We start from the raw sequence: 126,541 nt of genomic DNA, 5'->3' as shown, positions 1-126,541 counted from the left end.
GCTGTAGAGATCTTTACTTCGGAGATCTTGGAAAGTCTTTTTTTTTAACAAAATATTTTAGGAGAATGGCTTCTGTTCTTCATGTCATCTCTAATAGGACTTCTGATTGCGCATACACTTCCACTGTGGATTAAATGTGAAAGAGCTTGGCACCACAAGAGCTGGCAGTGCTGGAGAAACAACACTTCACTCTGCCAAATCACGACTTCAAGAAGAATGCTAGGTACTTATACAGTACACCTGGACTCCAAATTAACAGCCCAGAGAAACAATAAAGATTATTTGAAATGCTTCCTAGGGGGTGATTTCTTTAAACCCTTACTCACTCGTTTTGAAAGAGAAAAGAGGAATTCAGGAGCATAAGTTACAGCCTGCAGACCTTACTGTGAATAACGTGGTGTGAAAGCGGAAGCGTCATTATGAACACCGCCTCTTATTTCAGGGTTTCTCTGTTTCACGTTAACTGATTCATTACCTTCCACTCCCTAAAACTCTCATTCTGTTGGTTTCAGTGGCATTCCTCCTGGCATTACTCATTTCTTGCCAGTGGAGCTACTGCCGGTGTCTGGTTTAAAGTCTTTATCAAGAAGAGATTCAGATATCACCCCTGTGTAAAAATAAACCTTTGTATTTATTTATTTATTTTTATTTTCCCCAACTCTTATCATCTAAAATGCCAAAGTCTTCAAGCCTTACACTCCAGCTATAATATTTCCTGCCTTCTGTTCTCTCCCTAATGCTGCGTTTGTGTAAAAGTGCTTCATAGATTCTGTCATCAGGCGGTGCAGCATCGGGGTACTAATTTTAGCACGTGTCTCGCGCTCATTTTTTGAGCTGATGGCAAAGGGTCAGGGCGTTAGCCTGGAAAAAATCCCACTGGGGTCACTAGCACAGAGCGAGCAGAAGCAGGCAACCGGAGGGGTGGAAAGGAACAGGCTGTGTCCGGGCAGGCAGACATCAGCAGGACAGATTTAGCTCTGGTTCAGCCAGGAGGAGATTTGTCACTAGAGGGACAGGCCTAAATTATTTTTAGGGGTTGCATCATGAGTCTGCAGCTTTAAAGGACAGCGAAGGGAAGAGCGGCGTGCCCGGGGAGGGCTTATCCTGTTCTCTCAGAGCAGGGGCGATGCGCACACAGCCTGGGACGCTGAGGAATGTGCCAGCACGTGGAGACACCGTGTGCTGCTCCAAGCCCAACGCCAGCTGCTGTTCCTCCTGGCTGGGACACCGGCAGCCTGCAAAACCTTAAATCTCGTGTGCTGCCCTTACGCCGGGCAGGCTGAGCCCAGCAGGACAGGTGGCATTCCCGCACACCCCAAGCATCACCATCAGTACCTGCACCCCGCAGCCGGGCTCCTGGGGCAGGGGAGGCCACGCTGCCGAGCACGTTCAGCCCGGAGAGCTCCGTGCTGCAGCACTGGAGATGCACAGAACCACATCCTGCACCGGGCTGGCCGTCTCCTGAAACGCCACCCGCTAGGAGCAGCTGCGCCGTCGAGAAAATGCCCCCTCGCCATCGGTTCAGGCAGGTGTTTCCCCTACAGGCAAATAAAGTCGGTACCGAAAGGCCTCATCTCATGTAAATAGCAGGCAAATCTTTCACCGCCGTGCCCATTTGCATGCGTGTGTTCAGCAAACTGTATTCAGCTCTTCGGAGCATTTTGGAGCGTCCAATTAACCTTAAATGAAGTGGTTTACACTTTTTTTTTTTTTCCTTCTTCCTCTAGAAAAAGATTTGAACAAGCAGGTTCATCAGGTCCTTGCCTCCTCACCCCTGCTTCTCCTCCAGGGATCTTGTTTCTCTTCCAGCATTTCAGGGAAGCTCTGGGCCCCTGGCACATTGTGCACTGATGGCAGCAGCGGGTGAAATCCCGTCCTGCGCAGCACAGGGCTGCTTTAGGCAGAACAGCACCGCTGCTGAGAATATATATGGGGTGTTACCAAAAGAAACCACTGGGTAAAGTGCCAACTTCATCAGAAAAACACTTTGAATGTGAAAACATTAAATATTATGCTTGCTGTTCATGGTGGTTCATGGTCTGAGCTATGGGAGAGCGCATGCTGTAGCTCATGGTCTCAGCACATAAATGAGACCTTAATAACACAGCTCGCTAATGGTTATTAGACAACCTTCAGTGCCTCCCGTGATGTTAACTGCGAGGACGAGCTGCCTTCCCTTTGCTGTCTATAACAAGCGCTGCGTTTCTGGGCTTTTGGCAGGGGCCGTGTGCCATCCAGTGGGCTGAGGCCGTGCTGCAGCAGAGCAGGAGGTGGCTGCTGCTGCGTCACCAGCAAAGGGAGAGGAAATTAAACCTGCAGTACCTGGGCGAGAGCCTGTTTTACTGACGGAACCACCGGCAGTATTAAATACAGACAGATTTCAGCCCTGACAGGCCGCAGGCCATTTACACCCCAAAGAGCCTGCCATGCACAGGCTGCCTGGCCCCATAGCACTGAGAAAGCTGAGACACCGACACCCCGCACTATTCCCAGCACCAGTGGGTTAGAAACAAGGGAGACCCTGAACATTCATGCTCTCTGCAATGCTCTCTCCTACGCTTCAAGTGAAAACCGCTTTATAATTGCGGAAGAAAAGCCTCACTGCGGTGCCTCTCACCCAGCAGGAGGCAGCACTTTACTGCAATAAAAGAACCCAAACTTCATGACCTCAGGTAAAATCTAGACATTAAAGTGAACAGAAAATCACAGCATCGTGCCATGCCTGCCTCCAGCAGTTTTGTGGACAGGGGGCTGCTCAGTGAGCACAGGCGAGGTTTGCAGTGCTGGCCCTCCAGCCTTAAATCGTCTGCTTTGGGGGTAGGAAACCGAGCGGAGAACTTGGGGAAGGAAACCCTGCATTTATCCTGTGTTGGTTGCAAACATCACCGTACTCAGAGCGGGTTATATCAGATTAAAAAATGAAATCATTAATTTTAAATCATGACAAGGAAGCATCCCTGTTTTACACATCCCATGGCCTGTCTCAGAAACGACGGTAAGCCTGCCTATTTTTAGGTTCAAATACAGAAGTATTACCAGTCGAGCTGGAAAAAGGACTTTCTGACTTCATTTTGCAGCGAAAAAACCCTCGTGCTACCTCAAAGATCACCAGAATTTCGCTCTGGAGCTGTGATGGGACCAACAGAGGTGATCAGCGTAGGTCAGCCGGCTCCTTTTACGGCTGGTGACATACACCATTACAAAAATAAACATAAAAAAATCATGGTTTTCCACAATTATCATTGTTAATGCATTTGATCTTCATAGAAATCACTCAAAGCTGCAGGTCAGCTCCGTCTCGCAGGCTCCACTCCCCCAGGTCTCTGCTCCTTCCCCGCAGGGACCGGAGCCGAGCGAGGCCTCCCCAGGGCCCTGGCTCCTTTGAAGTAACTCGCTGCATATTCAAGGCTCCACGCAGAGCAGGGCTCGGCCAAAAAAGCCCCGCTGCATGCTCTCCTGCTTCCTCTACACAGCCAGGGGTGGATGGTGATGGAGCCCACGTGGAGCCCCAAGCCACTGCCCGGCTCCTGCACCAGCAGACGCTCCCCGGTACACCCCTCTGAGTGCTCCCAGGTGCTTTTTTTTAAGTGACACTTCCTAAATATGCACATCCATCCTAAAGATCCTCCCTGCCAAACAAAGGGGTGAGTCTGCGTGCAGGCAGACATCTCTGCCAGCAGGTTTGCTCCTTCCCAAGCCAAGGGGTGACCTCTGCCTGCAGCTCAGTCCCTGATGCTTGGTGCTTGCCCTGCTGCAGCCTTCATTAAGCACGGTCCTGCTTTTAGGTGTGGCTCCAGGTGGGCCTGATGATCTCAAGTCCATTTCCCATCAACTATTCATCAGAGAGCCAGCACCAGGAGCTCAGCCCTGCCGTGTGCTGACCCACGTGTGTCGTGCCCCAAAAATCCTTCACAGTGCCCACCAGGCTCAGCGTGGTGGGCAGGAACCTCAGACAAAGCACGGACGTGTTCTCAGGTGCCTCCTGCTGCCAACCCACCAGACATCACGTAATTAAACGGTGGGACTTGGCCACACCGGGCCAAGGAGGTGGCTGGCTCCACGATTCCACAACACCCTGCTGCTGGGAGAAGCACCCAGTGCCCGAGAGCCCTGAAACCTCTGGAGGAGGCAGAGGATGGTGCAGAGAGGGGCCACCCCACCTCTGCCTCCTCCCCATCTGCTCCTGGTTGCAGTCAGGGGCAGGATGCTGGGCATCTGGCTCCCAGCTGAGCCCACTGATCCATTGATCCTGCAGCTAACAGGCTCGTGGGCTTTAGAGTTTAGTACCAGCCCTGATACGTTACACATGGGTTTTACTCCTCATTTCATAATAGTATGTACAACAGGCTGCTGATAAAATCATAATGTTTTCCATCATCCTTCCCCACCCCCTCTGCAGTGCCCTTGTCAAAGACAATCCGAGCAGCGGGGGGCTGCCGGCGAGAAAGTGAATTGCTGTGAATGGGGAGAGCTAACAGAGAGCAGGAAGGGAAACCCAAAAGCAGAGCCCAGCTTTTTGAAGAGGCGACTGTTTTTCACATGCGTTCTCATTAGCGATTAAATGGACCAGGATACGGCCAGATGTGATGCACTCAACACAGCTGAAACAGTTTGCAAAAATAGTTCTGGGTACTCAGCTTCTATTCAATTTGCTGCTTTTTGTTTGGCCAAAAAAAGTATCTGGAGGGCTGCAAGGTGTTTACCAAGCTATTGATGAACTCCGGCTGGAATAACTTTGCACAGGACAAACATTTCTCCCCAGCCAACATTTACTAACTCTCTCTCTTTTTTTATATTCCTGCCTGCAAACCAGCCGTTCTGTTGGGAAGCAGGAACAACAGCAAGGGGCTGATGGTGTATTAGGCGAAGTGAACCATTTCTGGTAATCTATCCCCTGAGATTATGAGACATGGTCGAGGTGGTTCAGTGTTCTCCCGGCAGTTTCTCCTGCACACCTTTGCTTTTAGCCTCCAGATGATTTTGGCTGATGGAGCGAGATGAAACTAGGGTCCTGTGGCCCTCTTCTTCTTCCATGTAGCAGGAAGGAAGAATGAAGGATCCTGGGGCTCAAACCGTGGTATAAACCACCCAGCCGTGCCCCTTGGTGGTGCTCGGTGAGCTCTGCTGAGGGCTCAGGGCTCATCTCTGCTTTTTGGGAATATTGACGGTGGTGTGGTGGGTAGGATGGACACAGGCCCACTGCCGAAGATCACGGCTGTACCCTCGTGAGAAAGGACTTGCCCCCAGGACTGGTGTCTGGTGCCCTCAGCCACAAACCAGGGGTGCTGTGGGGCTCCTCCACGTCCCCGTTAGCCCGACTGATGGCAATCTGAACTGGCTGGGCTCAATTTTCCCGGAGACATATCGTGCTGGATCCAAATCTGCCAGGCACATGGCGAAAACACAATGAAACAGATACTGCACAGCCCCCGGCAGGGAGCCAGCGGAGCAGTCACAGTCCCGTGCACACATGGGATATGTTTAGAAAGCGCCTTTGATTCCCTGTGGTGTGGGTTTTAGTGGATGTTTTAAAGCCGTACCTCGTAGGTGTGAGCGGACAACCTGCTTCCTCCTCTCCCCATCCCACTGCTGGTGCCGGTGGCTTGCTGCCGGGGCGGGGGAACAGAGGGGTCCCGGTGAGCCAGGTGGGGCAGCTAAGCACGGATAGGGTGTAAGAGTTTTGTTTATTTCTTGAATTCTGTTCCATTTTGGAGTCACTTCCCTTCCAAACAAAGAGCAACCGTGGCGGATTGCTGAGGGGCAGTGTGAGAACAGGGAGGTGAGACGGCGTAAGGGCCAGCAAAGGCGAGAGGCTGAAGGGCAGAACCACGGCCACGCAGGCTGGGACAGCTCCACGGCCAGCACACGGTGCCGCAGAGCGCAGCGAACCCACGGCCGCTCGCTGCTGGCACCGGGGCCAAGGCGGCCGGGGCTCAGAGCTCGGCACGGCCGTCAGAAAGCTGGCGGTGGCTTCTCGGTGTCAAAACTCAGGCACAGGCACGGACAGCTGGAAAAACATACTCTGCTGTTGCCTAAACACCACCTGCACTGAAGCAAAGGGTTTTCACACGTACATTCTTCAAAGGAAAAACAACAGCACTTGCCACGAGTGTTTTCACATGGGCTTGAAGTCCCAAATCGCAACCAAAGATGTTTGGTCGCAGGGCTGTTCTGTGCCGTGTGACACACCGCCTCCTCCTGCAATAAAGAGCCGGCCCGTCAGGGACGTGTCTGTACCCACTTGCAAGTGTTACCTGGGTATGTAAAGCTGTCCATCACAAAAATAAAAATAAAAAAAATAACCACTGTAAAAACAAAGATCCCTCTTATGGACACACATATTTTCCATGCATAACTAACAAGAGAAGGTTTGACCACCTGAGGGTGCTGGGGCTCGGCTGTGCCACCGGGGCAGGGGGCTCAGCCCGGTGAGCCCAGTGCAGGGCACAGCCACCACGGTGCCCTGTGGGGCTGTTGCACGGGCGAGGTTTCCACACCGAAGTCAGCCTTGGATGGTTCCCAAGAGGGTAATTTTTTAACTCTCTTGAAAGGAAGCTGGATACGCTTTTTACTGGCAACAAAAGGCATTGTTTGATTTGCAAAGACCCCTCAGATTCTAATTTCCTCATGCTTTGTCTACAGGACATACAGAACTCGTATGTCTAGTTTGATTTCCCTGCTGAGGAAGAGCCAGAAGAAGTGGAGGGCAGAGACCAGCAAGCAAAACTTGGCCCCTGAACAATAGCTATTGCTTAAACAAAACAGTACTTCTGTCCTAAAAATGTCAAGTGATTTCAGTATGTATTAAAAGTTGCAGCTAATTAAACTCCGGGATTACCTTCCGAATGATTTTTATCCACAGCAGACAGGCAGAGAATTTATACCGGAGTATCCATGCTTACAGAAGCAAATAAACCTGACCCTTGAGGTGCCCCGAGGCTGCATGAGACACATCGGGGCTCCCCAGGACAGGGGACATCCCCTGGTGGGACCGGGACCAGCACCAGGACATGGGCATCCTGGCACAACCGACCCAACGTGGGCAGTTTGGAAAGCTCCACATCATTTCAGCACCAAGTCCAGTTTTGCCTCTTTCTTCACCTAATTAGACAACGGGGAGATGTGTGGCATAACTGAGCCAGCTCAACGTGTTGGCAATTTGACGTCTAATTCATCACCGTCCACTTCCTCTGCAGGTGCAATCTAAATGCTCCCTAACTGGCGCAGGCGTGTTTCTGCTAGGGCAATAGCCACAAAACCTGCTTATCTCCTGCTTATCTCTACCCCTCGGCTGGGGGAAGCTGCCTGGAGCACCACAGTTGCCCCAAGCACGAGCGGTGCTGCTGTGGGGTGGATGTGTCCCTGGAGGAGCAGCACCACAGGTCACTGAGCCACGGCGATGCTCGAGGCTGGCAGGGGTGAGAGGCAGCCCAGCCCTCATCACATCGGGGTGGAAGTGTCTCTATTTCAGCTGCTGGTGCTGAGGGGACAGGTCCAATTATTGCGGTGCTTGGGGGAGGTTTCGAAGGTAAGGCTAAGACAGGCAGCAATCGTGATAAGACTGTGGCCCTATTAGAGTTAATAGGAGCTTTGTGTCTGACCTCGCTGGGGCCAAGGGTTTCAGCCACGCAGGATTAGTCATCAGCATCAATATGAGCTAGATGAGTTGTCGACAATAGGCAGGCAAGGTTGTTCCTGTGGGATCAGAAAACCTGGAAAATCTGGGAGTGAAAAATAAAGTCCAGCTTGTTCCACTTATACCCACAGCGCCTGCGGTGCCTGTGTGCAATACCTAAGCATTTATCGCCTGTTTTATTCTGTTCCTGTCAAACGCGATGGAGAACTCTTTGTTCGAGGAGGCAGGGGAGGAATCGGAGGGTAAACTTTCCTTGGAAAACTTCCCAGAAGCGGGCTCAGCTCTCATAAACAAGTCCTGGGAAGGCAGCTTGGGAGTACAACCTATGGCTCACGTTTCTAGGAACCGCTGCCGAGCGGGGCTGCGGGCGTGGAAGTGCGGGGCCTGTGGAGGCTCCGGCCCGGCCCGCACCCACTTGGGCAGGCTGCGTGTGGGATTGTGCCCTCGTGGAGCACAGCAAATGTCCCGGCCTTCTGCAGTTCGTTTTCAAGCTCAGTCAGTTCGGCCCTGGGGAGGAAAGAAGGATTTTACAGGAGGGTTTGTGGGGAGCGCTGCTGTCGGCTGGCTGTGGGCGCTGAGCTCACACTGCTGGGACAGAGCCGGGACAGAGCCATGACCAGAAAGTGGGCAAAAGCTGCCGTCTGCAAACTGCCCAGGAAGAAGCTGCAGGATTTTTCAGAAAATATCGGAACAAATACACTTGAAAGGAAGCACTGTTTGCTTATGAACAACAGAAAACTGGGTGAAGTTAAACACCGTTCATTGCCGTGCACACCCTGAGTCATGGAGCTACCTTGTGGGACACCAGGTCTCCCACAGAAAAGTGGATTATTTTCTTACACAGAAATGCTCGAATGAGTCAGTGTTTGCTTCCAGGAGAAACTACGCTCATCTGTAAAACTGGGCTCCAGCCTGGGAACTGCTGGCATTCGGGAGCATCCAGATCCAGCGTTGGGTCTGGTTTCCTCAGGGATGCCGGGCCGGGATCCTGCCCCAGTCTGTTCCCGGCCACCAAAGGGCTGCAGGGCACTGGTGTGGGCTGGGAGCTCTCCCAGCTGGTGCCTGCATCCCCTGGGGACATCCCATGGCCATGCTGGGGGCAGTGCCACCCCCAGGCCCCACCACCAGCCCCCGCTGCCAGCCTGCCCTCGGTGCGTCAGGAGCGAGTGCGGCGCTGGCTGCGCCTGGCGGATTTAGCATCCCGTACAGCCAGGGCTTGGAAAGCATTTGCTGCACCCCTCTCCACAAGACGAAGGCTGTTTTCCTTCACCAAACACTTCCTGAATAATGGCGTCCTTCAGCAAAGGTTAATTCACCCAACAGCAGAGTGCGACTGACATCCTTTGTGCTGAGCGTTGCGCAAGGCAGCCACTTTCCTTCCTCTCCTGGAAGGGAGGAGCAGCGATGCTGTGCTGGGCCTGGACACTGGGTGCCAGGGCACTGGGACGCTGCCCTCGTCCCCTGCGGGCAGCGGTGGCTCCGGAGAGGAGCACACAAAGCGGGGTGACGCAGCGGGAACCGCCGGAGCGTGCCCTGGTCAGAGGGCAGCGGCCGTTCGGAGTTAGAAGGTTTCAGTACATGGCATTGCGAACAGAACCAGCAAAAGCTATTTATGCATTTGTTCAAGAAGAAATCTTGCAACAGTGGGATTTTTATTTTTTAATTTTTATTTATTATTTTTAAATCTCCTCGCTCTCATCATAACTAGATTGATGATTTCTGTGTTTCTCCTTTTAGGAGGATGACTAGAATAAGTTGCCAGCTGAATTTCTCTTTTATTTCATTCCAAGTTTTAATTTAAGACAGGAGAAGTGTGGCTAAGCTTCTTATTTTATGTAATTATTTCTTGGCACAGACCCCGGGGTCTCTAACAACACAGCTATGCATTCCATATTGTTCCAATCACGCTGGGATTGCGAGGAAGGACGTGAGGGACGGACGACAGCGAGGTGCTGATGACAAAGCTCCGAGGCAGCAGGTGAAGCAGCCACAGCCTTGTCCCATATCGCAGCTTCATGCTCATGCAGAGGAATCACTCAGCAGTGCCCTGGATTCTCAGCTGCAGCACCCCGCGGGCTGGGAGCTAGATGCAAACAAGCAGCGTGCTCTCCTTGCCTACATGCGCACGCACAGGCGATCAGGTGCCTTGAATTGATGCGTAGGTGCCAAATGATGATGAGGAAATGCAGCCCATCTTGTCCATGGATTTTTTTATTAGCCAGCCTGTTATGCCCCTGAGCTCCAGTGCCGTGACCTACGCAGATGCCACCAGACTTGCTCGGAGTGACTGGGTGCACCCCAGGGTACGGTTGGCCCTCCTGGCTGCCAGGGCACGCTGCTGGCTCATATTCAGCTTGCTGCCAACCCCAGCCCCCAGATCCCTCTCTGCAGGGCTGCTCTCCAGCGTCTCATCGCCCAGTCTGTACGTACAGCCAGGATTGCCCCATCCCGGGTGCAGGACTCGGCACTTGCCTTTATTAAACTTCATGCGGTTGGTGATCGCCCAGCTCTCCAATCTGTCCAGATCCCTCTGCAAGGCCTTTCCACCCTCAACAGAGTCAACAACTCCTCCCAGTTTGGTATCATCAGCAAATTTCCTCAAAACATCTTCTAGTCCTACATCCAGATCGCTTATAAAAGCATTGAAGAGGACTGGCCCTAAAATGGAGCCCTGGGGGACCCCACTGCTGACCGGCCAGCAGCCTGATGTGACCCCATTAACCACAGCCCTTTGAGCCCTGCCCGTCAGCCAGTTGCTCGCCCATCGCGTGATGTTTTTGTTTAGCTGTAGGCTGGACACTTTGTCCAGTACGATCCTAGGGGAAGCCGTGTTGAAAGCTTTACCGAAACCCCTCAGCTGCTTTCCCTTGATGGGTGAACTTTCGGTGACTGGCTTTAACAGAGCTGTTCCCATCACTCTGCGGCACTTCGTGATCCAGCACTCATCTCCGCCTGGGAGCTGTTACAGGAATTTTCAGGAACTGGACCACGTCGAGCATCTCCCCGGAGAGCCGAGACACTTGGGGAGGCTGGAGCTGGTTTCCTCCTTCCCCTACGATGCCACCAGCAGCGATGCAGATTGCTTGCTTAGATCCACAAACCTGTGGCCGGCTTTGAAGCCCTCCCTCCAGCAACACAAAATCGACTTACACGAACTCCCAGCAGACGATAAGGGAGTGTGAGAGCATCCAGAAGGGTTTGCTGGATTTGTTTCGGTCTCAGAGGGTTTGGGGAACACGCGGAGAGCTGGATAAGAAAGGAGCTGGGTGCTGGGGGGGCCTCCTGGGCTGGGCGGCCGGTGCTCAACAGCAGCATCAGGAGTAAGGGCGGGCAGCGAGGTGGCACCGGGCAGACCCAGCATCCCTGCCACCAGAAAGCCCCTTCTGCAGCCTGGTCTCCTCGGATCACGCTGCCCCAGCCAGCTTCGAGCTGGTTTGTTTTTGTTTCCCACCCTCTGCTCCCCGCACCAGGCCCACGTCTGTCCCAATAACCAAATCAGAGCTCCTGATGGGGGTCACGGCTCAGCAGCAACGGCTCGCATGAAACCAGGAGAGCTGCGAATATTTGGGACGGTGCAGAGATCAGGCTGTGAATTCGGAGGCAGGCATTACTTCTGTCCCACCCCGCTGGAGAAACAGCAGCTGCCCAGCATTGCTCTGCAAGGAGCTCTCTGAGATGCTGGGGGCTCTCCTGCTGAACGGAAGATCCATCTGTCTGTAAAATCACCACAGGCAATTTTTTTGGAAACAACTTTTTCCACAAGATACATTTTTCTAGATTTTAGGCAGATTGGGAAGTTTAAGATTTTATATATACTCAGCTTTGATCTCCAATTTCTTCATCTACAGACTTCTCTCTCATTCTTTCCCTCTTTTCCTCTTTTGCTTTTCATCTTTTCTGCAGTGCTTTCTCTGCTTTGGAATTACTGGAGGGTGACAACAGCAACAACAAAATACCTGGGCATTTTTCAGTGTTGTGGAACAGTGAAGACAAGTAATTAAAAAAAAAAAAAAAAAGGAAATATTTCTATTTTAAATTACATTCAGTTACAAATAGAGGAGAAAAAAAAAAAAAAAAAAAAAAAAAACAGGAGAAAGAAGAAAAAGCAAAACATGTAATATAGAATTTTATTTTTCAGCACTATTAAACCTTTAAAATTGCCCCATCTCAGATCTGAAAGAAGAAGCAACTATGATTTTCTTTTCATGGGCACATAAACAGTAAAAAGGTAAGGTACATTGAGATTAAATAAGAGGGAAAATGATCTTTTCACAGACGGACAGTGAGTGAGGAACGCAGCAAGCCCTTACATCCTCAGATGCTCTCGGCAGTGTCCAAAGCCGTGGAGACCTCATCTCTCAGGAGCAGGGGGGCCAGGGCTGGGCTGTTTCTCACCACGTCTCCTGGCCCTGAGGCAATTAGGCGGAAGAAAAAGCTGCATTTCGCTTGCGGATGTGCAAGCTACGTCTACACCAGCACACGGCACAGTGCTGGGTCCCCCGGTGGTGTTAAAGCTGCCCCATGGCCAACCTGGCCCCTGCCAACAGCCTCCCCCCAGCTCCCCACGTCCCAGCAGCTGGGGCTGGGGCCGTTCCCCTCGAGCAGCCTGCAGGCAGCTGCCCCGTCCTGGAGGTGCCACAGCCCTACAGGTAGGTGGTGGCCTCTCTGCTCTCCCTTTCTTTTGCCTGCGCGACGGCGACGTTGATGCACTGGAGCCATTCCTCCGCGTTCTTCTCGTCCTTGGCCTTGAAGACGTAGGTCTTGCTGTCGGTGAAGATTTCGAAGGCCCGGGGCAGGCTGCGGTCCCGGCGCTTCTTCGCCACCACTTTAACGCTCTGCACCTTGCTGAGCTCGATGGGGCAGTCGTCAGGGTCGTCTTTCTGAAACACAGGAGACAAAGAAAACCACGTTCATTTGGTACAGCTTCCACCACCCTGACGGGTGATCAGCAGTGTTTGCTTGAGAAACAGGAGCCTGCTCTGTCTCTGAAGGAGCGATGAGCTGTCCCCCTTCTCCAGCTCTCCCCCAGCAAGGGAAGCAGCAACTCCTTGTCCTGGTTGTAACAGAGCAAATGCTTTGTGTCTGGCCTGGGACCAGGAGGGAAGTCAGGGCATTTTTCAGTGGGGAGCGGGGAACATGGCACAGCTCAGATGTAATGTGGTTTGAAAACGTACAAAGTGTACATCTGTGAAATCTTGGCGTCGTGGTAAGGGTGGGAATGTGATGCGGGGAGCGTAAGAGGTGATTATGCAAAGTCACAGACGTGTCCTGCAGGAGATCTGTGAGCACAGATACCAAGTGTGGTTCCCAGATGAGAAGTTTAAACACAAGGCTCCGCTTTGTCAAGACTGCTCAGGTTTCTCCTGTTGAGCTCCCTGTGCTTTTAACCAAGAGGAGTACAGCAGGTTTTCCAAAACCTTTCTGCTCCTACCATGCAGGCAAGCAGCATCAATTCCCCATGCACCAAGAGAACTGTGCACCCCGTGAGCAGCCCTGCGGACACAGATGCCTGCCTGGCAAAACCAACCCACTCCCTTCATGTTATGTCATGGCCACACAGCCCTTGACCTCAAGTTGCTACAGAAAGTTGAGAATGTACCCTAGGCACATTTCTGTGGAAGGATTTACCACTGTTTTCCAGGAGTCTGGACTCATTTCAGACCTCTTCTATTTTGGTTTTCTAATTCCGCCCCTTCACCCACTGGCCATACGATCGCTTACGCAGAGCAAATGTTGTCCTTCTGGTTACTTCTACGAAGGGGAGGTTTGTAGTGGGACTCCGGGAAGAGGCAGGCACAGCCAGCTGGCTATCTCACAATACTTCCTCTGTGTTTGGTTTGTGTTTTCAAGCGAGCAGCGTGAAAAGTCCAAACACCCACGCGGCGCCTGTCCCTGCTCAGCGACGCCAGAGATGAAGGGGCAGAGCTGTCACGCTCAGCCAGGCAAGGCCTGTGCTGCTTCGGGCACTGCAATCAGCACCAGATGTGGCCGGGCAGAAACCTTTCCTTTTTAATACAGAACCATTCACCGGCAACACCTCAAGCTGCCTGGGCACATCGGTGCTCGCGACTGCAGCGCTTTCCGTGCATCCGCTGCCTCCCTGCTGCTGGTGGCACCTTCCCTCCTGCCGCTCTCTGGCCCAGCACCAGCACTTTGTTGCCTGCTCCCTGTCTGACACTGACCAGACTTCCCCGGCACCGAGGGGCAAACTGCTTCACCCCAAAAGGGTGCAAAGATGCAGGATCTGTGCGTGAGAAACCACTGAGCCCAGCCTGGGACACGCTCCCTCGCAGCTGCAGAGGAGCATCAGGAGCCTGGCTGTCTCCTACGCCTGCAGTCAGGGCACACTCAGCAGAGCGGGATTTGAAAATCTTCTTTTGCACATTAATTGTCTGAAGCACTTCTGTGCGGTGTCCTAGCTCCAGCCCTGCTGCAAGGCAAAGCCTTTCCCTTGGTGTCTGCAGCAGTCAGCTCTGGGCATGCACACAGCGCAAGCTGGAGGGCTCAGGGGGTTCCCAGGCTGTAGCCCAAGCAATGGTTAACAACAGGACTCAAATCTCTAATTAAAAAACAAAACAAGCAAACAAACAGAGCCATTGAAGTAACAGGATATAACGCAGCAACTTGAAAGACTGAATGCCCGGGCACAACACCCCGCTGCTGTCCCCGGGGGCTGGACGCCAGCCTGCTGCTCGCAGGAACCAGATATTTTTGTTCAACTTTAGAAAAAGCAAAGAAAATTGGAGTTTGCCAGCTAAAAAAAGGGCAGCTAACCTATATAGACTCTGCTATTAAGCAGAATCTGCTGTTTGACAACCTAACCTGCCAGCAAAAGGCTGAACATTCCTCACGTTAACAAGAACACCGAGAATGCAAATGCAAGGAGGCAACTGCTACATGCTAATGGCATCCCAGGAGTAATCAAGGTATTCTGACGTGACTTTTGCTTGGCTTGTTTGCAGAGCTAATTAAATCCATTCCATTAAATACATTTCTTTAAGCCAATCAAGTTGCTAGGAAAGTGACAATTATTCTGACACCTTAAGAAGGAAATACCAGCCAGTGCTGAACTGAAGCTGGAACACTTGTATGGGTTGAACCGTCTTCAGGATCTCAACCAAACGTCAGAAAAAGTCACTAGAAAGTAAAGGAAAGGCCGTTTTATGAAGTATTTGCTCTCAGGAGGGTCGTACTGCCCCGTGAAAGGCACTTGTTTCTCCTAGGCTGGATGCCCTGATGTGTTTCTTGGAAGAAGGGACTCAGGAAGCCATTTCAGAAGCTTAAAGAGCTTTGCTAGGTTTCTGCAATAAAAGACATTCTTTACCAGAAATATTGAGGCTTGGTTTAACTGGAAGATGCTGCTATTTTTGGTTTATCTAAGGGAGAACTATTGCAACAAAAATAAAAGGACTATTTTGCACAACGTTTGATAATTTTCATTGTGAACAGCTGAAGAAAGTTAGCTTCTAATGACTGACAAGTAATAATTATTGAGGACTGGATTCAATTACCTTCTCTTCTATGTCCAGAACAAACTTGTCATGAGTTTTGGTGGAAATTTTGAACAATTTTGCAGAAATTTCAGCAGAGTTACCCTGAATTTAGGTGAGGGTAGATGCGAAAGAACAAATTTGGTTCCTCTGGGAGAAGGGCACTTCAGCATCACCTCGCTTTAAGCAGACCTGCACCTCCTGTACAAATAACACCAGTCGTAACGCCATCACCTCAAGAACTGCTATTAATGTACAAAAGCAGGCAAGGCTTTAAAAAAAAGTGAACTGTTGTTTCATTTAGGGGACCGCCCTGAGATGCTTGGACGGGCCTGACTTCCTAGACATGCTGAACACAACCGTCCCACCCTGAGCTACTGCTTATCCCACTGGAGTCCCATCAGTAGGGGATGCACTCGTGAAGCAGGAGCTTTGGATCACCTGGGAGCTGGTGCTGGGTGCCTGGAGGCAGCGGGGGCGATGCTCGGGCAGGGTTTGGGTAAAGCACCGAGACGTGAGGGCTGCAGCAGCCATTAGCCTGCAGAGCAGCACTGCCAGCCTCACGCTGAGCCCTCTCCAAAGTCTCACGCTCCCGATCCAGCCAGAAAAGCATAAACAGACCCTGCGAGCAAGCGCTTGGCTGGAGTCAGCCGTGTGGTGTACAGAGCCCATGGAAAAAGCTGAGTGGTGAAAACCTCTGGGAAATGGTGATGCGGAGGAGGGAAACAAAGGGATCAAGCTGACGTTCTTCTGACTTACGGATTTTCCTTTCCGAAAGAGCAGCTGGTTGCCAGCCAGGGTGAAGTAGCGAGTTTTCCACCTTTTGATAAACTTCCAGCGGACTTGCTTCTCTTTGAGCTTGCCTTCCATCAGAGGCTGGCCATCCTGATTTACCACTGCAGAGGTGAACACACAGCCAGGGGTTAGTTCTTTCCTCTCGGCATGCCAGGTTTTGCCGCGATGCAGAGGAGGTTTCTGCAGCTTGGCCGTGTCAGCGCCAGCCTGCATCCCTCCCCTCCTCAGGCCCTTGGTCATGTTTTACTTGGGAGGCCTGGCAGATGGAGCCGATGGCTCGGCCCACTCTGCCTGTCACTTTTTTTCTATTATTCCCTTATTCCCCGTGTACTTCCCCCACCGTAACACCTCCCAGTTGTTCCTCAGCCCCGTGATAATAATTGATAGCTCTGCAGAGCTCAGTGCTGTTGTGCTCCTGCTCTGGGGTCTGAGGGACAGGAACAGCTCGGGGCTGACCCTGAGCTCCCCTGTGGCAGCCGTGGCCCCATGGAGGGAGATAGGAGCCAGGATTTCCGTGTGGGCTGGCAGGCCAGGTGCCCGTCCCATGGGAGCCCCACCAGCACGGCTTTCCCTCCTCATCCTCCCCTCCCCTCCGTCAGGACCGGGCTCCCTCAGTGGTAAGGACAGAGGTGTTTATTGCCAGCCCCCTCTTCTCTCTTCAGGGATATTTCAGAAGTCATTTAAGGCTGGTGATCCACTTTGTAAAAACCAGCCCTTACAGCAAACCAAGCGGTGCTTCTGCCCTGTAAATCTCACAGCACTGACCCGCTGGGAGTGTGATGCTTTCTGTCGCTTTTCCATGTATAAAATAACACGATTTATTTTGATGCTGGCCCACAAAGGCCAGGGCCTCACAGCTCGGCCCACGCAGGGGTCAGTGCCACCCCCACAGGAGCAGTCAGGGCCCTCCCCTGTCACCGCTTGGGACAGCCAAGTTTTTAGTGTCTTGTGGCAAAATTTACTTACAGATAAACTATTAGCATGTCATCGACCACTAACACTGCTTTCAAACAAACTGGGTGGGAATAATTATAGCAGCACTGGTGCCCATGTGCAGGTGAACGCCACCCGTACACAGTGCACATCAAGAGTCAGCGATGAGGGAGGAGGAGAGGGGAGAAACAAAAGCTTCTGCCCCCCGATCAACTGCACTACAGCAAGTTGTACATGAATAATCTAAAATGTGATTAGAAATAAGCAGCGTGCAGCTCTCAGTAACCGCAGGGAGGCAGTGGGCACGGACACAGACACACAGGCTCAGCGCCGTCCAGTCCATTCATCTCCCACAGTGGTCCGAAAAGTGACTCCAGCCTGCCTTAGAAAAATAGCTCAGGTTTGTCACCGCAGATTTTTCTTCCGTTGATTCCCTTACAAAGACCAAATAGAGTTGTTACTGCAAAAATACTGTTATGTTTAAAATTACTTTGAGAACTCAAAGCACTGCATGGATGTTGGGAGGCCCCGTGCTTCGTTCATGGTGTGGTTATAAGGCTGGGCCTCCTCCACCATCAGCCCCATGGCCATGGGGTTTCGGGAGCCGGAGGAGTGTCCCCTAACCCTGCACCCAAGGAGGAAGCTTCCAGCACAAGGAAGGCCCAGCAACCACGAGGATCACCCTGGGCTCCAAAACGCTGCCCTCGGAGCTGCCTCGAGCTGCTGCCCTTGTGCACGGAGCGAGCAACTCTTAACTTCTGTAATGCCACTGCTGGTTCTTCTTTTCTGCTTTCTCTTCTATTTTTAGTCAGACAGGACAGGACGGATCAGATGGACTGAGGAGCAGGCCAAGGCGTAAGCAGCCTGAGAACGGATGTGTTTTGATGTGCTGTTTGGCTTGGAGTCCTTCCCAGCATCTGTCAGATAGTTGGTTATCCTCTGGCTGGCCGTTCTCGCATACCTTCGTGTTCAGCTTTAGCCAGCAAAGCTTTTTCTCGAAAGCCTTTGCTGTCATCTGTGCATGGCCCTTCAGAGCCCGGAGCACGAGGGGCCGCTGTGACACCGAGGCCCTTGGGAGGACACGAGGTGAGCGCGGTGCCCAGGGGCAGCCACCACAGGCAGTGCTGCTGCTGCTCTTGGGCTTCACCTGGGGCTTCAGAGGCTTTGTGGCTCTCTGGACACGTAGCTCTTTTCGCTACCTCTGCTCTGGTAGTGGGAAACAATGCAAACGCAATTTAGATAACTATTTTAGATTTAGATAAAGAATGTATGCTTTCCCCAGCGCTGTTTGTGTTGGCAGAGCTGCAGGCATTGGGGGTCTTCAGTGCGTACTACTTCAATTTCCTCATGAAAGATGGCAAATATTTCTGTCTCTGCAGACAGCGATTTTCTGGAAGGAGATACGCTGAATGAAGATGGGGGTGGCCAAGTTGCAGCCACGATGGGGAAGCACGCCTCTGATTTCTGTGATAAAGAGGTCGTTCTCCCCGCAGCACCCTGAGCTCGACGTGGCAGCTCGTCTCTGCAGATTTTCATGCCAGCACCGATGCATTACAACACCCAACCTGACACAGTAAAAGAGAGGCTTATTTTCTCCCCGAGAAATTTTTTGTCACTGCAAAACCGCACAAATTTACGGGGAAGTTGGTTTGGGGCTGCACCAATTTCACAACATGCTTTCCAGTGGGACAGAGCCACGTTTTACAGCGTGCCCCTTAATAAGAACTTTTCAACTGCGTTAAATATTGGTTTCAAAACTACTACAGATACACGTTTTCCTTTGTTCAAGAAATTTCCTCAGCTGGCAAGCTTTTGTCCTGGGCCTTCCAGAGAAGTGTGGTTGGGGCAAGGGCAGTTTGGAGATCAATATTCAGCTGATGTGAAAATCCTGGAGATCGGATCAAGAAAAATGCATGTTGTTGTCAAAAGGTGAGGGGATTTAAAGCCTTCCTTGGGCACAAGGATGTTACAGCATGCAGGGATGGGGTGCCTCTGCAACACCTCTTTGCTGACAGCGGCCCAGCTGGCTGCTGGGGATGTGCACAGAAACACCACCGGGAATGATGGAGCTGGGGCTGGGAATTAATTGAACAACCTACAGGCTCATACCTCCATCGTTCCCATTATTTGCCATTCACATGTGCAGGCTCTTGGTGGAGGATATTTTGCCACCGTTAGAATATGCAGTTTGACGTCAGGGAATACTATCTCAGTAGCATGGAGGAGATAAAAAGGGCACGGTTCCATATCGCCTCCCAAGAGAAAGTGTCAGAACTGCTGCGACAAAGCCCACTCAGTGAGTCAGAGAGCAAAGGATAAGACAGGGTAGGAGTTTTACTTCTAAATGAGAACTACAAAGAATTCATAATGTGTACAGTAACTCTCAGACATTGATGGCAGATGTATAAACATCTAGATACAGCAAAACACAGTTTTGCTATGAAAAGACAACTGCTCAACGTCTTGTACACCTACCTGGCTCCTGGTGCCAGGGAACAGCTTTGATACCAATTCCAGTGCAGAAAATGTTCTAAGCCAAACTGAGAAGCTTTAAAGCACAAAGTTTTCTGCACTGGAAGATACTGAGATGGCTGGTGGTCAGGAAAACAGCATGAGAAAGGAAGTTGATGTGCAATTTTGTCCCAGATTGGATATTTATGGCCAAAATCTTTCAAACACTGGATTTACTAGAGAAATGCTGGTCTGCCTTTAAGCACTCAGTGGCTGGAACCAGGGATAACAGAGCACTTCTTGTGTACATCCACAGAGAAGTCCACGGGGAATTCCGCTGTCAGCTTCCAAAGTTGTCATAATGAAGCAGATGCCAGTATGTCTGAGGGGCTGATTAGAAGAAAAAGATTCACAAAAGATAAGAATGAAGCTCTTTTCCAATATTTTTCTAAGTCCTTTTGCTTATTTTGATTGCGGTTAGCTTCACAGAATGACAGAATAATTCAGCTGGAAGGGAGCTCAAGGGGTGCCTCATCCCACCTCCTGCTCAAAGCGAGGTCAGCACTGGGGTCAGGCTAGGTTGCTCACGGATTTATTGATTTGGGACTTGAAAATCTCAGCAACCTCTCCAGGCAAGTTGTTCCAATGCTCAATCAACCCCACAGTGGGAAAGTTTTCCTTTATAGCCAGCCTGAACATCTCTTGTTCCAGTTTATACCTCTTGTCTCCTGCCCTTGCACCCTTGGAAGAGCTTGGCCCTACCTTCCTGATCACCTCCCCGCAGGCATGAGGCCACTGCCACGTCCCCAGGCATCCTGGTGCAGCCTGTCCTGGTCCTTACTGGGATTTTACTTGGTCACCACTGTGGCCACTGAGCCCACGGTGTGCAGAAAGTGGGAGTAAGTGCGCAGGGTTCTGTTGGCAAGGGGCACCCGAGCAAACCCGTCCTGCCTCAGAAATGCAGTTCCTCTTCTCTCTGAACTCTAGCCAAAACCAAATGCAGTCGCTGGTGGCCCCGTTGCTTACCACATGGAAATACCTGCATTTTTAATACAGTTAGAATAATTTAAAAAATGCAAACAACCGACAATGGGTACGTGCACATTCCTCACACACACATCAATTGCTGGAAACCCTCTGTCTCATTTTGATTTCTTCACCTCGCATGAATCTAGACAAACTAAGAAGACTTCAGGAAAGTCATACAAGAGTTTTTATATGATTATTCGCATCATGGGAAACTAATGAAGTGCATTCTCTTTAATTTCCTAAGCAAAGTTCAAGATGCGACACGATAAAATCTACACAGAGATTTTTCTCATAACAGGGAAGGGCCTAACGTGATCCGGGTCTGAGAGACAGCCCGGAGATAAGCCCATGTTTTAACAGGAGGTTAATTTACCTGAGCAACAACTCACGGGTTCTCCTTCACTTGACTGTTAAAAAAACAGGTTTAGACATCTTTAGAAACATACACTGAAGTGATACAGATCAAAGAGAAAATTCTTTGACATAAGCATTATCGGACTGGATTCTTTAGCTGTTGTTTTAGAGAAGGTTAAACCAGGTGATCACACAATCTCCTCTGGGTTTGAAATCGCAGTGGTGTGCTGACATATCATGAGATCTCTAGCTAGAAAAAAAAGGAGTTGAAGGATTCAAACTATCTACTATATATTTTTCATTACATTTTTATTTTCCTGAAGAACACCCAATAAAGCTAAAACTATTGCCTAAGCTGAAAATGAATAATTACTTGCTATAATACCCATTGCTTCTTAAACCATCTCAGGAAAGAGAGACCAGCTACAAAATCAATTTAACCCTGAATAGTACCCATAGATGTAAGAGTCCTCCATGACATAAGTTGGAATTATTTTCTCCTGATTGTATCTTGCTTTCTTTGCAGAACTACACTGCATCAAACTTGAAGTAGTTTGGGTAGTGAATAAATAGAAAACAAACAAAAAAACAAAACCAAAACCAAACTCTTGCAAGATGAACTCAAGTAAGAAAAAAAAAAAAAAAAGTATTCAATCTTCCATTTGACGAAACAAAGCCATCCACAAAAATTCAGCCCAATCATGAATGATCTCAATGATAATAAGCTGCTCTTAACTTGAAAGAATGAAACATGTGGGTGGTAAGCAGAAGAAGATAAATGCAATTAACCTAAGGGAATATGGATTGGCTCTCTTTCATTAATTATCACATTTGGTTTTGTTGAAAACCTGGAAAGGACACATTACTGAATGCCACTTTTTATAATTTTCAAGCAAGCATTATAGCTGGGATATTCCAGTTCACTCGATAATCACCACTGCTAGCAAAAGATAAATGTATTCAGAACTTAATATGGTGTAGGCTATTCTGAGTGAATTGCTTTTTTAAGGAGGAATTCATAAAAACCCCTCAGTTTTACCCGAATCATTGCCCATGGGCACAATGTCTCTTCTGCAGCCCACAGGGATTACTGCAATTTCTTTGTAAGCTTCCAGAATCTGGAATGTACTGCAATTCCCTCACAGGCTATCAAGTGGTTTTACTGAATTTTTTTGTGCAAGAGCTTGTGAAGCCAACTGTCAATACAGAAGGTTATGTTGAAATGAAGCTCTTAAAAGCCAGCTTTTCCTAACAAGAGGCACACTGTATTTACTAAAATTTCAGATGCCTTACGTCCTTGCTTGAATGGTTATTGTTAAAAAAAATAAAATAAAATAGTGCAACTTGGCTTCCCTAGCTCTGGGACCAGCCGCACAGTTAGGGCACGTACGTGTATGTGGGCAGATGAGTAGGGTTCGCAGGAATGCTCTCTCCCTCCTTGGCTCAGGGGTAGCAGGAAAAAAAAAAAATCCGGATGATTTAACAGCTCTTCTGGAAGAGTGTGGTTGCCTAAATAATGCTTTAAAGCCAGAAGAATGCATGTGAAATAGGCAAACTTTCTCTGTATTAATTGCCACTGCCTCTTCCCTTGCTAACTCAGCCTCCCAGCAGAGCGCGGCTCCGCAAAGCTTCCCCACTGCATCTGCAAAAACCATCACGGAGCTGGCATCCCGAGGCAAGAGCCAGGCTTTAAGGCATAATCCCTCCCTAAGTCTGGGGGATAAATGGCATCTTGCAACACGGTATCCAAAAAATGTAACAAAACCCGACATTAACAGAAAACAAAAGAAAATAATAGAAAAAGAATTTCCCTCTGAATTCCTTCTTTAAGAAGAATTGGGTTGCTAAACAGCATTGCTGAGAGGGAGAAATTATTTTTTGTGTGTCTTTCAGAAGTACTGGTGGGTTTCAACAGGGTCCGTCCGACTGTGGAATGAGGATGAAAGATGCCTCACAGCTTTACATTTCTTACACGCTCAGGGAGATCTCTGAGCCCTCTGTTTTCTGTCACATCTTATAAATCCCTGAAGACCCCCGAGTGTCTCTGGCACGACCTCTCCCAGCTAACCCAGACCTGCATCTCCAGCGCTAGGAACTGCCCATTCACCTGCAGGTTTTGTCCCGCGAAGCACTACCTTCTGTATTCCCTTCACGTGTGTTGACCCATTAAATAGTTCATTTTCTTTGACTTCTGAAGGCCTTGAGGTTCGAGAGGCAAGCTGTGATATTCACAATGTGCCGTGCAATTGATTGATTTATTTTTTTTTAAACTGAGACAAAGAAATGGCTTACAAAAAGAACAGACAGTTACAGCCCAAAAATGTTGTGTGCTCAGTTCCTCCTGTTCCCATCCATCCCCGAAGGCACCCCATAACTCACAGCCCTGGCTCCAAATCTGGGAGTCAATGGTGATTTTGTAGATGCTGATATTTATTAAGGTCTCCCCTCCTCAGCTGCGGCAGTGGGGACAGGCGGGTGGCAGGGTCACCGAGGGAGGCCATACCCCTATAGACATGAACAGGGTGATAAAACCAGTGGTGAAGATGACTGCTGGGTTTGGGCACGTGGAGATACCTGCATGAAGCAGTAAGGAAGGAAGCGATTGGGAAGGACAGGCTGTGAGGAGGCACATTTTCCTGTCGCATGGAGATGGACGCTTTGCACCCATCTGGCCAAGAGCTGCTGCTCTGGCACACCTCTGCGCCAAACCCAAGCCCTTTTTGTGCCAGCCCAGCCCAGCACAATGATGTGTAAGCAGGGCAGAAGTGTGCCAAACCCTGCCACGGGTGCTCCAGGGCACGCGTCAGCTCCCACTTCCCGGGGGCTGTTAGCGCCCGGCACCACGCACGGTTTATGCTACTCGAGATGTCAGCTCAAGTGCTCTGGGAACAGACTCGAGAGCCTCTTGTCAGCAGCACAGAGACGTCCCCACGTCTGCACGCTCCTGCTCTACTCACCCAAGAGCAAGGAGTTCACTGGGAATCACAGCCTGGCATTGGGGTCTCTCGTTGCTGTTCCCCCTGTGTTCAGAGCCCTGAGTTCACCAGCCCCATACTGCCTGTACGGGATCCCAGCCCCAGCACCACTCTCACGGGGTCCTCTCGTGTCTCCAGACTAGTGCCAACAGCCAAATCCATGGCATCAACAAGAACACAGTGCCTCATGTCACTCCGAGGACTGACTTTGCCACCTTTGTGCAGTCCCTTGGCACTAACAGAGCCACCCCACCAGCACAATCAGTAACTTGCCACGAACACTCCTCTTTTTGGGCACACTGAGTTCTTGAAAGTTCAAAACAAAGCTGTTTTGTTAGGTTATTTTTCAGACAGACTCTGTCCTTGTGGCCTGACACACATCTAACACTGATGTGAGGGACAAGCCACAGCACGGCCACCGTACTGAGGTGAAATCTCAGCTCAAAGCACGACTCCTCTGGTGGGAGGTGAGTTCCACCTGGGAGCTGTGGAAGGAGGAAAATGGTCAAAAACCCCATGAAATGAGCATAGACAGCTGTGCCACCATGCTTACAAGACTTACTAGATTCAAGGTTGATGAAATATAAAGAGATGTTAGCTGTTGAAATAAAGAGCTGAAAAAGCAAATTCTTCAAAGGCTTGGCCAGAATACTCAGAATTCTTGGCCAGAATTGTGCGGGCTATCACAGTGTGGCAAGAAAATCTAAGAAAAAGGCCATCCTCTGAATTTCAGTGCACTGATCTAAAACACATGGGTAGCAGAGAGCTTCAAAACCCATAAATCACCAGAATCTTTTACCTTGGACAAAGTTTATTGTCCCCTCATCCTGTTTTCTAACACAGTTTCAGTATTATGGCTGTTCTTGAGAGTTGCCTTGTTCTTAAAATGTGCACTATGGACTCAATTATATTAAAATAAATAATTATGCGGAAAACCTTGGCCACCGCTCCTCGGGATGCCCTGTGAGTTGAGGAGGACATGAGTTGGCTGCAGCACTTATGCCAACATCCCCTGATGCGTGGCACCTGGGCAGTCTCCGGTGGACCTGGGACGTGGTCCAGCAGATGCAACTCCTTTATCTGGTGCTGCAAGATGGGTGCAGATCCCTCCCACTCCCCAGGCATTAGCAGCCGTGCAGATTTATGGGTTCACATTAATGTTGGATGGTGTCCCTATGAGCATACACCAAATAAGGGTTGTGTTTGACTCTCTCTCTCAGCAGAAATGCTGAGACAGAAGGAGTTTAATGGAGAATTCCAGTTAAAACAGACACTGTCAGTGCTACGCTGGGCACTTTGCTGTACTTTTGGCATAGCCTCTACCACCAGCACAGAGCAGAGCCACGCCGCAGCCCAGCCACCGCTCGCAGAGCACTCACCCGTTGCCTTTTCGGGGTTATTGCACATGAAGCACTGCCACGTCCCTGCTTCCTCGCTGTAGCCGAACAGATCGAAGAACCTCACTTCTTCCAGGTGCATCTGCACGTGGTCCAGGTCCTGGGCCAACAAGGAGAGAAACCAAAGGCGCTCAGATGGCGAACGGCTGCAGTTAGCACCTCGGAGCCCCCGTCGCAGCGGGAGCTGACGTCCTTTTGTACATTTTTTGGGGATGAACAGCCTGCTGGGGCAGGTGTGCTCAGCAACACCTAACCCAACACGTCAGGGAGGCAGGGGACTGGGCTGCCAAGGCAGTGCTGCTGGTCTGCCTGGGTCCCCAGCGCAGCAGGTGCCCACCGTGCCTTTTATTGTTGTTTCTTTTGTTAAGAAAGAAGTTCTGGACCCAGCCCCATCCAAGAAGCACCAATACGAATGTTTAATATGAATGTCTCAAAAAAAAATGCCAGCAGGACTGAGTTATCTTACACAGAGCACACCCAGGTAAACGCGATGCTGTTCTTCCACTGACAGCAGTAAGGAAAGTAAGGGTTAGGGAAAGTAAAGTAAGGATTATCCAAAATAAATGTAATGTCCGACCTGATGAAAAACCTACAGAGACTACACCTGCAGCTTCAAGGATGGGAAAAGCCAGGAGATGCTCATGAGGCACTTAAAACACTGTATAATTTCCAAAAAATACTGTTATCTTGCATTTAGATAAATGTCGATGTTAAATAACACCGAGTCTCTCACTACACAGAAGGAATTGCCAAGACCACTCAGGGAACACTCCTATTTGTTTACCTGGCATCATCGGAGATCTGTAATACCGCACACAGCAGCCCAAAGAAAACACGGATTTACACAGTAAATGGGACAAATACCCTCTCCTGCCAGGGACACGAGTTCCGCCCACTGAAGGCTGTACAGAGGGCAGAACTGTCTGATTCAGGCCTTTTCCATTTGCTTCCATCTCAAAGGCTTTAGGGAATGAGAAAGCAGGAGCCTGTGAGTTCTGTGAAACCCAGCAGCACGGCTGCTCTGCTCCCCAGCCTCTAACCCCAGGAAAAAACCTGAACACAGTTCCTTGGCACACAGTTCCTGGCACCAGCTGCCCCCAGTGCCCTCTCTGAGCCTTAGCCCAGGGTCCCGGTGGGTTTCAGGCTGTCTTAAAGACTGGCAAGGCAGCACGTGAGCAGGACTAACATCACCTGAGCTCCAGACAACAAAGGCTTTCTTTCCTTTCCAGTAGGGAAAATGGGCTTCACAGCACAGGGGAAAACCACAGCCAGATGTCAAAGGGCTCGGACACACATTGGCTTTGGTTGCAAGAGGGGGCTGCAGGGCAGCAGAGCCAGGCTCAGCTCTTCTCTCCATCCTCGTGCAGGAGACGAGTGGCCCAGCTCCTTGGTGCTCCTGCCGGTCCCCTCCTCTGGCAGCGTCCCTCCAGTGCTTGGTGCCCTGCTGAAGGCCTGGGGGTGCCCATTAACTTGATTAATTTGCTCATTATGCATTGATGAAGTTCTTACTGTCCTCCAAAGAGGAATTTTATGCATGCAAGGAATTCAGCTGGCTGCTGCGCTGTGTAACAGGAGAGCTGTGCAGCCTCTCTCCGTATTTCTCCCCCCGGTATGTCAGTGGTGGATCTGGTGGTCTGGGCGCCCACCGCCTCCCTTCAGATGCTTCACGCATAGTGTGGGATCCAGAATTGCCCCCCAGGGCAGGAGAGCTGGCTCCTCGGGGAGCAGGACAGACAGACAGACCAGCCCCTTGGTCCCCGATGGAGGGGTGAAGTCTCCCAGCAGGGGACAGCAGCACAGAGCTATCCCTGGGGGGCCGCAGGATGGACAAAATGCTTGGTGGCACTGCTCTCAGCGGGTCTGTGCGGGTCATTAGAAGCACACGTGGACGGAGCTGCACAAAAAGAGCAGGCATTTGCCATCCTGTGAAAAATCTTTCAGTGGCTGCAGTGAGCTGAAGCAGTGAGAGAGGCAATCAGGGAAATATCAACGCAGCAGTCATCCTTTCCCACTCCGTACTCCTAGGACACCTCAAATGAGCCACTTATTTTAGGAGGTGAAGCACAGGGAAACAAAAAAGCCTAACTGGAGAGGAGAGATTTATCTCATCCTCTCCCTACATCATCCTGAAAGCTTCAGCGACTCCATTGTGAAAATGTGGCAAGTCTTTCTGCTGCGTAAACTGAGATAGCAAACAAAGGGCAAGGAAGAACAGAACTAACAACGGCTTAAAAATGTTAATTATTCTCTTGCAACACTGCTCAACAAAAGGCTCTCTTAGAGAATCACACGGGGCTTGTAAAGTAGTCACTGTGTCACTGCTCTGACACAGCATGAGTCAACACAAAGAGTTCTGCAAAGGGCTCACACCAGCAGAGCTTTTATAATGTGGCCTGCGTGTACTTTGATAAAGAACTATGAAGCAACCGAACGGAAATCTGTAAGGATGTACATCTGGAAATGCTTTACTTCTGGCACGTTTTAAGCTGTGTTGTATAAATATTTTTTGTGGCATGAACACGCTGCCCGGTGATACAGGACATTCTTTCTGTAAGCTAGGTATTCACTGCAATGCCTCGCGCACAGCTCAGCCAAATTCAGATAGCTGTCAGTGATTTAAATCTGAAAGCATTTCTCAGAATTTACTCCAGAATAAATCCGTGATGTAATAGATTTTTCTCCAGGTTTACAACATTCTTTAGAATACATATCAAAAAAAAATTGTGAATGCATTTTTTGCAGAGCAGGGGTTGCAGCAAAGCGTCACAGAGGTTCCTGGTGGCTGCTGGCCCCCGAGATTTCCCCACATGCTCCCACATCACCCGGGTTCCTCAAACCCAGTGCAGGTATTCAGATGTCACTGCAACACAAGGCGTAAAGCTGGAACGTAACACAGGACATTGATACTGCAGTGGATTTCAACCATCCTGTTTTGAAATCTCTTGATTTCAAAACCCAAGGGAAAGCGCTATGTTTGCTGAAACAACCACACCTGGAATTTTGCATTCTGCATGACTGGAAGAGGAATAATATTAGCAATATTGTCAATTCATTCGCTGTATTTGAAGTTCTGTTAGTTGCGGGAAGAACTTCTCAAAGTCAAATTTCAGATCACTGAGTAAATTAGTCTGCAGCTTCTGGAGTTTCCAAACTTCTGTTTTCTGCCTCATTCATGAAATCAGCGAAGATCGGTATCTCATTTTCCAGCTCCACTATTTTAGGAACTCAGAGATACTCATCCTGTTACGCAGTGATGAAAGTTCCCAAAATAGGCCAAATGCTAGCATCTGAACAGTAGTAGGATTATGCAACTGATGCGCTGGAGACTAATCACGTTTCTAGGGTGTTGGACGTATTTTGCAGAATTTGTGCACACGAGGCACTACATCTCATTCTAGCCATGAAAGCGTGCTCTTTTCTAAGCTCTTTATTCACCCCAAACTCTTCTACACTCCACCAGCTCTGACTTTCGACTACTAGCTTTTGGCACGGACTCAAGTTAAGGCACTCCTGAGCAGAAAGACATTTCTAATGCCTTTGGATGACTCAGGCAAGGATTTCAGAAGCAGCTAAAAGACTTAGTGTGAGCTGCACTGTGTCTAAGTCAAACTGGCCCACAAGCTGGGTGTCAGACGTGGGGACCCCGCTCCCCTCACAAGCTGCAGTGGCAGTTCCCACTTCAACGCAACGCTGTCTTGGAGATTCAGAAGGTGTTTCTAACAGAACTTCTGTTTTTAAATCACCCATAACCTTGGTAAATTAATCTTATTCAGTCAGACATTTCTATGCCTCAAAATATCCTGAGAGAGAGTATTTTAAAATCATGTTTGACAATTCATTTCATCCAATTTCACTGGATGGAGATGTTTGGGAGTAAATAGATATTTGTTTTACAATCCTATAGCGTTCTTTTCCAAGAGCCTGATTAATAGCTTTGAAATAGCGTTCCCTGAAATCCTGGAGACAGTAAACAGCTTTGAAAGAGTAATCTTTTAAACTGATGGGGGTAACTAATGGTGCACGTGCAAATGATCGTTTCCATAAAATCCAAGTCTGTGTTTAACTAGTTGAATTTCCTAGTGGCAGCCAAACAGCCCATAATGGCAGCTAATCTGAATCTGGAGTTTAAAACTGTGAGCAGGAAAAACTCCATATGGAGCATCACTAGTTTTCATCACCTTGGGAACAATCCACATGAAGCGTGTAGGAGTGGCTGGAGAAGAAGCCTGGAGATCTTTCAAAGCACCACACAAAATAACACCGTGGACCCTCTGCGGAAAATATAATGGCTGGGGAAACGTTTCCCAATCTCCCCACAAGCCAAGTGCTTCCTATAAAGGGCAGCCAGAGGCATGCACTGCAAATTGCCATATGGTCACCCCGCACAAGAGGACTTGGCACATCAGTAAGCTTGGTTCAGAGATGCTTACCTTTTGGTGTGGAAATGTAGACTGGATCATGGCAGTTTCAAAACTGTGTGTCCCCTTCAGCTGTGTCTTTTCCCACAGGGCCTTGAGGACTTGCACAGAATTACTCTGTATTGACAAAGGTTCTGCGAACAAGCTCTGAAGAAAATGTTGAAAACAGCATTTCAAGCATTTTTTACTTGGCCATTAACAAACAGCATCTTGTTCTTATTTCATAGTGGGACAGCCATGCAAAAAAAAAGAGGAATAAGTTCATTTCTCTATAAGGAATTATGAAGGATCGATATGCACACAGTTAGATAAATGCCCACATATTTAATTTGCTTCTGGGGCTTTTTTATTGTACATTACACGTCTCTAAGGTCCTCAGCTCACTGTATGACCATGTATGGTCCTTGGCTCGTTATATATCAGCTACTACTACACACAGCAGCTTGCATGCCATGTTTGTATGCAAATGCTGCTCTGTGGCAATGCAAGCAAGGTAGAACTCCACAGATGTACATCTCAGTGATGGGCTGCTTTGTGGAGAACACATGGAGATGCCATTTACTAGAGATGCAAAGAGATGATCAGCGCCACTGCACACAAAGTCAGTGTTAAAAGAAGAGCACTTCAGTTAGGAGGGCTTAGCATTATTCCTCCACTACATCTACTACATGATCTTGTAAGTAAAAAATGCATCTGCACGCAGGAGCCAAGTTAACAGTGCACAAGCAAATCTGATTTTCCGTATTTTGAACACTCGATTTCACAACGTGTGCTATGTCCTGTTAATGCAGATTTCCTGGGTGGATGTTCCTTGTTCTCTTTCTGAACTGAAGCCTGCCGATCCCAATTCCTCAGCCCAAGCCCAAGCCCTAGCCCTACCCCCTACCTCCTGGGCTGCACACCCCCTGCCAGCCTGGGGATCCCCAGACCCTGAGCCCCCTCTGTGCGAGCTCTGTAGGCTCTGAGTGGAGCTGGCAGTGCTGCACAGGGATGGCCAAACCCTCTTGCAAGCTGCTCTGCCTGAGCAAGCCGCCTGCTCCTGCTTCAGAGCACGTAACGTAACCAGAGGTATTGAGCAAGTGGTCAGCAGGCATTTTTTGTGTGGTCGGGGAGATGCGTTTTTTTTTCCAGCTCTGCTGTCAGAAGCAGCTGGATCACTTTGTGCAAATTAAAGCTGAGAAACAGTCAGCGTGAGGCAGCACCTGGCACGGGAAGACTGCAGCCCAATTAACCTGGCTTTGGTGAATTTATGAACAGCTGCCAGGAAGGCACTGGAAGGGGCCACGGCAGGCAAGTGGCTCGCTTGCCAGCGTGATGCAGCACCCTGACGAGACAAATCAAACCCCAAATCCTACCGCAGTATGGGATGATTTAATGAATGAATCTGGGAAATCAAGCACCTTGTCTATCGAGTAACTGCTCTATTCTATTCACCCTTATTCTGATTTTCTTCCTTTAACCGATAATCGTTTTCCTGTACGACAACTCCTCTCTCAGCTCTCCATTGAAATATGCTCATCTTCCTGGCCAAAAGCTGCTCAGCTGAGAACACAGGAATAATTTGCAGTTTCACAACTTCCATCTGAGGGTTTCGAAACATGATACAACTACTCGTTAAAATTTTTGAAATTAAATAAAAAGCAGGGTCTTGAAATTAAGGATATGTTCTGGAGACCTCCGAGAAAAATATTTCTTGTTTCTACAGTTGCAGAATGCAATGTCCAGCAGAATATAGCGTGACTGGCAAGAAGAGAGTAAAAATACAGTAACTTGTACAGATCTGCAGAAACTGTGTATTAGCTGTCTGTTAATCTATGACAAGTCTGCTGAAAGCTACATTTTTATCACCAGTCTTTCATTTAACTCATTATTAACACACTATAAAACATATTTTATGTCAAATTTATCTCTTGTGCAATTTCACAGACGTAAATAATATTTTTTCCAGGGCCAAATTCAGAGCAGTGTGATTTAATCATAGTTAGGTGTCCCGCACATAAAAGCTTTAGGATTTCAAACAAACAAACAAATTAGCTCACATGAGGCACCACACCGATGCACTGCAGGTTTGGGTGCAGAGTTCTTTTTTCACAAGAGAAAGCATGAAGTGCTGCGTTTGCAGGGATGCTTTGGGGAAGCATTGGTTAAGAGCTTTTTGGGCAGCATCCTGAGGAAGCAGGGTTTGGCCAGGGCAGGTGGAGATGTGCAGGGGGCAGCAAGGACCGTGGGTGTGAGCAGTGAGTGCAGCGTTGGTGCACTGGGTGAAGCCACGGAGCACCAGCGGGGTGAGGGTCGGTGGTGGGGTTGGGGCAGCGAGCGAGGTGCTTGTCCTCCTCGTGTCCACTTCTCCTCCTTCAGCTCTGTGTGTTGCAGTGCTGTGCACATATTTCTCAACATCTGTTTCCCTTGCTCTCATTGAGAACAAAATGTTACATTCGTAACATAATTTATTTAATCTCTCTAGGCTCTGTTTAAATTCAACCTCCTCCTCCAGGCTTTCATTTACGGAGTCCCTCACCCCCTTTATTTTCTCCTTCCCTATCATCTTCTCATTCTTGGTTTTGCTGCTGCCCTTTTCTGCTTCCTTTTCTCTCTTCTCTGACCTCTCCTTCCTGTTGTCTGTTACCCATGAGTAACAACCACACTGGATTTTTAAAAAAACATTTTCTGTATTTACTTCTAGGAACAAACACAGGGAGGAGTGACCTGGCCTGTTAACTTCACAGTAACTCACTAAGCATGTTTTAAGTTTCAGACAAATCCTTTGCATTTCTAAGTTTGCAGTAGGGTGGGGTGAATGGCAATGGCCAATTCTACAAAGGATAAGAAAACAAACTTAATCATTTTATTACAGAAACCTTTTGTTTCATCTTGAACTGTGAAGGTGAGGTATTCTTTTACAATTTCACACTATTTGTAACCTATTAGGAAATCCCATACACATCCAAGTAAGGGGCCGCATTTGGAAGTGGCATGAAGAGTAGGACAGTACTTTTAGGGCTGGTAGGTGAACAGCACTGATCTGATTTGCAATTCCTGCTCAGTCAAAACTTCCAGAGCAAAAAAAAAAAAATAATTCCAGAGGGTGCTGCCCCCTGAACAGCACCTGAAGTCTCTGGGGTTGATTTTGCTTCCAAACGAACCAACTGCGCTTCTCCTGTTCAAGTGCAAAGCAGCAGGACGGCACCTAGGACTTGCTGCAAGCTTTGCCTGAATCAGACCAACAAGGTTTGGCCCCACACTGTGCTCTTTAGGCTTTGGAATCCCTACAGACAGTTTGAATTTGTTACATTCAATAGAAATCCGTCAGCTGCAAAATCACTTCAACCTGCTGTAACGTACCCACCGTGGTGAGATCCACAATAAACCTGACAGCTCCCTGAGAAATCACAAGGCTCACAAAAACTCACATTAACAGCACCGTGGATTAGAAGCACATTTCGACAGATTAACCACTACAACATTTTTTCCAGGTACAACACGAAAAACGCAGAGGTGCCACTCATCTGCACCGCACGCACCTGCTGGAAGAGAAACATGATGTGGATCCAGAGCGGGGGCTGCCGGCTGACGAGGGTGAAGCTGGATTTACTGTACAGGCAGTAGTGGCCCTTCAGGGGACAGCTGAAGAACAACTTTGCTACGCAGCTTCTCACGGTATCTAGAAATAAATACAGAGAAGAGTAAAATCAGCTGCACAGAAGGCAGAAGCCAGGTGCCTGTGATGAGCGGGGATGCACTTCCAGTGCTGCTGCACCTCCTGCTTGTTGCATTTCTACTCATCAGGCAACCACGGCATCCAGAAGGGCACTGCTGTGTCTGTGCCCTCAAATTAAGGACAAGCCATGGGACAATACTGGAGAAATTTTGTCTCAGGTACTTTAAATCCTACATGTTAGGAAACAGCTATGGGCTCTGCAAACCCCGCTTGTTCCCAAGCACGTGTGGTGCAGGTCTGCTGGGCACACCTGATCTGTGCATAAACATTACTGACCGAAATCCTGCAGTGCTTACGTGGGGTCCAACAGTGCCTTTTGGGACCAGCTGCTCAGCACAAAAGCTATAGCTACGTAACGTTACCTGACTTGAACTTCCCATGCTGGTTTTAACTGGAAACAAAGCCCCGGAGATACGTGATCCTGCTTTGGAAAAATATTGACCTCGAGCCTTCACTTTCCGTCTTGGGATGACGCCTCGTAATGATAACAGCATGTCAGGCATAGCCTCCTCAGGCTGCTTTACTGGCTTAAAATAATGATATCATTTTATAGTCCCTTTGAACAACAACAGAAGAAAGAGAAGGTGGAGATCCTGAAGTGAAGACCTCGGTGCTGCACCCACATCACCCAGCTGGAGAGCTGGGCTTGACGGGGGGAGAACAACCGGTCCCAGCGGCTGCTGCCAGGCTTGCTTCCTACCTACAGGCACAACAGGCGGACAGACAGCAGACAAGCTGCCCTGCGCAGCTGGTGAGCTGTGATAGAGTGAGTTGTCACTGGAAATGTGGCAAATTAAAGCCTGGGCTGCCTGAACCTGCCCAGTACGCTGCAGAGGGAGCAGGTGGCTGTCAGGGGCTGGGAGAAACTTCAGAAGCTGGCACGTGGAAGCCGCTCTGCTACCCTCTGACAAGGCTGCTTGAATTTGTCGAGGAAAGGAAGTCACCTGCAGCAAGTGGGGACTGCAGAGCTCGCTGAGGCTCCACTGCCACAAGGAGAAACGGTGTGGGATGTAAAGGCAGAGGAAGATCAGAGTCAACAAAGAACAGCAGAGGCACTACACACGCTGCAGGGAGGGAAACACGGGCAGAGGCAACGCATCATGTTGGGAAGTGAAGGCAAGAACTAAAACTGAGTGTACAGGCTGCAGGGAAAGGGGTGAGAACAGCGCTCCTTCCTCGGGGTAGGGCTTACAAGTTGTAATTGGCAGCATTACCAGCTCGTCCCTCTGACCCTCTAGCTCCTGCAGCTTTCCTTTCCACACAGTGTCACCCGTTCTGGCCCCACGTTGGCTCGTGCACCTGCCTGTGGTTACGGACTGATGGGCAACCCGGTGGTGTCCAGGTAACCCAAGCTTCATCAGCTGTAATGCTGCCAATTACAAGTTGGGGCTTAAAGTTAAGCTAACAAAGATGTTAATGCTGCTAAACTGAGTTGATAATCCTGGAAAAGAAAATTACCTTAGCTGCAGATCACAAATGTACCATGCCTGCGAGCAACACTCCCACCTTAGCAGGGAAAATAAAGGGCAGAAAATCCACTACTCTTGGCCAAGCAGCTGTGGGGAAGGCCTGAGTCTAATCTAATTACCCAAGCCACTAACCTGACAGTGCTCACATTCAATATACAAGAGGAGTTTGGGAAGCTGAAGGGGTTAATTAGAGCGACCCTAAGTCCTGGGATGTATTACAGCACAGAACTGAGCGCTGCCTCCAAGGAGCCTGTTGACAGAATGCTCCTCCACCAGCATGGTCCAAACTAAAGATCCCTGGCTTATGCATCGCAGATGCTAACAAAGAACCTTAATTTCAATATACTCCCCCAGACGTAGAGGTTTGGCTTTGGTCCATGTGTGTGAAAAGTTTAATGCTTCATTATGGGAAACTGCTCTTAGTGAAAAGTGACCATAAAGCACGTTCTGCCACTGCTACAAGGAGCTGGCAGTCAGTGCCTTCCTCTCCAACGAGCTCGGCACTTCTTTTTTCATTACAAACGTAGGAACTGACAAGAAACCTGGGAGGCATGTGAAGGCTGCAGGCTAGTGCTGGAGTGCCTTAAACGACTGTGCAAGGCAGCAGAGCCCGGAGCTGGAGCTCCTGTCCCCCACGTCACGTCCACACGAAGCTGATGAAGCCCCGGCCGTGCTGTCTGCCACAGAAGTCACTGCTGCAGGTGGCAGAGCCCCGGGGAGCAGCTGAGAAAGGGCACTCGGTGCTGGGTGGGACTGTGCTCGATAGGACCGCGAAGGAGGTTCCTGCATGAACAAAAACTGCATGGGATATATGGAGGGACACCAAAATCCAAGAAAACGCTTAGCAAGACACTGGATGACATGGAAAAAATGCTGAGGCTGATAACGCATGCCAAAATAAACGTCAGCTCCAGCACTGGAGCCTGTGCTGGCTGAGCAGAAAGCTAATTCCTGGAAAAAAAGTAACGTTCATCTGTCAATACCAAGTGAAAAAAAGCCTCCTACTCAACTCAGACAGTCTTCAAACCTTTGGTACGAGATGAGCAATTACTCATAGCTGTTTCTACTACATTTGATATGCTGAATGTGGCAATATCTGGTAACAAGCCAAAGTTTACTACACGCAGCTCTAAACCGATGGCACGGAACTGCTAGTTTCAACACACAACAGCTAATCTCAGCTATCCCACTGTTAGTGGGGAGTGATATTAAAATAATAAACCTATTTCTGAGGGAAACTAAGATGACCCTGATACCTATCTAGCAGAGTTTCACTGTACTTGGCTCAACTGCCAACCACAATGTCACTACCACGGCCATTTATTCTTCTGGTTGTGGGAGGCCTTTAATTAGGCAAGGCTACGTGAATTTCTTATCGTCCAGGCACATGAAGCTGCCACTGTTTCAGACAACTAGTTATGCTGTGCCATTTCACAAAACGTTTAAAATGGAAAAAAAATATACGGTGATTTTAATTAACAGCATCATCAGAGACCTACATGCAAGACTGATGCCCTGGATCTGCAGACAGGGCAGAAGAGCAGTGCAGGATAACCAGCAGCCCGCTGGATCACATCCCCCACCAACACCCTCAGACACAGAGCTCTAACTAAAAAAAATAATCCTAAATCACACAGGGCGAGTCATGGTCCTTCAAAATTTGAAAGCATCCATTGAAATGCAACCATGTCGATAGAGTTCTCTTCACCTCCATCCCACGTAAAAACATTGCAGATACTGTAAATATTATTCAAAACGCTATTGGAGCCTGTCTAGTTCAAAACGCCCCCCAAAATGTTTGTATTATATAGTATTATCCTACCACCCAGCTGTTAGGCACTTTTGTATGCTACGTTTTTAAGAAGCTAAACCAAGGCACTGTTTCTGGAAGTGACAGTACAACTCTTTACAAGTATTTTCCCTCTCGTGTAGGGATTTCAGTTCAGAGTCTCAGCACTATATCCCACTGCAGCACAGAGTAGTAACATTAACTGTTTCTTGACACTACCAGTATAACATTACACTTTTATAGCATCTTATTCAAGGAACCATGAATTAAAGCTCAAAGCACACATTGCAATAGGGCATTTTTGCTGTACCTTCTGGGTAAGTTAGAAGACACGCTCCGAGAATGGAAAAGGTACTTCCAAAACCTGTGTAGAATTAACAAATTACATGTACTTACGTGCTTAGTACATGTAGTTTAAGAAGACACATTTTTGGGCTTTCCTAAAGCACATCTCCATAAATTGGCTGAGCTTTAGGTAAAGTATGTTTCGTACTTTTTCCAGTCCCTCATTGCAATGATCTATGAAACACTATGAACCAAATCTCAACCTTGTGTAATCCCAGCTGATCCCAGAGGAATTAGAGCAGAGATAATAATGCATAGCAAGACCTATTTGCACCTGTGAAACTTTAAGGCAGCCATTTCTAGGGAAAACAACTCATTGCATTTGCATTTGGCAGTGCAGAGCGGCTGACAAAGGGGAATGTGATGGCTGAACAGGGACCAGGTTCACAAGGCTAGCTAGGAAAGGGGAGCAAACAGATTTTTGCTTAAAATGAGCAAAAATAAATCATTTGCAGGCCTGAATCAGAGAAGAAAAAAGCGCTGAATTCACGTAACAGGAAAACACACACAACTGAGAAAAACGCTTCATTTAGTGACCTGTCCCATCTGACCTAAATTAGGATTCGTCAAAACACCATTTCAGCCATCAGAGCTGTGACTACTGCACAGGCTCATAAGAGCTTTAACTGCAGAAAAAGAAGAAAACCCAGCAGACAGACCTGTCTTAGGACTAGCTTAGGAGTGCTAGCCCTTGGAGCTGGACAACAAATGTAGTCATTTTACTTGGGCCAGGAAAACCTCTTGGACTTGTCAATGTGTCAAAAGACACCAAAGGGTGATCAGGCTCCCCTGGAAACACGACTGCTGGTCAGGAAGCACTTCTCACCACCACGTCTGCTGGCAAGTCCAAAACTCCTAGCAAGAGAATAAGAACCAACTTATTGTTTTTTTTTTTTCTACAAGAAACAAGAGAATATATGTTGCAATTTTAAAGTTCACTACTAAGTGCTTGTGCCTGGGGAAAAAGAATATAAGCACAAGAATTTGTCAGAGTTGTTTTGTGTTGTTTACTCCAGCTTACCACGCGGGGTAGCCAGGAGGGATGTAACGTGGTCAAGTAGGTACAGAGTCACTGGTTCTGTGAACAATTCACGCATTATTTGATTTACAGTGGTAATCCTTTACTATTAAATAAAGTCTGTTAATAGGAGTAAAAGTATGCTCATAAACTTCCCAAATAGACTCAAACCCACCCATAAACATGAAACTGGAGAATAAGAAATGGATACAACTTCTTAAGTGTCAGACCTTTTTCAGCTTCCTCAGTTTCCTTTTCTCTTCAGTTTAGATTACAGATAAAGATGCAAACAATACATATGTTTGTAGGAGAAAAGAGTAATTTTTAAAGCAGCCAACTTCAAGAAATTATTTTTTTGGAGCACTACTAGCTTTACATGTGTGCCATAACTCAGCTCAGTGGGTGCTTCCCCCAGTAAGTCACCCAAACTGCAACGCAGAGGTACGATGTCAAGGGGCTTGGGGAGCCCACCACAGTGCAGTCAGTATGCAGAGTTCAAATCTAAGTGGTAAAAGCCATGTCTGAGAACTTACAGATTTGCTTAACTTCATAACATTTTCCAACTTCCTTCTCTTCCCCGTCAGGGTAACGAAAAGCCTGTGCCATGTGGGAAGGCCTACCTCTCTCACGTCATCCCATCTTCAGCAGCAAGAGCGTGCTTCTCTTTCTGCCTGAATCGCTGACTGAAGCACAAAGAGCCCACGATGCCCGTGCAGGACAGCCAGGTCCTGGGAAAATGTCCCCATCCCCACATCCCTCGGCCATCTCCACTTGGCACCCACAGCCTGGCGGGGGGCTGCTGCTCACCCCATGGCATGGGTACCAGCCATGCAGGGCTCTTCTCTCCTGCCAAAATTGGAGCCCAGGTGCAGTGGGTAGGGCAGGGCAGGGTTGTTCTCCTGGTGAGAGTGCTCCTCAGAGAAGCGTGGAGTCTGTCCTGGTCCTCCTCACCTGTCCCAAGTCCAATCCCTCTGGTTTGCCTTTGGAGAGCGCTAACAAATCCCCGTCAGGAATCCCTCTGCTACCACCAGGTAAATCGCATCTGGAGGTGGGCCTGTGCCAGCAGAGGCTTGCAGACGAGCACAGCAGCTGCTGTCATTGCAGACACGAGGGCAGGCTGCTACGAGCACCTCCACACCCCCGTTACGCTCCTTGCACCATGGGGGCTCTCTACGCAGCCCATGGCCCGCATCGCCGCGAGCACAAGGGCCAGGCCGAGTTCATGCCTCCATTTTCACCGCCTCGCCTGACATTTGGGACAGATTTCAAGGTTAATACCAGTTCCACGGGATAAAACACCAACTAATATTTCTTTGGCCCAGCAGAAACAGAGCCGATCTCTGGCGAGGCGGTGCCGCTGAGGGAGTGGAGGTGCATCTGGTCCCAATCAGGCCGGGCCGAAGGAATGCTGGAATCGATCGGCCCGGTGCAGAGGCGAGCACTGCAGGGGACCAACGAGCTTTTCCATCAACTCCCTCATGTGGTACCAATTAGCTCTCGGTATGGCATAAAACATAACAACAACCAGATTTCGGGCCAGCGTACTGCAACCTGTTTCCCCGGCCGTCTCCTCCTTTATCAGAGTTCTGTCGTTAAGCCCGCAAAATATTTGCTGTTTATATTTCCTCCTGCAGGGCAACAAGGAGCCAGGAGCGGCTCGCTTCTATATAGCAGCTATAACATCATTCGTTGAATTTTTAATGTGGCTTCAGTGCCCGAGAATTGGGTGATGCATCCGATGTCCCTGGCCTCGGTCCTTCTGAGGGAGGCACAAATCCCCCCTGCCCTCTGTGCACACGTCGTGTTTTCTTTCTGGTGGCTTGCTTGGCAATGAGCTGTGGGCATTCACAGTGATGATTTTACCTGAATTGTCTGAAGAACTAGAGGAAAAACAAGGATTTCCCTCCAATTATAGCCAAAATGAGCAGTTTCACAGGCTGTTGTCTGGGAACTGTTTGACACCAGCCACTCCCAGCCCGGGGCAGGCCACGCAGCCAGGCATTTGATCCGCTATCCCTTCATGTCTGGGAAAGGAGAATACCTTCAGGCTTATCCAGCATGCAGGGGTCAGGATGAGGCACAGCAAGGCTAGAGCACACAGAGCCATCAGCTCCATGCTGCGTGCAGAAGTTGGACTAAGCCAGGTAAGACATTGACTCAGGCCTTGGCTGGATGGTGTGGCACTGCTGAGGTCAGCTCTGGCAGGTCACACCACCGTTAGTGACCAACACAGAACACGGTTTCTTGTTCTCAGTCACCGAAATTCCAGTGGCACCGAGGTGATGGAAATCCTGCCCAGCGTGTGCTGAAAAGCAGTAGCAAATCTGGGGAGCATTCAGGAAATTAGAGAGGCACAGCTCTGGGCTGCTGCCATCAGCAAGATCCCGGAGGTACCGATAAGACAGAAGATCACAAACCATCTGGAAAAATATGGGCTGATGAAAACTGCTTAGCTCCATGGAAGCTAAAGCATTCAACAAATACAGTGGCTTTTTTTTTTTTTTTTTTTTTTTTTTTTTTTTTGAGGAAAAGGTCCACAGGATTAAGAGGATTTAAGTGATGAACATGATATAAAAGAATGTCTCAAGTTGCTTAAAGCACAGCAGAGATGAGAATCCGTGCAAGGTGGTTGAAACTAAATGGGAACCGAACCAAACCATCAGCCCCAAACTGAAACAACCTAAAATAAAAGGATTTTTGTGGTTTCAGATGCCTTCTTTCTGCACCATTTTAAATCCCCTCTCACACAGTGTAAGTTCCAAAAGATTCACTTATGCACGTACACAGGGATCCAGTAGGTTGTTGGGTCTTGTCCATTCTTCAAAACCTTCTCAACTTGACCATTTCTTTAGCCTAAGATGTTCTGCTTGTGCTGTAGCAACAGCATCCAGTTCACGCCTCTCCTCTGCCTGACACACATCTAGCCCCAAACTGTAAAAACTAACTGGGATAACAGAGCTGAGGACACATCAATGTGCATGGGAGGCATCTTCAAATTAACTGTCACAGACTGACCATGGATCCCCTCTTACGGTTTTTAACCAGTATCCCCTTCAGAGTTGTAAAATCCATCACTCCAGTCAATATTACATAAATTTTGACTATAGTTTAAATTGAATGAGCTTATAAATCAACAAAGAGACTGAAAAAATACATCCTGTAAAGGAAAAATATTTTGCCACGGCTATGAAATACATACCAAATGCATGAATCAACAAAAAAAGGAAATTTGCAGAACGGAGCAGAGATGTAATCAAAGCCACGGAGGGGAACTGGAGCGGCCAGCAGATCTGCCTCCCGACCCACGGTCGGTCTCCAGTGCCTGTGACGCTGGAGTTGTAGCCGCAGGCTGGCTGGTAGTGCAAGGCAGGGACGAGAAGCAGTAATGTCTTTTATTAATCCAACGGGTGTGTGTGGAAGAACCAGGAATGGTTGAGGGGCCACCAGCCATTCTTCAGCTGTGTCAAACCCAGAAGCCAGCCTCTCCAGGTTTCCTTAACGTGCTTTCAGAAGTCCTCCACAACCTCCTCTGGCAGCACAAGATTGTAGTGCTTCTAGAGAGCTTTTCCTACTGTTTGAGCTGCATTTTTCTTGTTGATATTAAAGCTCATTGTCTTGTTCAGCATGGGCTGTACCTTTGAGTTTTACACATAGCTGAGAACCATTATCATGTCCTACTTCAGCCTTCTCCTTTTCCAGTTAAGTGTACTTTTTTCCAATTTTCCTCACAAACCATGCTTCCCTGACCCGCTTCCCTGCGCTGTGTTCAGTGCTTGGGCAGTACCCACAGTCCCAGTCCAGTTCATTTTTCTTCGTTTCAAGGTCTCCAATTGAGCTTATACTCCCCTTAACAGGTCTGCTTTGTCCTTCAAGCCCCAATTAATGCAGACAATGACATAACGCATCATCATGCGGTATCTGTTGTTCTTAATTTTTCCCTGGTCCATTTGCTTTTCTGCCTGCTGCTGAGAACCGAGCTGAATGTCCTCTGTTGTTCTGCAGGGCAGTCACGCCGTATCTGGGGAACCTTTGTGACCTCCTCGTGTATGGGAGCTCACGCTCAGCACTGCTGCCCCCAGGCCTGACCACGCTGCATCCACCAAGCCTGGCCAGCACGTAGGCTGCTTCTATCCTAACCCCTGTGGCTCCCAGACTACTTCTGGGGACAGCACCCAGTCTCAGTTTTAAGCAGTGAGGAATTTACCATGCTCACAGGCAGTCTGGCTGAAGGTTAAACACCTCCAGCACCAGCAGTACAAGCATGGTTCTGAATTTTGCTCGAGTGCACCGAACAGAATTTGGCCCATCACCAATGAGAAGTTCTTGTGACTGACGTTGACACTTTTGACCTGAATGTGAGCTGCCACTTGACAGCCCAGGGAAGGCATGACTCTGACAAAGCGGTGGAATTTGGGGAAATTTGCACTCTCCATTGTTAGCAATCTGCAGCACTACCTTGTTGCAACACAGTTTGCCAGTATTTCCTCCCAGTTCTCTTTCATGGTGAGACATTGCTCTGAGGTGCCTATCTTTTTATATTTTAACTCCTTTATGGACTAAATTTCCAGTTCAAAAATTCCTGCATAACCAACATAAAATATTTAGAAATCTGCTAATATTTTCCAACATTTTCTTAGTATTTGCTAAACATTTGATTTGAAAAGTAAAAACAGATACATTTGAATGAGCCTTTATAGTGTGTGGGAATCATGGAAGTCCAGTAACTGCCAGGTTTTTGATGGAGTTCTTTATGTAATATCTGAAGTATTAACAAAACTGTCCCCTGTGTAAGGAGCCAGACTGCAGTTCTTTGAGCGTATTTAGAGTGAGTCACATAAATCTCCTGTTCTGCACATGTGTCCCTACTCAAAGAATTTCCCTAAGAATGCTAGCTGTGGACTTCCAGGAAATTACAATAGTTTGAATGAATTTTGAAATAGTCATATGCTTAGAACATACCATAATAGGTAGTTCAGAAAGGAAATGGAGCAATACATTTAAAAATATTCAGAGTATTGCACGTGATTGATGCAAGGTCACAGCATTCAGCAAGTCAGGCCGCATTGTTCACTTTTACTTTTCTATCGTATTTTTATGAAACAAAAGTTTTATCGATAATTCTAACAAATAAGCTTTTCAAATAGTAGACCTAACACTTGTCATTATTTAGAAATTCCCGCAGAATAAATTTTAAAATATATATATACATGTAGTTATATCCCTTTTATGGGTGGAGCCTGATTTTCACATATTGACTATTGAAAAGGTAAACAAACAGTTGGTAAGAGATTTGATGGAAGTTGCACAGTATTAGAAGATGACATTTTAAGTGATCTCAAATTAATTTATAGAGTCAGTTCCTCTTTACCATCAAGACGACCCATGAAGGGCTGGACTGTGAAGTGCCCACGATCAATGACAAGCGGTTAGCTGCACACAGAGCTGTGTTAAGGTAACTGAGCACTGCTCAGTATAGGCAAGAGACTTACAACCAAACCTAAATAACTTTCTTTCAAAGAGCATAGAGGATCTATTTTGCAGCGTGTTGCACCCCTCTGTCACCCTGCAGCCTCACAAAAGCAGACAAAACAGCCTTCTTGCACTTAAGAACAGATACCTGCCTGCCCTTGATGAAAGCAGAAAACATTAAAGAAGCCCAGGGAGGTGGTGAGGTAGTATCCAACCCAACCTGGAGCACCAGGATCTCATTTTATTGCTTTCAAGTAGCTTCTTTTCAGGGATGCTGCTGTGAGGTTCCTGACCTGCTTCATCACTGGTGTAACTTGTAACTCACATGATTTAATAATGTCACATTAATGAGGGAGATCCAGGTCTGCTCTAGACCAACCCAGCAGGCCAAGAGGGGTCTTTAAGTACCTGCATGTGCTACAAGTCCCGTTCTGTGCCCCGCAGGAGGGCTCAGGTTTTAACTTTCCTAGGAGTTTGGGAGAGGTCAGAGCTGCCCTATATCCCTGAAGGAAAACAAAAGTCTTGGAAGATTTCCAAACACTACAATTTGTGAATGGTGTTATTTTATAAAACTTAGCTTCCTCCCCACCCGTAAGCTTTGTGCTATACATGTAGATCTTTGCTGCCCATTTGCCTGAATTGTGTGACGACATTTAGTGTCGTGTTAAAGTTGTAGCCTGAAAGGCTCAGGCCTCTTACCTTCAATAACACACTGGTCAGGGATAGGAATTTTCTTCCCCATCTCCATGACGTATGCTTTCACTTTACCCAAGTTCTCCTTCAAGTGCAAGTAGAGCTTGTCTTGGTACTCTGCAGGACTCTTCAGCACCTCTGCGCTTTCTTCATGGGCCTTTTCTCCAGCGAGTTCTGGCAAATTTTCTGATTCTGTGCAGTCAATACTTTGGTGTGAAACCAAAGAATTTCCCAGTTGCATTTCTTCGGCATCAACACCAAAAGGTAGCTTCTCGTTTTCCTGGCTAATGTAGATCTCGGTGAAGGAGATGCCAGCAGGTATGTCCCCGTTCTCCTCCTCTTGTCCACTGTCTAAGTTTACCGACTTCATGCGGACTGCATGCAAAGCAAGGCTTTTGGACCTGGAAGGCAAGTAAAGAAGGAAAAGTGCTTCGGAACAGAGGTAAGGTGGAACACAACACGCTGAGCAATGAGACAGAAATCATTTGAACATGTGCTCTTCCGAGTTACCTCTATGCAGCTAGTTTGGAGAGCAGAGTGCAAGGCTAACTTAGCCAGAGGCAAATACCTTCTGATAAATATGCATTTCAAAAGCAAAATGCAAGCCAGTTTTAATAAGCAAATGAAACTAAATAATATCCATATATCACAACATCTGTGTGCCATGGAAGGAGCCAGTCAACCTATCTGCAAGGAACTTAAAACCCCAGCACTGCAGCACACGCTTTATTGATCACATCATAAAAATGCCATCCAGCAGAGATTTAACTGCACCAAACCTGAACCTGAACCAAGATTCAGCCTCCAGTTCTTCACTGCCCTGTATCTATATGCTAAACATGAAACTGAAGTCTCCTTAAGAGCAAGAAGGCTAAAAGAGAAGTGCCTGAAAGCACACACGCAGAGGTGAGGTGTGCTTGCAGGGACACTGAGGGCACACAAGTGACCATGCCCTAGTCAGAGCAGCAGGGGACGAGGCAGTGTCCCAGTCTCACCAGGGCTGTGGTTACCTTTGCTGTCAGGTTTACAGCAGGGTCTCTGCCAGAAATATTGGAGCAGGAAGCAGCAGCCTCGGCTGTGTACCTGTGGAGCACACACGGCCAAGGAACTTTGTGGGTGCTGGTGAATGGGGGGCCTCGTCTCACCCAGGTCCTGGGAGAGTCACACTCATCCCAGCATGGAGCGTGGGCAGACCCACCGGCACAGGATTTGATCAGTCACAGAACTGATCAAAAAAGTAACTTTGAAAGATTTTCCTAACCTTTAAATTCACAGACATTAGACTTGGTTAAAATTAGACTCACGATGCCCATAGCCATCATGCAAGCGGACCAGTTTCTCAATGTTTGAACAAAGATTTCTTACAAAACTGATATTCACAAAAACCACTCACGCGTTTTACAGAACCATACCTGTTAAATCTCATATCCTTCCTTTCTTCTTTAGAAACCTGGCCTAAACTGTATCTTCTTATTGAGCCAGGAGTACTGTTGTTGATGTTTATTTTTTCTTCAAAAGCCTGTATCTTAACTTGAAGCTTTTCCTCTTCTTCATTTCCATTCATAACAGATTTTAAATCATCCAGTGGTACAGGCGATTCTATTTCAATATCATTTTCTGTCCTAAGAAAGCAGAAAGCAGAGATTTAGCTCTGGCACACTTTGCTCCTAGGGATGCTGACACTGCATTTCTGCCCTTGACCCCTGTTATGTGTCTGCTAAAATAATTATGTTTCAGCAGAGATTTTCATAGAGGTTGATTAATCATTTTCAGAAACATCTTCTAGATCAACATCTCTGTCAGATGGATCAGAAACACTGAACATCTCTGACAACAGTGGATTAGAAACTGCATGTGCTGTATCTGCATAAGCAAAAAGCCTCTTTTCCTGATAGTCCCACAGGGAAAAGGTTTTCAGCTGAACTTAAACTATTATTTCAAGCTTGCTAAACAGTGACTTATTGCATTATTTTCATAAACCAAAACTAGAGTTAATTGTAGAGTTTATAGAAGTCTGTGGTTTAAAATGTTTGACGAAAGTACACGCAGTTTGTACTGCTTTAATGTACTCAGAGTAAGAAAAATATATTTTAAAATAACTCTGTGCATGGAAAGGAACAGGCTCAGGAAACTCAAACCTCAGGGTACCGTGCTGGTTCCTGGGATGGAAAACAGCACACTGTCCCTCCCAGATCCCAGCTTTGTGCAGCCACGGGGCCACAACTTTCCGAAGTAACCCAGGCTTGAATGAGTAACCACATCCCACAGGTGTTCGGAGCTGAAAGCAGCCTGACCCGTACAATGCTCAGAAACTCCACAACCAGAATCCTCCTAGAGAATGAAGGGATGTTTGGCAACATTTACTTAGCTCTGTAGTTCAAAATTAAGCTCATTTTCCTCTTACCCCACCCCACTTATTTTGTTCTTCCTTTCTGCCCCCCTTAGGAGCAAGCATCTGAATGGCTCAGTCTGTGAAATGTGAACACTGAAAGCCACAAATGAGAATTTTAACACGCCACTTCCAAAGCAACAGCGTCTCAACAAGTCACGCTCACAGTTGGGAAGCCTATTAAGAAATCCCAAATGCTGCAAATTACTAATAGTGGAAACAAAGCATGTTTGGAAAAAAACAAACAGAAAACAAAACAAAAAAAAAAAAAAAAAAAAAACAAACCAAAAAAGAACAACTGTGAATAGTGAGTGCATCATGAAGTGTGCCTTTTTGTTTGTTTTGATAAAGGCAGTTCAGGATATTTCTCAGGAGAGTTGGCAAGGCTTTGTCCTGTTTTGTTTTTAAATTTAGGCAATACCTCATAATATATTAGCACCACAGAACATTTCAGAAAAAAAAGTATTTTTTTCTAATAAAGAATCATGGTATGACCTTTGCTAACAAGTCTTCCTGCAGATGTAGGACGAGATTTAATTCCTTAGGAAAATGTCACTCCAGCAGCTCTACCAGCACTGCTCTTGTTGTGGGAATCAAGCAGCAAGGAAAACATCTGACACATGCACACACATACAGCCTGGCTGCAGAGGATGGACAGACTGATGGGGTTTATGAATGACAGCCCCAAGCCAGCAAGCCTTGAAGACGTTTGGAAATGAGAACAGACTTTCCTAACTGCACTTTTTTTCCCCCCAGCGTTCTCCGGGTGAACCTTGGTGCCTTTGTGAAGGAAACCCAAGAAAATGCTACTGATAAAGAAATGCATCAAGGAATCCTCTCTGCCATGTGCACAGCAGCAAGTTAGTAAATATAGGGCTCATCACTGGTGCTCACACCCCACCTTGGTTGGGACCTGGCTGATACCTGGCATCTGGAGCAACTGTGAGCACTGCTGGCTGTGGGATGATGCACGGCACGGCTCCTCCGGGGCACCACCAGCTCTCACGTGTACCAGCCTCGCACTCACATCGGTTCCCAGGAAGCCAAAAGCACATGCCCCAAGAGAAATGTTCAATGAAGCCTCCACCCCACGCCCAACGGCCTGCCTGGCAGGCCTTCCTGCTGGCCTCCCCTTGCAGCAACAGTAAAATAAACTATTGTTTGAAATCTTGGCAAGAGGCACCCAGTACATTGCTGAGGTTGCTGCAGAAGGATCAGCTTACACCAAAGCTTGGAGTGTTTCAAGAGGAAAAGGATGCACAAACTTATCGTGAATCATAAGGACCTTGCTGGCAAAGACCTCCACGTTGCTGTGCTCCTCACTGGTGCACTGCGTTTAAATGCTCTTTTGCAAATTTTAGAAAGATACCTAAATATACAGGGCAGCAAGTCAAGAGTGATGTATTAATGTGAAGAGTATTGCTCCAGAACACCAACAGCATTATCAGCATCATAGTCAGGTGCTTAAAATGGGCAGAAGAGCACACACGAATAGAAATTGCTAAAAATACACTGAGATGGGACTGGTTCCAGGATTCAACTCTGTTTGGAAGTAACATGAATGGCTCAAGTGCAGGTCCTCATGGTTCATCAACGTACAGCCTCCAGCACCTCCTTGAACACGACGGAGGTGCAGCTTTGCAGAAGTGAGCAGAATCTCCAGCTCACCGTCAGGAAGCCCATCAGGAGCTTCCAAATATTGCTAGGAGCCGATTATGGAAACGTCATCAGCCTGGTAATGTCCAAGGCTGAGGTGCCCCAAGGAGCTGCAGGCTGGTCAGACGCACGGCAGCTCACAGCCTCAGCACTCCTGGGTGGTATCGAGGGAAGTAAAACACACGGAAATCTTAGATGTTATCCCAGTTCTCTTCACCACTGTGAGTGTTGATTTAAAGGTCAAATACTGTAGAAAATGAAAGGCAAATGAATGGTAAATGAATGGTAAATGATGCTATGTGCTAGACCTATGCTGTCCTGGAAGGAAGAAAGAATTTCATGCAGCCACCAAACTGAGCAGCACGAGTATAGTCTGCTGGGCTCAGTTCTTACCCAGAACGATGGCTTGGAAGCACCATTACATTTTCCTTCTGCCCTTTCTTGCCTTCTTTTAATAACCATGCTACACTTGCAGGTTAGATCAGTCCATTAAGACCCCGCATGTGTTCTTAAAAAGCCCCTCCGAGACCGAGTAGCTTGCGATTTTGTGACAGAGGGGCAATAGAGCATCGCATGGTTTTAATTACACTCTCTACTAAACGCATGTAAAATTCCCAGTGTCAAACAACTCCAAGCCAGCCATCACTCTGCAGAAATCAGTTTCTTCTTATGTAAACACATGATTCTGGAAGGAATGGTTATAATCCAGCCACACATTTTAAAACCCTGTTTTCCTTTCACAGCACAAACACTCTGGATTGCTGCTCTTTAAAAACCACTGCAGCTCAGTAACTGCAGCAGCTCTGCAGCCAGCAGTGGATTTCCATGTTGATCTCTGGATCCTCCCCACTTAACATTCGTGCACTTCACACAAGTCAGAAGAAATGCGGCATAAATCAGTGGAGAGCTCTCATTTTACCCTTAACCGCTGCTCTATACTTGTTCTTGTCTGAGTCAGCTGATATTATGCTTGATAAAGGCTTGAAATGCAAAAGCAAATAACAAATCTATAACTGCAAAAAGTCTGCCTTTCTCTCTGCTCACTCACAGCCACGCTGAGTTAACACAACGGACCCCAGCTGCCAGCCTGCAAGGACCAGGGTCACAAGGGATAAGGCAGACGATGAAGGAGAAATCAAGTGGAAAATGGAAAATAAGAAATAGTTCCAGAAAGGTTGGTTTGAAAGGGTCCAGCACAGCCACTGGTCCAGGAAAGAGGCAGACACGCCTCTTTGTCACCCAGAGCAGCACTGGGAACAGGATTTTATTTGTATTTTATTCTGGTGAAGCAACACAAATTGCACCTGCCTTGTGGTGAGAGCACCTGTATTGCATCAACTGTCCGAGCTCCTAACAGCAGCAATTTATCACCAGAAATATTAAAAACTGATAGCAACAGCAAAACAAATTGTGGAGGAACTTGTGTTTTAAGTTCCCTCCACTGCAGATAGAAAGCCAAACTCTGCCCTCTCCTCCTCCCCCAGGCTCCACACACAAAACTGTATTTTGCTTCTGAAACCATGCGCATACACAGCTCAAGCAGCTTCTACCCCTCAGCAAAGCAAGTCCTTAAAGGGCAATTTTACAGAGAAATAGAGAAACACAACAACAATGTTCTAACAAAAACCTTTTCCTGTTTTTTTTGTTGTTGGCTGGTTGGTTAGTTGTTTTTTTGTTTGTTTGTTTTTGTTTTTTTGGGGTAGGGAGAGAGGAGGGAGGAGATCCACTCTAGTGATAAATGTTAGGCATAGAAGGTAATAAGGAATAGGAAAACCATAGCATTTTAGCAAATAAAATAATTTCTCAATCATAAATCAAGTGACCAGTCCTGGGCTGCAAGAGTAATTATTAGACTTTGTTACTGAAACCTCAATTCCTGTCCTGTTTCGTTACAGTTCCCACAACATGTGGCATTCTTCTGGCCCCCTTCGCTGCGACGACTTGCCTACTCGTTTTTGTAGTTGAACTTGACTGGTTTGAAAAACACGTACGTCATTTCACGCTCACTCGGTTATTTCCACTTCAGTTTTTTCACTGTCTTCAGTGAAGCTTTTCACAAAGGCAGTTCTGAGGGCTCTGTTTCAGCAGATTTGTGCCACCAGGTGATGTGTGCACATTTATTACAGCCTTGTAAAATAAGTGGCTATATCGGGGTTCCTCTCCTTTCTCATTTTTAACTCTCCAGGATATCAATTAATTGTTTCTCAAATGACCTCAATGTTTTGGCTCCAACTCTACCAGTCTGTCTCCAAAGCTATCCTTCATGGTTATGAGTTTTCTGACATCTGTGTTAAATTTTATATCACAGGATTGCTATTCCTTCGTGCCCTCTTGACCTATTTCAGTATATGCAATGCTAATTATAAGTCTCTCCCTAATTAAAAGTGACTACTATCAGATATTTAAATAACACGTTCTTACTGTGACAAATGCAGCAGTGCTCCCAATGCTTTAATCTCAGGATACAAGTTTAAGGAAGCTAAGTGCTCAGAACATTTTTGTACACGCTTGAGAATATTTTTTCAGACTTGTTTAGCAAACCTTTGTTACAGAGCTGTGCCAGTCATTGTTCTCCTAGCTTCAGTGGTTATCTTCTAGAATAAACTCGGTGGTAATTGTGTAGCCTGACTCCACCGATTTATTTTTAACTGAAGCATTTCAGATTGCCTTAGTCTGCTTATCTGGGATGTAGCTTTCTTTCTGCTCTTTTAGAAGTGCTAAAACTTTAGCAGCTTCTTTTTTCTCCCTTGCCAAATGACACAGCTGCTGCTGCGTGATGTTCAGAGGCCATTCTGCCTGGTAGCGTGCATCTGGCATCTGCAGTGCACCTAGGCTCTTACTGACATCCTGGAACTATGGATTTCTGCTGTAGTGTTGATCGTCCTTATTCCTGCGTTTGAAATGCATGCCTCAAGTTACTTCTACGAGCACGGATGTTCTCCATCAGGTGTCTGTACGCTTACCTGACCCTATAAATAATGCAATCCAATAGCTGAGTGAGTGTACACTGGAACAATACATGAGAGATACCAAGATCAATTTGAAAATAGAACTGCAGTAACTTACAGGAACTGCAGTACAGCTTGTTTTCAGCTGGATGCTCTCATTCATTGCAACTTGGGTGTATTTAATATAAATTCACACTGCCTCGCACAGCCCCTGGGACTGGTCCTCGTCACACAAAACCCAGCGTTACCTGGCTGCTGACACGTTGTCATTCTCCAGCTGTCGGACGAGGAGCTTGGCTATGGCAGTGAAGCTGTTGCTCATGCGGTAGATATCTCTGCTCTGGGTGCCCAAGATGCTGGAGAAGGTGTCAGTGAGACTCTTAATTTCCAGCAAAAGGATGTGGTGAAACGAATGCTCCATGTTGGCCAGATGGTTCACCAAATACATCAGGCACATCCTGGCTCGCTCCTAGACGACATAAGGAGATAGAAAAACAAATTTTAAGCAAATGAATTCAATGTTTGCTTGCACAAGGCTGGTTTGTGTGCATGCTGCTGATTAAAACATTGCCATTGGGGAATTAGGGAATAGTGGCTGCCCCACGACTAACAAAAAGGCAGCTGCACCAAAAGCACAGTTTCCTTTTGCGTGCTGTCAACATCAAACGTATTGGCCTTGGTGCTGCCCAACCTGGCTTAGCCTCCATACACCTTTGTGTACTCCTCAACCCAGAAGTAGAGTCCCCAAAGCCTTTGGAGGGCTCTGCATGGCCCTAGGGCAGTAGAGCACCGGCAGCAGACTTGGCTCCCATTTCTTCTTTGATGGGCCTTGTGAGCCTGGCCAAGCTAGCTCACCTGCCCATAACCCAGTTTCCATGCCTCTTTTTTTTCTTTCTTTTCCTTCCTTCTAACTGCTGGGCTGTTTCTGGCAGGCAAACCCTCGTGCTCGTGTACTCAGCTCAGCAGGGAGCAGACCCTGTGGCTCAGGGCTGCACTGCACAGCCCACGGCTGACTCCATTGGTGTGGCTTTGTTACAGACCCATTGCATTTATGGGCTAATTTCCAGCTTATTGCCTTATCCACGTTATCCTCCACAACTGCAACCATTCAAGAGCCACCAGGCAGTTCGAGTGAGCTCTGCGCATGCCACCAGCTGTGACAAGCACACAGCCGGGAGCAAATACCCATTTTTCCAGAGCACAAAAGTGTTTCCCAATCACAACTTCCTTTCTGGATCTGCCGGGTGTTGCCCATTTGCTATATTTAGCAGTGTCACCCCAAACCCTCTCTTCACCAGCGCTCCCCAGGCCGAGTGGGACTCCTGCAACAGCGTCCTGCAGAGGAGAGCCAGGGACGGGGGTAACGGCGAGGGGTTGCAGGGCCTCAGGAGTCACAGGGGCACGCTCCTTCCATGCATTACATCTAGGAGCAACGCTCAGGTGAGACCCATGACCAACAACGAGGGGTTTAAAATGAGATTTCGTTTCATGATCTCGCCACACACGCCAAGCTGCTGCCTGGCAGCTGTGCCAACCCCTGCCAACACGCTGAAGTCTGATATGCCCTCCGCAGCCAAAGTTTGGCTGGGCGATTTATCACCAAGATCACGTCTCCCACAAACTACAACTAAAGGGGCTGCTCCAGGTCATAATGTAAATAAATAAACAAATCAAAAGCAAATATTTGCTAACAAATATGTTATCTCTGCTTGGCAAGTGCACACGGTTCCAATTCCAAGTATCTCTGTTTGCACATGTGCAAGTTCTCACACTAAAACACAGACCCTGAAGGTAAAGAAACGCATGAGGGTTTCTTTGTTTTCTTATAATTGTTCTAGGCGTATAAGGTTCCACAACCCTACAAATACCTAGGTGGTAAAAGCAGCAAAGAGCAGCAATTAACTCAGAGCTCATATCGGATCCTCCGCTGGGATGCTCCCCGTGGTGAGACCCACTCCACGCTCAGCAGATCGTTACAGAAACCAGGAGATGTTTCGCTGTTAGAACCTGTGCTGAAATGCAAGCAGAGGCACTTCAGGGAAAAAAAAAAAAAAAAAAAAAAAAAAAAAACCAACAACAACAAAAAAACACCAAAAAAATAAATCTCTTCTTCCCAAGGATTAGCAGAAATGGAGGGGAAGCTGCGTGCCATCTACATCCTCCCAGCACTGCAGGGCAACAGCGTTATCGCCTCAGATTTCAGAAATAAAATCCCAAAATTCTTCTGGGACTGTGTAACAGGAGAAAAAACACTGCCCAAGGTTTAATTCCAAGTGTAGCCGGGCCATAAAAATACATGGGAGACTTTGGCAGAGCGTTGCCCAAGTATCACGGGTGAGACACGTTTTGAAGAAAAAGTCAACTTCTTTCAAACAAAAGGAGATGGGCTGCGCCGTGCCGTGACAGAGATAAATGAGCACAGCTTATCGGACAAATTGCTTCCCCTCAGCCGTATGTGGAAAAACTACGGCTACTTCTGCAGGCGGGCTGGGCTGCTGTGACAGAGCGGGCCTTTTCCTCAATGGTTTGAAGGGGGCTGACTTTTTGGTAAATACTCACTAGCTTATTTGGAAGACATTCCTCCCTCCAAGAGATAAACATAGGCTCAATTAACATTTAAAACACATTTTTGTTTCCTAAACAAACTCTGCAGCAGACGCAACTCGAAGAGAAGTTGTGACCCTTTTCATGTCACTTTGATCCAGCTGGAATGTCTCCAGCCACGCTGAAACGCTGCTACTCGCCTGGAGTGAGGTAAAAGAACAATAAACTCCAGTGAGTAATATAATATGGAACTGTTACACAAAACAAAATTACAGCAAAATAGCTCAACATGAAAGCAGTTATTATCTCTGCCGCAATTTTTACCCAAAAATATTCAGAGAGCCTGTTTGGACGTACATAAGCCATTGTTATTTCAACTGTGCTTGTTTTCTGTGTTCATGTGCTTTCTCCTAAGCTCATCTCACGTTTTATGGCCAGTAGGTGAAGATCTGAAATACAGGCAACGAGGTGTGGCAACAGAGTTTGCTTTTTCTTAAAATCAGGCTCAGGAGACTACAGAAGAGACCAGAATGATTTCAGAAGAAACTGCAATTTCCAGTTTGTCCAAAACATCTTAATATATGTGTATTTCAATAACTACATATCCAGCTGACTTTTGCCCCAAGATGATGCTTTGCTTTGCACAAATTGCTGGTCAAGGGACACGTCCCGATTGCAGCTTCACCCGTGAGACTCCCCCTGACATCAGGGGAAGCGGCGTGCATAAACAAGGGGACCTCTAAAATAAAGGGATCCGTTCCCAGCCAAACCTCTCATCTCTCCAGGGGTCTGCCTGAGCTGCCAAGGGGGAGAGAGCAGCTAAGAAAAAGCACAAGAGCTCGCTTCTAGAAGCCAGCAGAAGACATTTTCTGCTCACGTTTGCAATCCGCATTACGAAGGGCCAGCCCTCAGCCCTTGCCACCTCTTTTCACCCACTAAACCGCCCAGTGAAACAAAACACCAACAAATACAGTTCCAACACGCCGTCATCATTGCGTTTCTCGCTTGCTTTGCTCGGCCAGCAAGGGGTGGCTGGTGCAGGGTCCCGTCTGCAGGCAGCAGCTCGCGGTGCATCTGCAGCACAGCCCCGTCGCAGGAAGCAGCCGCAGACGTGTTCAGGAAGGCACGGCCGAGATAAGGGACCCCATCAGCACGCCCGGGCGTGCGGGGCCCGCTGTGCTGCTCACACGCTTCTGCCGGGCCTACATAAATTAGCCGTCTGCAGCAATGCTTGTAACCCGGCAGTTCCTCTTAGATCAGTGGTGCTTGAACAATTTCTTTTGGGTAGACTCATTTTTATCTGCTGGACCTTTACGATCGGCCCGGCTTTTATGATGCCAGATGTGTTTCTGCTATTTTATCTGGGTGTCCACGCTGCAGCGAGCGCTGCCTTACACATCAGTGAAGTTCATGGGGCGCTCACAAAGGCTTCTCTCCTCCCCTCTTTCGAGGTGCCCAATCTGCACGGGAGTACCCACAGACCCCTTTGCTGATAGTAGGATGGGGCAAAAATCTGCAAAAGGAACAGCCAGAGTAAAGCAAGAAAAGAAAGCTTCATGGGGAGAATGAGATCTGTGCGTTACTGAACTGGTGAGAGGGGCAGGGACCCTTCGGTCACTGCCTGGTCTCCTGCAAACCCAGGCGATGGGCCTGGACCAGTGAACGGCCCTCCAAATAGCTCCTCATACCCCCAGAAAATTGTGCAACACAAAGCACTCGAGTTCCCTAAAATACAAAAAATAAATTTAAAAAATAGGATAAAAAGACAAAAGCCGCAAGGAGAAGGTGTGAGAAAGACCTTGAGCTGCAATGCTGAAGGAAAAGGGAAGCCGTCAGGTGAAGCCAAGCAGGCGATGCAGGGAAGCAGACCACGTCCCATGTCAGAGGATGCAAAAACCATACAAAAAAAAACATTTGGACATCTTTTTAGAAAGCAAACCCAGGAGAGCAGAGGAGCCAGCTGTCACACTGCAGAGTTCACCTCTGCCACCCTTTGCACGTCACTTTTGTAAATGGTTTTTGGTCAAAGGGCTCCTGGGTGCCGCTAAAGCAGAGCCACACAACCAAGCCAAGCGCGTGCCCACCTCTCCAAGCAAGCACCACTCATGGTGTGGAGCTGGGCTGGAACAGGGCACGTGGCTGTCAGCAGCCTGCAGCCCCTCGGACACAGCAGGCGTACGGCATGGGGCAGCACGGAGGGTACCTGACACTTACAAGACTGGAGATTAATTATTCTGTGCAGGTTTGGCCCAGGCTGTGCATGTAAAAGTTGGATGTTACATGTATCTGCAGAAACCCAGGGATTAAAAAAATATAAGAAGAAAGTGTTCTGCAAATTGTTTCTTTGTAAACTTTACAGTAGTCTGTCATTTCCAATAATACACAAAGCACAACACGTCCAGGTGGCTGCTTGCTTGTTCTTGGTATAAATCAATGAATAAGTAAACAAATGCAAAATAAATTCTGTCCCTTTTAAGAAGGGGAACACAGCAGAAAGGCTGCCTCAGATATTTGCATGGAAGAGCTGGTTCATCATGCTAAAACACAGCCCCAGAATTAAATCCTCGAGTCCTAATCCCAGCTGTGCTCCTTCAAGGATGGACCAGTTATGAGCTGTAAAGCTTTTAGGAGTCCCTAACTCTGAAGTAGCGCGCGCAGAAATAAACACTGCCTGCTGCAGTTCTCAGCAAGGTAAATTTTACTGGGGTGATATAGGTAAACAAGGAGGGAACAACCAATTTCATTCATGCTGGAAGCTGCAACCACACAACACATGTGAGAGAGTCTGTGCAGAACAGCACAACATTGCCCTGCGGTGTGCCACGTGTCCCCAGCAGCTCCGTCCCCTGCCTGTGAGCCCTTGTGCCCCCAGGCAGGACCCCACCTCTTGGGGAGGCTTTAAAACCTTTAAGATAGTCCCCCGAGCCCAATCCATATACACAGGACCAACTTCTCCAGCCTGTATGGAGACAAACACCAGTTGATTTGGTGCAAGGATCACTGAAAGGACAGGGAAACTACAAGGATTCACCTCTGCTGAAATAAAATGACCCAGGTTACTGTATGGCAGCATCAGTACCAAACTTCAGCAAACAGATTTATTACATACTATTCATTTTTTGTCTATATAATCAAGTTTTACCACAGCCACGGAAGTTTGAATTATTTAGCAGGAGCTCCATGAATTCAGCAGACCATTATTTTTACCTTCACAGAGCCGTGATTTGAGGCAGAGGGAAAATGTTTATTATTAGTGGCAAAAGACACATAAACTTATAACCAGGAATGAAAACAAAAGTCATATTAAAAATCACGGTATATCATAAATGAGTCTAGCTAGCTTGGTGTCCTCAGGACACCCAAAGTCTCGAGCAGTCAGGTAGTTTGCAGGCTTCGCAGTGGTTGCCTCCCTCCCTCAGGCTGCATTTTTAGGAGCTGGGGATGGCAGTGGGGTCTACGGTATTTCTCAGTCCCAGTGGGACAAGGGTAACAGCAGTGCTTCGTGAGCAGCACCCCTCACTGCTGGGGCCATGGGTAGCTGGGATTTTGGGGAGGGTGAAGGGCTGGGACCTGAGAGCTGCTCGGCGGTGTCTGTAGCACACTGAGCCTGTTCGTAGCACCCGGAGCAGGTGAGCATGGCTTCCACATCCAGATTTTATGATAGGAAAAAAAACTCCGTGCAGATTTGTTACTCTGTGATGAAACTCATGAAACAATTTTAGGAGTTTGTGGCTTTAAATCCTTTTAAAGCACAGTGTTCCCACTGGGTCAGGTCCAACCATGAAAATGTTCCTGTGATGAGGCTTGAGTCCAGCATCACTGCCGGGCACTTTCCTTATAAAACACTCGTCAGAAGCATTCAATTACCCATGGTTACACATGCAAAAGAGCTGGATTACACTGGACTAGGGAGTTCATATTTCCCTACAAATGCAAAATAGCTGGATTACAGCATATATTGGGCAGTTCATATTTCACTGCATGATTGCAATGTTCCTGAAGACTATATGCATCTAAAATTCGGTGTCATACCCAGGGTTTGCAATACCTAGTTTGGAATACTTATGTGTATTACTTTGTACAACCTTTAACAAGAGAAACAAACGAGCACACACACAGAGCCATCCCCCGAACCAACCAACTTTTGTTTTCAGGCTTACCTCATCAATATGTCCAACAGCTCCAAAGATCTTTGCCGTTTGCCCAATCAAACTTGGAAAACTCTCACCAATTTCTTTTAGCTTTGGAAGAAAAGCAGCTAAGGCTACCGGGTCATAGCCAGCTATTTCTACAAGTATGTTTAGAATAACATCGCTATGGCTAGGGTCTCGTAAGTGTCCCAGTAGGCACGGAATACACTCCTTCAGCACCTATTTAAAATAAAAATGACAAAGATTGTGAATATATTTGAGAATTGTGAATACAGATAACCAAAAGAGGCGTTGTGCATCGGAGGGATAGAACTAAAATGCCAGACTTTGATTTAGCACAATAGTTTTCCACCTTTGTTGACCTTTGCACAAAGCTATTGCTGAGGTCAACAGGAGTTCAGCTCAACATATGGAACAAGGGTATGCTGTAGCCTTGAAATATTGCAGTTATGCATATTTAAGTAAGGAAATACTCAATTGTTTAAAAAAAGGCAAAAAAACCCTCACCAAATATTTCCTTTGCTCTGGGCCAATTCTATACTTTATGGATTAAAACAACATAGGTCTTCTCAGTCTTCCCCAGTGATACAGTAAATTAAAGTGCTAGCAGAAAGTTTTGATTTCCCCCAGCAACCAAATAACTTGACAAGGTTAATAGCTGGTACAAAACTAAAAATAAGGGGCAAGATCCTAGCTGCACAGAAGTGCTGCAGGCAAGTTGTCATTTCTTACAAGACATTTTTCAAGAGGTTGAGGGTCCAGTCCTTCAGAACACCTTACAAACAGGATGGAGTGTGATCAACTACCAACTGAGTTATTATTTTACATGCATACTAATGCACGTCTACGTGTATACTAACACACTTCTGACTGAAACGGCTGAATGCATGGAAAACACATTACAGCACAGAATGAGGGCATAAAGTGATTTTCTTTTTTTCTCAAGTGGACGATCAGTTTTAGCAAGTTGTTACCAATGGCTCTGCCAAAATATTGCAGGTACATGACCGAATAAATTGTTAACAGTGGTAAATGACACCTCTTTGGATTTACGGAGTGTGTGGCACAGAGGCAGAGCACTGCACAAACATGAAATACCTTAAAGCTATTACGGCTCACGACTAATGATTTGCATGCTATTACGACAGACTGGTCCCACACCTGCTGAAGCCAAAGGGAGGCTTTCCACCAACTTCCCAGGGTTTGGGAGGATGCTCCAAGTGCTCACTCGGGCATTTTTTGGCTTATACACCTACTTTTCACCAGCTCAGCATCTCCACACACTTACAGGGCCCTTTGGTTGACGACTCTCCTACTTGCAAGAGCAGCCCTATTTCATCTGTTACAGGGTATTATGATGAAGTTTCCTTGGCTGTCTGGAGGAAGGTATTAACTACTGCTGATTCCTCTTTTCCAAAGATTTTATAGATTCCATAAATTTACAAAGCAGGTAGCTTTGTGTCTTGTTTGAATGTGCTGGGCGCTGTCCTAGAATTTTCGAAGCACGGGATGCTTTGCCTCAGTTAATCTCTAGTTCACTCTTAATCATTTCCTAACTCATTTTTAGTTTTCCTTGATATATTACTTAACACAGTTCACTTATTCCAACAGAAATGTAGTTATGGGAATTAAAGCTCAGCTCATGGAGGAAGAGCCAAAAAAGTAGAAAACAGTTCTGGTTTAACACAACCTTTTCGGTCCAACAGAATCACTGTTACGTCCTCTTTACGATCAGATGGAGAATTTGAAATGGAATTAAAAAATTCACAGGGAAATTCATAGGAAAATCATAGGAACGCACTGCCATGCATGTTACGGGACTTACTGTTCTGAGAGCAGCTAGCAGACAGACTTTGCCAAGCCATCTGAACCAAATAACCTCCCCCAAAAGGGGGTGCAATGTGTAGTAGTGAGATATTCCAAATACAGTTTTACCCCAAGTTCTTTCTTCCTCGCCACGACCTGGAGGAGCCTGAGGAGGTGGTGCTGTTCGGCGTGGTGCAGCTGAGCCAGCAGGGCCACCAGCTCCCTCAGATGGAGGTTTATCGGCTGCGGCTGCTTCTCGTACAGGGAAGGCAGGACACGGAGCAGCATCGAGTTCCCTGAGAACAGAGCAAACGAGAGGCCGGTGACTCGGTGTATGTCAGTGCCCCACAGGCAGGGAGCGCCCTAGAAAATCAGCACACGCCTGGAGACACCAGTTTTTAAGAATCATAAGTACAGAACCAGGGAGGTGTAAAATTCACTGCAGGAAATCATGTACCGTGCCAAGAAGCCCAATAAATTATCTGAATAGAATGAATTATTGCAGGTATAACAATGTACATGTAAAAAAAAAAGGATTTCCTATCTATTATAATTGTCATTCTCAATCACAATACCATGAGAAGGCCACTTAACAAGCTTTCAGATTTGGATGATAAACTGGTCTAGGGCTCCACAGACTAAGTGTGATTTAAATTAATAATTAAAAAAAAGCTAGAAAGCACATAAAAGCTCTATTTCTCCTTTGTTGAGATTAAGGCTTTCAAATTAAGTAACCAGCATATGGAAAGAATAGTTGGTTATTAAGAGAACTAAATGTGCATGACAGTAAATTTGAACATAAATAGTTAAGGATGCCATTTCCAGGAATAGAAAGAAACCAGAGAGAGTCAACTGCAGACAGACACAGATATGCAAAACCCTCTCTCACACATTTTCTTAAGATGTCTGTGCATAATTCAATTTGAAGCCCAGGCTCATACCAAAATATATAACTTCACATCGCTGTACATGCCTGCCTCAATATATTTAAGTTTCACTTGAACAACATATGGAAAACATCTGCCTATTGCAGTGCAGTATGGCTTCTTTTTGTAAACCCTTGAAAGTCCTTAAGGTCTCTTCGGATTTGGTTTCCAAGAGGAACTCGCACTCTGGCCTGCTGCTTTTTCTCCCACTTAAATCCAAGCCTTATAATTTTGGAAGATAAGCAGGTCAGTTCATGGATGGTAGAAAGAGGATACATGGGTCAGACTTGATCGCATCGTGCTCCTGCCAGATACAGAAAGAGCAGCCCACAACACTGTTAGGTCTTACAACATTGCCCCTGAGGCAAGTAACCAAAATGAAACTCATTGCAGACTCAAAACTTTCAGGCAAAGCAGCCTGTAATGATCCTTAAGGGGTCCTTATGCTTCGGAGGAGTGCCTCCACACTGTTTATCCAGCCTCACTTCTGCATCCTCCCCCGAAGCATTTATTCTGCTTGAAGAGTTGTTGGCTTCTTCCCGAAGGCAGAGCTAACAACGAGGTTCAGACCCCACCTCAATTCCCGTGGATATGAAGAATTTGTCTTGTTCTGTTCAACAAACAAAGCACAAAGGCCAGCTGCAGATGAAGGATATTTGCTGATGGATTACCCCACACAGATCAGCAAGCAGCTCAGCTCGGGCCTCTTTCTATCCACACCTTTTTACACATCTCTTCCTGGTGCTACCAGTCTGGAAAAAGAATTGAGGGGCACAAGAGTCACTAATTTAGCAGGGGACTCATGCTCCTAAGTCACAGAGGTTCATTTGAAACTGCCTTTGACCTGCACAAGCAGCTGATAAATTTTATTTTGTAATTTTTAAACTAACCAGGATGGCAGCGGCAGCTGAGCACCAGGAAAGGCAGCGGTTGTGAGTAGTGCAGTTAAACACAGCCATCACAGCCCCAATTTGCCCATAGCTAAAACCAAAATGTTGAGATCGATTTACTTGAAGTTTTCTAGACTCACGTCCGAGTTTGAAATTGAACAATCTTGTAAACAAATGTACTGAAAAATTTCTTGTTCTCTGGATAATTTTGTGTTTCCTGAGTTAAGCCCTTTCTTTGTACTTGTGCATGTTTAGTTTCCACTGGAAGCTTCCTGCCCATGCGGAACAGACCCCTTAAGCTCCAGTCAAATTTTCAGCAGTGGTAAAAGATGAAATTTCCTTGTTCCCGGACAGGCAAAATTCTTGGTTGTAAATTGTGGAGGGAAATGATTCAACAGAAAAACAAAAAGTAGCAGCTCTACATGAGGAAAGACAGCAGCTAGCCTGAGATTCGCCATTGCCTAAGCCAGAATATCACAGGTAGGAAGATATCTGGAAGGTAAGACCAATTATTCACCATGAGAAAGCCACCATTTTAAGCATTGGACGCATTAGAGGAGGCGGTGTAATTTGCCCTGACATGATGGATTGCAGTTATGAAATACTTTGGACAGAAATACTTTGTACAGAAGTAAATTTGGGCAGCTCATCCAGTCACCATGCAGCAAACATTACTGCCTTTATATTCACTAACCAGGATAAATAAATAAAAAAAAAAAAAGGGCAAATTTGAAGCTAGCCCATCACTTTGGAGCGACGTTTAAGTGGCCTCACTGACACGGAATCCTTTTTAATTGAACAACCCCCACACACCAACCTGTAAACCATCCAAGCAGGCACCACAGTTTGTGTCTGTTCTTCATATAACTTAGAAAGGGTCATAAAGCATGCCCCAATTCACTACTTTCTCCTGTTTGCATGTTTCCAGCCAGCTCTGAGCACCATTTGCCATGCCTTCCCGGTTTCTAAGCAATTTCCCCTCGTGCAGCTCACCGACCTTTTGCATTCTCAGGGTCTGGCTGTGGCGATGCTCTGCCCACTCCCAACTAATTCACTTTGCTCCATCTTGCTTCCTCTCTCTCCGCCTAAACCAAGAGCCTGAAAAGCACATTTGCTGTCCGAGGACGGAAAAACATTATACTCAGCTCCTTAATTACCTTCTCTCCCTCTTCCTTCCTTACCACCCTTATCCCCAATGCTTTCCAGATTAGCCTTGCTCAGGCGTTCCAAGCAGACCACACACTGGGAATTATGCAACCCAGGCAGAAGCTAACGTACAGTTGGGGACATCCGATGGCTGAGCCGGGCTGGCTGCGAGTCAGGCAGGGCAGAGGCACGGCCAGCAGCAGCAGCCACAACGCCAGGACCACGCCGCAGGCACGTTGGCCGATCCCCTGCGTGCACAAGGAGTAGTAAAGGTGTCCACGTGCTCTGTCCCAGCTCTGCCCCATCCACGGCTGATCCCAGAAGCGCTGTGTAATGAGGCTGGTGGTGCTGTGTGGACGTACAGCCCTGTTCTGGCCTTCACTCCAGGAATACTCTGGGAAAAGCGCTTGCCCCAAGAGCACTGCGCTCCCTGGGTGTCCCAAGCTGGGCAGAGAACTCTGCAAGTGTTCACCTCCATTTTACCAAACCTTTGCAGGACACTGTGCCAACACTACCATCTCTTTCAGGTGGCAGGAGAGCAGCTGGAGGCCCTGCTGTGGCAGGAGCCACTGTCACACTGCGGAACAGCCAGACGTGGTGCAGGGGAAAAGCAGCACAACACGGCCAGCAGCATGGGGAGCTCAGCATCATGCTCAGCAGTGCCGGTACCTGCGGTGTGCTGAGGCCATGCACACCTCCGTGCTACCTCCCTGTGTCTCCTGCCCCTGAACAGAAGCCCTGGTGATGGAGCAGGGCAAGGAAGCTGTGTAGGGGAGAGTGGAGCCCTCCCTGCCACAGCTGTGTGCAGCGCTGAGGGGCTGGGCCTGGGGGTCCCAAGCAGAAAGGGAACAGACTGCACGCTGAGTGTGGTTATGTGGGGTTTTTCCCCCCAGTTTCCTAAATATTTGGAGCCAATGTGTAACTTCTACCATCAGCATGCTACCCTTAATCTCAATTCTGGAATAATCAAGGGCCCGTTAAGCTGATAAACTTTCCAGAGCTTAAGTGAGTCACCACCACTACCACCACTGCTTGTCACTGGATTAACATCTAACCCACGAGCCCCTTGTTTTGTTGTTTCCAAGTGAAGAGAAACAGCTCTCATCCTGCAGCTGCTAACCTACGGGCTCCTGAAACAAGATCCTAGCAGCAATGCCTTATCACCAGTTACAAAGCTGTTACTGGTAATTAGGACTAGAAAAGCAAAACCCTAGCAAGCTGCCTTTAGTTTTTTCACAAGTTCTCCTTTGTTGTTTAAGGCAGCAAACCACCAGTATAATAGAAGTTTTTAAATAATAAAAAAAATATATTAAAAAAAAGTGCTACAAGATCTAGGTGAAACCGTTCGTGTGCATCTAAACCAGTTGCAGACCTATTTATTTCTCTACCAGTCCCCTCCAGAGCCCTGGCACACACCAACTGCCAAATGAGTTTGCAGAGAACATTTTCCTTCCCACAAAGGACACACAATGGCACGAGCGATGCAGCCTGGGCTTTTAGGCAGCGATCTCCGAGTGATTTCATCCCCCGCTCTCAGCCTCGCTTCGCTGCACGTTGCGGCAGCCTGCTCTCGGAGGGGAAGCGGCAGCTCGCAAGAGCAGCTTTCCCCATTCCTTCCCCTCCATGAGGCAGCCCTTCTCCCCCCAGCGCAAACCTGGAAGGCTGAGATTGAGCAAGCTGCACGCCCCCTTCGCCTCGCCGCCAAAACCAACAACCAGAAGTGCTCTTATTACAACACTGGCACTAGCATCGCTCATTCATTCAGGCTGAGACACTCGGAGCATTTATTAGGGGCTCGCCGCGGCTCACTCGCAGTCTCGTCTCCGCTGAAGTCTGACTTCGACTTTAGCTCCAGACAGCTCAGCTATTTTCAGGAAGCAGCTGGAGAATGCTGCCTCAAGGAGTGCTTTCTCTGCTCACGCTGTTCTGTGTTTTCAGGGCTTCTGTCTCTGTTCTGGATGAAGATGACGACTATGATCTCATGTATGTGAATCTGGATAACGAAATCGAAGGTCCGGTTCTTGGGACTGAGGAAAGTAAGTAGATTAAGTAGATTTAAACTAAATTTCTCTTAAGTGCAGTATTGCATTCTTTGTTGCTTGCTCTTGTACCAATTGTTACAAAAGTTTATTCATTGTAAGAGGAAGAAGCGTGTGCTCATACCAGGAGATTATTGCGAACAGCAAGCGCTACAGTACTTGGATAGCGTGCCTTGGAAGTTTGCTTCACACTATTGTTCCTGTTTTCCTGCAGAAGAGTGGGGTTGACAGTTTCAGAACTGCTCTGATACACACTGCTTTACCTTCCCATTTTGATACAGAAGGAAATGAACTGGCAGACTGGAGCTCATAAGCCCTGTACAGAGCCAGGTTTTGTTAAATACCCCTTCTGTTTAAAACCCTAAGTGCATCTGCATCTTGCATTCCAGCTTCGTGTGACTGCCAGCGAGAGCACACCGAGTGGGACAAGCTCTTCATCATGCTCGAGAACTCGCAGATGAAGGAGAACATGATGCTGCAGACAATGGACGACATCCTGAAGGTGGACCTGCAGACACTCAGGGCAGAGCTGAGCCAGCTCGCTGCCAGCCTCGCCGGCACCTTCAGCGCTGCGGTCGAGAAAGTCACTTCCCACGTCATCTCACAGGCAGAGCAGGCGCTTGTGAGGAGCAGTGACCACGGTGCAGAAGCCAAGGGGCTTCACGAGTCCCAGCAAGGAAAGGTTCTCGAGCACGTTCTGCTCCTGAGCCACAACGTGTCCAACAGACTCAGCCGCCTGGAGAGCGCTTGCCTGAGGAGGTCTGAGGCGGAGGCTCAAGAAACAGCTTTTCAGCAGGACAAACTCGGTCCCACCAGAGAAGACAACCTCATTTTGACCTCCCTGTGGAAAGAGCTACAGCAGATGAGAGCCGAACTGAAGGCATCGCAGAAATGGGCAGCTCGGCACTTGCTGCCAGCGGGTAAGTCCACACACGTTATTCTTTCCTGGCGAGCTCTTTGGTTGGCCTGTCAACGCAGACATGCTATGAACATTGACCTCCACACAGGACTCCAAAGCAATCTTATGGGTAGCCCAGGAGCTCTGAGCAGTCTGCAGATACAGGGAGGAAACCCAGTAAGGGCTCTTGAAAAAAAGAGGCGTTGAGCTTTTCAAAGAAGGGATCAAAGCAGGGTTTAATCAAAGTCCTTGCACAGGGCAAAGCAGCCACCCGGCTAGCATCCCACCTCCTGGAGGCTCTCCTAGATCAAAGAGCATAGAGCAACAAACATATTTTAAACACACAGAATATATTCTCTCACCTTTTACCTTCCCAGCTGGTAACTCCCACATACACTCGCTAGTCACTAATGCTCCTGTCCTGCTGCATGTACCCACCTCCTCCTTCCTCCTGAGCTAAGCGCTGCCTCCTCCTCACCAACCCTGATGCCCAAGAGCAGAGCCAGGGCAGAGGACGTGCTGCTGGGGACAACCAGCCCCAGCCACGCACGCTTCCTGCAGCAGGGAGGGCACGTTCACTGCACCCAGCTGTCAGGGCAGAATGCCTTCCCCGAGCACGGGAGCCTGCAGGTAACACAGCACGACTGACACGCCGAGTTTTTCTTTCTAAAACGTTGGTATTGGTGAGCAAGCGAGGTAGCCATAGAAAGACGAGCTCATATCTCAAAACTCATTGCAGTTTTTCTGTGCACTGTAATGTGTCACCCAGCAGAAGCAGCTCCAGCACCTTGGGTATGGTGGAGCAAACCCCTACCTAGAGGGTGTGGGTGCAAAGTTGCTGCATGCACAGCACAACCACGTTGGATGTAACTACTCAATAACTGGTGCTGCATGTTTTCTAAATGCTGGCATATCTTTAATGATCACATTTTCCAAACAGAAGTATTATGGTAGCATAGAAAACCCAAAACACGAAGCAACCTACACTCACAGAACCCCACACGTGTGAACAGGGAGGTGGGTGGTTACTCCAGCCTTGGCAGGGAGCCCCGAGCAATGCCACCAGCGTGGGCTCTTACACAGGTGAGCAAAGTGTGAGAGCAAAGTGTGAGAGCAAAGTGTGAGAGCAAAGTGTGAGAGCAAAGTGTGAGAGCAAAGTGTGCTTCTTGCAGCTGCAAAAACCACCACCAACTTACACCAGCCTATTACGCTGCAAACACAGCATAACAATACTTTATAACAAAGCATTTTGCAATCCAACAAATCCATCCTTTAACGGAGAACATTAATTCAGCTTTGTAAGTAACTTGCTTTTACTTCTTTACTGTAATATTTGGGTAATCTGCACGTCCTGGTAGGAGCTCTTACAGCATATTCCTCCTCCCTGCCCTCCCCCAGCACACGAATCTCGCCTTCCAAAAAGCATGAGCTCACCCTTTATCTCCCTGTAACACGGCCAGCCTTGCAGTCAGTCACTGTGTGCTGGGTGAGAGTAAAAAAACTCGCTCAGCTTTAAAGATCCCAGACTCAGCACTGGAAATTCAAAGTATTTCCACTAGTTCCTGCATGATTTTATAGGGAGCGTTTTGTATTTTTTTTTCCTTTCTTAATTTAAAAGACACATTTTAAGTACTTCCAGGGTCTCCCTCTCTGAATATTTTTTTTTTCAAGGGAATTTTTAGCAACTGACTTTAATTTCTCCCATCTTGAATTACTGCCAGACACTCTTGAGGGATTTTCAAATCACACTTTTTGTTCTTCAGCGAGGCTGTTTTTAATTTTGTTTACTCCTTGACAATAAAGCCAGAAAGCTTGCTCATTAAAAGCCATTTCACAATAGCACTCATAAGTAGCACTTTAAGGAGCATCCCCAACAGTTGCTTGCTGCCCCTCAACTAACTCTCTCTCAAAAAAAAAAAAACACGAAGAAATGTAAAATCTGCCCAAAGTTTAAAGGAAGCAGTCTATGAAATAACACAGCAGCACTATCCAGAAGGACACAAAGAGTCCTTCATGCACTGAAGCTGAAGTTTCCACACACATTTTAGACGTTTTAGATCCTCTAGCTTGTTTAAACAGGAAACGAAGCAGCTTAATTATAGAAGGGGGCTGCTTTTCCCCCTCTGGCTTGGAGTACTGAGTTATACCTAAGGACCAGGGAACAGCACGTTAGAATGCCAAGAATGTCTTGTGTTCAGTAATCATCAGATACTTCTCTCATAGCCATGAATTCCTGTTAACAGCTTTAATAACCTAGTTTCTCTTGCAACGTATTGATAAATTGGAGAGGGGAGGGGAACTGCTTTAAAAATACGAAATAGTGGGAACATGAGAAACACCGAACCAGTGCATGAGTTACCAACAGCCCTAAAGCCAGGGTCAGAAAACGAATTGATAAAAAATTCAAAAATACATCTCAGCATGCTTCTGCCGACACTCCCCACTCGGCTGCTGGAGGATGCTGCCTCAGACCAGTTGCAGGAAATCGCAGGGACAGAGGGCACGGGTTGGCAAGGGACAGGGGAACCAGCCAGAATCTGAAACTGCTCTCAAGTAACTTACTTAGTGCGAGATCCTATTTGTAGTTAATCCAGCACAAATCCCCCCAGGTGCTAGCTGTGCAGCCCTGGGTTCGTGCTGACATAGCCGGACAGGGCTGGCTCAGGAAGGCACATTTTTAACTCGTGCTGTTACGGGGCAGCAACACCAACAAACAGCCCGTGCTGCTCCGAGCGCAGCGAGCTGGCAGGGCTCCTCGGGTCACATCGCAGCCCCGATAACCGATGACATTTCCTGAGCCAGCAGCAGGACATACGAGATCAAGCCTTGCCTTCTGAAGTGAGCCTAAATATAGGCACTGAAACACCATCAGAAATCCGACAGGCAACGCGTCAGCGCATCCATTCGTCCCTCGAGCCTGAGGTGCCCTGGTTTGGATGAAGGGCTGCGGTGACAGGGCTTCCCCAGGGCCATGCTCAGCTCCTGGTGGGCACCATTCCAGCGTATTGCGTTGCACAGGACGGACATACCGAGCCCTGCTGGTACTCGGAAGGCCGTCATCAGGTATCCAGCCCAGCAGGACACGCTGCAGCTGCTGGTGACACAGCTCTGCGGTGGCTCTGTGCCACCAGCCCCGGCAGCATTTCACACTGCCATCCCAGGAAAGTCACAGTACGTAAAACTTCCAGGCTGGCAGATTGGCAAACCCATCCCTTTACCGTAACATGGCCAGGACAGGCAGGTAGGGTTAAAACTAAATGATATTTTGTGTGCTCCAGGACAGCAACGTGCTTTTACAGTGAAGGGAAGGTTGGGTCTTGTTAAAGCAGCACGATTAGCCCCTCAGTATGGCTCATTGCCATACCAAGGGCTAAGCAAATTCATCCGTCAGAGCTGCTACCTTCCTCAAAGCACCCCGTAAGCGGGTCCCTACATCCCACAGGATGAGCAAAACCCACAGCTCCCTCTGAAAAGTTCAGGGGTGAGCATACACCAAGGGTCCTAGCTGTGTCCATACAAACCTTTACTTACATAATCTTTCTAATTTACTTTTTCAGGCTGCGAAACAGCAATTCTATTCCCAATGCGTTCAAAAAAGATCTTCGGGAGCGTTCATCCAACCGCTGAGATGACCCTCCGCTCCTTCACTGCTTGCATCTGGATCAAAGTGACTGAGGTTTTGGACAAAACTATTGTCTTCTCCTACGGAACCAAGAAAAATCCGTATGAAATTCAGCTTTATCTCAGCCACGAGTCTGCAGTGCTTGCTGTAGGTAGTGACCAGCACAAATTAGTGGTCAAAAATGTAATTGTTCCTGGGGAGTGGATCCATCTCTGCGGCGCCTGGAGCTCAGACAATGGGACCGTGTCCCTGTGGGTGAACGGAGAGCTCGCGGGCACTGCCGCGGGCGTTGCTGACGCTCACACTGTTCCAGACGGAGGAATTCTGCAGATCGGTCAGGAGAAGAATGGCTGCTGTGTCGGAGGTGGATTTGATGAAGCTTTAGCCTTCTCAGGAAAATTAACAGGCTTTAACCTGTGGGACAGAGTGCTCAGCACCGAAGAGATAGCAGCGCAGAGCGGGGAAGATGCGTGCAGTATCAGGGGCAACATCATCGGGTGGGGAGTCACAGAAGTGCTGCCATACGGGGGAGCTCAGTATGTTTCTTAAACTCTTGTAAAGCAGTTTTTGAAGCAGAGAACGTATTCCATTAAGAGCAGCATGCCAATGCATACAATACACAGAGCTGAAAGAGCCTGCACCTCCCAACCTCCCAAGGAAGATTAGCACTGCAAGTTTACAGAATGAGGTACTGTGGAGATGGGATTTGATCTCTGCCTGCTGTTTTGGCAAAACACTGAAAACAATACATCAAGGCTTGACATTGGAAAAGCTATTCCTGAGGTCAGACGACCGCTGTCTCTCTAGCTTACGTATAAAAATGAGTGCCACTGTGGCCTGAGCAGAACCGGACTCCTGCAGTTCCTGCTAAGCTCCTGCACGTCTCCGCAGAACAGATGCAAAGCCACACATCTTCCAGGCTTCTCCAGTCGTTGGTTTTCAGAGTGCTCATGTCAATTGTGCAGAGGAACCACAAAAGCCAAGAAGCGTGTTGTTTATTAAGTGTTGTTAGTAATTTGTAGACTACAATAAAACTAGCTTCTTGTTTAAAGCATTATTTAATGCCACGGATTGACCTAACGTATAAAAGTAATATTCGCCATCATAATCCGATGTTACATTTTGAGAAAACGCAGCTGTATTATACTGTAAATTGACTTTGTAATAATTTTATTGAAATTATTTTTGTAAAGTTGTTCTGTAAATAAAGATACTTTACTAAACTAAGATTTTCCATGGCATTCATCAACTGGAACTCTTGAAATAAATAGAGAATCTCTTGAAATAAATAGAAAATGGGATTTTTTCCATGTTGGTAACCACTCTGTTTTAGTTGCTAATAGAGAGAAACACAAATATTAACGTCTCACACAAATGGAGAGACCTTCCCCTCAGAGGAATGACCTCCAAGCACTTGGCAAAGACAGCTTTACTGGTCTGTCATGGTAACAAGCCCCCCGTGGACACTGGCCCTTGGAGGGATCTGCTGCTCCAGCAGCTCTCCGTCGTGGCCAGGGCTGCTCGTACAGGAGGGACGCTGACACTGATAAATGCACATCAACCTGAGGGGATTCCTCACTGTTTGCTGAAGCCTCTGAACAAGTTATCTTGGCAAATGTCTTATTCAAAGCAATTCTCACTTCCACGGGAAACAGCACACCTTTCTGCTCTAGTCACATTTCTTTCTCACTCTACAGATGTCTTACGGACACGCTCTGAAAAGTTGCTGCTATGTTCATTCCCAAACACAACGCAGCTACCAAATCCTTCCTTCCGCAACACAGAATAGTAAGAAAAAAGCTATGACAAGGTAATTTCCACTTGACTACGCCATTCAAGGGTTTGACATTCAAGGTTGTGCTTTGCAGCTGAAGTTACACAATCTGCTTCAACATTTTGGCAACGCTGTGTATTTAAGGCAAAACTAACTTCTCAGAAGGCTGGAATTTCTCCTACCACTTACAATAAAAATGTAAAAAGCCCTTACTAAATAATAACTGCAAACAACCTGAAGTACAGAACAATGAAAGGTTACCTCTGTTCATCTGATGTCAGCCAGAAAACACATCTTCAGAGTTAAGAAAAGCACTCTACTTCCCAACATTGTGCAAGCGCAAAAATACTCTCAAATCCTCTTTCCATACACTGCCATCCATTAAATGAAAACAAATGTCCGTGAAATATAGCAGAACAAGCGAAATCCTCAAAAAGATTACCGAAAGTCATTCCTGGCTGCTTTTCTTTACTGTTCCTCATACCTGAAATGCTTTGTCTTGCAAGTATCCTTTTCCTACCTCCGCACTGGTCTGGCAGATTACCAAACGCAAAGCCAGTCCTCGCGTTCTCATCGGCTCGGCTCGAACACCCTCCTCTTTCCAACCGCTTTTCTTTCCCTTTCTAACCTCCACGAACAAGCAGAGCTTTCCCACGGCCAGTCTCCTCCTGCCCAGTATGAGGCACCTCCACCACCATGCTTCTCTTCCCTTCGGCGCTGAACTACATTTTTCTTTGTTAACAGTTACTTGGCCTGTTTCAAAGACACAGAGTAAGAAGTATCTGGGGGGAGTTTGGTCTCCAAATACAGAAGAGCCTCTGCGATCCTGCTCCTGCACTGAGAACAAACTCGAGGGAGCAGAGGTGAGTCCCATAACCTGGTGTGCAGCGTTGAGCTCAGCCCTGCTCTGTAGCCAGCCTCTGCCCAGCACAGCAGCACGTGCACGCTGCCCCAGCTCCCCCAGAAGACAGAGCAGCAGTGGGACCCTCAGATAACCATACGGTGGTTCTGCTGCCATCCCCTGGAAGCAGGAATAAGGCTGCCTGGTCTCTTATCCTGATGGAAGGTGCCAGCACGCGGCCTGTCAGCATCACGCGCACGGCACAGACACACACGTGCTTAGAGGCTGAGTTCACACTGCACAGAACAGAGTAGTTACATGCTCACTCTAAAGAGCTCTCTTAACTAGGACGATAAGAAACTGATTGTGCAGCCAAGCAGTTGCCCCAAGTAGCCAAAAACCCAGTCAGCTCTCAAACACTCGCAGGCAGCAGACCAAAGCCTGCTATCAGTCTCGCTGGTGCCACTAGGCTGCACCCAGTCTGCGCAGCACCAGAACAAGGCCCTTTGTCTCTGCACTGCTTCGTAAAGCCATCTTTAACACCCTCTTGCTTCCCTTCTCAAACAGCTTCTTCTCGTGGTTCTTAGCCTGCTGCACACCAACCTTTTCATGCCTGAACCACAAACTGTGTACGGTGCCGTGAAGCCGGTATGCAGAGCAGAGCACTGTGCCTGTGCAGAGTACTCTCCTCCAATCTGCAATTTCCATCTCTGATGTCCACAGCAACATCTGCTGGTGGAATAATATAAATGCATGAAAACCAGCAGGCACAGTCAAATCCTTCAGTTGTGGGCATTTGTCGCTCTTTTCCTAAACTTATGGCTGTGCCCCAAAACTTGTGTCACTTCATCTTGCTGTTCATAGTGCCCTGCTTCCCCGGCAACATACAGCATAATTAGACAGCTATTTGTACTCATTGCTATTACCTGTGCTTGAGAAAACAGTGACTTTACTGCTGCAGTAGCACTATATTGCAACGAACACTGTGAACTTTACTACCTTTACTTACTTTTGCAGAGGTATGAATATTTTTGGTTTCTTTTTAAACCACAAAAGTAAAATTTACGGAGTTTAGCAACAAAACTGTCTAAAACTACTGATGTGGGCAAGACTAAAGCATCACCATAAAGCTTTTAGATCTTACATCTGACTACTTTGCCACAGAACGGGATTCATTTCATCCTCATTTATATTTTGGAGTATTGCCAATGACACTAATAGAAAGGATAAGAGCCCAGTAACTAGTGTCTCCTAGCACAGCTTATTATTTGAAGTCCATTAGTACAGTGCAATAGCAACTACAGATATATTTCCTGCCCTGTGGGTCATCCAATCTGCAATGAATCTTCCGCAGTCAACAAGGTTCATTAAATTCACATAGTCTTAGAAGGTGTTCCTTGATGCACTCTGTTATTTTAGATTGCATCTGATATATTTCATCAAATGCTTATGAATGCTTGCGTGCACGTTTTATACATACATGTCTCGTAAGTGTTTTTGTGCATAAAACGTTTATTTGTATGTTTGTATATACACCTACTACAGACTAATTAATAATTATGGGCACACTGCAGGACTAAACCCAGAATCTCAGTGTGTTCATACCTTGAAGGACACTTTTGACGATGGCATCTGTGTGATCAGCCAACAGGTCCGCTTTGGCTATTGCAGCCAAGGATAGGTAACTCGACATGTTTCTGCACAGCTCCTTATTGCCTCTCTGGAGAAATTTCACCGCCACTGGGACAGCTAAGGCCATTACTGGAGGTCGATTGTAGTTCTGGAACAACATGAAGAAACACTGAAAAATAAGCAGCTGAAAAAAATTATTAAAATGAAGTCTCCTGCTGATCAGAATTGGAGGAAGAAAAAAACAGGTCAAAAAAGGTTATGTTTTGGTAACACCACTGGAAACAGACTTCAAAGAAAGAGCACATAAGGAAACTTAAAACTGCTGCAGCAGGAGATGATGACAATACATCCATTTTTGTATTTTGCAAGAGGAGGAGAAAACACAATACTGAGTGCACTACTTAAACGTTAACTGCTGTAACATTTCTAACTATACGTTCTGTTTTGTGCCATCAGAGAACACAGCAGAAGCCGCATCCATTATCCAGACAGAATAGGTAATTTTCACCCCAAAGCACAGGAAATATTTCAGAGCATCACTCCTGCTGTTGACCAGTAAATATTGCTCACCACCCTAGCAGACCCATTGCTGCCTTTCACCCCAGCAGGGCAGCCCTACCTGCGGGCACAGCATCCAGGCAGCATTTTGCTGCTGCTGCTGCTGAGAGGTTTGCTTCCTTCCCCTGCCCTGCATCCTCCAGTGCCCTGCTGCCCCTGCCCTGCAACACCTACCCTCCCCAGAGGCCACCTGGGGAAAGCTCAAAGGCCTGAGCTGCTTTCATGTCCAGAAACGGCATCAGAGCACAGCACAAACATGAGGAAGAAGACCCTAGAACCACGCGGTTCTGCAGCACAGGGTCTCCCTTGTATTTGGCATAACTATGATGTTTCTGTCCGAGTTCCTCGTTTGTTTAGTTGTGTTCCTCAGAATTTACAGCAAGGCATGAATATGGCAGCCATGTGTGAAGACAGCCCAAAGCTGTAACTCAAAACCTTACAGCACAATTCACGGAATATTGAGAGCTCTTTTCAAATTGCAGCTCCAAGTAAGTGAAAACAAAGAAGCCCTTTTTGAAGGACAGGGGGTAGATGTAATTAACTCTGAAATCAAAGGCACACCTGTCAAACGAGGAAAAGAGTACACGTGAGGACGTGTTCTGGAAGGCTTGTTCACAGGGTAACCAACTATTTTTCTCTGATAATTAAGATTTCCCTTCTTAAATTCCAGTCAATTCCTCTGAGCACCAGGGTCAAATGATTTTTTGCCTACACTTGGGACTAAAGACAGCTGACTTCTGTCCTCAAAATGGCATCGAGCTTCAGTGATCTTAGGGTTACCTGCACACATACTTAGGTTTTGAGATTCGGGTAAGGATTTTCTGCAACTATTTGTGTGTGCAAAATTGCGTGCACAGATTATAAACCTCTATTACCTGTTATGTTCCCGAGTTAAGTTACCTCACTGCTCTTGAAACAAGCAGGACATATTTGTTTACGTGCAATTGAGGATCTACATTCTCTCTGAAACCTCCTTAATCAGTGCTTTTCTCTCATCTTCACTCAGTTTTGAATATCTCTTTGAAACCAGAGTACGTCGTTGTTTTTGAAAATAGTCCTGCAATATGATTAGATTTAATTAGCATCTGAAATCACAGGCAACCACTGGGACCCAGATGTTCCTGAAAGCAACAAAGTAGTGCAAGGGAAGGCAGGCCAGACTTAACACATGCTCATTCTGGAGCAGCACTGAAAAAAATAAATTTAAACACAAGAAAAAACCACAAATCTATTGTTCCATATACCCAGTTACGTTGCCTGCTAGGCCAGCTCTGCCTCTGTGAGTAGTAACTGCCTTGGCCATTAGCCTCACGGAGAGCACGGCTGACCCTAATTAAGGCTGCAGTTTGCTGCTCAACCAATGCAAAAAAGCCAAGTTAACCGGCTGTGAGGACTCATGCCTGCAACAGAGACCTGCCAAGCAGTGAGTGATGCAGCAGCTCTGGGATGGCCCCTTTGCACCAGCCCCTGAGGGCTGCAGCAACACCTAGGCACTGCCACAGCTCACTGGGGCAACTGCCACATGACCAAATACTGCATTTTCACAAAAACCCTTAAAGTGAATAGACCTTCAGTCAGCAGCACATTTAAATCAACATAATGCCTCCTTGCGTTTGGAGGGGAGGCACTACTGAGTGGGAGCCAAATTCTGCCTCCATTTTATACTCTAGGGCTCCATGGAGAAAGAAGGGGAAGATAAGACTTGGCCCTCTGACTAGTATTAAAAAGATCTAAGAAAATTCCAAAGAATAGGATTTTTATTTTTATTTTTTGACCTATGATAAAGGTGAAATAGTTAAGAAAAGGTTTTAATTCAGATGGAAGGAGAAAGGTTCCATTTGCGCCTTTATAAATAATATCAGGGCATGACAGCACACTTATGTGTAGGTGACAATGAAAACCAGATTTCAATAATATGATATAGTGCTGTTTGCAAACCTAGGGGACCTCCCTGCTGCTAATATCAACAGAAACATGCTGTGAGATTCAACCCAGCTGTCAGATATTCATTACTACTTCAACTAACCCTCGCATATTGCATAAAAACCCAGTTTATGCCTTTCGTTCTTCTTTTATGCGAAGAAACTTGCTCAAAGCAGCTCTGTTTTTATAATTCCCATTTCAGTGAACTCCTCTCTCAAAGCAATCTGTAACACAGTGCAATCCCGAAAACATTTGGATAAGAGCTCGCTTGATTTCGGCACGCAGTTGCCAACAGCGCAGACTGAAGGCTTGGACGAGCCGTGGAGCACTGTGGCATTCCTGTAAAGTACGATATGATTTTACAGTCTACAGCCTTTGGTCTGGGAAGTTGAAGTGGTGCTGCAGCCAGCATCCAAAGCCAGTTCCTGCCTCACCCCCAGGGACTCGAGACAGAAAGGGAAGTGAGCAGCACCCCCTGCGTATCGGGGGCACGGCCCTTGGCAAAGCCAGCCGTTCACAGAGCAGGGCAGACACGATGTGACCCCCCCAGCACACCACTGACCTTCAAAGGATGCTTTACCAGGCCCTGCTCCTGCAGCTTACGAATCGCAGCTCCCAGCGCAGCACAGAAGGAATCCTGCTAAATCTCATCCACAGACTTGACTATGTCTGGCTAGAATAAACTCCTTCTCTTCCCAAACCAATATCGGCAAGAAGCTGGCTTCAGGCAAGGAAGTTTCATCCTTTTTTTTTTTAATATTTTGTTGTAATACTTCTTTGTGTATCGTCAGTGACGGACTAAGAGTAAACAACTGACCACAAATCATTGTAAACTAAAGTTTAATTGAAGAAAATTCATTTTTAATTCCACTTTTTTTTTTTTTTTTTTTTTTCCTGAAACTTCTTGTTTCTTTTGGATTTTAAATACCTTCAGCAAAACTAGATGAGGAATCTCAGGAAGTTTATTGAGCAATCCTACAAGGGGCTAAGCAGCAGCTTTCATGGGACAGTGATGTACGTGTGCCAGTACCGCTGCAATTCTTACAGTGAAAGCACTAGAAAACCCACATCTGATTTTAAGAGGTACAGAAAGGAATTATGAGACAGCAGCCATGCTGCAAACACCACCCCTAAGCAGTCCACACAAACACACACTCATGGCATTTGGAGAAACGACTGCTGTGTCTGACCCATACATTGTACCTACAGACGAGACTCTGGAAAGAACCCAGATTTCTGCTCCCAGTTAGATAACTGTACACAGCTTTCTCTAAGGGCCCATCCAGTGTATGACAGTTTTTTTTTCCCAACAAGAAATAATATTGCTTGTAGTCCCTGCTTTTAAAATATAGTAATATATATATATCCCATATTAAATCAGCTTGGGTCTTAGGAGGATTTTTTTCCTCCTCCCCATCTTTAAATGGCTTTTCACCCTAAGATTACCTTCTTAGAAAGCCTTGGAACAGCCTACTCCTACCCTAAAAGGCTGCTGTATACTTTGAGGTCTTATTTTTAGTCTTGCATTTACAGGGTTCAGACAGGACCTATTTTCAGCTGTTCTTCGAGCAAACATTTTTGGGACCTAAATACTTTTTCCATATTATTGTTGCTGCCTCCAGCATTTAGTAAAATATTCTAAGAAATTATTTCAACACTCTTGACCAGGGCATAACCTCTTTCTAGTCCTCTGCTTAGAGCAGTAGCAATCAGCAATCAGGTTTTAGGTCAGAAGGCAGTTTCCTGCATTGTATCTGGACTCAGCTTTTGCAATCCAAATTTAGAGGGAGAGTCTCCTTGCTGACAGGATATCCAGTGACCTAAATGCCACGTTATTAAAATGTCTTCAGTATTTTTCTGCCTTCCAGAACAGTTCCAAAGAATAACCTCTTTCCCAATTTAAGTGCTTTCCAATGAAACTTTCTGTAACCACAGAAAATGGTAGCCCTGTGTCTCCCACTTTCTTACATTAAATGCAAATACTTGGAATTGACAAGCATTAAGATAACAACATCTGGCACTAAATAGTCACAATATTTCTAAAGATAAGTAATCTGCCAAAACGTTTGATTCATCAGAATATTACCACATATATGCGATAATGTACATTAACATTTGGGGTCATATTCTTGGTTTTAAACAAATGCAACTACTCTCATGCACCCTTAGAAAACATGAGGCACAACTGCTTTTTCAGAGATAAATCTGGATAGCTGAGGAATGCATGACACTCCCTTGTTTTTTCCAGCTCGTTCTTACCTGCAAGATACAGCTCATGATATCAGATGCTATTTTGGCGTGTGGTGTGTCCTCATCTTTTCCGGAAGGCTTCAGGTTGTGCTCCAGGCACGACTCCCAGAGAGCCACGAGGGCTTTCCCGTGCTTCTCGATGGACTCGGTCTCCCTGATGGCAGTGGTGATGCGAGTGATGCAGATTTCCACCACAGCCTGGTCGTTGTCGTTGGTTTGGTAGTCCTGGATCAAATAAAGACATCAGCCAGTGAATGCACATCCTTTATCAGACCCCATAAAACTAACCAGAAGGCTTGAGATTTTTGTAGCTGCCTATTGTTTGCTCACTTCCACCTTCAGAATTAGTGTTTAGCATGAGTAAAAACAAATCAGCCACATCATAGATGATACACTTGCTGTTCCTAGTCTTAATTCTCATTACTGTTAAGATACAGGTTATGTTATCACACGATTTTTAGCAGACTGTCTCAAAGCATGGCCTTCTTGACCACAGACTGCAGCTGCATGCCTTATAAACACTCGTGTGGGCCTCTTCTCCCATAAGCATCCCAAAACTCACACTGAAATTGTTACCTACATACAGCCAAATGCAGGGTCCCAAATATTTCCCATCATGTTAGGTCCCTGGTGTAAGCACGGTTAGTTTCAATTAGTATTAACATAACACGAATAAAAATTAATTAAACAGGCTTTATTGCAAAGCCCTGTAATCCCCTGTAATTACTGACACACAAGCCACGTGGCAATGAAGCAGCAGCACTGTGTGATAACATAAAAGGCTGCTGGGGAGAATCATGGAGTCAGGTCTTGTAAGGTTTGCACATTGCCAAAACTGATTTTAAAAATCACAATGATGTAACACACCGGAAAAGCACAGCTGTTGGAACAGGTATTTGTGTTGCTACTTGAGTATCCTAGCGCTCCTAAGAGCTTGCCCTTCCCTTCTGGCACACACTCCAGCCAGAAGTGCATTTGAGGGGTTCTGAGGCTCTGGCTCAAGTCTGCTGTGAAATATAATTAAGGACTGGATGAGCTGATCATTAAACTGTGCACAACTTGCTCTGTAACCAGACTAGTTAAAGGCAAAACACGGGGACAAAGAGGTGACAAAGGTAGTCTGAGGAGACATGGGGCTGGACTCTGGTGCTGGCAGCATCATCCTGCCTGCTTTCAGAAGCTCACCAAGCATTTTGTAGCCACACACACTTCACCTCAAAGGAGCCAGCAGTGTTTGTGTAACCAGCTCACTGCAACAAGCCCCAAGCCTGGAGCTGTCCATGAATAAATGCAGGAGCAAAAGCTGGACACTCATCTTACATTTTGTATGGCATTCTTTAGTTTAAAACCTTGAATTGTGTATGTCACCACTTTTAATGCTTTGTTTCTATGATATATTGAATCACATGAAAAATTATTAGAGGACAGTGTTTCACTTACAGGAGATGAACTAATTATTCTTATCTGTTCAAGAGCTTCCGAAAGGCTTCCTTCAATTTCAGCATCATCTAAGGAGAAGAGATCCCCTGCACGTGAAAGGTCCTTCTGTGCCAAAACCAGCCCGAAGAGATGATGCATGGCTGTGTTTGCTGCCACTCAGCCAGGCCTCCACATGCAGCATATGAACGAAGGAGTTAGATGAGGACAGAACGGGAACAACCCTGCGGACTGGCCATCACTGTAATATGAAGAATAGATCTGTGGCACATTTCAAGACTTCTTTGGCCACAACCTAAAAGGAAAATAACAAATAAAAAATAAAAAAAATTAAAAAAAAAGAAGGAAAAATTAGCAAATACATTCACTATCACCCAGTTTAGCAAAGATTTTTAAATGATGCATGTAAGCAGTATGCAGAATCCCTAATCTAGGGATGTCCTCAAGGACCTACCATGAACCGCATGTTGAATTTGAACAAGAAAGTTTCAGCTTTGCCACTCATGGGGTTGGCTTTGCAGAGTGCAAGAGACTCATGACTGTGAGTCAAAGGTGGTCAACATAAAGGTATGACATTAGACACCTGCTAGATATGGTCCTCATTTAATGCACAGATTTGAGTTGGTTTCAAGTGTTATGCACTGGAAAAGCAGTGCTAGAGCTGGATTCGAGCTTCATAGAGCTTCTATGCACATTGCAGAAATAGCATGGTCTGTGTTTCCAATGAGCAAAATTTCTCTATATTACGTAGAGGGGTAAAAATGTCTGAGATTTGACACTTAGCAGAAGTAAAATACAGGAGAAAAGGGAATCTTATGACAAGTAGGCAATTCATAACCTGGACAGCGAGATGAAGGAGCTGGATGAGCACAACAAGTGTGGGAATCGAACAGCACCTTGCTTTCATGCAGGTTTGGGTTAGCTGAAGGCGTGCACAGCCACACGTGCCCCAACGTCGTGCCGACAGCTCAGGTGCTGCAGCAGGAGCACAGCAGCTGGCACCGTGGGCTGCAAGCAGCCCTGGCTATGCACCTACCCAGCCTGAAACCTGAGAACACAAACATTACGTCACAGGGGAAAAAATTCCCTCTGTCTTCACTTATTCATATCATAAAAAATATTTACTGATTTGGAGGATAGCAAGAGATCTACCAAGCACGCTTCCAGATTGCCCACGTGGTGCATTCATGGGCAAATTCCTCTCCTGAGCTGATGAACATAGTTCATCATGTAATTATTAACTGAAATATATAGAGTATCCTTAATTCCTGTGCTCTATTTTACACTGTTTTTCAGAAAAATAATGCAAAACATCAAGTAAGGGCAAAACCAATGCAAAAAACTGAGAACTTTCCAGAAATAGTTCATTGAAACAATCTCTATTTTAACAGAACAGACAAAACCCCGACTTTGATCTCCCATTAGCCAGTTTTATAATTTAAACTATTTAACTATTTAAAATGATTTAAATAGTTAATTTAATAGATAATTAAGAAAATCTATCAATATCATTACACAGTGTTTTTGTTTTTTTTTTGTTGTTGTTGTTGTTTTTTTTTTTTTTATTTGCAGCAAGACAAAAGCAGAAAAAAGCTAATGAAATTCTAAACCCCAAGGCCCAAGGGGCTCAATTCTCCTGACAAGCTCGAAGACCTAAACCAGCAGTCACCAAGTAAGGTGAGGGTGCTCTGTCTCCAACAGAGGAGACCAGGCCCATCATACTCCTCCACAGCAATTCAGCAATTCTCAAATTTACAAATAAAACTTCAGAAAGCCATAGACAAACTGATTTTTTTTTTTTTTTACCTGTTCACGATTTCCCAGTGACATCCCCACTGATGTTTACAGGTGTAAAGTTTGTGCTCTTCGAAACAAAGCCTGTTTGCTCTGCTCTCCAGCTCCCACAGGCAACATCCAAGGGCACGAGTGGAAAGCTGGGGAATCTGGTGGTAAGCAGTGAACCCGAAGCTGTTAATTGCAGTGCCAGGAGTAAAGCATTCCAGGAATGCAGACTAAAGCAGCCTAAAAGTTACCAATCTCTCCGTCAGGTGACTAAATGAACCTAAACGCAGAGAGGCCTTATCTTTGAATGAAACGCTCTGTTTCTAGGACAAAATACAAAGCCTATTCCACTTGACTGCGGTTGTTTTTAATAGAGAAAACAGAACTCTCTGTGTTAGTGGAAAGCTATCCTTTCCTGGGAAGAAGGGTAAAAAGAAAAACTCAGTAAGCTCACACTGTTTTGTTCACTTGTTCTTGTTCTTGCAATAGAGGAGATTTTTCTGTCCAAAGGAATAAATGCTATCATTCTGTAACACTTTGCATGAATACAAAAGAGGGTCTGAAGTTTTTTGGCTTTTAACATTACTTTTAGAAGTGGCACAACAAAATCTGGATAGAGAATTCAGAAAAATGCTTCAGGTATGGAGATCCCTTTGAGTCCTGCCTTTGATCGGATGCCCTGAAACACAGCTACCTTTTCTTGGCCTTTTGCAAATGAGATTCTTTCTACTCAATGTGCTTCTGCAGAAGAGTTTCTCAGAAAGGTCCTGTTCTCTCTGATGGAATGGTTCCATTTGTACGTGGTTTATAGACAATAAAGACAATATTGGAAACATTTACTTAACCATAAGCTCTTTGAAATGGAATTGTATTGTCATCTTATTACTTAAATTATGTACAAGTGCCCAAAAGACTCTTCTTGCATAGGTCTTACAAGGAGAAAATTGTTCTTTGAGCATCTCCTTACTCACTACAAGATTTCAGTTTGCTGCTTGTAGGTAGCTGCCACTGAAGAAAAGATGAAACATAATAAATGTCTTTTATTCTTAAAAAATAGAACCTGGTTGGACAATTAAATTGCTTCAGAGTGTGGTTCCTGAGATGCCTCATCAGCTCAATTCCACATCGTCAGAATCTTCTTGTTCAACAGGACAGACATCCCTGTCTGATCAGCATCTGAGATCAGACTTACATTTGTACCTCACGTACACAGTTAATAGAAAATAGGCAAAAGGACTTGCCAAAGTTCCTCCCTCCCTGTCAGTGCTGTGTCCATGGGGGCAAACAGCTGGGATCTACACCTTCACGTGGTCAAAACATGGGAAGAAAGCAGCGACTCTAGCTCTTGTAACAAACACCAGGTCATCATTATGCATAAAAAGAGACAGCTGATACCACAGCCCATTTCCACAGGTTCATGGTGCTCTCCCACATTTAATTCAAATTTTTTATTCTGTTTTTTGCTACACCTAGATTCCTTTTTCATGACAAACTTAAAGAGCCACGTGTTCCCTGGGACCTTGAAGCTGCTCCCCTCCAAGGTGAGTCTCTTAACTTGCTGGAGGCACAACATTCTTACCAAAGCTCCTTATCAGAAGCAATCAGAACAAAAGCTAGCCTGACAGGTTTCAGAGCTTGAAGCAATTGAATTGGTCTGTTTGCAAAATAATTCCCCCAATGAAAGAAGATTAACAATAAAAAATTCACGTAAAAGGGCGGTCGGACCTAAAGGCATCCAAGAGCCAATTGAACTCAGCTAAAAAAAGAGTCATAGTTTTATCAGGAACTCAGATTCTGCAGAAAGACATTAGAAGGACAAAAAAAAAAAAAAAAAAAAAAAAAAAAGTATTTTTGGAATCAGAGAGGAAGGGAAAGGAATAAGATACGTTGAATTTTTAGTGGGGCAAAGGCTGCAAGAAGTTAGAGTCATTTCCATAACTCGCAAAGGACTTGAGATGAAAGTATGGTTGCTCAATTTTACCAGATGGTTCTATCCCACTGAAAACAAAAGGGCAATCTCTGAAGAACTGTGCCATGTTGTTAATATAGCTGTACACTAAACAACAGAAATATGGAAAACCCCTCACTATACTTAAGAAATTTTTGGAAACGCAGGCTACCTGCAGTTAACGTTAAGTGAACCTTACAACATCTTCCAGTTTCCTCACTAGAAAGCAAGAGGCACCTAACCTCTTACTGCACTGCTCAAGCAAATTAGAAGGGAATTTACATCATACTGCATTTCAGAACAAAGTTAAACATTACCGAGTCCTAAGCTAACTCATCTCTGCAGTAAAATCCATAACCCACAGCCATGAGGGATAAACTCTCAAAGCCTCTGACTGGTTGCTGTTGAGCACATTGAAGGACAACAGGCTGTGAGGACGAACCTTGCTGGAGCCACACCAAGGACAGGCTCTACTCCTAAGGTAGTGCACAGCAAGGGCTCCAAATTCTTAATCTGTTCAGCACTTCCCAAACCCCATTCTCTTCCACCCATTTTGCCACAGGCACTGAGCATGGTCTTCCTCAAACACCGCAGCACAGCTTCAAACTAGAGCCTTGCCAGCTGATGTTTCTTCTTTACTGATGGATCAAGCAACCCTAAAAGCCAGAACTCTTTGATAAAGAAAAGGCAAATTTCCTTTTCAGTATAAACTGAACACCCAGTGCAAAAATTATTTTAGATTTAGTTGTCAAGCAAATTACACAAGAGAGAATTCTCCTTAAGTGAAGAGAGTTGTGTTAAAGGACTGGGAGGCCAGAGGTCTTGCTGTACCATGGCAATCCCATGCAATCCCAGCCCAATGCTTTGACTATTCTATCAAGAAAAAGGAATAAATAAATAAATACATAAATTTCCTTACCTCACAGACATGTTGCCATGCTTAATACACTGGATTGTATGAAGTGCTTTGGATGCCTTGGATGAAAGACGCTACAGGAAAGCAAAAGCACAACTGTGTTAGTAACTCTGCCTTTTCAGCACTGGGTGTGCAGACTATAAAACATGCTGCATGATACCACCAGGAGTAAGACTGTATTTCACTGAACTGGGTTTAATATTTAGGACATGGTCCTATTAAAAACAAAAAAACACAGGAAAATAAATAGGACAGCAGCTCTACAAAACCCTGTGGGAGTTTGATGTTATTCACACACGCATGGATTGAACAAAGAGAGGTTTGGATTCCCATTCTCTCTGGGGGTGGGGACAAATATTTCCAACAACTGCACATTTAGTTTTATTTTACTTTTCTATGAATAGGAGGAAGATTACAATCACCTTCAAAGTAAACTTTCTCTCTGTGTATACAGCAGGATTCCCTTCTCTTGAAATCCTTCACCCCCACCTCACAGGAAAAATCTGTTCTGCGGAATTAGAAAAAGGATGTCTCGGTCACAACAGTTCCTAATGTCTCCAAGACTGTTGGATACTTCCTTCCCCACATGCATCCATGCAGGAAAAAAAGAAAGCACGGATACATTTCCTGATTATTTTGGGCCTGAAACTTTCCCAAGAACATTCACATACGTAATTTATGGAGAGAATATTGCAAGATATTTTGGACAACCGCCCCCCTCCGTGTTACAATAATAATTTGATTTATTTTTGTATTTGAAACACATTTACTTACTAAAATAGAGCGCTCTTTCGAAACTTTTAAATAAAGTTCTCACATTTTTCAGTGAAAGAAAAGGATTAAAGATTATTTTGAAAGAGCATCATTTTCACACAGGGTGAATAGACTACAGCAGTTCCCATGGGATCAGCTGCATATATTTAAACTCTTCCCACAAAACAACCATTGTTTGCTACAAGCCTCTGTTTTTTTTCTGTCATGACAGGTTTCCACACTTCGTGTCGTCTAGAGATCCCATGGATGCTGAGCTGGACCAGATGATCAAACAATGAAACATTAAGTCTACTAATTAGGATTTATTATTTTTGGGGGGGGCTAACGAAACACCTTGCTGCAGTCCTGGGAGCTGCAAACTGACTAATGCCCAGTCCTTATACAAAAATAAATTGTATTCTTACTGGAAGCAACTGTAAAACAATCAGAGGAAATGTACTGCCTCTTAAGATCCATCTCTTCTAACAGGTTGCAGGGCTTTTAGGGAGGTCTTTTCCCAATTTAAGGTCAGAACTCTTCCTTGACATGCAAACCACCATGTAAATATTCTCCCCTGTGATTAACTGGCTTAATTGGTAGGTTTTACAGCTCAGATGATGCTTTAAGTGAGCCAGATCTCACGGATTTGTTGCAATTTGGGCTGCAAAAATCCATGTAGAACAAAGCCGACAGAGAGTGGAAAGAATGTACCTGTAAAGCTGTTAGGTGTGCCTCTTGCGAAAGGTTTGTAACTTGACCAAAAAAAAAAATCATTTAACATATCTTCTTGATAACCTATGTACTATTAAGAGAGTTTTCTACAATTTTCAGTATAGAAATAATAAAGTCAGAGGCTTACATGTGGCTGTTGTTTCAGAACACGCTAATGCCATAAGTAACACAGCAAAAACATTTTTAAAAATTAGTAAGACAGATGTGCAAGAAGTCAATTTGTAAGTAGCTTCGTTAAAATATTATGCTAGAATAACATTGCTTACGTATCCTAAATTGCTTCATGTAACAAATACCAATGCACTTATTGTCATGGTGATGCTGTCAGAAGTTCACCATTTTCAAGTATTTCTTAGAGAGAATCCATATACATGACGGGTTTTCAACGCTATAGAGACATTACAGGAAAAGGACATGTTAGAAAGTTTTACTCAGTGTAAAAACGTGCATTTCTGTCTAAAGAGCACGAGAGACTAAACAGAACAGACCATCAGGAGATGACAACGGGATAAAGTCTTCAAGAATTTCACTCTGGAAGTAAAAATGGGACTAGAGTGATTAAAAAGTAATAATAAATCAAGTCCCTGTCCTTCAATGTCTCCTGAACTGGCAGGCACCAAACAATCCCTGAATGTCCTACGGTTCCTCCCAGGTATGTGGCAATCCACTCCAGCCTCTCTTCAGTACATATTTTAGTACAAACAACACCTTCTCTAGTCCGTATTTTCCAAGTTCCCCTAACGTAAGGCAATAATCCCACAGCACGGGGTGCAGAGTGCCTTCAGAGAGCGGGGAGGAAAGCAAAATGCATTTGAGCCCCAAGATGAATCAAGAACGCCGCGGGATTAACGCCCGTGCTGTAACACACCCCGATGCACAGGCACTGCTTTTTCTCTCTAGTCAGCTACGAGCTAATTTACAGCAGGTTTTTAACAAACATTATTGTAATGCATTTATACATGTAACAGCCACAGTTCCTGCGTTCACAGAAAAAAAACAGTCACTTAACCAGTATTAAAGACAACATTTTATACGCTCTCAAAAACCTCTTCCATTATTTAATATTTGGATGTGCTACTCAACTTCTTTCCATGCAGTAATTTATTCATTATTGAAAGTGTTACATGAATGCATATTTATTTAAGTTAGTTATTCATACCTCTCAGGAGAGAAACCTCTGAAAAACATTAATAATTGAAGGCAAATTGTTGGTCTTTAGAGAAATTCTGAGAAAATCCATTACAACTGTCAGTTCCCCTTCCATCCCCCTGTCTCTGGTATGCGAGGCTGCTGGCTCGGTGCACAGCCTTGTCAAACCAACCGTGCAGTCTATTCAGTTACCCTGGAGTTGTCATGTGGAATCAAGCAAACAAATATCTTCTCTCCATTTTCCCCAACTCCAGAACTCAAAAACAGCTCAGAACTAATTCTTCCCAAAAGCTTAAAGTCGGCAGCAGCTTGAGTGGAAATGCTCCGAGCTCGATATGGAATTTGAATTAGTTAAAAGGATTTTATCAACAGCCAGTGGTTACATTCAGTTAATTAATAACTTGCTTAAGAGCAACGAGGAAATTGCAGCAGTTAATATAATATCATATGGGGCCTCTTGTCAGAAGTCGGCGAGAAGGCTGGGCTCTGTGTCTTTGGAGGAACACCAGCCCAAGGAAAATTGGGGAAGGAGCAGGATGCCAGGCAGGACGTGCATCCTTTCAGGTGGCACCTGTCCTGTCTCGCCAACCCACAGAATTTCGGGCAGCCCTCACAAAGTGCCGCCGCCCGGCTGAAACCTGTGCTCAGGACCTACCTCACCACCTCCAAAGCTTGGCAGCTGCAGTGGAGAAATCATTTCTAAATCTGCCTGGCAGATTTCTCATGCCAGCTGAACGTGCTTGCCTTCCACATTAAGCATGTCTGTATACTTCTCCCTTTAGCTTTCCTTTGATAAGTAAATTCCACATTTCCAAAGCATTAACCGTAACTAAACCCTACCCTACACACAGGCCCACGGGGAGCTTGACAGAATTTATATTGGGCTATATTTTCCTCTCCTTGCTGAGCATAGGAGCAAACCCACACTGGGAGTGTCCCAGCACTGGCATTTTTCTAATAATGGTTATTTGGATATGGCTTTGGCCACCTCGCAGAACAGCAAGGGGTAACGTCGAGCACTCTCAGCCAGCTACTTATCCAGAAGAAAAGAAAAGCTGTTTGCCCAAAGATAATGAGGAGGCACGTTTGTAGCATTTTTGTTAAGTCCTTTGCCTTTTTGCAACACAGTAAGGATTCATAAATTCTGGTTTAAAAAAATCTGCTCCACAGAGTATACAATTAAGTTACGAGTCCTTGATTTTAACAGTAAGCACTCAGAATAGCTTTGTGGCTCCAGATCATTGCAGCATGGCCTCTACAACCAAATACAGAATTAACGGTGGGTGAACACATACTTTAATGAAGCTAAGAGACTTTTTTTTTTTTTTTTTTATGATTGTGTTCACTGTATCTTCCTTTTAACTTAGTATGCATTGAAACACACAGTTTGCTTCCCTCCTTCCTCTGTGAGGCTATGCCAGACTTACAGGTTGTTAGCAGAACACAAACCTTCACTCTAAAAATTGTTTTCTAAACATGAGATGTTAGAAAGCATTTTAAAAAGCAGCATGGCCTAACTACTGTCTTAGGAAAGCATAAAGAGGATCTTGGATTCTACTTCTGCATCTGATTTAGGTTACTGCACAGTGGGAATTAACAGGTTGATTCCTTTACTCACTGCAAGCAACAGAAGTAACATTTCCCCTCGGTGTCTGACAATCTTTTCAAATTTTTATACAGAAGGAAAAGTAGAACCACAAGCTGGTTTTGTGCTTACTCAAACACAACTTCAGTCAGAGCTAATCACAATCCTGAGAAGATTTATGTGGAAAAGCTCTTCTGATAGCTACACTAAAAAGGAGAAGATGAACGTTGACTACCTTCTCAGACAACCCATTCCCTTAATGCCATGAGGTGGACAGCAGCAAGGGGTCCTGCACAGAATATATCTTACCCTGGAGTCAATGTTCTCTGCTCCCAGAATCATCTGTATAGTCAGGGAGAAAACCAACAGAGACAGCTGACTAAGGAGTATAAGGCAAAGCAAAGATCAGGCGCAAGAGACCCAAACGAGCTTAGAAAAGAAGACTGATGGCATTACCTTGAAGAAAGACACAGCAACATGGCACTTTCCTGGCTAGGGCTTCCGTCCCTTCCAATCTGTTTCCAAGCTGTACACTCGCTGCAGGGCTTTGCCATGCTAGCATCACCCTTTATAACCCTGACATATTCATACCTTAATTAGTTTGTTTTTTCATTGATGGATTCATTGTTATACACCACTGATGTCACTAAGACAATGAAATGTTAGTTAATGCAGGATTGGACGTTAACGAATGTCACGGGAAGCCTGAGTCAAGCCACCCGCTGCAGTCCTCTTGAATGTTCTTCAGCTTCCCTCTTAATGTTTATAAAAAATGTAATCAGCTACACAAAGAACACCGAATACCACTGGACCAGGATATGCTTGGAAAGACAAATGAAATTAAAGACAATAAATAGCACTTGTGCAACTCGTGCCTCTGAAGCATATAATGCACACAACAAACAATGTATTGCAATAAGGCAAAAAGACTTACATGTGTATTTCACTATCTGGAAGAGGAGAATTGGCTTTATGAAGAGGTTTCCCACCCTAGAAAAAACTTGGTTTTAACCTTCATAATAGCTGCAATGAATTTGTGCCCTTCTTAAAGTATTTTGTATATTGTATTTTGTATAATGTATTTTGTTAGACTTGTTTAAATAAACGTCTTGTTAGGAAAGAAAGATGCTATTGTTCTCTCTGACTAATTGGTGAAGAGAAACAGAATATTCTGTATTCATTGCGTTTAGCCTAAATGAGTCGTGTTATCTTCTACTCAGACAAAGCAGTTTAATTTTAATAACAACAATGCTGACAGCTACAATACTGTTCTTGCAGAAGTTTGCTTGTAAATAATTAACAATTGTTGTAGAATGACAGTGGGCTTTTTGATAGCTCTATTAATTTCACAGTCAAGCTGAAGTCTCTTTAATTTAGTGTTCATAAAAATCCACAAACACCCACAACCTACTAATGTAAAAAGCTAATAGGAAAAAAAAAAATCAGGTTTATGTCCCTGCATACATCTAGATGCCAGAAATCTGTTGTATGCCCAAAATCTGCCACAGAAACCAGTGAGGATAGTACAGAAGTTATGGATCATGCCTCCAAATAGTTTACATTCAAAAACTTCAAAATCAGGCAATTATTAGTCTGAAGTCTGCGTTCAGATGATCAGCAAGCTCAGATAACAAAGTTTAGCTCTGTGTTGTAGGGCCTGGTGGTCAGCCACCCCTGGTAGCATTAGGCAGATTTAGCCCAGATGGCGCAGTGCCTACTGCTGTCCTTCAAGTATGTGCACTGATGCCTCAAAATCTTGCTAGGCAAGACACTGATGACTGTTTGCTTAATCCACTCAGATTTTTAAAATCTGGCAAAATTCCTCTGATTCTGATGGAATCGGCGAGGACACAAATACCTTGAGGAACACGGAAACATTTCCTTTGTTAATTATGTGGCAAAGAATTTACTTACTAGTTCACAGCTGCATCTTTTACACAGATATTAGCAATTTTGTCCAAGAACTATAGAAACAGATTCAGTGCTTCCTCTACCATAATGAGATACATATAATTTGATTTTGTTTCCTTTCAGATAACATATTCTGGTGTGTCCATTCCTCTGAGGAACCTCTCCAAAGCTCACTGAAGTCAATTGAGCAACTCTTAGAAGTTCTGTTTTCAACTTTTGTTCTCCCGGTAGGTATTTCCACAAGTTTCCTTATGCCTATTTGCTGCCCCAGATAAAGAAGTGAATAATGACACAGGCATTTATGAAGTAATCTTTGGTTCCTATATGGACTAGTTTACAAAAAGTATTTCTGGGCCATGCACTTGACTGGCAGCAGTCCAATAATTCATGTACTTGCATAATTTCATACACTGGATTATTTAGGATAGTAAACTCTCCTGCCAAACAAACTGTTAGTTATCAACCTAATATTTCTATCAAATTCGATATTAACACTATTTTTTTTAAACTATTCTACTTATTATTTGTACAGTAAGGATTGTTTATACTCCAATTACTGACAAAGCAATCTGGTTTGACACTTTTAGAATAGCTGTTTATTTCTAAAGGCCAAACCCCGTGTTCCAAAGTCAAAGCTGCTGTTGATTAAAATAGGTTTTCCCTCAATGAAGACTAAAAACCATAGGATTCGACCCGTTGTCTCAGAGGAACCAGACTCTGCCTCAGCACTGTAGCTGTTCGTTAGTTGGGTTGGTAGGTGGCTATTGCCTGGCAGCCCTATCTTGTAACAATACACAGAGCTCATTATCAGCTGCACTGCTCCAAAAGGCTCATCTGCATCACAAAAGACAACATCTGCTGTGCATCGAAGTGCCATCTCATTGATAAACTATATCAGAAACAGAAAAGTTTGAATACTTATTTCTTGATAGCCAGTGCTGTTTTGGAGAAAGTTCCAAAACACTCACAGGCAACAAACAAATGTCACTTCAGGCCCGTCTGACGGTTCTTCAGCTGCTCAGCATCCTTCCTTGCTGTGATGGACAAACTGTAGACACACCCAACCTATTTTTACACACTCACATGCACACACACACACACACACACCCTCTCACATTCACATTTTGCATATCAGATAGCATATTTTCATTACCTACCTGAATCATTTTCCAACTGAACTGCATTTTTTTACTTCAGGCATCTATTTCCATTCACATTGTTTCCCATATAAAGGGCCTTCTTAATTGAGCTGCATAGTTTATGAATTGTGGTAATTGAGCTGCATAACTCCACTGCAGTGTTTATATACTGTACCAAGCAGCATATTGAGTGTGGATTTGCGCCTCCGCAGTTACAAGCTCTGCAAGTTGAGGAGCACTTCAACAGTTCCGTTGTATTTTTCACTTCTAAATTTCTGTATGTTTTTCCTACTTTCCTACCCTTTCAACCCTGAATGGGCAGAAATCTGCACTTGGCTTAAGCAAAGTCTTTTTAAGGGTAGTCAGGCAAATGAATTAAACTGCTGCTGACAGCCCAAGTAACCCTTGTATTCTGTCCCTGAGAGCAGAAGTCAAGAAAACTTACCTCAGGAGAGCAAAGGCAGCTACTCCCACACAGAAGAAAAAACTGCCTGACTGCAAGGGACTGTTTCAATAGGCACTCACGCTCTTCATTTCTGGTTAAGAGCCAGAAACCTTTTAAAGAGTCCCAGAACCAGGGAGGAGAAGCAGTATTGATAAGCAGCAGTGAGGACATGCTGTTCTCAGCTGCCTGGAGACAAAAGCTCAGCAGCCAGGACGTGCCTGCTGCAGACAGGAACAGCATCTAGAACCAAGACTGGTGCTGCACAGCATCCAGACACTTCTCATCCTAATTAAGCTATATGCTAACAGTGATTATTAATATTAAACACCTATCCTCTGAAGCTACTAATGATACCAGATAATCCATTCCATAGCTCCGCATTTAAAATTAATACAAGCATTTCTGCTACCTTTTGAGAAAGAAACGCAGCACACAGTGGTACAATGAGCTCATGCCTTTCCTGTGAACAGGTTCTCCTCTTGGCTATGGATAGATGCCAAAGTAAGAGTCAGTATTTAAAAACTACTGAAACATCTGTTCAGGATATAATACTTCAAAAGCTTACCATCATTAATTCTATAGCTCACAGATGAGCACAATGCTTTGAAAGATACAAACATAAGGAACAGTACTTCCACCAGGAACGCTAAAGTCAACAATGGCAGAGCTGAGCAGTGGCACTTATTTCATGGCTTAAGGAAACCAGGCAACAGAAAAAAAATAATAAATAGACAACACCTCACGGGAGAAATTATTTAAATGAATTAATATCAGCACTAGTATGTATGCCTAGGAAAACTGCTTTCCTAGACCTAATTTTGTTTGCTACATTTGCAGAAGAAAGTCTCTGTATAAAATGAGCGTGGAACCATAGAAACGTAGGATTGGAAAAGCCTCAAGATGTGATCTAACCTACATCCTTGTGCTGAGGCAAGAGCTGTCAGGTATAGACACACCTGATGTTTTTCTGCTGTTACTGCTTCCCAGAGGTAAATGTTTCAACACTTCCCAATTAAGAATTTACCCAGTAGCCAAGCACTTCTCCCAATTTCATTAGGAGCAGTCGATAACAGATCACTGTTTTGTTACAGGGCCTCACTTTCTCAATGATTCATTGCTCTCTCAAATGCCTCTTGTGGAGCAAACATCTCATTCAGTTTCTCACCTCTTTCACATCCTCTTGTCAGTTTCCACCCCACCCTTGTTGTATCTCTCTTGTTGGTCTCTCTCTTTTCTGGAAGAGATGCACTGAAAACAGAACACCACAGCCTACCCCAGGCCTTTTCAGGTGTAATTACAGTAGGATTACAGCCTCCCATGTTTTGCAGCCATCTCCCAATGAGCACACTTCAGAGCTACAGCTGCTTTTCTCCACAGCGTCATGCTATTGACTCATCACTGTGCTGTAGCTTGGCAGCACCTCCCTCATATACGTAACCACTGTCAGCTTCTCCACCATTATCTGTCTCATTTGGCAATTCCTCATGTTTTGCTCAGTGCTTTTCCATGTCCTATTAAGTTAATTTAACCTTAGGGTAGGACCTAAGCAAAATTTGCTTCACAAAGCTTTCATGACCTCAAAAAATTCCTCATTTTTTTTTTTTTTAATTTATTTTTTCCCTCTATACTGCTATACGTGTTGTCCTTTTCTTTAAGCATCCCCACTCACCCAAGAACCTCCTACCCACAGATGTGGCACACAGCTAACAACAGGGGTTCCAGTACGAAAACAACTCCCTGAAACTTCAAAATATTGCAGAGAAACAATTTTTTCCCCTCAAACTAGAAAATTAAACCAATAGTCTCTGCAATGTAAGTCAACATCTGATCCTTTGTGTCCAAAATGTGATTTTCAGTTTTTCCCCAGAAGGTCTGAATTTATCAAATAGTGAGGTGTACACATTGCATTAAAATGAAGTAATAGAAAATTCAGTGTTCACCTTTCACGTCCAACTCGGTAGTAAACTGATCCAATTTTTCTGTCAACTATGTTATGGGGAAAAAGAAGAAAATAAGAAAAAAAAATCAGATTAACACATCCTGAGATAAATGGTATTTCAGCTAAGTTTAATCTTACTTTTGAAAGGTGCAAACTCATCATATACATCTATATGGAGGATTCTGCAGAATACCTGGGAGGCTCAACATTATGACAGCTACACCATCAAACTGTATATGGGTTTTCTCCACCCCTGCCCCTCAGCTGGGCTCATGGGGCAAGACAAGAATTTAAGCTGGGGCCTGAAAATCCCATATCCAGTCCAACCACATTTAAACATAAAGGTAATTTTCTCCTAATCACCAAGACTGATTACCCCTTTAGTCTTCCTCATCAGACCGTAAATAGATGTTCCTCTGTCTTCTTGGAAAAAAAAAAATACTTAATTTGACTTAAAATACAAAATAGCTCGATATTCTAGAGTTAAATGTGATCAAGCAGAATTTTTAGTCTTACCTGGAAGTTTTCTAATGGTTAAATAAGTCTTCCCTGAGTCCACCTTCTCATTAATTCTTGCAAAGGATCTCTCTCTTTCCAATTGGTTACTACAAAAATGTTCAGAAAACAGAGACTGTCAAAAAGAACAGCATTTTCTTGTCCAAATAATATTCAGTACGGATTCAATTTATCACATCTCATTAACAAAGTTGTAGAACCATCCTGAATGTCTTCAAATCTTAGATGAATCTCATTAGAATCCTTTCACCTTAAAAATTATAAAATCAACTTCAAATTTACAGTCTCATAGTACCTTCACTCACACTACACTGTACTCCCAGAAAAGGGTTAATGTCATGCATATACACAGACCGAGGACTTTATTTTAATGGCAAGGCAACAAAGAAGTTCACTTAATGACAAGTTCTTGGACTAATGTATTATTCATTTTGTTATGTGACAGTAGAACAAAATTGTGTCCATAAATATATAATGCTGTACATCACTTTTTAGTGTAGTTTACATTTATGAAATAATTGGCTGTCTTTCAGCACATTACCCTCTCTTTATTCACTTTTTAAAGTGGGTGTCATAAGATGCAGCTCATGACATACAAGATACGCACATTCTAGAAACAGAAGCAGCAACTGGCCTGGATAAACCTGTGAATTTCAAGCTCTCTTTCTGGAAACATTTTCTAGCCTCTAGAAGCATTTTAGAGGTATCATTACAGTGCTCTTCCACACCTAAATTGCTAGTTTTCTCATTTTCCCTTACAATTAACATTATAAAAGTATATAAATCTGCATGCCTTTGCCAATCAGCAACAGATGAGCCTCGTGGACATAAGCGGGGAATTTCACAGTGCCAGACAACTGCTGCTCAGCTGCCAAACACAACACTGAATCATCGCTTGAGCAGCAATTAAACCAGAACAATACAGATACCCAAACCCTTCCTTTAATCAGTCTCCCAACCCTGTGTTAATTAGCTAGGCTGCAGTAACTACAGAAATGATGAGCCTATATGAGAATAAAAGCAAAATTCTATTAAAAATTCAGTAAATTATACAATATTCCTTCCTATCAAAATATTTTAAAATATTCATGCTTAAAAGTGCACGTCCTGTGAAGATCCCAGGATTGTTCATTAGGCTCCTTTGTCTCTCGGATCACTCCCTGCCATTACCAATTAAACTAAAAGGCAGCGCCTGAGAGCCGCCGGCAGGTCCAAGGGGCACTAAGTCAGCGGTGAAAAGGGCAGGTTTGGAGGCAGCAGAAAGCTTGTGGCTGCATCCCAGACCGAGGCCAGGCCTGCAAAGGGCAATTTGGGCTCGGCCCTGCAGTAAATGAACGTGTGTTGCTCTTCATTCTGGGTTGAACCTGGTTTTTAGGCAGTGGGGATGAGACGCAAATTTCTCAGTTTTCAGAGGGAGACCCAGAAACTGACTGGAGCCCACACGGGAGCTCCTTGGAGATGGCCAGCTCTGCAGGGACAGCCTGGGTCTGCACCTTGGAGCCTCTGGGGGAAAGAGGAGCCTCCAGAAAACCAAGGTGCACGTAGAGCATTTGCACGTGAAGCGAATCTTGCCAAGATTTAACTTCTGCTTCCAGGCACCTCAGCTTGTGCTTGTCAAGGGCCGGGGGGACACCCTTGTGGATGAACCTCTGCTCCAGCTGAAGGCAAGCCATGGAGCAGTATGGAATTATGGAGCAATATGGAATTATGGAGCAATATGGAATTATGGACTGCTTGGACCACCTGACAGATTTCTGCTTTGCCCTCACAGCGACTGCCCTGGCCAACAACACGGAGGCAGACCTGGAAGCCGCGGTGCTGTATCAGAGAGGGGCGCACCCTCGCAACAACCACCCTGGCCTTCAAAAACCCCCAATTTTCCCCAATCCCCCTGAGGGGTGCAGTTTTCCCCCTTCAGGCAGCTCCGCAGCCCCGGCAGCCACCCGCAGAGGGCGCCCGGGCCCCGCGGCTGCCGATGGCGGCGAGGGGCGGTGCGGGGCGGGCGGGCCGCCTGCCTCCCCTCCCGTCACCCCGCCAGGGCCGCCCGGCCGCCTCCCTGCCTCCCTCCGCTGCCTGCCTCCGCTGCCTGCCGGGACCCTCGGTGCTGGGCCGGCCGAGCCCGAGCTGGATCCGCGGAGCAGCAGCCGCCGTGGCCAGGTCGGTGTCCGCCCCCATCGCGTCCTTGCAGCGCCTCCCTCATGGCCCCGGCCCCGGCCGCCCCGCGGGGCCGCCATTACGCGGGGCGGGGGGCGCCGGCACCCGGGGCTGGCGGTCTGGGGCTGGGCGCTTCTTTGGGACGGCGCTTCTTTATCTCTCGTTTTTTTCTGCTCGTTTTGATAAGCTGGGGGCTTTCTGGGGGAACGGGACGCGGTTTGTAGGCTCGGCGTGGCCGTGCTTTATCATCAGCGCTGAGGAGGCAGCGTTCACAGCTGGGGGACGATGCTCTCAGGGAAGAGCCAGGGGTCGGGTGAATGGGTTCATGCTGGGAGCGTGTGAAGAAGCTCCGAGTTACTCCTTAACTCTTCTTTTTATTTATTTTCTTTTTTACCCCCAGTAATAAATTACAAACACTATACCGCTGAGCATCCTTTTGGGTTTCAGACTGTTACCAGACTTACAGGAGAAGCGTGCTTTGCCTCCGCACCGTGGAGCTGTTCTTAACATAGAGGACTTCACCCTTAAAATACTATTTATTTCTGTTTGGGTATCTCTATTTCGTAGTAGGGGATTAAAGTAAAAGTTGTCCAAAGCAAAGTCTCAAGCTACTGATTCCTTATAACTAAATATCCGAAACCACAATGGTTTTACTTCCAGCTAGACAAACACTGAGCCTTTTCAGAAAGATGTGGTGTCAAGCTTCCAGGCTAACACTTAATTGAAAATAATAAATAATACCTCTACTGCAACTTTTTCAAATGCTAGAAAATACTGTTTGGGCAGTAATCAGAATGAGTCTGTAGGTGTTAAATTTCTATAGGGACATAACTCACCTTTTATTTCCTCATCAATTCTAATATTACAGGAAGAAAAGAAATGTGACGGCAATCTCATCCTGTTTTCAGGTGCAAAGCATTTCATGCAACAAAAGAGAAGTAAGAAGGGTTTTGTGGCAGATAAGTTTAGTTGAAAGCATCCAGTTGTTCTACCCACGGGTGAAATTGCTCTTGGTATAGGGGCACAGTATCTTGCTGGGGATTATGAAACAAAAAAAGCACACTGTTATTTTAAGACTAAAAGTATAGTCTCAAGGGCCGGCAGCACAGAAGTTACCCTGCTGTATAAATGTTAAGGAACAGCAACCCGAGAATATCCACGTGCTTTAAATGTGTTAAGTGCAGCGCGTGGCAGGAGGCCAGCGCACACGGCTGCAGGCATCTGGGGAGCGTAAGTGGCCTGACTCCCACCACTTCTTAAACTGTTTGGTTTTCTGTAGCAGCTGCGGGGGTTTGGAGCAGGGTATAGCCTGAGATCAGGTGGTTGAGTCTGAATTGCCTCATTTAGACTTTTTACCCTGTGATTATTTTTTTTAAGAGAACTTCTAATGCGTGAGTCAAACTGCAGTCATGACATTCAGGCAGAGTTTTAAATACCATAGTCAACTTTGTTTTAAAATGTCTAATATTTTGCATTTATCAAAAGGGGCATTTTGGGATGAAGTTGAGGTGCAGTGTTTGCTGAAAGCTAATAAAATTTGCGTGTTTATTGTTACAGTGTTTATAGATAGTTGAAAGTTTGTGGCCTAAAGTAGCATGTGTACTTTGTTTCTCCTTTTTAGTGGATGGTAAGACCCTGTTCAGCTGCAGAGTACCAGAACAGGCAGCTTAATTTAAACATTACTCATAGATATATTTTTTAACTTTAAAAAAATATTTTCAAAGATGACTACAAAGTCTAATAACTTCTCCAGTATAAGCTAAATATATCTAATAGACAAAGATGAATTCTCAGCATATGAAAACATGTTCTTTTTTATTGTTTATGTGGTTTAGGTCCCATGATGACAGCTCTCTTGAGAGGCAGCCAGTTTCCGCAGAAAACTTGTTGCAGCACCGCAGATACTTGAAGTCTGGAAAGAAAAAAGATTTCCTGATGATTAGCAAAGTGAGTCCTAACATCACAGTGAATGATGCTCTACGAAAACAAACACTGTGAACCTTCATCAAGGCTTGAATGTAGTTTGCATAACGAGAGTGGCTCCAACATGTGTTGTAGGAAGGGTAGAAAGTTGAGCCCTTCCAAGCCCTGTCCCATCCCAGGCACAGGGTATTATGAACATCAAAATCCCTGCCACAAACATGAGGCCTTTGGGGACTGTTGTCCTCAAGATATGTAGTCACTTACAGGAGGATGCCCTCATGCCTCAGGGTTACTTCTTCCTGGTTTCTGAACTTGCTGTGCTTCTGAGTTGTTCCCAAATGGTCTTAAAAATTCTCGTTGTCTTGTCACTGATTTGACATCTGGCTTTAAGTACTAAACAGGCGAACCTATTAATACAATACATATATATTTTTAAAAATAATTTCTTAAAATATGCTGTGGCTTTTTTCATAGATTTGAGACTCCTCTGCATGGGAAATTATTAACCCTTAGAGAACCTAAGTATCATCACAGTGAATCAGTGAATGGGAAAGCAGCTTTTTTTTTTTTTGTCAGCAGTAAATCTCAAAGAATAGTCACAGATAATTCCGCATTTTTGCTTTAAAAAAAAAAAAATCTTCAATTTTATAGTGGTTAGCCTTTTAGGGAAAAAAAAAAATATGATGTCCAATAGTATGAATATTTCAATAGGAAGAACAATAAATATCCAGAATCATTATAATTAGCTATGACAAGATATTTTTTAAGGTCAAAAGGATCTTGTGCTTCAAAACTTAAGCTATGTTTTACTTCATGTGCTTCATTCTTTGTGGTTTGGGAGTGGAAATACCCTACATCTACCTTACGAGATTTCTCATGCTTTCCCTCTTTCCTCTGAAGTATTAAATAATACAAACTGTCTGACACTGTATTGAATCACTAATTAGGCTGATTGTGCTACATATATTCAAGTAGAGCTTGGAGCTTGTCTGCAATCTGTGTAAGAAATAACTTCTCTTTCATAATATTAGCTGGGAATTAATTGCGTAGAAATGATCACTAAATTTATGTTCCTTAAGTGTAAATAGAGCGTTCAGGATGGATACTGTTAAAGAAGGCACTGTTGCTTCATTGCAATAATGCTGAATGTGAAAATCAGTGTTTTGGTGTTAAGTGTGAATAAATGGCTGTGTTTACTTTACCCTGTAGCAGATTTCTGGCACCTCTCTATCTAACACAGGCTCAGGCTAAAATGCTACAGTGATAAACATCTGGAATGTTGCAAGGGTTAATGAATGCGATGGGCTACAAAGTATTTCTCTTTCTTGGAAGTCTTAACTTCTTTTCTGTAAGCAATAAACATGATCAAGCATCTTATGGTTAATGTCTTATTCACACTGGCTATATTTATTTCTTTGAATTTGGCAGGTTCATTTATGAGATTGGAAATAACTGCGGTATCAAGCATCCGTCTGGATGCAGAGGTCTTTTCACAGCGGATATTCGGCATTGGTAAACGGATTTGCGGATTTGCATGGGGTAAAAATGGAGGCAGAAATAAACTTCTGAAATTGAATCTCAGTCCAGAAACGATGGCTTCCCAGCTGTATACACATGCTTTCAATATCTCCCCAATAGAGACTAGGAGACTGTGTATAAATGGAACACCATGGATTTGGCATCTTCTGGAAGAATGTGTTGAGAATGCGTGGGAGTACTGGAGCGTTGTCATAGGACTGATTTCCATTGTCTGTTTTCTGTTTGCTGCACTACCGTAAGTTTAAAGTCTTAGGCAGTCCTCAGATTGAGACATGAGTAATCTTGCCTGAAGCCTTTTTCACAAGCTGCCTTTTTTTAGTTTATCTTGGATATGTTTCTCTATCTGCATAATACAGATATAATATGCCAGAGAAGCATGTTGTTCATGTTTAGAACAATATTTGGTGGTTGACAAATGAGCTTGATGTACTGTTCTGTTGTACTGACTTGACACTAATCTCTGCCACTTAGAGCAAATGAGAATAAATCACCTCTTCTCTCTTATCTTCTCCACCCTGAGATGTGTGCACACGCAGCACACTTGCTGCAAAAACTGGCTCGGTGTTTATTTAAACCACATGCCATGTCACCAGTACTCTTGTGCTGGCTCCTGCCAATGAAGTTTGGACTCAGAAAAGGTCAGAAACAGCACATGAGTTAGCACTTCGGTGGTGCTAAATCAGTTGCTGTTTGGTGGACTGGTGCTGGGTTCAGGTTTCAAACGTAGGTAGGAGATGGCAAAAGAAAAGCAGAAATGCTGCTAGTAGATGAGAATGCCTGAAACAAAATGGGATTGACTCCAAAGTCTGTCCCTATAAGGGAAATATAATTTACTGAACTAATAAAAATGTGATGGAAATCAAGCAAAATAAAAACACTCTTAGCAAGCTGTTGAGCTTCAGAAATATTAGTTGAAAAGGAACTTTACATTAAAAGTGTTGTGTTAGTGGGTATGGAATTCATCAAGACATGTCTAATGGACTTAAATTTGGGATTGCTTCATAGTCCCTGTTATGAATCTGAGTAACAGCTCTCCAATTTGGAAGCGTGAGTGTAGTTGTCAGCTCTTACAGGAGCTTTGTTCGTTCTTAGCACTTCTATGTTAAGTGTTTTTCTTCTTTCGGTATCTTAAAAGCTAGTACTTACACCAGAGGAATATGAAATGATGCTGGCATAGTTCTGGTGTCCAGAAAATAATACTTCAGTGCAGGACACACAAAAAAAAACAAACCTCAATGTGAGCTGTAATGGGGTTGTGATTTCAGCATCTGTTAGAGTAAGACATGGTGAGCTGTAGTGAATCTGAGTTCTCATTCAGACTGTAAGTGGGGTATTGCTGTGATGGGTCTCTTGTAGTTAAGAGTTTTAATTTTTCTTTATTCAGATTTTGAAAAATGTATTTTCAAGCTTGTCAAACATTTTTGGCTTACGATATTTTATAATTACTTCTGGAATTTGTGCCAGTCAAATTTACGTTGCCTGTCAGAATGGAAAAGTGGATCAAGCGCTGTCTTTGGGCTTTCTGCTGTGTTGGATAGCTGGAGATCTTACAAATTTTATAGGCTGCTATTTAACAAATCAACTACCAATTCAGGTAATCTGTTGATACTTCTACTTTTTGTTATATACTTTTTGACTGTGTTTTTAACCTCTAGGATAACTTAATATTGCACATATATGTGATATATATTTTGAGAATTGTCTTTTAACAGCTTTTTTGAACTAGACCTTTCTCGTTAATCTGTTAAAATTTGAAAATACAGTTCCAGCCTTAGTTGTTAGTGATCTGTTAATTGTGTCTGGAACTTTCTTGTCTGCTGTTTCTATTTTCAATTTGTAATGAAAGAAAGATGTATGTGTCAGTCACAGAAGTTTTCCCAAGCTGGAGATGGACCCAAGAGTGGATAGAGTTGTCATCTAGTTTACAACTTAATGTTGTCTAACAGTTTCATCTGCCCCATTGTAAAAGGGAGAAGAGAGAATGTCAGCTCTGTCTTCTTGAGGCAGGAGGCACTAAGCAAGACTGATAGATTCCAAAGTGCTGGGAAGCTGGGTAGAGTGGGCTTAAGCTTCTGGGCAGGAAAGGATTTTTCAGTCTGCCCAGGCAGGAATTTGTGCCATGCATCCTGGAAAATGACAAACTGTTGTGATGGTGTCAGCATGTCACCATTGCACAAGCTTTACATCGCATTCATCTGCTGCTGTCTAACTTGGTAGTCGTTGTTCACATTATTGTTATGAAGCACAGTTAAGTTGGGAAAGTTTTTAACTTCTTGTGTACTGAACGTGCAAATGTATTTTTCTCTTTCAGACCATCACTGCCATCTCTTATGTTAATATGGATATAATCATGATTTCACAATATGTATACTATAAGCTCAAGAATCAGAAGATGACAAAATGTAAGATTTTTAAGCACTTAATATTATCCATTAAGTAGCACATTCTTCACTGTGATGTTTCCTATAGCATTTAAAGAAAAGCTCCCTAAAAATAAGATGCACAAATTCCAACTGGAGTTGTTAGGCGTATTTCTTGCAGTTTTCTCAGTCTTTTCATGAAAGTCCTATTCTTTCTCTACTCTGCCTTTCTGCCCTCTTTTTACCCACAAAATACCTGTACACATCTCCTATATAGTGCTTTCAGTTTATATAGACATAAAAATATAGTTTTGTGGAATCTGGTTCCATTTTCTAACTTGCTCCATGGTTTTATTATCTACTTTCAGCCATCTAACTGTATGTGTAAGTTGAGAGTAAGCTTTCATTATTGCTTTGTGTGGCTCAGTTTCCTTCATGTTGATTAAAACAGGACTTTATTTGCTTATAGCGTAAAATACCTTGACATCTTCATGCGTTCTGTTTCAATACCCACAATTAAGAACTATTAATGGGAATGAAATTGCTTGAGTTGCTTCATAAAATCCTGGCAGTAGTTGTAGCATTCAGCCTACCGAACGAACTACTGTTTTGACTGCAATGGAAGACAGAAAGCTATGTTCACTGTGCATCAAATTAAAAGCATTATTTCATCAACCTAAAAAAACACAAAACCTAAAAAAACACAAAACCTAAAACCCACGGTGCAGTGGAGGTAACAAAAAGCTGAAGCAAAACAGACGCCTGCCCAGCAAACTAAATAGGGATAAAGCAGATTCATTCAATATGGAACTGATAATAAGCCTGGAGATAGGTCAGTGCTGAAGATATTTCCTTCCTGCTGCCTGCTGTTGAAAACAAATGCAGGCTCTTGTGCATTATAACTGTCCATGCCTGCTTCAGCTCAATTTTGTGCATAGCTGGAGAGGAAGAAATGGTTTTGGGAATAAAGGAATAAAAGCTTTTCAATAGCCAGTTCTAGAGCTGTTACTGCAGGCAGGTCGGTCAATTTTGCATCTTCAAGCCTCTGAACCAGCAGTATTGCTTCCTGTGCCTGTTGTAGAGGTTGCAGGTCTTTAGGGCAGGCCTTCTGATGCTATACAGCAATTTGTTCCGCAGGTAACAGTGACTGTAGGAGCTTACCACTACCTTTTAAATACAGAAGATAGCATAGCTCGAGAGATCAGTAGGATTGTTTATCATTTTCAGGTTGTCCTGTAGATATTTATGGAAACTTATTAGATGGAGTCTTTATCTTTGTATATGTGAGCCTCTGCATGTAAAGATAAGGTTTCATTTCTAGCTAACCATGGACATAGACACTGGTCCAGCAGAAGACTTAAATTCAAAAATATCTTTCAGATAAGTAAGTAATCTAAATTTCAAATATTGTTGCTTTCATGTTTTTAAATTGCAATGTGTTGAAAGAAACTGTTGTATTCTATTCTTAGCTGCTTTCTGTTTATCAGCTGTTACATAAAAGTAAATTACTAGGAAATGAAACTATCTAAGAGATGAACTGAGTGTGAAAATAGTCTCAGTAGCAATGCCTGTGTGAGGAGCTCCCTCCTGCTCCTGCACTGCTGCCCTCAGGTGGTGCATTAAGACACAGTGCACAGTGAGCAGGGCTGGAAACGTGGCCCGGGAGAAGAGGAGGACTCCTTAGCCTTGAATTGTTGCTGAGAAGAAGATAACCTGGAATTGTACCTTTAGATTTGCATTTTTATGTTGCAGATAACATCTGCTGTTAATTTAAAGTTACCTTTTTTTCAGCTAATTCGTTTGTATGTCATTCTAGGCAGCAAAAACCTGAAGAATTTCTGTGTAACCTGGATCTTGGTGTGTATAGCCCTGTGCATCGTTCTGCTCTGCCAGCTGCTAGTAAGAAACCAAGACCAGAGTTCAGTACTGGAAAGAACTAATGTAAGTTCTTAACCTGCTTCCATTCTAAAACAAACAAGCAAAAAAAACCAGTGTAAGTGTCTTGAAAGGATTATGTGCTCTGAGGTTTAAAGAAATTTGGATGCTGTTTTTAACAATGCCTTAGAAATCATAAATGTGGCGCTATTTGGACATTTTAAGTATGTACCATACATCCCAAAATAAAGAAGTTACAAAAGAGCTTCTTTTAGCAGCTTCCTGTGTTTTGGGCTTATTCTGTCCCTTGGGTTATTAGGATGTGCTGCTTTGTGAAACAACATGTACACGTGTTGTCTTTCTGCCTGTGTTAGATAACATGGACATCCATGTAGAGACTATGCAGTGAAAAGTGAAATCAATAAAAGTGGAAAATTACAATTGTACCTGCTGCTGCTGCTGTCACTTCACCAGGAAGGTTCACAGGCTATGCTAGCAATTTTGCAGCCTTCGTACTAATGCCAGTAAAATAATTGTAATCCAGCAACATTGCTCAGCAGGGAGGCAGCTTATTTTCAAAATACAGCTAGTGTGAGAAAACTAACAATTCTCTTAAACTGAAAAATGAGTATTTTGCTTTCTCCAGACAGGATGATTTTTTTTTTTTTTTTAGTAGCCCTAGCTACAGTTTTTAGTTTTGGCTTGAATTATTGTGTCCAAGCATCTTGAGCAGAAGGATTGGATTGACATTAGTGTTACAGCCTAAAGCCTGGCACTGGTTTTGATCTTAGTCATGGCTATGACGCAGCACTGTGCATTGTTGTAAGATAAAGATTAAACCTTTTCTAGCCCTTTTTGGTCATTTGAAGAGCTGTCCTGAACCGCTTTGAAGGGAGTTCTGTCCAGAATGATAGCCTGTGGCCTCTCTAAGCCTCTGAAATGCTTGAAAACATTATTGCCAAAACATATGTACCTTTATTTTTTCAGACTTCCCTTGATATGATTGAAATGTCAGGCTTCATTTGTGGCTATATATCTTGTGTGTTTTACTTGGGAAGTAGATTTCCTCAGCTTTATAAAAATGTAAGTAGTTTTTTGGCTAAGTATACTTGTATAGTTTACAAAATACTCTCCGTTGCTTGACATTTTGGATTCTTCCTAGCAGTGAGCCCTCAACATCAAAAGCCTGCATGGCTTTTGTGACTCTGTAAAGAAAAAGAAGGGCTTTGTTTTTCCATTCAAAAGGGAAGAGGGTGGTGAGAATTTTAGAAAAATGATGGTCTTTAATTGATAGGAGAGGACTGATTTGCCAGAAAGAGGAAAGTTGTGTTTTTTTTTTTTTTTACACAGTTCAATCAGATACATGAGCGGAAGCATGCTTTGTGTGATTGGTTGCATGAGCAAGTGGTATCTCCCCTTTTCTTTCTCCAAACTGTTCTACCTTAAGTAAACAACTATATGATCAAAATTTAAAATTAGAGGAAAATTAGTTTAAAGCTTTAGGCTATTTTCCATGAAGATGCTATTACTGACTTTTTAATATACCAATAGTGAAGAGTCTGCGGGAGGAAAAAATGCTCAGGGTTTTACATAATCAAATGCATACAGGTATTCTAGCAGAGTGTGTAAATGGTTAATTCATTTCCAAGCTTATTCCTGTTCCCCCCCTTACCTTTTCCATCCCAGCCAAAATACTACAACATGTAATCTACTGCGGTGAATGTTTTAACATATTTTTTTTTTTTCTGTAAAAATTCTTTGTATTTAGTTTCGAAGAAGATCAACAGAAGGCACCTCTTACCTGCTGTTTGCATTAGCCATGCTGGGAAACTGTACATATGGACTGAGCCTTGTTTTAAAGATGCCTGCTACCACATCTTTCCAAGCTCTCTACTTTTTACACCATCTTCCGTGGCTCATTGGGAGCTTTGGAGTTTTGTTTCTAGACATTTTTGTATCCTTTTGCTGTTACAGCTGGAGTTTTTCAGGATGGGCTTGTTAATAAGTAGATCAGAAATTAAGTGGAATTTAAAACTAATTAAAAAAAAAATCTTCTTTCAGAACAATAATTGATATGTTTTCTGTAACAATGTTTCTATAACATTATAGAAAATAACTACATTGAAGCTACATTGCACAGGTTAATTTCGATGTTGTAGTCAATATATAGTATACTAAAAGTTGGAAAGTGGAATTTTGCAGTGTGCTGTTCTGTGTGATATCTGATAAATGTGAAAAACAAAAAACACCTCCAAAACTGCTTGTTTTTAAATGGAAATATAGAATTATAGCTTTGAGAAGTTGGCTGACTCATAAATGCTATTGGAAGAGTGCATTCACTTGAGAGACAGGCTGTGAGATTTTGGCCAGCTTTGTTTCAAGAAAATAGCATATAACAAGGAAATTCTGCAGCTACCCTTAACTGTATAATTTGGGGCAAAATCAGATGCATTGAAACACTGAGTGCCTCTGCAAACCATCAGCTATGCTCACTGAGTCGTGCTAAGAGCTGCCCTACTACTACACAGTTACATAGGTTAGTATGTCTGTTTCTTGAAGTCCTGAGTAAACTTAAGCAGTATTTTTTTTTTATTCTTAATTCAGGGGACATAAGTAAGATGTTTACAGTGTTTTAGTTATTGCTAGTCATGCTGTTTCTAGATTGAGCATTAGCATTCTGTGATCAAGAAATTAAAAGTACAATATTACCATAAATATTTTACTTTTTCTTTAAAAGTCTAGTGAATGATAATGTGGTATTTGCTGTTCTTCTGTTCATAGTGTGTTTATAGCCACCTGCCTGGATACTTTTGCTTGCAGTTTCATTTAAAATAGTATAAACTGGAGATTTTCTGATCTTTCCTGGAGTAAGAATTTTAGTTTTGTTTCTTAAAACATCTTGGTACTTAGCTCCATTAACTCCAAGTATGAAATGGAATAGAGTAAAGAGGGATTTCAAGAGCGTGCTAAAAAAGCATACTGTGCTAATCTGTTCCATATTAGAAGGAAGCTCTTTACCAGATTTACCTGGAACAGTTGAAGAAGTTGTGATTCCCAGGCACCAGTCTTGTCTTTCTAATTAAAGTAATTTCATAAGGCACTCCAATTAGCCTGATGATAGGACAGCTCACCCTCGCCTTGGATGGGCTGTCAAATGGTACTGTCCCTCAGAATAGTATCCGTGCTTCTTGCGTTTGTAAATTTAACTTTTATCTTTTGAGACAATGTAGTTTCTTTTGCCTGAGCAGACTGCAGGGCTTCGGGGTTGCTAGCCCATGTGGCTGGTGTGAGTGCTCAGGCCTTTTGTTCCACAGTTGAAGTAGTGACTTTCTTTTCCTCTCCACAGCTGGAAACATAAAACTGCCAGTATTTATTTACCAAAAAAAAACCCTAGAATTTGATCTTGATGACCCTTACAGTACATTATGTGCATATTAGCAGATGTCTCTCTGTGATGTACTCAAAAACTTCTACGTTGGCCACAAACCTCTCCCCTCTGTGAGCCCAGCCCCGGAATTGCAGTGCCAGTGTGCACATGACATTCATTTCTCTGCTCCCTCTTGATTGGAGTCTGAATCCAATCTTGCTAATAGTCTTCCAGTTCAAATTATATTGGAAGCAGATGCTCCCAAATCAGGTTGGGGAGCTTATAGAAATCTAGTCAAGTATATAGTGTTAGTTGAAAATGTATGAAGTATTTGTAATCAAGAGAAAACAAAAGCAGACCTCCAGCTTTGAGAAGCCCTGAAGGTATGGAAGTAAACGCTATTTTTTTTTTTAAAGAGAGCTTCATTACTGTCTCTTGCCAAGCAAGAAAATCAAAATTCTAACAAACCGATATGTCATGTTAGACCTAGACCAGAACAGGACCACTCAGGTTTTGAAAAACAGAGGACTTAAATGAAAACGTTGTAATTTCTACAAGAGAGGTGTCTCGTAATTAAGCATTTGTGCAGCAGTCTCTGGTTTGAGAAGTAGTTGTAGAAATTGTCTAATTCCAGCATGGTTTATTCCTCAGAGTGTGCAGAGTTTCATTAGGTGGAAGATAAGCCCTCATTCCTCAAGGTCCAAGGAAGGATTAAGGGTTCACTTACTCTGTGTCTGCTGCAGTTTTCTTTCTTGTGCTTCCGCCTGCCGTGGCTGGCGTTGACTATTTTTAGAACCCAATGGACTCCCGATCGTAGCTGGAACAGCAGCTCCAGTGTTAGGTAGTGCAGGATTACACCAGACCCATTTCAGCTTACTTTAACAGGATAACGTGGTCATCCTGTTTCCTCGGTGTCTAAAGCTAGTTATTTGAGCACACAATAAGCTAGTTATTCTGATAAATAATGGAAGTGTGCAGTTGTTTCTAAAGTATGCGTTGTCCTCTTTTTCATTTTAAGGAGTTTCATAACTTTGCACATTTTCATTATAAATTGGACGTGATTGTCTCTTCCAGTAATTGTTTCCTTCCAACTGCTGCTTTGCAGAGGAAGGTGGCTGGAGTTTCCCAAGGGTTTTTAGGGGAAAGTGCCCCTGCCTATAGGGCAGAGGGGTTGGGATTAGATGGTCTTTGATGTCCCTTTTGACCCAAACCACTCTGATTCTAAGAGACTGTGAAAGACAAGGTTTGCTTGTTCCTGATGGGGTGGGGTTCCTTATCTGGGAGAGATGCTTAAGTCCATATTTGCCTATCTTAGGGTTCCATGGTGCACCTCACTAGAGCTTTATGTGCGTGATTATTTAATGGCTTGCTTGTACACGAGGATTTAAAATATGTAGTATTAAAATAATGAGGTTTTGACCACTTCTGCCCTTGCAAACAGTGTTGGCTGCTGCTAAAAGTCTTAAGAGACTGACTTTAGCACAACTTTTCTGGAAAACTTTGTCCTTTTCTCTAAGTGTCCTCTTTCACCCTTGCTTCTTTCCCCTCCTTGCCCCCAGCAAAAGCAAACAACTCTGCTTTGTATTTAGATTCAGGTAAGGCCCTTTACTAAGATTTTTGCCTTTTTTGTTTGTTTGTTTGTTTGACATCACCCTATTGTCAGAGAGGGATGTTCAAATCCTCTGCGGGTACTTCTTTTCATTAAGTGTAGCCAGGTTATAACTAAATAGCCAAAGGATATTCAGCAAGAGCCAAGCTGCTGTACACGGACTCTTTATCTTGCACCTTTTGTGAGCTGCAGGGCAGCCACTTGGAATCCATTATATACTTCTACAAAACATCATGCTTTGTAATTTAATTACACGGTGCAGAGAATGTAAGTCTGACCTGACAAGTCAGCAAGACTTTCCCAGCCAAACTTTTCTGTGCTCCTGTAACTACCTGCTGTTGTCTCAAAAGTACTGCATTACTTGATTTGTCATTAAATTGTTTGTAGGTTTAATGAAACAGATTTGATGAACGTGTTCAGTGGCTGTCATAAACACCAGTGTTGAGTACTCAGCTTGGTTCTCACCTCCAGTCTGGGCTCTCTGCGTACAGAGGCCTTGGAGTTTCCCCCAGAAAGTCACAGACTTGAGCAGCAAGCATGTTTCTATATTAAGTAGTCTTGGCAGTCTAGCATTGATTTTAAAAATACAACCAGATGAGCACATATGCTTAAAAAAAAAAACAACAACACACCAACATTCTGGAAATACTTTTTGGTGAATTCCACAGAAGGATGGTAAGTTACAGAAATTAAGAGCTCTGTTGCTGCTGCCAGCTTGGTGGCTAAGCGGTAATGCAGCCCAGTCCTGTTCCCAGCCCACGGTGTGATTTCAGCTGGTTTGATCCCCAACCCACAGCAGCCTTTTCTACCAGTGCAGCTTTTAAGACCTGGGGAGGTGTTTGGCTGTTTGAAAAAAAGAAACAGGCAGGAAATTTAAGCGGTAGCTACATATGCTGTAACACTAATTTGCTAAACTTTCTTCTTAAAGTTTCCTGCATAATACTGCAGAAGGACTTGAAATGAGTGCTGGTCTGCTGTCTCTGAAGGAAATCCTGTCTAGTCTTCAGCTGGGAGGCCTTAGAGGTGGGATGCAGGAGAGCTTTGGGAACGTGGGACAACTCTTGGGGTGCTGCCTAAGAAATTTGTAGAGAATTTCCTCTGCTTCCATCCAGGCCTCCCAGAAAGCTTTTTATTTTTAATTCTTATTTTTATAAATAAGCATGTACACTAGCCTCAGACTTCTCACAAACATTGTCTACCAGCCAAGTTATTTTAAGTGGGCTGAAGCGTTCCTGGCAAAATTTTATATGCCAGGTTTCCTCCCAGAGAAATGCAGTTTCAGTTTAAAGTGGGGTTTTACATGTAGTAGTAGTGGTAACAAGTCTCAATTAAAGCTGAACGTAGATGAAGCATCCACTGCCCTTTGCAGAGGGGTACCCAGGTATACGGATGGCTTCTTGTTTCCACACCCTGTACTTTTAAGCCTGCTTCCAAGTATAAAACTCAACAATCAGAAGTTCTGAGGAGTAAGGCATCTCTTATTCTTTCTAAGTGCACATCCCCATTTTTTTTAAAGGCTAAATATGCTCAAAATCAGTAATTTTGTTTGAGAGCTGGAATCGTCAAGAAAAAGGACAAGTACATACTTGTTAATTCTTCTTAGATTAGCAGTATTTCCAGTGGTCTAGTTTACAATAGAAATAAGCAGTTATGTCTAATTGCACAATTCTGTGTTGAAAACAGTATTAAATAGTGAGTCACAGAGCTGTTGGCCTGTCATTGCCTTCCAGTACCAAATGAGGGAGAATTTTGCAGGAAATAGGAATTTTGTTTCCTGATCATGCCCAATTGATCCACCTCTAAGAAGTTTTTACCAACTCCCCTCCTTACCAGCAGCCCCATGTGGGCTCCCCAGGTGAACGATGCTCCTCTTGTGCATCTGATGAATTTCATGCTTACGACCCTTGCAGGCAAGAGATAGCAAAGGATATTCTCATTTGTATTTGAGCCATAAAGCTGAGGTTTTAAGTTATTTTTTTCCCGTATCTTCCTTTTTTTTAGTATTGCAAATAAAGTGATTAAATGTTTTGTCATTTAAAAAAAAATACTGAAAATGAGTATTAAGTAAGGCTTGGAAGAGCTTGTATGATAATGTAGAGGATTCCACAGTTAGGATTAAATAAAATGGATAATGCCCCTCAGTATGTGAATTAGATTAAACAAGTTTTAAGTTTTTCCTCTGTGGACTGTGGTGCTCAGAGCCTGAGCCAGAGCTAAATGGGTGGCTGCTTTTATTCTGTGCGACTTTCTGCCGTTCGCTGAAAGCCAGCACTGCAAGTGCTGCCTCTGCATCCCAGTTAATTACTTCCTTACCCCAAAATAACAGGTGACCGTGCAGTTCCTTCTGTATCGTCAGCGCGAGGAAGGGCAGCCTGGCGTGGTGGCGCTGGAAGTGGAACCGCTGCTCCTGGGCGAGGAGACTGCCTAGTGCGGGGTCGGGGTCGGCTCCTGCCTCCCGTGCACTTTGCTCTTGGCTGACTTCAACAAACAGTTGAGATTGGGTGTGCTGAGGGACCACATTTGTTACCTTATTTATTTTGTCATTGATTTGTCATTACTTATTTGAAAAGGATATGAAAATAAATACTTAATACTGTATTTCAGTATGATATCAAGTCTTTTCTCCTCGATTTTTTTTCCCCTCCCCTACATTTTTAGGCTGTTTCTCCCTATCATGATAGGGAATCACAGCAGGGACTGCTTTAGAAGTATTTATTTGATGTCGTGATACAATGCATATCACAAGGTGACAATTTTTAGATAAAAATCTACATCTAGATAACAGTAACGTGACTGTTTAAAAAAATGCAGGATCCATTGTTGCGCTTTTACATCACTCTTGTAAGCTGGGGGGATCCTCATGTACAGCTCATTGTAAAGTATTACTGTCCTTTTTATTGTTCAGTTAATTAAAACATTTATTCGTCAATACCTGTGTGTTCCATGGAATATAATTACTGCATGCCATCATACACTGCATGGAAGGGTTTTCTTTTTTTTTTATGACTTGCATTTCTTTACAAGCTGCTGGTCTAGGTAAGTACCGGAGGGGGGAATGCTAAGATTGTACCTTGCAATTGTCTATGGTGTGTTAGGTATGTTTATTCAAAACTGTTCTGTTTGAAGAAAAGTTTAATAAGATCTCAGAATAAAATTCCAGTGCATATTTCATTATACATGTGTATAATGATTCACTTCAATAAATAACTTTGCGAACAAAAGGGCTGTTTTTTTAAAGTCAGTATGAGTCAGTGCATTTGTGGGCTTATCATGGAACTCATTCCCTTTGATTTCAGATAACTTTGTTGAAGGGACATCAGAAGAGATTAATAATAAAAAAAAATAAACTGCGTACAATTGATCATATCTAAATCTCTGCCAAAAGTGCACGCTAAAAGTGAAGCATTTTTCTCTTCTCTCTGGATGTTCTAGAACGTCCTGCACTCCAGATTAAAACAACAACAATAAAATAACCCCCCACAAAATAGGGCTTGGGTGTTTTGGGGGTGATGTCATCCCTGCTGTTGGATAGGGAAATGTGAACTGATCTCACCCTGTGTCCCAGCAGTCACTTACATATACGAGTGACCAAATTCTGTGATCTTGGCAAATCCCTTTTACGAATTCATTTCCAAACAGTATCGTGGAAAGCTGTGTGCTTCTGAACTGTGTTACAGCCCTGCACGGCTGGGCTCCTGGTGAGCTCCCCACGTGCAGGGTGCCTTTATTGGCCTCGGTGTGTACGCAGGCTGAACATGCTTTTCCTGGTTTCTTAAGCTAGCAGAGGGTATTAGAAGTTAACCTTTTCAGTACATAAATTAAAATGCAATTTGTCTCACTTGCAGATTTATATGCTGTACACACGAGATTATCAGCCGCTTGCCTGGCTGCTGATTGAAACCATGACTTGTTACTTTTTAATGCAGTTAGAATTCGGTCTTGCATTATTTCTTCAAAGATTATTTCCCTTTTTATTGCTATAAGTAATCCTATTTCGGGTTGCCTTTTTATCCCTGTTTCATACTGCTGTTTGTTAAAACAGCTGAATAGGGGATGTATAAAGTTACTGTCATTTAACTTAAGAATTTCAGTGGAAAATAACTTTCTAAATGCAAAGCAACGATAGTTTGTTTATTGATACTTCATTTATCATATATTTCATATATAGGTTAACTGGATATTTGAGGGGGAAAAAAAACAACGAATTTGCTGTTGAGTGGTTTGGAGGGGCAGGGGATGGTTGTCCCTGCTGTTGGACATGAAAATGTGAGCTAATTCCAGCTTCTGTTCCAGCAGCAACGTACACGAGCAGTGCCTGCTTGGGTAACCTGCCATCACACAATTCTCATTGCTGTTTCCTGATGCCTGCTAAGACGTGAGGTTTCTTTGTCGTCACATTGCTCAGCCCCTATTTGTTTTTTCTCAGAAGCAGGCTCTGCCACTTCAAAAGGAGAAGTTTGAGCTGTGCCAATGCACCAAGTTAGGGACGAAAGGACAGCTCCTGATTCCCTCTTTGTTAATCTCAGGCAGCAGAACACGGCGCATAGCCTCTACCACGGCTATTTTGTTGAAGAGCAAAGTGTCTTAATCTTCCTGCTTGATGCCACTAAGTCTTCTGCCCGCGTTGCGTGTAATCCAGGATTAATGGCATTGTTTTCTAATGATATTTTTTAACTATCATGGAAATCTCATTAACTAAAGGAAACATCTAAAATGCCTTGTGCTTTATTTTTATACGAATTAATCAAACAACTTACCTAATAGAGTTCTTCAGTCCACAGAAGAGTTATTCCTGGTCATTACATGCTGATCTTGATTGCTTGTTTAGATAAAAATGTGCTTAATTCACCACTTTTGACTAGCTCTTGAAAAAGTAAGTTTCCCAGCATTTTTTCTAAATGCACATTTGTATTCCTGCTGATTAAAAAAAAATGTTGTATTAGTGTACAGGAAACATGGTTTGGCTGCTCCACAATCTCCTTGCCTCCTCTTCTGCCTCACCAGCTTTTAAGCTCTGCAGCATCTCGTGGCAGCAGCAAACGTGGTCCCTGGAGGTCTTAGTACGATACCTTTCAGGGGCTTGGTTGCAGCTGCACCAGAAACACAAGAACACAGAAGAAAAACAACCTTATTTTCAGGTACAAAAAGCAGAGCCTGCCTCCGTCTCATGTCAGCACTCAGACAAGAGCTGTACAAGGTCCCTGCTTTATTTCGCTGCTCTCTGTGGCTCCTTCTGGAGCCTGAGCCCTTGTGCTGGGTGCTGGGATGTGCCCTGGCATCCTGCAGCCCCAGGACCCTGCAGGAAGGGCTGCTCTGGCTTCTCCAGCCTCCAGTTCATGAGCATTTCCAGCCAGGTCTTCAAACTGGGTCTGCTGAACATCCATCCACTGCTGCTGTGCTTGTTAAAGCTCTTGGAATGGAGGCAGGGACAGTTCATGGATATGAATTGCCTGTGGTACTTCAGTGTCCATCTGTGTCACTGCTTGCTAAACGCAATATAAAAACACCCAGCGTGCAGCCAGGGCACTGATTCACATCGGGGCGAGGGGGTTGCCCTAATGGGCTCCGAGCAGCTTTGAGATGATGGCTGCAGAGGAATTAAGACCAGCTCAATCCAACTAAATAATGCTCCTAATGATAAACAGTTAAAATCTAGCTGGCTTTCAGATTCTAGCAATTGTATCAGACAAGGTGATTGTACTACCCATCAGCACTGATAATCATTAGAATAGATTAAGCCACTGGCTGAGGAACAAGGGACGCCGGCGGGCTCCGATGTCCCAGCAGCGCCGCTCCAACTGCACCAGCAGAGATTTCGTGCAAGAGGGCAAAATGATGAGGATGATCTCGGGCCCCTTGGAGGAGAAACATCTTCCAAGATGGTTTCTTGGAAGAACCGTGCCATGGCATGCTCCAGAGCCATCGTGGGGCTGCCATCGGTCGGTGCCGTGCCCCAGCCCCAGCTGGAATGGGCCAGGGGGTGCTGCTGGGGGGAGAGCAGCCCCTGGGCTCGCCCCAGGCTTTAATTGATTGCTGCCCTGGCTCAAGGTATTGTGCGATCCTGGAAACGTAGAGAGGAGATGGGCGTTTTACGATGCCTGACTTTCCTACAATATTTTTTTATTAAGCAAACGGTAATGGAAATATTGGGTTTTCATTTCTTGCTTGCTTCTTTTCCAACAATTGTCAGTAAATCAACGTTGCAAAAAGCCATCTCCTCCTCTGCAATGTCAGAGCTAACGGCAGCCTGGTGGTCACTTACTTTTGGAAATGATATCGCCTTATTTCCAGACACTCAGCAGACTTTAGTGCTGATGTATTGACCCTCGCAGCTTTCAGCCCAAGGAAATATTAGAGGACAGCATCTCCAGTGGAGAAATGCCCATATTTTAAAATGAGGACTGTGAGCTGTAGTTAAGCCAATTCACTGAGATACAGATGTGCCAAGCTTAGCAATAAAGCGAGTATTTCTTCCCCTGGCCTTCCAGCATCTCTCTGCTTCTTCCCATAAAGCGACCGGGGATGCTGCTTAGTGCGGGACAAGCGGGGCTCTTCTCACTCACTGCAACCAAAATGCAGATTGTGCAGAGTTTTAAACCAAGAACTGTGCAAGGTTTAGTGAGAGCTGACGTGGCCGTGGCTCCGGGTGTATCTCCTGCCACCATCTCACAGCAGGGCAGTGGGGACATCCCTGTGGGACCTGGGGTGGCAGCGGGCACAACTGGGGCTGCGCGGTGCCACCAGGGTGGTGGCATGGCCAAGCTGTGTCCCCGTGGGCTCACGTGGGGCTTCCTGAGCTGCAGCAGGCAACCTGTTCAAGACAGCCAACCTTACAGCTTTGTTTTGCTGTAGCTTTAAAAAAAAAAAAAAGAAAAAAGTTCCTAATCCATCTGGCTTCCTTGCGAGCTTTGCATCGTGCCACGGACTGATGGTGCCTCCGTCCCCACGTAGGTCCTTCCGTGATAATCAGGCTCAGCTTCTTCATCTGGCCTGCCAGAGATGAGGCTCGGGTCAAGGTGTCCCCAAAAGCTGGGAAGCTCAGGCTGAGCTCCAGATGTTGTGGCTCAGAACTGGCTCCGTGCTGGTGAATTGTAAAGTTATGATTTATTACCGCATGCAGCGTAATTCATTTTTACATTGAAAGTAATATTATGTTATATAATCAAATCTCATTTGTTATTTATTGCCTTCTCTCCCCGCACAGATGTGGATGCTTCTCCCTCTCCCCTGACTGATAATTTCCTCTGTGCTTCTCCTGGTGGGGCCGCGGGGACCAGGGGGAGCAGCAGCGTCGGGGGCTGGAGGGATTCAGTGGGGCAAAGCCACAGGAAGCCACCTTCTTTTGCCCAGGTCTGCTTATAAAACTGCAATAACTCCTGCAAAGTGCGACTGGGGGCTGGCTGGCAGCGGGGCAGGAGCCAGGGCTTGTGCCGACAGCCCCGCATCTGCAAAAGGTTTGCAATAAGATGCTCGGGTTTTGAGCTGCTGCTCCTACAGAGCATGCCAGGACCCCAAAAACAACCCCAAAAGCTATGGCTGTGCCCCATGTCCGGGCTACCTGAGAGCTGCTTTGGGTGAGAGGGGCTCGGAAGGGGGCTGGCGTCGCACCACGGCCCCAGGTCTTTGGTGCCAACGCCAACTGCTGCACACACAGCGTTTAGCTCGGAATAGATTCCCATATTATATCCCTGATGCATTAAGCTTTAGAGCATCTCTTCCCTCTGAATCTTCCCCATGCCACCGTGGATCAGTTCAGATCAGTTCAGTCTTCCCACCTGCACCAGACAAATGAGCTCAGCCGTGCTTTGGAGCCCCACGGGCAGCGCATGCAGCCGGTCCCTGCGGCTACCCCGCCACACGGAGGTGCCCCAAGCACAGCTCCAGAGACGGGTTTTATGTTAAACCCCTGAAATTCAGTATTTCACTTCATAGTTAAAAAATGGGCATATGATGAGGACGTATTAAATGCTGATCTTCTTGCTCAACTATCTGCTAATGTGATTTTTGGTACCACATCACGGGGAAACTGTGAATTCTTTTATTTTTATGTAAAAGTGCTGTCACAAATCCAAGCAAGTTTTCAGTGTGATGAGACCCTTGAAAAGGAGCGTTTCTCTCTCTCTCTTTTCTCTCTCTTTTTTTTCTTTTTTTTTCTTTTTTTTTTTTTTTCCCTGTTATTGATGTCTTCTGAAAAGGATACCCTTAAGATACAGGGACAGCTCTGGCTGCCGGTGCTCTGAATTGCGATGACGGCTGGTACCGTCAGGAGAGCGCTGACAGTGATGGATAGCCCCGCAACTTCGCAATAGCGGGATTTGTTTATCCTGCCTGCTCTTTGTGTTTGTGGCAGGTTTTTCACTCGGGGCTACGCTCAGCCTCTGAATGCCGGCTCCGCTGCGCTCCCTCCCCGGGAGCAGCCCTAGCCTCTGGGGGCCGTATCCTGTGCCCTGGCAGGCAGGGAGGCACCCACAAGTGGGTTTTGGGCAAAAATAGTTGTTCCTGACCAACTCTGGGTGTGCGGCAGAGCAAGCAAGGCCATGAGCAGCCAAATCTTGCAGGAGCCTCTGCCCCAAGGCACGCACCCGCTGTGCCTCTCGCCTCTGCAGCCACTGGGACCAACACCATGGGGCTTTCCACTGCCTCTTTTCTGTGACTGTCTTCTCCTCGATACGTTGAAGCTCTCTGGTTTTGGTTGAAAGGTTTTAATAAAACCACTGCTGTGATACAGAAAGGCTTTTCTCAACAGCTTAGCAGCACTTGTATAAACTCACGGGTTTGTGGTTCAGTAGTTTCCATGAAGATGACCTGGTGAAAGCTGGGATGTAAATGTGTGTGTGTGTGTGAGTGAGGGTGGAGGAGAGTTGTTTTTCTGTGTTTGAAGTCTTGGAGAGGGGACAAGTGAGAGCTTTGGCCATATTGCCCGAATAATAAAACCTTTATAGGCATGGGACACGGCTCATGAGACTTTGTAAAAACTTCCTCTCTTAGAAAGAATTGGCTAGGCAGCAACTCCAGAAAGGAAAGAAGAAAAAGATGTGGGAAGAGGATCGACAGGTACTGGAGCAAAGGCTCCGATAATGGAGCGAAGGCTCTGACACCCAGAAGGTGTCATCCTGGGGTTGTCCCTGGGGCTGCCCCGAGGCGGTCGGCTCCTCTTCAGCACAGCCACCGGGACAAAACCTGACAGCACCGGGGCTTTGGGGTGTTTGAAGGGACACAAACTGGCCGGGTATTTCAGAGCAACCCCACCTCTAATTAATAGCGGTGTTTGTTTAAACAGATCAATGCCTGTCCTTGACCTCAGCGCACGATTTGAGCTATTACCGTATCACTAAATATGAAATGAACTATAATACATCTGAGAGGCAAACCACTTATATCGAACCCAGCAATACAGATGAGAATCTTTTATTATATCAAATGAAAGCTGTGTGGTTATATTTAAATACTCCGACTGCTGAAGGCTGCAGTGAAAGACTTCTCCGCAGCTAATTCACCGAGGAGCATCGCGGGGCTAACCTGTGCCTCCAGTGCGCATTAGCTCTCCCGAGAAGAAAAATTGTTTTGGGGGGAGAAGCTCTGCTACTCGTGATTAAAATAACCCACTTAATGTGTGCTGAAAATAGTGCTTACAGTAAATGCAGGGAGCTATAAATTTGTGGGGAAAAAAGAAGGGCGAGGTATGAAATACGGTGAGGATTTGCACCGCGGGCTCGGTGCCTGCCAGGCGTGGAGCTTCCCCGCTGCCCCGGCCCCTTGGCTCGGGGCAGGGATGGGAAAAAAGAGAAAGGAGAACAGGAACAGCCCCAGAGCTGGCCGAAACCAGCAAACACCTGGGTGAGGGCTCACCTGCAACGGGCACGATGAACAAAACCGGTGGTAGCTCCGGCACTGAAGGCTGTCCTCAGAAGCACACCTCTAATTAGCGGCAAGTTTGAAAGCCTCCTCCATCACATGGGTAAACAATCTCCTGGCGTAATAGAGCAGTTGTCAATGATGCTTTTATGTTCAAAGAAGCCTGTATTGTACCGTGGGTCAATGAGAAGCTGCGAGAGGTGAGCACTGTTCAATACTCATGGCCTAAGGTCTGCAGAAATTTCCATAATATAAAAATGGGTTCTGCGGGGACAGGAATGCTAACGCGCAGCGCTACGACTCCGGACGGTCACCGGCATGTGGCTGCACGCACCATAAACATCCCCAGTCACAACACTTCCCTGTAACACCTCCTCGAAGGAAATAAAATAAAGAAGTGGAAGTGTGAGGAACAGCCAGCAGCGATGGTGGTGCCTCGGGCTGGCCTTCTCCTCTCTCCATCCTCCGGCACCTAGCCCCAAATATCGGCCGTGGTGCACGCTCCTCTCCCCGACTGCCTCTGCCCTGGCATTGCTCCTGTGGCCGGTTCTGTGTTTGCACAGGGCTGCGGGTTGCACTGCCACCAGCTGCTTCAGGTCATTTCTGTGAATTCATTATATATTTGGGGGGAAAATATGGAAGTAGGGGCACATTTCCTCTCTGCTCAAACCTTATCTCCAGCAGCCCCTCCCTGCGCTGGCTGCTGTACAGAATGAGGGTTTTTCATGCACGGTCCCAGAGGAAAAGTTGTTGGGGAATGCTGATCATTCCTCTTTAGTCTAAATTAATTAAATGACACAGTATCTATTGTACGAAATATATGGGGATCGTTTTACATGGTATGCCGTATGCAGTGATTGTAATGCACGATCTTTCTAGAGAAATATGGGAAAACAATGTCCTGTGCTGGAACAGGCAAGACATTCCCGGGCCCTGTAACACATCTCCCCGTTAAGCAGCAATGTGATGTAATCCACAGCGGCTTAATAACTTGCATGACAGATGCATAATCTCGAGCAGTGTGAGACACTGCGAGCACGAGATGCACGCGACTACCCTTCATCCGAAACGTGGAAATCACCCACACACCTGAGCCCAAAATGGCAAATAAAAGCGGTGCTGATGCCGATGGAAGTGCCCAGGATTAGCGTCAGGTCCCCACTGATACACATCCCCCAAATGAGCTGCTGGAAAGCAAACCAGGCTTGCTAGGGCTGCAGCACCCTGCCCCGTCTGTCTGCTGCACTTCACAGCACAAATTATGGCCAAAACTGAGGGTTTGCTTGGGGATAATTATCAAATCTTGAGAAAGGGTTACCGAGAGAGGAGCAGCAGCCAAAATTCCCCATAAATCATTTCAAATAATAACCACAGTTAATAAAACACACGGAGGGGAGGAGTTTGGGAAATTCCTTTGGAGAGGCTCCAGCTCCTCGCAGAAACATCGCCCTCCGAAAGGCTCAGAGAGCTGGCGAGCAGCTGAGCAATGACACGGGCTGCGTGAACCTACGCACCCCCACGTAATCGCAGCACCTTCTGCTGAGAAATTTTCTGTAGCATTGTCCCAGAGAGGAAAGAGCTCTGGAGCTCCGGGCTCCTGGATGCGTCCCGTCCCCAGCAGCTCCACGGGTGTCCCCGCAGGACACCAAAGCTACCCAGGGCAGGCATGCAGCCCCCATCCCCGCCTGCTGCAGGGTTTGCAGCACGGGGAGGGATGTTTCTGAGCCTGGGGGCTCAGGCTTGTCCAGATATGTTGTCGATAGCATTTTTTACAAAACGCCTCAGCACTTTGTTACGCAAGCTGCTGATTTTTGTTTTCAGAAATAGCAAATGGTTCTGCGTTTCCCAGCCGCGATAAACTTGGACGCCCGGCACACGATAAAAACCCTGTCCCAGCTCATCTCTTTCCAGTTGCCCCGAAGGAAAATGGAAATATGAAAGAAATATGGAAAAAGGGGAAACAAACAGAGAACAAAGAAACGAAGAGCCAAATTTTCGGGAGAGATGAGCACTTCAGCACATGAAACTCCAGCTGCTGCGTTCTCTGCATTCATATATTCTTATTTTGACTCATCATATATCTCCAGCTGTGTCAGAAAGCTTCTGAGAAAGCAGCTCAAATACAAATTTTATGTTAAAGTGGAGGAATCAACGGAATTATTCAACCAGCACAGAAGCAGCCTTGGTAAAACAACTGCTTGCAGCATTCCAGCTATTAATGTATTATTCCCTAACAGCGCTTTTCATTCTTTGAAACAACAGAAATGCCAGGATTGCAGGACTCAGTTTAAATAAGAAAAATAAAATATGCAAAGGTCTTCAGAGTGATAGGTTTTATTAATTTCTGGGGAAGTCACATGGAAACCCTCGCAAGGATGCTTGGCCCCTCTCTCTGCTCTCATCCCAGGAGCTGCCAGTGCCCTGTGCATCACCTGAGCACAGGTACAAGGGGTGCTCGGTGCCTCCTCTGCCTGACGACTTTGTTAATTAGTAATTAAGTACCAGGAGCCACCATGGCACCGCTGGGCAGCCGCTCACTGAGCAGGCAGGGCAGCAGCAGCTGGACAAGGCCTGTAAGAGGCCAGAAGCACAGAAACACAGAAGCACAGGGGCTGGGAGGGACCCCCGGAGCCCACCCAGTCCAACCCCCATCGGGTGCAGCCCCCAGGTCTGGTCCCTGCCGTGCCGCAGCCCCTCGGCCCCGCGCTGATTGACACTGCGGAAGGCAGAAGTGCTGAAATATTTATATAAATACTTAAACCTCGCTTACGGCCTTCAGCGCCTATTTACTCGAAAAGATCCCCCTGGAAAGTTTACTCGACATGATCTGCAAGCCAAACAACTTCTCCAAAGGCACTTGGAGGAAGGTACAAAAGAGCCAAACTCTCTTTATACTGCCGTATATATATGTTGAGGCACATTTTATGCCTGCTTTAGAAATGGTGGCGAGGGCCAAGTGAGGCTGAGCTGGCCACGGAGGGCTTTGGGGTGGCTGGGCCCCATCCTGGCTCGCACGGAGCCGCCCCGGCTGCTCCCCAGCAGAGGCAGCCCCAGCGCAGCCTGGGGAGAGAGGAGGCACATGAAAGCGGGGCTGGATTTGCCTTGCAATGACAGCTGCATATTAATCTAAAGAATTTCTGAAAAATCAAAAAGACATTTTTCAGCAAAATACACCCCTAGAGCCTCGATCATAAAGCAAGGGAATAAACTTGAAACAGGATTGATTTCATCTTAAAGGGGATGTTGCTTTGAAATGCTACCAACTGCAGTTGTCTTATTTGGTTTTCAATACTATAACAAAATTGTGCCATATTGTGTCAAATAAGGAGATAATATAACAGCTTTAAACAAATTTTGTAATTATGGGATCAATCGGGAGTGAATTAAATCCACGTGCACCGCCTGCGCCGTGCCGCTGAGCAGCTCCGTGCCACCCCGTGGGCCCTGGGGTGCAGGTCCCACACTGCAGGGCTTCAGCCCATGCCAGCAGAAAATTGGTGTCCGTGTCTATAGGAAAAAGGCATCGGCTGTTGTGCCAGGCACCACACATGTGCACACTGCATCCCCGTGAAGGCACCCGTGAGATTTCAGCTCCCTTTGCCAAACAGCAGCAGTCTGAGGTGCTGTTGGGTGCTTTGGGGCCATTTGTTGCCAAAGTTTTTTCCACTGCGGACACTTTTGTGTAAATATTTTCAGGGTGCAGACAAGCTCCGTGGCCCACAGGGCAATGAAGGTGTGAAAATAAAGGGTTGGGGGGCAGTGGTGTCCTTGCACATCTCCCCATTCAGGGCTGCCGTGTGGGGCCTGGACACCACCTCCTTCTCCTCAAGCCCTCGGGGCAGTTGTTGTCTCAGGGGTAACCCCATTAAAGGCCATCACATCCCCTTTTTTTTGCATGCCTGCAAAAATTGATAAATAGCAGTGACAGGAGTCCTAAAGACTCAGACATGAAGTTGCATCCACTTTCCTTAGCGGGTTTACCTTATGAATATTTTGATTTCAAAGTACTCATGCCAAAGGGGATGAAACCTGCGTGGGCGCAGCACCAAGGGTGAGGATGGGCAGCCCAGGGGGCAGGAGGGGATGCTGAGGGCTGCAGGAGCTTGCCCTTAGCAGAAAATAATGCTTTTGCTTTACAAACGTTATCAAGGAAAAGACATCTCTTTCTGTTTTCTTCTTATTCATTTAAATAGGAAGAAAAGAGGGAGAGGTTTGTGTAAGTGCTCCTACAGGCTCCAGAGCCTCCCAACAGGCGTCTCCCTGCACACAGAGCCGTGTGAGGTGGGAGCAGCCCCTAAGAAGGGGAGAAGCATGGCTTTGGGGGGCCTCAGGGGAGGCCCACACATCTCCCTCTGCTCCTCCTCCTCCTCTGGGCTCAGCAGCACAACCCAAAAGGTGCAGGTCTTATAAATACACAGCATCTTCACTCCCATCGCTTGGTCTTTGGCACAAAATTCCTCAATACCAAACAGCTGCGTCAGCTTCTCAAAGCGAGCTGAGTGCCAGGGGTATCTGCTCGGTGGCACAAGGTGAAAACAGCTTCAGGAGGAGGCACCAGGGGCCTGGGGCCAGGGGCACACACGTGCAGGGAGCCCTGGGGCAGCGTTTTGGGAGTGCTGGGGGCTGCAGGAGGGTCTGGTCCCCACTGCGGGGTGGCGATGGGGAGCCCCTGCCCTCTGGGCTGCTGTAAGCTTGGCTTTCCAGCGAGCCCGTCCTGCCTTCTGCTGGCTCGCAGCACGGCGAGCGGACGGCTTTGCAGCTTGTCGTATAAATACAATGTTTGTTCTCCGTAATGGATTTCAGCAAGATATGGTAAATATTAACTCCCAGGTGGGGCAAATGCATAATTCATCACCTAGCACACTCCGACGGCTCTGTCTCTCTCATGATTAACATGTAAGGCATTCATTATATTTTTCAGCCGGTGCACAGGCGAGCACAGAAAGTTATGCAGATGAATACCAAACACCTGGGTTATAGAAAATCATCCCGCTCCATCGCAACGTCTGCTCCGCAGCCAGCTACCTCCAACACATCCCAGCACTGTGCTGTAACGCAATGTGAGATTTGGGAGGCTGGGTGCTCTGGGGTTGGGACTTTCCCCAAACCGTGCAGCCCAGCGGTGCCCACCCCTGGACCTCGGCGTGCACCCAGGGCACCGACATCCCCCTGGGGTCTGCATCCAGCTGGGGCTGGCAAGCAGGGACCTGGGCACCGGGGCACAGCGGGACCCACAAGCCTGATGCCTGAGCAGTCCCCATGCTGATGGGTCTTTCTCCCCATCCGACACATCTCTGGCAGCTGGAAGATCCGTTTGCCCAGCTTTTCCTTCTGAAATCTCAGCACACATGAAGGTGGACACTGATGAACTCAAGCCACAAGACCCCCAAGAAGCAGCGAGCTGCATCTTTCTGCATCACCTCTCCCGACCATGCAGGCATTGCCAGCCACATCCTGGCCCGTGAAATGTGCACTTCTCATGATTAATCACACCGTTTCCAGCATCTGATAGAGGTGCTGCAGTTCTTGCTGTCCCAGATCCAAAATAAGAAAGTCAAACTTTCCACCTGCTTTTTCCAGCCAGAGGACTCTTACACTTGCCATGCTCTCCTGTCCTGCAGATGCTCCTAACCAAGAGCATTGTATTTTGGTAATTAAACTATTTTAACCCACCGTCTCACCAAGTCTGAGGGCATGCAGTGCCAGGGAATCACTGGCCTTTTCCAGGACATTTTCTCATGATCAGAAAACTTCCAGTGAAGTTCTCCATATCTCTGCTTGTCATCTTTACCCACACTGAGCCACGTTCAAGTCCTGAAGGATGCCACTCCATGGGCTTGAACTGATGCTGTGTCCAGGGCCATCTGTGACTACGTATTTCTGGGGAAAGTGGGTTTTAGTGCCTCTTAACCCCTCCCGTATGGTCTGGGATCCATCAGAAGTCAGACTCACTGCTTGCACCCAGATAACATTTTCCCATTCTGTTTCTCTTCCCAAATCCTGGATATTCGTAAGTGTGGGCTTAGTAAAGTGCTAAGGGCTGAAAACTGATCTTTAAATGTGTAATTTAACCCAATTAACTTCAGTGAAGTAAAGAGGATTTCAATTTGAACTTGAGTGATTTTGTGAGCGAGGAGACACAGGCGGGCCTCCACCTACTTTCTGTTAATGAGACGTCAGCTCATAAGCATTTGCCTCTGACACTATCACAACTGCCCCAGAAGCAGCTCTTAAGCACTCCTCCAGGGGAAAAACCTGCATCCTGGTTCTGGCTGTCCCTCTGCACCCTGTGCACCAGCTCCAGCAGCTCCCATGTCCCTCGGTGCCCCCCGAGCACTGCGAGCATCCAGCCTTGCGCTGAGCAAAGGTTGGAGCCAGGGCTGGCACACCGACTTGCCATGTCCCCATTTTTCTCCTTTCTTGGGCATTCTTTGCCATCACGTTCACGTGGTGACAGAGCAACAAAAAGCCATCTTGGTGAATGAAAGAAATGACATTCAGCAATGCAATTTCAGACCTAGATAAGTCAGATGTTAAACACCTACGGGGTATAATCTCCTTTTAATGTGAGCACAATTCCCATTAACATTAATGGGGGGTTGTACAACGGCTTCAAAAGGAGAATATGCACCTAAAAGTGCAAATTAGCACTTACAAACTCTATTGATAAATTATTAAAGAATATCATTAAAGCATAGCCACACCTCCAGATCATTAGAGCAAGCCCAAACCAGCAAGGCGGCATGCGCAGTACCCGCTCATTATAACTAGAGCTAAAATGCCATTTAGTCACCGAAATGAATCTAGTGTAAATATTGGTTCATCAGCCCTCATTTCCTGCAGAATTTGGAGTTTTAAGAGCTTGAACTTCTCTTCTTTAAATGCAAATGAGCACCAGGAAACGCTTTTAATGGGGGTCAGCGCTTAGAAAACGGTGTTTAAAAAGTAAATTAAAAACAAAACCCCCAAGCCTTAGGGACCACGCTGTCATTGGAGCTCTTTGTTGCTGTTTATGTGGCACCAGGACCGTGACAAAACCACCCCATCCCTGCTCCTGGGGGTGTCAGACCTGAGTTAGCAGCCCTACCACAATTAATCCTCCTGGTTGTTGCTCTGGGGAGCGTCCCAGAGCCATGGGTGGTGCTGCCCAGCTGGAGCTCCTGGTGTATTGCCCCATGCAGCAAGCTGGACCTTCCCGAGGACCCTCACGGTGCTGTGCCAGGCATTTTGCAGGCTGGCGCCAAGTATTCCACCCAGCAATTACCACTTGGAGTGGGCACAGAGAGTGGAGCCGCTGTGCCCTGTGCATCGATGGAAATGGTGGGGAGAACACCAGGCACCACGAGGGATGCGCGTGGGAGCACCAGGATTTGGCATCTCTTCATGCAGAACCCCACAACGGCCGAGGTTGGAAGGGACCCCTCCCAATACACCCACTGCTAACTCACATCTCTGACAAAATGCGAAAGCAAAGCAACACCAACAAATGAGCCGAAGTCCTTCACAACCCCAGGCTGCTCCCATATCTACCCGATCTATCCCTAGAAAGTAGTCAGCCCATTACCTACGGCTTCTAAATTATTAACTGTCTTTGACATCTCATCCGCATTAATTCCTTCCCTTTTAGGACACTGT

The 126,541-nt window shown here is 45.6% G+C and overlaps 3 protein-coding genes across 12 annotated transcripts; 2 read left to right on the top strand and 1 right to left on the bottom strand.

Annotated features, from left to right (window-relative positions):
* Window positions 1-12,154: 12,154 nt before the first annotated feature.
* On the bottom strand, window positions 12,155-91,784 carry VEPH1 (ventricular zone expressed PH domain containing 1). 8 transcript variants are annotated; one of them, XM_082767754.1, is made up of 16 exons: window positions 91,343-91,704; window positions 84,059-84,129; window positions 81,216-81,352; window positions 79,413-79,704; window positions 77,982-78,197; window positions 73,215-73,389; window positions 59,603-59,769; window positions 57,677-57,886; window positions 51,221-51,441; window positions 45,392-45,601; window positions 43,986-44,380; window positions 33,000-33,139; window positions 29,491-29,625; window positions 25,043-25,160; window positions 15,886-16,022; window positions 12,155-12,516 (listed from the first exon to the last, which is right to left on the bottom strand). In XM_082767754.1, the coding sequence occupies exons 4-16, from the start codon at window positions 79,548-79,550 to the stop codon at window positions 12,280-12,282; spliced, it is 2,499 nt and encodes an 832-aa protein (XP_082623880.1). In that variant the 5' UTR covers window positions 79,551-79,704; window positions 81,216-81,352; window positions 84,059-84,129; window positions 91,343-91,704; the 3' UTR covers window positions 12,155-12,279. The 8 variants fall into 8 exon arrangements, with proteins under 8 accessions (XP_082623880.1, XP_082623879.1, XP_082623882.1 ...); XM_082767753.1 differs by lacking the exon at window positions 91,343-91,704 and adding an exon at window positions 86,700-86,995; XM_082767756.1 differs by lacking the exon at window positions 91,343-91,704 and adding an exon at window positions 84,478-84,494.
* PTX3 (pentraxin 3) lies at window positions 64,236-70,177 on the top strand. Its single transcript, XM_082767761.1, has 3 exons — window positions 64,236-64,471; window positions 64,864-65,394; window positions 68,930-70,177. Exons 1-3 carry the CDS (start codon window positions 64,324-64,326, stop codon window positions 69,541-69,543), a joined length of 1,293 nt encoding a protein of 430 aa, XP_082623887.1. The 5' UTR covers window positions 64,236-64,323; the 3' UTR covers window positions 69,544-70,177.
* A 4,450-nt stretch (window positions 91,785-96,234) lies between the features above and the next one.
* LOC309881147 (lysosomal amino acid transporter 1 homolog) lies at window positions 96,235-112,256 on the top strand. Of its 3 annotated transcripts, none has more exons than XR_014318087.1 (10): window positions 96,235-96,381; window positions 98,214-98,325; window positions 99,730-100,075; window positions 101,305-101,434; window positions 102,152-102,242; window positions 104,017-104,141; window positions 105,063-105,158; window positions 105,844-106,029; window positions 106,522-106,611; window positions 111,378-112,256. XR_014318087.1 is itself a non-coding variant. In XM_082766769.1 (10 exons), the coding sequence occupies exons 3-10, from the start codon at window positions 99,738-99,740 to the stop codon at window positions 111,477-111,479; spliced, it is 969 nt and encodes a 322-aa protein (XP_082622895.1). In that variant the 5' UTR covers window positions 96,235-96,381; window positions 98,214-98,325; window positions 99,730-99,737; the 3' UTR covers window positions 111,480-112,256. The 3 variants fall into 3 exon arrangements, 2 of the variants coding, with proteins under 2 accessions (XP_082622895.1, XP_082622894.1); XM_082766769.1 differs by lacking the exon at window positions 106,522-106,611 and having other exon boundaries at window positions 99,730-99,840; window positions 99,940-100,075; XM_082766768.1 differs by lacking the exon at window positions 106,522-106,611.
* Window positions 112,257-126,541: the final 14,285 nt, after the last annotated feature.

The sequence above is a fragment of the Aythya marila genome (genome assembly GCF_965140915.1).
Source record: "Aythya marila genome assembly, chromosome: 9".
Classification (NCBI taxonomy): Eukaryota; Metazoa; Chordata; class Aves; order Anseriformes; family Anatidae; genus Aythya; species Aythya marila.
This window is presented reverse-complemented; position numbering and strand designations above follow the sequence as displayed.

What these genes read in the sequence shown, in the direction of transcription:
- PTX3 (XM_082767761.1), top strand. Translation starts at nt 64,324, where the DNA reads ATGCTGCCTCAAGGAGTGCTTTCTCTGCTCACGCTGTTCTGTGTTTTC. An exon ending in GGTTCTTGGGACTGAGGAAA is followed by an intron (nt 64,472 to 64,863) that starts GTAAGTAGATTA and finishes CTTGCATTCCAG; the next exon opens with CTTCGTGTGACTGCCAGCGA. An exon ending in TCGGCACTTGCTGCCAGCGG is followed by an intron (nt 65,395 to 68,929) that starts GTAAGTCCACAC and finishes TTACTTTTTCAG; the next exon opens with GCTGCGAAACAGCAATTCTA.
- VEPH1 (XM_082767758.1), bottom strand. Translation starts at nt 79,550, where the DNA reads ATGCATCATCTCTTCGGGCTGGTTTTGGCACAGAAGGACCTTTCACGT. An exon ending in CGAGGAAGAAAGAACTTGGG is followed by an intron (nt 57,887 to 59,602) that starts GTAAAACTGTAT and finishes TATTTTAAATAG; the next exon opens with GTGCTGAAGGAGTGTATTCC. An exon ending in TCTTTCGGAAAGGAAAATCC is followed by an intron (nt 12,517 to 15,885) that starts GTAAGTCAGAAG and finishes CCTGTGTTTCAG; the next exon opens with AAAGACGACCCTGACGACTG.
- LOC309881147 (XM_082766768.1), top strand. Translation starts at nt 99,738, where the DNA reads ATGAGATTGGAAATAACTGCGGTATCAAGCATCCGTCTGGATGCAGAG. An exon ending in CAAATCAACTACCAATTCAG is followed by an intron (nt 101,435 to 102,151) that starts GTAATCTGTTGA and finishes TTTCTCTTTCAG; the next exon opens with ACCATCACTGCCATCTCTTA. An exon ending in TTTTGTTTCTAGACATTTTT is followed by an intron (nt 106,030 to 111,377) that starts GTATCCTTTTGC and finishes CCAAAATAACAG; the next exon opens with GTGACCGTGCAGTTCCTTCT.